Below are 139,357 nucleotides of genomic sequence, written 5' to 3'. Positions count from 1 at the left end.
ATTGGGTGTCGGTTGGATCGCAAGTCCACTTCTGATACTTGTCAGTTTCTTGGTTCTTCCTTGGTTTCCTAGTCTTCCCGCAAACAATCTAGTGTTGCTCAGTCTACCATCGAAGCCGAGTACATTGTTGCTGCTAGCTGCTGTTCCCAGCTGTTGTGGATGATCTCCACTTTGAGAGATTTTAGTTTGATTTTTTTGCATATACCTCTTTTGTATGATAGTACGAGTGCAATCAGTATAGCTAAGAATCCCGTTCTCCACTCAAAAACCAAACACATAGATGTGAGATATCATTTTCTGAGAGATCATGTTAAGAAAGAAGATATTGACCTTACTTACGTTGCTACCCAAAATCAACTCGCTGACATCTCACAAAACCCCTGGATCAAGCCACTTTTACTCATTTGCGGGGGGAGCTGAGTGTGTGCTTTCCTTTTTGAGTTGAGTTTTGGAGCTTCTCTTGTATTATTCTTGTATCATATTTCTGTTTATACCACGGTAGGCTAGTCACCTTTTCATAATAGCATTTTGTGCTTTTCATGTATATCTTATCATGCTATCTTTTGTAATATATTATGGTGGATGATACATATGAACATCATGTCATGCTTTACCTTAGTTCACATTTGGGTATGGCATGTTGTTCATCTGTATCATTTTAGCTTAGTTCCATTGCATCTGTATCATGTTGCATTTGTATCATGTTGCACTAGATGAGCTTCTCCTATATACCCTGTGTACTCTCTTATGCTACTTTGGAGCTAATGCTTTGGTTGGTGATTTTGATGCAATGTGCAGTTATACTCTTGATGATATTGTCTTATAAACATGATGAGATAACTGTTTTTGAATCCAATGCTAATTCTACGCTATGAACTTGACTTGCTTATCACCCATGAGTAGTTGCTTGGTTATTCTTTGTTTTTGCTTGAATGCTAGTACCATGTTTAACTTTAGCTTGGAATTTATATTCTTTTCAATTGGGTCAAAAATCTAGGTATCATTGCAAATGTTTAGCCCATGGTGCATTCTTTGGGGAAGCATGGCTTCTTTGTGCCGCAAAGGCACTTCATGTAACTTGTGTAATGTGAATGATGAAAAATGATGATAAGAAAAAATTCAGTAATTCACCAAGTTTTTGTGCTTAATGTTGATATTATTGCTTGCTTAGTTGGTACAAGATGTCTACCAAAACAAGTAGGCATTTGATTTCAACAAGCTTTCACATGACTTGTGATGCATATGTGGGTGTTTGCAATGATCTCTTGTTGAGAATGTATCTTCCTTGTATGAGCTCTAATGATCTAGTTTATTCTTGCTTGGGTGATTCATGACTAGGTGTTTGCTCTTGTGGTGATACTTTTACAAATTGCTAAAACTTGACACATGTTTCATCTCTTGTTTATATCATATTATCCTCTTGATGGCGATGCAATTGCTCTTTATTGCATTATCTCACTTGTAGCCTTTGTGAGTGCTGTGTGGTATATCTGAGAAGCTTAGTAGATTCTGCACCTCATGGCATGCATTTTGTGCTCTCATGCTATACTTGATGTTTGCATTGTCAACAAGGGGGAGAGATTCACACAAAGTCATTTATTTGTCAACAAGGGGAAAGATTGCATTTGTCCATGTTTTCAGGGGGAGTTTTGTGAGCTTTTTGTGCTCTTGTGCTCATTTGCCGGTCGTGTTGAGCTTTTACCTCTTCTTGAGGAGCCGGTGGTTCGTCTGAGCTTTTGATCTTCACATGATTGGTGTTGAGCCCTTTCTGCCTCTTCTTGAGGGATCATGTGTTTTTGTCTGAGTTGTGTAGAGCTGTTGCCCTTGTCTTAGGGGACTAAGACTTCTCATTTCGAGTGGTCTTGCATTTGCCTTTTCTCTTGGCATTTTTGATTACTTAAATGAGCTTTTCTTTTTCTTTTCTCCTTCTTTTCTTCTTTTTCAACTATGAATTTGTGTTGGGTGTTGTCAATGCACTTATCAGGGGAAAATTGAGAACCAATGGTGGTCACCCTTGGATGATGAATGATTGATAACATTGTGTGGAATGATGTTGCTCTTGACTTGTGATGTGCAGATGTAGGATGTGACATAGCGGCCGATGGAGGTCAAGCGAAAGGTTCATACCGATGGACCAAGGGCGGTGAAGGGTGAACACGAGTAGGCTTGGACCGAGGGACCTAAGGAGTTTGGATGGAGTCATGGGCGATCCACATGGTGCACGGAAGGGTGAGAGAACATGACGGGATGGAGATAGTGTCGGTCGAGTCAAGCGGGACGGAGGAGTCAAAGGCTTGGCGGAGGTTGGACAGGCGTCGACATCGAGGAGGTCGCGTGGCGGCCAAGCGGAGATGGACGGTTTGGGTGGTTTGGGCCTCAAAACCACCGTGCAAGCAAGTTTCCCGGTTTGGGCCTCAAAATCGGAGGGCGAGCTCGGTGCGGCCGGAGCTTCGAGAAGGAGGGCACGTGGCATCATCGCAAGCTTGCGTTGAGGTGAAGAAAAGTCGTGAAGGTGGCGTGTTCTTCTGATGCGTCTACAAAAATGGACCAATATGCTCCTGCGTGGGTGGTTATTTTACTTGTAGCTGTAGGGGTATTTTCATCATCAGCATAGACTATATATATTAGAGTTGGTTGATTTGGGAGTGTGCTTGGAACCCTAATTTCATTTGGTTAGAGGCTAGCCAAGTGCTTAGAGAGAGGAGAGGAGGGAGATGAGAGGGTGAGAGCTTCTTTTCTCTTGATTTCTCCATCCTAGGGGAGGATGAAGGATGAAGGCTAGTTTTCCCAAAAACTCGAGTTCTTGGTAGGGTTTTGGTGCTATCCAAAATTTGTGATGAATATTTGAGCTTTTTTTTTTGAAATGAGCCTTTGGGAATAGACTCGGTATGTTGTTGTGAGTCTATGGTTCAAATTTTGTGATTTTTGGAGGTCGTTTGATCGAGTTTCAGATTTTTCCAACTTCTTCACGCATGATGTTTTTGGAGTTGCGGAAAATTCCGGAGATTTTTACGGATTCTCCGGAGAATTTTTCGGAAACTCCATAAGTGCGGATTCTCCGAAGATTTGAACAGATGTTCCGGAAGTTGCGGATTCTCCGAAGAGTTTTGCGGAGTTTTCGTACTTTTGTGTTGGTTTTTAAATCTCTTTTTCCGACACTTTGCTCGTGTTCATTCTTACTTCCGGTAGTCTCTAAATTAATTCCTAACATCATTCTTAGGTCCATTAGCTCCCGGTAGTCTCTAAATTAATTTCTAACATCATTCTTAGGTCCATTAGCTTTTAAATAGGTAAAAGTATTTGATAGTATTTGATAGGTTTGTAAATTGGTTTGGAACTTTCGTACAGGTTCTTTGAATAAATTTGAATATGCTCGCCCGTCCCGCTCCTTCACGTTGGACTGCACCTACGATGGCACGGAGCCCTGAGCCCCAAGCATCGCCGTGGCGGCGCAGCCATTGGGATGGCCCAAATCTGGGTGCCAGGCCCAGCACGCCAGCAGCGATGCCCCGCGGCGAAGAGCCGGCGCTCGCCCCCGGCGACAGGTCACAGCGACCGCGCACGGCTCCCACGGCACCACAGCACGGGGACCCGCCGTCAAAACGACGGGGAGCAGCTCGAACGGGCGAGCCAAGGCTTGATCTGCAAGGGCCCCCATTGAATCTATGCCTAAGCATCGTGTGGCGAGCACCACCACGCCGGAGTTGGACGAGACACCAGATCTGAAGGTTGGGAGGAGGAGGAAGGAAACGGAGTGGAAAAATGAAAGGGGAAAAGCAGTGGAGCCAGCTTTGGCTCCTCCCCTGGCCGCCACCCAGTAGTAATTGAAGCCATTTTCTCTCTCGTAAGAACATTGAACAGGTCTAAAATCTTCAGAGTCTGCACATCGTTGTAATTACAGTCTTCATACAGTAGTGGACTGAACCAGCAGCTGAAAAAAATGCCTAGGAGTCGGCTTTGCCGTTTTGAATGTTGTGAGAACCGATCATCTTTGTTCTACACACCACAGTTCCTCGCTTACACGTTGGTTCTCGATCCTCCAGGCGAAATGCCAACCATTTTTTTAAGGGCAATGCCAACCATTTTGTTGACATCTAGAACTAACGACAACTTGAAGTACAAAGAGAGAAGCTTTGCAGGTCGCTGAACAAAAGCCAATCTGAAAAGAAGTAAATTCAACGTGATAAAAACATAAGATGAATTTGAATGTAGAATTGGCAAGGAGCTACCGATCAGTGTCGAGGTCGAACCCACCAGATCCCGCGCGGCGCGCTGCCAGACGCGATGCTCCGCCTCCGAAGCCATCTCCTTCCCGCCGCCAGGCTGCCTCGCCTCTCCCCGCCGCGTCCTCCGGCCACCTCCTCCTACACAGGACACAGCACAGCCGCCACCACCACGCCAACAGCACAGCACAGTTCGTCGTCGAGAAATACCTTGCCAACAGCTGCGGCCTGACGCCAGCGCAGGCCCGTAAGGCCTCCTGATACCTGCCGTGCCGGTGAACAAGAAATTATTAATCCCGGCCAGCCTCCCAGCGGCAGCGTACGGCGGCGTAATCCGGATGCACCGTTCTGCCGGACGCGTGCGCAGACATGGAGCGCTTCTCGTGCTCCTCCCGTCCGCCGGCAACGCGCCCCCGCCGTTTCGTCCTCGTCGCCGTCGGCCTCGCCACCACCTTGGCCTCCTCGTCTTCCTTGAGGTGGTGGTGGGGCGGAGGTAGGCTAGGGCCTTCCACCTCTATCCGAGTTCGCCGAGGTGGTCGGCCTCCTCTACGTCGCCTCGCCGGCGTCCAATTCCTCCCTCCGGTGCTCGCCGTGCCGCCGGCCTGGGTGGTCGCTGCAAAAATGTGGATCCGATTTAGGGGTATGTTTTAAATATTTGGATCGTGATTAATAGTCGCGATCTAATTTAGGATGTTTAATGAAAATATTTGGATCGCGATTAATAGTCGCGATAATCAGGGTCTTACGTAAATGTTCTGCCCGCCCCGCCGAGATAGCCATCGCTCTCTCCTCCCGCCGCCGACGGCGACGGCCGATGGCCGCCACCTCGTCGCTCATCGTCGTCATCGACTCGTTGGCCTCGCAAGTTCGAGATGCTCCGCGTCCGAAGCCACCTCCTTCCCGCGGCCACTCCCCGCTGCTTCCTCCCTCCACCATCTCGTCCTCTACAGCACCGCCGCCGCCACCACCAAACCCGCCGGTGCCTTCGTCGCCGAGGAATACCTCGTCACCGCCTGCGGCACCCGGCCGTCCTCGCCCAAACAAAGGCCAAATGCGTCCAGAATTTGTTGGATCTGACGAGCTCGTTCGGATTTGGTTGCAAATGCACAGAGAAATTTGCTGGCTTGTTCAGATTATAGCTATCTGGCTGAGATCACCATCAACTAATTCTTCTTGGTCCCAGTTTGCAGTAGTAACCGAACCCATTCGAACAGGCCTCAAGTCTTCAGAGCCTGCACATCTTGTAATTACGTCTTACAGTAGCGGACTGAACCAGCACCTGAAAAGAGAATGCATAGGAGTCGGCTTTGCCGTTTTGAATGCTGCAAGAACCGATCTTTGTTCTGCTCCCTCCGTTTCAAATTGTAGGTCGTTTTGATTTTTCCAGATTCATAGATATTATTATGCATCCAGAACGAAGTGCTAATCTTTCTCCAGGCGAAGTGCTAATTGCTAACCATTTTGGTGGGATGTAGAGCTAAAGACAACTGCAAGCACAAAGAGAGAAGCTTGCAGGTCGCTGAACAAAAGCCAATCTGACACTGAGGGTAAACGCTACCTGGAAGCGGAGGAAGCCATCGAGAATTCGAGATGATGCTGAATAGCAACAGAACCCCTTCCTGCCCTCATTTCAGCCACCTGATTTTCTCCTTTCTGAAGGAAGGCAAGATCAGTGATGCCCAGGGGATCTTCAACCGAATGAAGGCAGGCTTGGCTCCCGATCTGGCCTGCTGCAGGACCATGATGAGGGTGTACCTGGAGCACGGTGTTGTGGACGATGCGATCGCGCTCTTTGAGACGACACGTGAATCGCTGAAACTTGACAGCTTCATCTTGAGCGTTGCATTTCATCTGTACGAACATGCAGTGCAGGGAGTCTGAAGCTGGGTATGTCCTGGATGCCATCAATGTAAATGGTACCACTTTCCTGAGGAACCTGAAGGTTGGATCAAAGCTTAGATCAACTTGGAGGACTTAAACTGTACATATGCACCTGAAAGCTAGAACATTTTTCTTCCTTTAGAAAGAACACAAGCAAGATTCAGAACACATACATCGGGTTGTTACGGAATCAGAATGAATGCTGTAAGTCATGACTATTTAGAAATTATAACATCATTTTCATGTGTTTCCAGCGACATCAGATGCCCCTTAAAAATTTGAATTTATTTCTGAAGCTACAGTTTTATTACAGTCAGTCAGGTAACATGAACACCACCACCAGACTCCTCGAAGAGAGAGAGAGAAAAAAGATTTGTAGAATGAAAAGAAACGAAGCCCTTGTTCTCTTACCTCCAAACTCCCAACTTTGGCACTATGCAAAAAGAAGATTCCCCATCACATCAAACTTGCGGTACATGTATGGAGTACTAAATGTAGATGAAATTAAAAACTAATTGCACAGTTTTGTTGTACTTTGCGAGACGAATCTTTTGAGCCTAATTAGTCAATGTTTGGATAATAATTCACAAATACAAACGAAATGCTACAGTGTTGCTACAGTAATTTGGCACCTCCCAAATTCGCCAAGTAAACAAGGGCGAAAAAACACCATTCAACCAACAAGATCAGGGCATCTGTATACCTGAGAGCTCAGGGTTCGCGGCGGCAGCAAGGGTTCGAGTTCGTCTAGAAGCGGCGGCGGCTGTTCCCACGGCAATGGAGGAGGTGCATTGTGGTCGTGACGGCTGTCCTCGGAAGAGTGAGAACTGGTGGTAGGGTTTGAGGGAGAGGGGGGCGTTAGGATGGATCAAGCCTTGCGCCTTGCACCGTGCGGAAGATGCGGCGGCCGTCGACGCCGGTGGATCGTCGAGAAGACGCGGCCTGTTCGCTTCGGCTTATTCAGCCGGCTTATCAGCCACCAAACAGTGTTTTTCTCTCACAACAAATCAGCCGTTTCAGTTTTTCAGCCGGCTTATAAGCTGAAGCGAACCGACCCACGGAAGCATAATTTCCCTGCCGGCTACTTTTGTTGGCGAAGGGTTTATTTCTAAAAGGTTCCAGAATTAAAGGGGGTTTTATGTAAAATATCGGATCGCGACTAATAATCTCGATCCAGTCGTGATCCAAATTAATCGCGATCCAGATTAGGGAGGGTTTATGCATAATTTCCCTGCCGGCTACTTTTGTTGGCCGGAGTAGCCGGTCGAACCCACCAGATCCCGCGCCGCGCGCCGCCAGACGCGACGCTCCGCCCTCCCGTTAGGCCGTTAGGGCCGCCTCGCCTCTCCCCGCCGCGTCCTCCGTCCACCGCCTCCTCCTACACAGCACAGCCGCCGCCGCCACCACCACCACCACGCCTGCTGCTCAGTTCGTCGTCGAGGACTACCTCGCCAACAGCTGCGGCCTGACGCCAAAAGCTCTTAAGGCGAAGGGCTTGGAGAAAGATGTTGACTTTTTCATGGCAGTTTGTCCAGCTGAGAAAAAATTCATCAAGAGGCTTCTTGATCCTTACAAGGAGAGTGTTCCAGGGCTTGCAGATGCTTATGCTGCTGCTTGTGAAGGCCATGTTCCTCCTGAAATCCAACCGTGACAACACAAACTGTTCACGTAAGGATAAGATGTTGATATGTTGAGTGTCCATTCTGCCACCGTACTCCTTTGCAGAAATCTACTGTGAGGATAAGATGTTGATATGTTAATTCATGCTCACTCATTACTCTGCGGTGATTACTCTTGTAGCTTGGTAGCATCATCGAAGCATATGGGGGACCTAACTTTAGCTGTCTCATGCTCTTACTTTTCCTTCTTTGCTCTGTTCACGTATTTTGCTGGCTGCTTGTTTTCATGGTGGGTGATTCCCCCAGTTTGTTACAGGCGTGCTGCCGACTTATTTGATTGGTGATTAATATATAGATGTAACTGTTGTCTTGCATGTAGCATGAATTCCTCATAATATATCTTATCGATTTATGGATAAAGGAATGCTTGTTAATTTATCACCCAATGGATGAAATATCCTATGTTGGTATGTGCTATTTTATCTCTGTTGGAACCTATGTTTTCACCATAATTCCAAATTGAAAGTTCCCTTTTATTTGTCTTTTATATAAGTTGATAAACTGAATTGGTCATTCCATTGGGGAATAACAGAATGGGATGTTTAGTCATTTGGCACAACAAGACGCTATATATTGAAAATTTTAATTTACTATGTGCTGCTAGTGTCCCCTTTGCTCGGGCAGTTGTATGGAGTGCTCAACTCCTCACCTATTGTTTGTTTAGCTTCTGATGCTACAGTAGAAAATGATTACTTTGCACAGGCATATATTCCCTGGAGCTTTATATTTTTGTTGATTATCTAATTATTAAGAACCTGCTCAATAACCTGAGTAGGTGCCTGCTATTTTGTTCTTTTAGAAAAGAAACTATAGAATTCTAATATGATGTAGCAACTCCATTATATCAGTTTATGTTTTAATTTAGCTGCAGTAAGTATAACACCTCGGGGATGACACTAAAGATTCCATTGTTTCTGTTGGAGTTGGACACAAGAATTTGAGATATATTTGGAAAAAATTCGCATTCCTTGTTTTACTTTCATCATCATGTGACTGACTCTTGCTTGCTGAAATTCTCTTCTATGATGTAGCATTGTGTTTTCGTTAATCTCGACACTTTTTGTTGAATCAGTTGCTTCAAGGTTGATATGCTTTGTATCACAGCATTTCTCAAATTACACTTTCTGAAGTGGGCACTTGAGCTCATAAAAGACTTCTCCTCGTGCCCAGGTCTGTAGCCAATTTCATTCCGACAAGGCGAAAATGCTGAGCTGCAAGCTAGAATTCTATGAACTGGATCGATTCCCCACCATTGGGTCTTCAAACAAATGACCTAGATATTTCTGTAGAGCACCTGATTATGGTGAAACAACTTGTGCCACTGTATGAAGAGCAGCTGCTACAATGGGATACGGAACACTCACTATTCGCGGTACCATTTTTGTTCCATGAGGAGATTGCGACCAAATTGCAAGAGCATAATCAGGTCAGAAGAGAGGAGACCAGCAACCAAATTGCAAGAGCAGAATCAGATCAGAAGAGATGAAAATTTGTGCTACAGTACAGCAATGCCGAGCACACTTTTGTCTGAAATGGACGGAATCCAGTGTGCTCGTCCCAGTCTGCATATCAAATGCTCTTCCGGTTCCCTAAAGAAAGTCATGACTCCACTGGAGGTGTTCTTCGTATGGTTGATTCATCGCTGGTGATGTTTTCCATCATCGCTTGTGGAGAGCAGGGGAATGGCATGCCACCACAAGGAATGTCAGTTCTTTTATCAAGCGCGGGACTTGGTTGTTCACCTCTTCTACAGCTGTGATTTGTCTAGGGATGTTTGGTGGAGCATTCTCCCATGGGTTGGACATTGTTACGATGGTGCCAGAGAAAAGCCCTGAACTCCTAATCTTCATGCACATTCTCTAGACGCTGTGGAAGGAACGCAATTCTTGGCTGTTCAGAAATGAGCTTGTGCCGACTTCAGAATGAGCTCCGTAAAACTGCTGCTCTTGTATTTGTTTGCTCTCAATTAAACCCGTGCGAGCATATCATAGTTTCATCTTCCTGTATGTTTTCGTTTAGCCGCAGTTAGGAAACCTGTTAGTGGTCTCTCATCTGTCTACTACTGTAATTTACTGTGACTGTCTCTTGCTTTCTCTAATTCGCGTCATGCCATAGCATTTCATTTTCATTGTTGCTTCTTGCATCGCACAGCAGAGCATCCAAGCTTGAAATGCTTTTTGTGTCACTGATTCCGATTTTTCTCACGTTGCAGGGTGCAAAGCGAACGCAAGGTCTTTTCGGACTGCTTGTCTTATCCAGGTCCCTATCCAATTTCATTTGCTCAAGAACCTCAAGTGTGAAGACTCAAGAGCGAGGAACAACTTACAATGCCTTGATCTGCAAAGAGATTATCTCCCAGAATCGTTTTTGAAACATTGTTTCAGAAAAAGTCTGGTACGAAGGCAAGGAGTTAGCATTTCGTTGTGAATTTGTTCCTCTCCTTCCTTGGACCAATTTTGCTGATCACCATTGGTAGTGGGCCGGCTGGCCCGCTAACGAAACCCCAAACACTCGCACCCCCCAACTTGTGCACACGAGCGGGCGGCGCGTCCGGCGGCTAATGGCGACGCTGCGCGGCCTGCGCCTCCGAAGCCACCTCCTCTCCGCCGTCCGTACGCCCTCGCCTCTCCCGGCGGCCTCTTCGCTCCACCGCCTCCTCCTCCTCTCCACCGCGACCGCGTCCCCCGCTCCCTTTGTCGTCGAGGACTTCCTCGTCACCAGCTGCGGCCTTGTGCCCGCCCTAGCCCTCAGAGCCTCCAGACGCATCGCCTATCTCAAGTCCCCCTCGAAGCCCGAGGCTGTCCTCGCCTTCTTCGCCGACAGCGGCCTCGCCAAAGCCGCCGTCGCCGCTGCAGTAGCCAGGGAGCCACGTCTCCTCTGCTCTAAGTTGGAAAAATCCTTGAAACCACGCCTTGCCCTGCTCCGCGACATCGGCCTCTCCCCGCCCCAGATCTCCAGTCTCATTACCATCGCCCCCGATGTCTTTCTGTGTCCGACAAAGATACCCCGCCTCGCGTTCTACCTCTCTTTCCTGGGCTCCTACGACAAGGTGTACACCGCCCTCAGGAGGAGCCCCTTACTCCTCGGCCATGACCTGCAGAGTGTGGTCAAGCCCAACATGGCGTTCCTGGGGCAGTGCGGCCTAACTGAGTCTGATATTGCCAAGTTCTTTTGTTCGTCCCCCTCGAGAATGTTCATATTGGGGCCAGAGCGTCTCAAGGAAATTGTGGTGTGCGTCGATAAGCTTGGCGTGCCACGCTGTTCACCTATGTTCAAGTATGCTCTCATTGCCATCCACCAGATCAGCCCTCGGAGGATCGATGCAAAGCTGGATTTCTTGAAGAAGGCTCTTGGATGCTCTGACACCGAGCTGGGCATTGCAATACGCAAGTTGCCTACCATCTTGTCCGTGTCTGAGGTCAGGCTGAGCCGTGGGGTGGAATTCCTTAAGATGGAGGTCGGTCTGAAGGCTGAGTACATCGTGCATAGGCCAGCACTGTGCACCTATAGCATGAAGAGGCGGCTGATACCCCGGCATTATGTCCTCCAGGTTCTGAAGGAGAAGGGCTTGATGAAGAAAGATCATGACTTTTATGCTGTGGTTTCTGTAAATGAGAAGAAATTTGTAAAGAGATATCTTGATCCCTACAAGGAGAGTGCTCCAGGGCTTGCAGATGCTTATGCTGCTGCTTGTGCAGATGCAGAGCAAGCTCCTTCCTAATTCCAGCCATTACAGCATGAAATGGAGATGTTGAACTTCCTTCTGCCTCCCTTATTGACAAGTTAACATGCCAAATTATGTTTGCTTTAGTTGGGTTTCTGATGAATTGATTACTTAGGCTGTCATCAAGCATGTTCCTTGATAGTATGGTTAAATCATTCTCATTGCAGTTTAGTTTTCTAGTGAATTGTAACTCATGCCATGACTAAGCATGTACCTTGGTAGCATCACAAGCGTTTGGAAGACCCAAAGTTTACACAGCTTACTCATTCTGCATGCTGCTTGTTTGGATAAAGAGTTTTTCTCCTATCTTGTTACAGGCATGCTGCTAACTCTTTGTATAGCTGGTGAATCTTTACACTTGACAGATGTCTTGCATGTAGTTATGATTTTTGAATTCCTTGTAATATATCCTATCAATTTAGAGATACTGGAGTGGACTCCTTGCTAATGTTTTCACTCCTCGGTAGTAATGCCCAATACCATATGTTTTCTGCTTTCAATACTTTGATGGAATATAACTTTTTACCATAATTGGGAATTGTGGTCATCCTGTTTCTTGTAGCTGTTTTAGAACAACCTACACATTCCTATCAAGAATGAAAGATGTTTTGTCATCTGGCACAGTGAAATTATATTAACTGCCCCAGGTGTATGCTTTGAAATTCTTTTTCATGCTGCTGCCTGTCTACCTTTTGATTGAGCAATTGCATGAAGTACTTACTCTTCACTTATTGGTATGTTTAGTTTCAGCTATGCAATAGAATCAGTACTTGGCACTGTTTATATATTGTCTTTGAGAAGCTTCTATGTGGTTGATAGTCTGATCACTATGCTTGTCGTTTGTAATGTGTACTACTATTTTTTCTTCCTCGCCTCTTGCGTAGAGTATGGAGAACTAACCACGACCATAATTGGAAGAGTGAACCTTGTGGGTCATTGAACTAAAGCCAACTGAAGCAAGTCAAGTTCAACGCAATCAAATCAAAATAGCATAACAGAAAAAGGTTGAAGCAGCCAATTGTTGCAAAATGGTAATACCAGGGCTACTTGGCTAGTTGTACCACACTGACACCAATAGCATTACCAATTTACCATTGATCAAGAGTTGTTATCAGTTTATACAGTTCAGCAGTTTCTTCTAGTTGTGCCACACCTACACTGTATTGGAGAAGCTTATGCTTGTGTTGCTGGTCTGATCATTAAGCTCCTGCTCCATAACATTAAGAACTACCTGCTGGTTTGTTCTTTTTAGCAAAAACCTAAAGAATTCTAATATCCTGTAGATGATTCGTAAGCGACTGCTTTCATACTTAATTTGTTGGTACTTAATTGTGTGTGAGAGCATATTTTGTTTTGTGTTTTCTGGCTGCATATTTAGTTAAAAAAATGGATCTCTCTCTTGCTCCCACCTGTATACCGCTGCTTCTGTTAGTTGTAGAACTAACTTGTGGTTGACACAAAACCTCACAAATTGTTTCTGTTGGAGTTGGCCTGAAGATTGGATATATTTGGAAGAATTTCATCTTTCATGATCATGTGACTCACTCTTGCTTGTTGTACACACTTCCAGTTAGAATTTAATTTCCATTTATTTGGACAATTATTTCTTGAATTGCAGTGCATTCAAGCTAGGAATGTGTTACGTATCACTAGAGCACTGTTGTGGTGAAACAACTTTTGCCACAGTTGCAGCAAGGGCTGGAGCTGCTACCATGGCAAAGATCTCAGGTGCCGAATGTTGATCCAACATATATGAGAAAACAAAAAAAAACAGTGTATTATTCTGGCTGACAAAAAGCACTCATATTGTTTTCTGGTGGAGTTGGACTAAAGAATTGTGGATATGTTTGGACTTTTCTTTCATGGTAAAGTGACAGACTCTTGCATTGTGTGATTTACTTTCATGTTGTAGCATTTCATTTGCATTTGTATGGACTGTTGTTTCATGAATTGTAGAGTAATTAACTTTTTTATATCAAGGGAAAAGAGCCTGAAATGTTATTGTATAACCGTGATTTTCATGTTACAAGTTCTGAAGTGAATGCTAGTACTACAGTTCGGTGGGACATCAAGCAACCGGCCTTGCAAATCGTAGAAAACAGGTAAAAGTTTAATGCAAACATATTACACTCATATCTGGCAAAATGGCAGATGCAACTTTGGACACATACACCAAGGGCAATACCTATTCCCAAGAGTTTTTGGTCAAAGGTTACAGTTTAACAGCTTCATGAAGTATCTTACCATCTTACAAACTATGCGGTCATCACCTCTCGTAACTCTCCAGTATTCCATGGTTTATACACTGAGCTTATTCTTGACTCTTGAGGTGGATTGGTTGGCCTGTCTATATTCCAAAAGGCTATACGCTTCCCAGGGAAAAAAAAAATGCCTCAATCCTGCTAAACACCTGAACCGCGGTACACTTCTTTCAGTATCGCATCTTACAGCAAACTGTACTAAAAATCTAAAATTGAGTAACATTCACCCGAAATTGAAGTTAAAGTTCTACGGCTGTCACCTCTCCAGCATTATAGACTGAGAGCCGGTGATCTTGTTGTCGAGATGCATTGGCCTGTCCGACTGTCTCTGTATTCCAAAGCTCAATGCTAGCTGCTGGCGTTTCCAGAGCGGCGAGAGAAAAAAAATGTGTAGTTGCGTTCAACTCGGCCCGGTCCGGCCCAGTAACAGACCCCCAAGGCCCCAACCTGCTGCTCTGGTTCGACAGAGAACAGCGTCGCCGGGTCCGCCGCCGCACGCGAGCTCTGCGCGCAGCGCGCCACGCCGCGAATCGCAAGCTCATGATGCTCCGCCTCCGAAGCCACCTCCTTCCCGCCGTGCGTGCGGCATGGCCTCTCCACGCCGCTTCCTCCCTCCACCACCTCGTCCTCTACAGCACCGCCGCCGCCGCCACCGCCGCCGAAGCCGCCGCTCCCTTCGTCGCCGAGGAATACCTCGTCACCACCTGCGGCCTCACGCCAGAGCAAGCCCTCAGGTCCGCCAAACCCCTCGCTCACCTCAAGTCCTCCTCCAAACCCGATGCGGTCCTCGCCTTCTTCGCGGAAATCGGCATCCATGAAGCCGACCTTGCCGCCGCAATCACCAGGAACCCGCGGCTCCTCTGCCTTAAGGTGGACGAAACCCTAACCCCCCGCATTGGCATGCTCCGCGACATCGGCCTCTCCACGCCGCAGATCTCCCGCCTCATCACCGTAGCACCCCTAATCTTTTCCAATCCCACCAAGATCTCGCGCCTCCCATTCTACCTCTCTCTATTAGGCTCATACGATAAGGTGCACACGGCCCTCAGGAGGAATCTCCTCCTCCTCAGTCGAAGCCTCGAGAGCGTGGTCGAGCCCAATATGGCTTTTCTGAGGCATTGCGGCCTTACTGATTGTGAAATTGCAAAGCTCTTTTTGGCCTCCCCAAGAACGCTCGCACTGGAGCCAGAGGCTGTCAAGGAAATTGTGGTGTGTGCCGACATGCTTGGTGTGCCGCGCAACTCAAGGATGTTCAAGGGCGTCCTTTCGGCCATCTCCAGCATCACCCCTCGGAGGGTGGGTGCAAAGCTTGATTTCTTGAAAAAGGCTCTTGGATGCTCTGAGGCTGAGGTGGGCATCGCGATTGGCAAGCTTCCTTCCATTCTGGCTTCGGCAGAGGACAGGCTGAGCCGTACTGTGGAGTTCCTGAAGATGGAGGTTGGTCTGAATGCTGCGTACATTGTGCATAGGCCGGCACTGTTAGGTTATAGCCTGAAGAAGCGGCTGATGCCCCGTTATTATGTCCTAAAGGTTCTGAAGGAGAAGGGGTTGGTGAAAGAAAATGTTGACTTATATGGTGTGGTTTGTAAAATCGAGAAGAAATTTGTCGAGAGGTTTCTTGATCCTCACAAGGAGAGTGTTCCAGGGCTTGCAGATGCTTATGCTGCTGCTTGTGCAGGTCAAGTTCCTCCTGCCCTGTAAGTCAACCATGGCGGCCTGGAATAGAGGCATCTTTTGACATGTTAAATCATGCTAAATTCAGTTTGGTTTTCTCACTTTCCTGGTGAACTGATTAATCATGTCATTAGTACGCTTGTACCTTGACATTTCACTGAAGCATCTGGGAGGCATATTCTTGGTTATTTGTTGCTCTTATTTTTCCTGATTTACGCTGCTTACCCATAGTCCCTGCTTCATGCTTGGAGAAAGCAGTGTTTCTTCCAGTCTTGTTATTCATGAGCTGCTAAATTATTTGATACCTGTTCTTTAGATTTGAGTATTTGATTGGTGTCATTGACATAGTATGAATTCCTAGTGGTAATGGACTGCTTGTTGATGTTATCTTTGTGTGGTTAAAATATCCAAGTGTTTGCTGGTTTAATTACTTTGTTGTAACATGAGTCTCCACGTTAGTTACAAACTGAAGGTATCTTCTTATTTATTTTCTGTACGTGCTCCCAAACAAATATTTTCATTCCATTCGGAATAGCTGAAGATCTTTTCTTGTTCATCTGGCTCTGGGAATGCTATATGTGATTGCCTCTCTAGAGCATTACAATTTTTCCTGCGGCTACTCGTCAACCTGTGATTTAGTAGTAGTGTGAAGTTCTTAGTTCCCCACTCATGGTCTTTTAGCTTATAGTGTGCAGTAGAAACTTTTTTGTACCTGAATGCAGATCTTTAAGCATCTGCTCCATGAGGCTGAGAAGTTGGCTGCTGTTTTATTCTTTTAATGAAATCTAGAGAACAGTAATTATGATATATCTGCTGCTTTCATACACCTCTCTACTGTTAGCATTAATTGTGACATGGAAAGTTACATATTGTTTCTGTTGGGGTTGGACTCGAGCATTTCACTTTTCTTCTTTTCTTTCATCATCATGTGATGCCTCTTGCTTGTAGTAATTCATTTTCAGCCTGTAGTGCTTGTTTTCATTAGTTTGGGCTGCGATTTCTTGAGTTGCAGAGCATTCGACTTAAAATGCTTTTGTCATGTTACTGCTAGTTGCGAAGTGAATGCAATCATCAATCATTTGCTCTGTCCAGGTCCCTATCCAGTTCATTCGATAGCTCAACTAAGAGCTGCAGTTCTATGGGCATACCAAGTTATGAACTGGGCAAACTCACCACCATTGGATCTGCAAACCTGGCATAGATTGTTTGGTCGTGGAGCAGTATAGTACTGTACAATTCAGAAATTATATGTACAGGTGAAAACTGAAAAAGGCATTCATGTTATATAGCCCACTTATTGCTGCAGACGGTATAGCTGCACCAGATGTACAATTCAGCTCAAACTTCATGCTAACTTATTGGAGTAGCAAATTAACTCAAAGAATTTATCACACGAATCTGTTACTACTAGTAGTAACAACAGAGCTGCTCAGTTGGTTAGTTGATTTCACTTAACTGTAGCAAAACTTCCCAAAAAAATTAAGAGGCGCTTGGTTGTTTGAGGTTAAAGCCTGAACCTGGCTACGCATCACCTTGATTTGCAGGGTGAAGAACAGCATAAGAGCCGGCTTTGCCTTCAGTTGAGAGACGTGATGAACAGTGTAATAAGGTCGTTCGATTTTATTTTATTTTTTTTTGCATAGATTGCCAACCAGTTCGGTGGGATGCGCAGCAGTCCAGCCAAAACCATATTGCAACGGTGGATCTTGACAGTCATCGAACTGATGCGGACTGAAAAAACAATGAAGCAGGCAGCTCTGGCAAAATGGCAGTAGTGCCACAAGGGCTAGTTCACCCCCAACTTCCAATTTTGACGCTATGCAAAAAGAAGATTCCCATCACATCAAACTTGCGGTATATGCATGGAGTACTAAATGTAGACGAAATTAAAAACTAATTGCACAGTTTTGTTGTACTTTACGAGACGAATCTTTTGAGCCTAATTAGTCAATATTTTGACAATAATTTACAAATACAAACGAAACGCTACAGTATGCTACAGTGCTAGCACAGTAATTTTGGCACTCCAAATTTTGGTAACTAAACAAGGTCCTATACTAACGGCAGGGCCAGTTTAACACAGATCAGCAATTTCATTCCAGTAGTATCTAATCTTTACATCAAAGCCATATGAAACGTTTCATTTTCATCAGAACTGTACTTGTACTCTACATCGGAGTTACATACACCGGCCGGAAAATCTTGCGAAATCCACAGGGATTTACAGCTCTCCAGTTGTCTAGCAGGAACGGCCACCATCAACTACTGTGCTTCACTGCTTCCTTCTTGACAATGGCGGCCTCGTAAACCTTGGCCAGGTCCGGGACGTTGACCAGGAACGGCCTGATGAACTTGGCCACGAAGTCCTCCTCCGTGATGGCGGCGATGTTGTTGAAATCCCTGCCGCGCCACAGCCGCCGCGCCTGCAACACCCTCATCACCCGGAACCGCGGCACGAGCCGCCCCTCCAGGTCGTACCTGAGCAGCGCCGGGAAGCTGGCGACGCGCTCCGCGTCCATGCCCACCTCCGTGTTCAGGAACTCCCAGTTCCTCCGCAGCCGCTCCGCGGAGACCGTCATCAGCGTCGGCATCTTCGCCGCCGCCGTCTTCACCTGCGCCTCCGTCCACCCGAGCTCGTCCCTGAAGAACGCCGCCTTCCAGGCGAGCCGCTCCGGCGTCGCGCTGAACGCCGCGATGATCGCGTCCTTGAACGCCCGCGTCCTGCGCAGCACGCCGAACCCGTCGGCGCGGGCCAGGACGGCGTCGACCTCGTCGGGGCTCGCGGTGAGCAGCTTGGAGCAGTAGGAGATGGCGAACCAGCCGACGTCGTCGTCGGTGAGGGTGCCTTCCTCCTGGAGCAGCGCGACGGTGTGCCTGACCGTCCGGAGGTCCGCGGCGAGGAGGCCCGGGTTGCCCTTGAGCGCGGCGACGAGCTTGTCGACGCGGCCGCGGAGGTACGGGAGCCAGAACTGGACCCTGGGGACGAGGTCGGGCGAACGGAACGCGGCCGCGCCGCAGCGCGCGATGAGGAGGCCCATCTGGAACGTGGTGAAGCCGAGCGCGCGGAGCTCGGCCGCGCGCGGGGCGAGCGTCCTCGGCACGCTGCAGGTGAGTACCGCCGGGTCGCGCGCCACGGCGACGGCGACGAGCGGAGGGGAGAGCTCCAGCGCGGAGGCGAGGAAGGCCAGTACGGCGTCGGGGTTGGAGGGCGACTTGATGGCGGAGAGCTCCGGCGCCACGCGGGCGGCCACGTTGGGGTAGAGGTTGCACCTGGTCACGAGGTAGTCCTCCACCGAGAAGGCGCCTGCAGGTGCGGCGGTGGAAGCAGAGGTGGACGCGTTGGTGCAGGGGAGGGGGCGGAAGCGGGATGGAGATGGGGAGGGGGAGGATGGCAGCGCCGGCGAGGAGAGGACTGGATGCCTCGGGAGGAGGAGCATCGCGGCAACACCGGCGTGACGGCCTCGAGATGAACCGGCGGATGGGAATCGGATAGGAACGCTCACTGGCTGAGCGATGCGCCGCGAGACTGCAAGCCCGGCGGTAACAACTACCAACAACCGTCCGTCCAACGCTCGTTGGGCCAAGGAAGAGAGGGGTGGAACTTAGGCCCAATATAATTCTCCAAAACGAGGGCCTCCCTACAGAACGACTGAATACAATTATTACACTGAAAATCTATTGAACCAAGGGAAAAATCAATACGTAGCATGACGTTCAGGGACCAAAATTTAAATCCTTAAGATTGGCGGGGGCCGCGCGAACGCGTACCCCCTCTACCACAAATTATGACGTCCACTCTCCCACTTGGGGAGATGGTAGACCAGCGCACCCACAAAGTGCAATGTGGGCCACTGATCTAGGCCATGGGCCTTCACGATCGCCCATCGACCCCGTCCAGGTAAGTATGGAGAAAGGTTGACCGAGGGCTTTGATATATAGGCGCTTCGTCCGCCCGCGTCTGATTTCGGCGCCGAGGTGGGACTCCTGACTCCTGAGAGAGAGAGAGAGCACATCGTTGCGCTTCCGTTGGTTCAGGCGTTCAGCGGTGTTGCGCGTGCGCTGGGTAAAGCAAATCGATAGCGTGCCGCTGAGATGGGCTCGAGAAGTTGCCCGTAGATGGGCCAAGCCTGCTAAGTGTTTTGCTGTGCCGACTTCCGACTTGGACTCGGATTTTTTGTGTGTTGTCCAGTCGGATTTATCCATGAGATGAGTAGATGACCATCATTTTCTCAACAAAAAAAAAAGACAGATGACCATCATGCGAAAGCTGTCCCGATCGACTTTAATCCCAAAACACAAGCATGAGTTTGATCGTGATAATCTAGATTTCGAGACATGCAATCTTTGTCTTTTCTAATAAAGATGTTTATAAATATACTATAGGCCACTTTGTACGTGAAGCAGAAGGAACAAAATGATATGATCCCATTGACATCCTTTTCTTCGAGCGATACAACTCCCACGATGCAAACAAAAGAAAACATATTCAGAAAATGGATGCACAAAAAAAGAATCTGATCGCCCGGCTTGCTGTCTTAAGTCTTGTTACCGTGCCGCCGAAGCAGCACACGTTAAATTTTAGTCCTGAATCCTGATTGCGACGGCCTAGGACATCCTCATATGCATTCTACTAGGTTTCTAGTAGTAATATCTTCCAGAAGTGGATGAGCCTCCTGACCAATTCTGTCCAAGATTAGTATCAGTCAACACAGCGGGCGCCATGGGGATGCACGCTTGCATCCTGTCGCTATATACTGCTCGTCGCTTTGCCACCGGGAGAACAGAGTTAATTGGAAGCTGGTGGGCGACTGGCAACAAGTATATCATCGGAACTGTCATGCGCCTCATTGGCCACTGGTTCATTGATCGCCGTCGTGCCCCTCTATAAATACCTTCTCTACGGCTGATGGTTTGCGGTTGGGTTGGGGCACTACCCCAACAACACGCTGACAGCATACTCAGACGAATCAGGCTTACAATTTTCGTGGACGGAACCGTACCCGGTCGTGCTCACTACCGTCTCTGAAGTGTCCGACGATGGCTGTCAGCAGGATGCCGGTGCTTTGGTTATTGCTAGGTGCAGTTTTGACGATTGCAGTTACAGTCAGCCCGGCTGAAGGCTCGAGGACTCATCGCCACTACGATTTCTTTGTAAGTGCGTCCGTCAGTGCAAAAATCTTGGGAACATATCTAGTAGAAACCACACCCTTCATGAAAACCTGTGCAAACCACGTAAAAAAGTCATATAAATTCACCAATAAAATCACACGTATAGATAATATGATGATGAACAATCTTGTAAAATATCTTGTCCAAACTCGACTTCGTTTGTGAGATATAAAAATAACAAATACCAAGGCTGAAAGTTGTCCAAATGATTTATTAGAATCTTTTATTTTTATATCTCACAAACGAAGTTGAGTTTGGACAAGATATTTTACAAGGATGTGTATCATCATATATCATCTACATGTGTGATTTTTTTTGTGAATTTAGACGAATTTTTATTTTGGTTTGCACAGGTTTTCATGAAGGGTGTGGTTTCTACTGTATATGTTCCCAAAAATCTTTACCTATTATTAAAGCAAGTAACGCACTTTTCGTACGTCGTGGTCATTTTGCAAAAAACCCCTTGACTTTTCGTGAAATCAACCCGCAGTCCATCGATTGTCCGTGTCTCTGCCATCTACCGTCCGTCTCTCTCTCTCTCTCTCTCTCTCCTCTCGGAGCGCCGCCGCTCGCTGGCGCCGCCGCCCCGCGCCACCTTCGCGCACCAGCAGACCGCCCTCACCGCCGGGAATCGCCGCCTGGCTGCGCTGGGGAAGAAGAAGAGGACAAGCACCCTCGATTGGCCGGCCGGGCCACCAGAAAGCGGGTGCGCAGCCACGCGCGCGAGCCGGGCGCGCGACACCTGCACGCATTGGTGATCACGGCGGCGGGCCGGGGCCTGGGGGGCGTCGCAGCCTGGTGCAGCTGCGACTGGGAGCGGCCGGGGCACGTGAGGGGAGCCGTCCCTGCCCGCGCGGTCGGCCGCTGGCCACGACCAACCCCAGTTGACGGGCATGGATCCACCTCCACGACGCCGACGTCACCGCGCTTCTCTCGCCGCCACCCTTCCTGGTAAGTGGCGGCCGGAGCGTCGCGCGCCCGGAGGCGGCGACCGAGCCGCTCCTCTGCCCCTCCGTCGGGGGACACCCCAGGCTCCGCGTACGCCGCCCGACCCAACCCCCAATCGGCGGCTAAACATAGAGGTCGATGTGCAGGTGCGGACCCATGCGCAGGGCGAGGGCGATGCTGGGCGTGGCGCCGCCATGGAGGGGGATGCGGCCTTCTCGTGGGCACCCGTCATACTCTGGTAAGCTATCTGTCAGACACCTCTCGAATTTTAGCATTTGGAGATTGTCTGGAATGCGGGGTAGGTGTTGAAATTAGAAAGGATGCATTTCTGGTCTGATTCGACCTTGCACACGTTATGTTTGAAGCAACCGATTAAATTGTGATCCTTCACTGCATAGACTGTTTAAACTGTGATGCTTCAACATGGAGAAGTCATAGAATGTATGATGATGCAGAGTAATCTAGGATCTGTTTAATATTTCTGTACAGACTGATGCTTGCCATAGCAATGCTTCTTGGTGTAGAGTTTCGAGAATAAACAAATAAAATGGGGTAATCAGGAAGCCTAATCAGATTGCAGCCTTGCAGTACTGATACATCACTGTTCGGAACCTAGGTTCTTGTTCCCTGCATTGGGCGGTCTCCTTTTCGGCTATGACATTGGTGCAACCTCTGGAGCAACAATCTCTGTACAAGTTAGTCCCCGTTTTGGTTTTTTCTGGAATTTCCTCTAGCTGACATACAGTCTCACTGCCACTGGGTGTATTCTTCTTCAGTCTGCTGATCTCAGTGGCACCACTTGGTTCAACCGGTCATCTGTGCAACTAGGCCTTGTGGTAATCCAAATTTCTGTGATTCCTAAGCTCTCGTATCTCCCTTTTCATATCAATTATCAAGATCCAAATGAGTTTCCTTTTCCTTTTATTCAGGCAAGTGGTTCACTTTATGGAGCTCTTGGTGGCTCTATTCTCACACACCGCATTGCAGATTTTCTAGGTGAACTGAAAAGCTAAACCAATTTAATTGTCCTCACCATACTTGTTTGATAAGGGGGTGAATAACTTCTACCATCTTGATACAGGAAGGAGAATAGAATTGGTCACCGCAGCTGCACTATATATTCTTGGTGCTTTGGTCACTGGATTTGCCCCTAATTTTGTAGGTCTAATCATAGGTCGTATCCTTTATGGGATTGGTATTGGTTTGGTGAGTACCTGCAGGCACAAATCTTCTTCCTCCCTAAGATGATCCCATGTTACTGTTATTGAAAAAAATCTAATTTACGAATGCATATAAAAAAGATTTTCTGGGGATGATAAGTACATTCACTCAAGCTGAGTAACCTGACAAAATTGTTATAAACTTATAATGTCATGATGTCTCATTATAGTTTTCTGATATGCTAATCATTTACTGAAGTGTGAAGTAGCAAAACTAATTGATGTTACTGTAGCTTGATGATCATGTTCTGATATAACTAATTATGGAATAAGTAGATATAAAACATTCCTGCACTTGATTATTCTGATATTCCAATAATGGGGTAGTGAACATATTCACTGGTACGCCGCAAAATCAAGCTGGTTGTATTGCTAAGATATTTAATATAATTTTCTTCTTTAATTTCTGGGGTGGTTACATTGCGTGTAGCACTTTACCCAAGCCTTTTTGACACCAACTTTCAACATCCACAAGCATCAAAATTTCCATGGTTCCATGCTTTGTTAAAATGGGATTAGTAGCAATTGAAGATCATTACAGTTGCAAAGGAGCATATGAATATTTAGCTAGGGGTTTGGGAGAGTTTACAGACCAATACTGTCCTAAAACATTTGGTGTTATGCCACTGAACCATTATGGTGCTATGTGCCAGGCAATGCATGGTGCCCCACTTTATATTGCAGAGACTTCTCCTCCGCAGATATGTGGAACATTGATATCTTTGAAGGAGCTGTTTATTGCGTTAGGAATACTGGTTGTCATTTGAAAACCACAAACTGCAAATGAAGGTTAGTTAACACCATTTGATCTTTCTGAGCTGAACTGTGAACTTTTGAGAGTTAGAGCGAATGTGCCATAACATGCTAATGCCAAATCTTTTTCTTTATTAATTGACTATGTTCAATTCTCAGGTTGCTACAACATTATATTAATGTGCAGTGAGGTGTCGTCTGTTGTACTACGAGAAATGTAGCTGCACTTCAATTAGTTTCGCCAGTCGACTTAAGGTGATGAATCTGTACTTATCTAACACTCACTCACTATGAGGTGATGTTCTAATACTATGCTTGTAGCTAACATTTTTTACCTAATGTTCTCAAGTGGTACTGATCAAGTGTAGCTACATATGTTGCTTGTCTGATAAAAAAAAGTAGCAACCTGTTCATATAGAATGTTTTTGAGAATAGTCAATATTTTAGGTTGTATAGATACAGCTGCAATGAAACCTTCTCAATGATACATTCTTTGACCTAAGCTAGGTCAGGGTTGGGCACTTCAAATAGAACTCTCATTTGATGTGCATGTGTATATATAAAAAGGTTTGATGAATCAGCACTAGCTTCCTGCGTTAACATATTCTGGCCAGTGGTGTGTAAGTCTTTGACACCTCTCAGATACTGTTGTTGTTTTTCCCCTTACATTAGAAAGCATGCTAGGATTTAGTACCTGAGAGGTGAAAGTAAGTTCTTTGACACCTCTCAGATTCTGCGTTGCTTGGATGTGAAAGTAAATTGACTATATTCAAACTTGATGTATGATGGAACTCTTGTTCCCGTTTTAACATTGCGAACTTCGATGGATAGGATCCTAATGCTGGATTGGCAGCTGTTGCAACCTGTTCTCATGTTGATGCTGGAGGAGTTTGATTAAGCTTGAAAATTCATAATAATAGAAGCTATGTTTTACATCATATTGTTTTATTTTTACAAAATTTTGATATGATAAGAACAATGTTTTTATTGGTAATGCAATCAATGACCATACATCTTTGAAAAGTAGAATATGTGCTCTTAAATGGAACCGGCTGCTTTTATCGCCAAAACTTATGATTCATATGTTGGGAGAACTACGTCGAGGGGTGGGAAAGAAGGCAAAATCATATGCTCAAGTTACTGATGAAGAAGAAACTTATGTTTTATGTTACCCGTAGCAACGCACGGGCATTTCTGCTAGTAATACTAATAAAACTAGCACGGATATTCACAATTTACCAGATGTTGCACGGATAAAACTTTGGTCTGCAGATAAAGAAAGCTGACTACACCAGGCTCTGCCACCGGAAGAGCATCCTCACCGTGAACGCGCGCAAGGGCGACGTCGTCACCGTCGACGTTCACAACCAGGGCGACAAGAACATCACCCTCCACTGGCACGGCGTCGACCAGCCGCGGAACCCGTGGTCCGACGGGCCGGAGTTCATCATGCAGTGCCCCATCCAGCCCGGCGCCAGCTTCGCCTACCGGATCATCCTCCGAGGAGGAGGGCACGCTCTAGTGGCACGCGCACAGCGACTTCGACCGCGCCACTGTGCACGGTGCCATCGTCATCCGCCCCTGGCGCGGCAGTGCCTACCCCTTCCAGAAGCCGCACAGGGAGATACCAATCATCCTAGGTAACTACTAGTAACTGACATTGCTAGGAGGCGCGCATGCCTTGCCTGGTCTTGCAACGCGCTATTTTGATCAGTAATGTTCGATTGGTTTGCATAGGTGAGTGGTGGAAGGGCGATGTCCGGCAATTGCTCGCCGACGCGCTTCACACCGGCGGCGAGTTCCAGCCATCTGACGCGAACACCATCAACAGCCAGCCCGGTGACCTGTTCCCGTGCTCGAGGGACGGCACGTTCACGCTGTCCGTCGAGCACGGCAAGACGTACACGCTCCGTCTCATCAACGCGGCGCTGGCCAACGAGTTCTTCTTCGGCGTCGCCGGGCACCGCCTCACCGTGGTCGGGACCGACGCGTCCTACGTGAAGCCGTTCACCGTCGACCACGTCTTCATCGCGCCGGGCCAGACCGTGACCGCGCTGCTCAGAGCCGACCGCGCCCTCCTCCGGAACACCCGGTACTACATGACTGCGCGGCCGTTGTCGACCAACCCGCTCGTTCTCCTCGACAACAGCACCGCCACCGCCGTGCTGGAGTACACCGACACCGCGCCGCCGACAGGTTGGGTGAACCCCGACTTCCCCACCCTTCCGGCCACCAACGACAGCGCCGCGGCTCCGGTCCCTCGCCAGCGCCGCGCACCCGGCGCGCGTGCCTCGGCGCGTGGACGAGCGCATGCTCGTCACCATCGCGGTGAACGAGATCGCGTGCGCGCCGGACGAGCACTGCCAGGGCCCCCGCGGCAACCGCCTCGCGGCGAGCCTGAACAACGTGAGCTTCGAGGCCCCGCGTGACACGAACATCCTCGGCGCGTACTACCACCACCGCTCGCGCAAGGCCGGCGGCGTGCCGGGGGCGGAGTTCCCCAGCACCCCACCGCTGCTGTTCAACTTCACGGCCGACAACCTCCCGCCGGAGCTCAGGCTGACGGCGCGCAGTACGAGGATGAAGGTGCTGGAGTACGGCACGGTGGTGGAGGTGGTGCTCCAGAACACGGCGATCCTCGGCGCCGAGAGCAACCCCATCCACCTGCACGGGTTCAGCTTCTACGTGGTGGGAACCGGGCCTGGCAACTTCGACGGGGACAGGGACCCGGCCGGCTACAACTTGGTCGACCCACCGTACCAGAACACGGTGGTGGTGCCCAGGGGCGGGTGGTCGGCGATCCGTTTCCGTGCCACAAATCCTGGTGCGTCCATGGCTGCCGTTTGCCCGTTTTCTACGTACGCCAAGTTTCAGTTCTCATGGCCACTATTTTGTGTTGCTCATGTTGTCGTAGGTGTGTGGTTCATGCACTCCCATTTCGAGCTGCACATGGTATGGGAAATGGACACCGTGCTGATCGTGAAGGATGGGAATGGAGCGGAGGAAAAGATGATGCCACCGCCACCAGGGATGCCTAGGTGTTGATTTTTTTTAAAGAACGACGCACTATCTTGTGCGTGTTTCATTGATATAGCAGGAAATACAGGACTACAACCCTGGGATGTCATAGGCAAGAAAAGAAAAGAAAAAAATAAAAAAAGACTCACCCGGTTGGATTGGGACATCAACACGGGTCACTACTCAACTCAAATGGTCTCCCCACTCTACCCTCCACGGTGGCACCCACCAACATTCGCGCTCATGAAAACCTCCAGGCGTGGTCCTGTGTCGACAGGGACCGATAGAAGCAGACTGCACCGCACCGAAAAGGGCACCACCATGCGGGACCCTCCGCTGCAGTGCCCCTGCAAAACCATCCTCCACCTGACGAAGTGAAACCACCGAATCCGGACCTCTTGCAAGTTGCCTCGCAGTCGCCACCATGATAACACAACGCGCGGGGGTCTCGCCACATTCGCCGTTGGACTCCACCTCGCTCTCATCGCCTCAAAGAAACACCATACGCGGGGGCCTCGCCTCTCCCGCCACGGTACTCCACGTCATGGATCTGTTTCTTTTGTCGCCGTCAGAGTGGTGAGCAATGCTGCCCCGGTCCACTAGATCTCCATCGATCAACCAAGCCGCCGCCGCAAGTCGACTTGGCCTCGTTGCTTCGCCCGCGCTAAAGCATCCGCCACCAAGTCAGCAAACCAGAGAAGTTGCTTGCGCCGTCTTCCGACAATGTACCTCACCGGGTAGCTCAGTCAAGCTAAGCAACCCGCCGCGATCCGCTGCAAGCCTAGTTGTCCCATGATGCTGTTACCGCAAGCGCCATCCTCTGACGTAGTCCCACGTCGCATTGACTGTTGCCAAGAAACGCCAGTCGTCGCGGTCCGCTGCAAGCAGCCAAAACCGACAACCATACGACAACCCCTGACCGCCGTCCTACCTGCGATCGCCTCCACATGACCTCGACAACATCCGTCCAGCTTGCCACGCGGCGGAAGTGCTGCCACCAGCTATGGCCGCCCATGACCAACGGACCATCAATGTCACAAACCGAGATGGGTCTCTAGAGACGACACCTCCAAAGAGGGCACGATGCTAATGGTGCCGCCGTCGCTCGTCCAAGGTCTGGACAGGGTTTTCACCCAGAGTACCCCGTGCAGCAGGATTGTAGCTCAGGCATGACGCCCTCAACGGGGAGAACGATGCCCTAGGGTGCCGCCGTCATCTCCACCAGCAAATGTCGGCGAGGGTTTTTGCCCTGAGCATCCCAACCCCTCGCTGCACGCTTACGGCTCGGCACTCCCGAACCATCGTCGCAGCAGCCCATTTGGGGCAGCATCGCCGCCGCACCTCCACGCACCACGCCATCGTACCTTCGCCTTCGCTTGCTCGCCGCCGCTGTGACGCGCAGCACACCGGGCCCCCACTCCTCACAGCCTCATCCATGTCGCGCGGGCTCCACCAGAGCTCAGCTGCCTTCCTCTCCTATCACTGCCTCTGCAACTCCTCAACCGAGGGGAGGTGGCCCGACGACGCCCGCAGCACCAGCTCGGTGCTACCAGCACGCCCTGCGCCAGGTGTTCCTGCTGCACCTCCATGGCGTCGCTGGTACACCTTGCACAGGCCACCCCAGTCGCGACACCATGCCGCCGCCGTTGAAGGCACAGAAGCTATTGTGCCCCGGCCTATCACTCGCCCCACTCGGCCGCCATCGCGCTGACGCCGTGCAACCACGCACCAGACCAGCCGCCCTCCATCCTCCGCCGCTGGCCAGTCCTCTCCTTCCCCCGCTCGGCGCCACCTCCCTCCGTGCCTGTGGCCAGCCTCCACGAGCTGCGCCGCTCAACCTCCTTCGCGCTGACACCGTGGAGCCACGCACCGACCTCTGTCTGTATTCCGCTGTCGGCCAATCCTCTCCTTCCCCCACGCGGCGCCTCATCACCTCCACGTTGTCCCCGTCCGTCGTGCCATCGCCGTCGGCTCGGCCACCGTGGCCTAGACCCTCCATCGGTGCCTAGGCCCAACGATCCCCCGCCAGACGGCGAGGCCTCCGCATGCCTCGTCAGGTCGGAAGTTGCTGCTGGAGTCCGACGACGAAGACGCGTCAGACGACTGTCGTCCGGTGTAGCCACCACCACCGCTTCTCTTGCCGTCGTCACGGTCCCTCCTCCTCGCAGCCGCTACCACGTCCTCCTCGTCCTCAGGCCTGGGCCCTCCGTGCGCCCCAGCTCCTTCTCGCCGGCCCCGCACGGCCGCTTCTCCACGCCACCCCGGAATTGGTCGGGGACGGCGGATCCGGGGGCGGGGAGACCGGATCTGCTCACGGTGGAGCCGGATCCGCGCTGCCTAGCACCTAGCGCCATCCCGCCCCGCTGCTGTCCTCAGGAGCTGCCGGTATGCCCTGCCGCCGCCGTCCTTGGGAGCCAGATGGGCTTCCGGCGACCTCCTTCGGCGACGGCTGCCGAGGTAGGGACGAGAGGCGGTGAGGTGGGTTGTCGGCAGCGACTGGGGGTGCCGCCCGTGTTGCCCGTGGGGAGCGACGCGGGGGTAAGTTTGTTTTTCCCCTGGTGATAATGATGACGGACGATGGTTGCTGGTTAATTTTATGGATCGCAAAACCAACTCCATTTATGGCTTACTAGCCAAGCCTGGCCCAATGCTTGTTAGGCGGGCCTTGCAGGCAGATCCAAACTGAACTCGGGCTGGGTCATGCCATGTGCTCAAGTCTATTTGAAATGTATGTCCACTTTTCTCAGTCTCAAAAAGAAAATGTATATCCACTTTTCACATCCAAGTGTGTGTCTGTGTCGATAATTTTTTTTCAGACATACATGGAAATGTCCGCCAAGAGCAACGTTACTGATGACTTCATCGATCTCGAGTTGTCAGCTTAGTCATCCGTATGCGTCCATAGGAGTTTGCATGTGCTACTATGTTTCAAAAACAACAATTAACTACATAGATATACATCTTTTAATTGGTGTAATAGATTGTTTAGATGAATTCACTCAATTAATGTCATGTGTTTTATTCCGTATTTTTGTATACAAAGAGACAATGGTTGTATCACTTAAATGATTTAATTTGCACGCAAGGCAATCTTGGAAAAAGTTAGTTTTGCGTCTTAAGATAAAAGGACAGTAGAAGAACGTGCTTTGGGCCCAAACCAAGAAAGATCGTTTCGCTTTGCGGCCCATGAAGCCGCACTACGCAGCAAGCTCGAGATATCCCGCAAGCAATGCACAAATCCGAAAGCAGGACCAAACTGAAAATACCTCAGATAAGTTCATGGACCAAAGTTTAATTTCTTGAGATTGGCGGGGGCCGCGCGAACGCGTACCCCCTCTACCACAAATTATGACGTCCACTCTCCCACTTGGGGAGATGGTAGACCAGCGCACCCACCAAGTGCAATGTGGGCCACTGATCTAGGCCATGGGCCTTCATGATCGCCCATCGACCCCGTCCAGGTAAGTATGGAGAAAGGTTGACCGAGGGCTTTGTTATATAGGCGCTTCGTCCGCCCGCGTCTGCTTGCGGCGCCGAGGCGGGACTAAACGTGCTCTCCTCAGAGAAACCAAATCGTTGTGCTTCCGTTGGATTCTGCGTGGACGGTTCAGGCGGTGGCGCTTGGTATGCAGCAAGATGGGCCCTGGGGTGCCGTGCTGGGCCGGCAAAGGTGCCAGAATATGGGCCGAATCTTGTGAATTCTCGGGTGCCCGGTCTTTCCTTTTGGAAGACTTTTGGTTGGAGAGTTGAAATGTTCCTTTGAACAGTATGATTAAAATGGAAAACTATGAGGATCCTTCCCAGTCTTATTCAAAATGGTTCGCATCGAGGAAGAGATATATGCTTGTTGTCTGTATAGTTAGCCAGGTCCTAATTCGGAATCAGGTACTAAATAAACTAAGCTACCCCTAATTTAGCTCTGTATAGCACTCAACAGGGAAACAGACGATATCCTTTGTTATGCCTGTATCCGCGCTCGTAACTCCTCCATGCACGCCACGTGCTTCGAGAACTCAAGCTCCTTGAGACCTTGACCCGTTTCAGGTGAATATGCACGCCAGCTCAATCTAAGCTAACTGTGAACTGCGAAGTGTCGCCATCGTGCCGGTTCTCGTCACGCGCCCGCGCGGCCGCGCCACTGTCCATTTTGTAGCCGGCTTGGCCTGGCCATGGAGGCATTTCAGGTGTACGAGGCTTCGTGGAGCCACCATTTGTCGCCGCCGCCGGAGAAGAAGATTAAAACGAGGCAAGAGTGTCTACGCTAGACAAGACAACCGGCCGGGTACGTAGTTTAGGTATACTTTGGGAGCATGCAACGTCGGCTTGCGCGTTTCGTTTCCTACAAAACGCCTGCTGCATCTCTGTCAGATGAGCATCAACTAACGATCGCAGCAATGAGCGCTGCAAGGCTAAGCACACGAGCTTGCTGTTGCTAATATATAGACACGTCAAGGATTTGCTCGAGCAGAGTCTCGCACACACATGCATATATACATAGAAGAGCTTCTTCATTTCCTAAAATTGAGTATCGGATCCGGCGACGCCTGACGATGGGTGCAGATAAGATGGCACTGATGAATTGCTAGTTACTGCTAGGTGTGGTGCTAACCTTTGGAGTTGCAGTTAATCCCGCCCAGGCCTCCAGAGCAAATCACTACGATTTCTTTGTAAGTCGATCGTCGATCGATGTATTTACAAGCTCTTATTTTTTAGGCCATACTTGGAATTAGCTCCCCCCCCCCCCCCAAAACTGCGCATCTATTTCAGTTTCTCGAGGGCCACTAAGGCCGGTTTCGATGCACAGTTTCATAGACAGTTACCAAGATTGAGAATTTGGTAAGTGTACTTGCTGGATGTCATAGGGATGAAACTACTCTCATATTTGATGAAACTACTCCTATAAAATTTTTCATCCAGACTAGCCTAATACATGCATTGACGAAGACAACTAAAGCCTTTGTGTGATGTGATGCGGATAAAGGAGACTAAGGTCAGTCGGCTTTGCCACAAGAAGACCATCCTCACTGTGAACGGAAAGTTCCCCGGTCTGACCATCTACGCACGCAAGGGCGACGTCGTCGTTGTCAACGTCTACAACCACGGCAACAAGAACATCACCATCCACTGAGCCGAGGAACACGTGGTTCGACGGGTCGGAGTACATATAGCTGGCCATCTGGCATGGGCACTATGGGCCAGCACTGGCACGACACTAAGAAGCACGACCCACGAATGTCGGCCTGACTCCAATCATGCCAATGCCTGGCACGGCCCGGTCATAGTGCCGTGCCTGGGCCGCCATGTCGGCCCGCAGTGCCAGCCCAGGCACGACATGGTTAATGGGCCGGCACTGCTTCCCCGCTCCAAGCCGTTGATGCCCCTCCCCTACTCCTATCGACCGTTGGATCTGCCCATTGGAGGGGGAGGGGTATATAACCGGCCGCAGCGCCCTCGCCCCCGTCACCCCGTAACCCTAATTCATTTTCACCGCCGCATCGTCGCTCTCTCTCTCTCGTCTCGCTCTCCTCTCTAGCTCTCTTCTTTGCGACGCAGCGACGTCGACTCTCCTCTCCTCTCTCGCCTCCGACCTCCTATCTTCTTCTCGCTCTCCGGTGGCCTCTTGAGCCACCGCTGGCCGGCACTGGCACACGGCACGGCCATGTATACCCCTCATCTTGATCTCGCTTCGTCGTTGTAGCCTCATCCTACTAGTCATCTCCGTGTCATCGTCGTCGACCTTGCCAGATCCGTGCTTCGTCGACGTCGCCGGTGACTCTAGTGCTCCGGCTGTGAAGGTACGACTAACCCTAACCCTAACCCTAGATCTATACTAACTCTTTATTTTTCTGAAGTTGTTGAGGAATCAAGGCGCCGACGAGTGACGATGGCTGGATCCGACGACTAGATGGTTGAGGTCAGTACCAACCAAGAGAGGCGGTTGTGCGGGTTGGTCGGAGATGATGACGAGGATGACCTGTGCGAGGACACCGAGGAGCTGTTCGGCTACAACGTTCAAGCTCCCAATCCTCCCATCGATGTCTGCGATGATCAAGAAGTGGACGGGGAAGAGAATAGCGGCAAGCGCTCACGTCCCTCTACCTCGGCAGTGTGGCTGGATTTTAAGAAGATCTTCAAAATAGTGAATGGTAAGAAGGTCAGGTATGGAGCTAAGTGCATCCATTGCTCTAAGGAATACTTTGGGCGCTCTAGTGGTGGCACTAGTCACCTCACCCGGCATAGGGATAAATGCCCTAGGAGGCGTGTCACAGATCTCTTTTAATCCTGATGGTAGTATGCGTAATTGGGAGTACTGTCTTATTGTTGCTCGTACTCAACTGGTTTGATTGCTTGCTAGGCTTGATGTTCCTGTCTCTTTGGGAGAATTTGATGCATCTGAAGAGTACATTAGAACTGCTCATAATCCTAAATATGTTTCAGTCTCTAGGCAAACCACCACTAGAGACATGTTGAAATACTTCACTGATTGCAAGGCTAAGCTTGTTGAGACTGTTAGTTCTGCTGGTGTTAATTGTGTGTGTCTAACCTCTGATATTTGGTCTGGTAATACTAAAGAGAACTATCTTAGTGTTGTTGCTCACTACATAAACTCTGATTGGCAACTAGAGAAGAGAGTGCTTGGTCTTAGGCTTATTGATTGTTCCCACAATGGACAAAACATTGCTGATCATGTTGCATCTTGCTGATTATGGTTTGACTGAAAAAAGTGTTTGCTATTACTTTGGACAATGCATCATCTAATGTATCAGCCATGCAAAGACTTAGACCTGTTCTTTCTAAATATCTTGGTATTGAAGTTGTAGATGATGATAGTGATGAATTAGACAATGCATCCCTTAATGCAGTTACTTGTATGTTCTTGCATCAGCGCTGTGCATGTCATATTATCAATCTGATTGTTAAGGAGGCCCTCACTGCTCTTAAGCCTTTGATTGAAAAATTTATAATTGCAATATCTTTCTTAAACTTATCTAACTAGAGAATTGCTGCATATAAAAGTTACTGCATTGCCACTAATGTGAGGCCTAGAAAGATTCAGCTGGACATGAAAGTTAGGTGGAATTCTACATATCTAATGCTTAAGCATTTGTTTTCTCGTAAGGCCCCATTCATTACTTTCATGCATGCTCAATATCCTAGGCTGAAGGTGATTAGTTGCTTTTAATGATGACCATTAGGCTATGGCAGAAAAAGTGCTTAAATTTCTTGAACTGTTTTATGATGCTACAGTTGCATTGTCTGATGTGTACTATCCTACATCTCCACTTATGATTCATTATCTTGTTAAGATTGCCTTGCACCTAAAGAATTATGCTAATGATAGTCACATTAGACCTGTGGTTCAACCTATGATAGATAAATATAATAAATACTAGAGGAACATACCTTTGCTTTATTCTTTTGCATTCATCCTGGACCCTATAGCTAAAATGAAAGGTTTCAGTAGAGTGCTTAGGAGGTTGGATAACCTTACTAGTATAGATTATACTACTTACCAGGTTGGCACTAGAGCTCGACTAACTGATGTCTACAATAAGTCTGAGAAGAAATATGGAGGTGTTGTTAGGTTGAGCAGGACTGTCCCTCCTAACCTATCTGGTAAGAAAATGTCTGCTTGGGATGAAATTTATGATGATGATGATGTTGGTGGTTCTGCTGGTGGTATGCATCCTCTAGCTGCTACTCTAAGCATGGCTAGAAATACCTCTGCAACTGCCCTGCTGCAAGCTGCAAGTTCTTCAGCTTCTAATGCTTTTAAACTTGTTTCTTACTTGGACTGTGACACTGTGAACCATTTAGATGATGATTTTAACATCTTGAACTGCTGGCATCAGCACAAACTCACATATCCAGTGCTGTTAATTATGGCTAAAGATATTTTAACTATTCCTGTGCCCACCGTATCTTCGTAATCCACTTTTAGTATGACTGGCAGGATCATCGATGAGCGCGAAGGAAGCTAAAGCTTGAAATGGTGGAGATGCTGACCTGCATCAAAGATTGGAAGGCTACAGAAGCAAGGCTGCAACACATGGTGGAGGACAAGGAGCTTGAAGAAGCATTTGAAGAACTTTATCTTGATTAGTTATCATTTATGTAATGGGACTATAATATTATGGACTGGACTTTGATGTAAGGACAATGAACTTTATAATTGGAGCTGGGCTATACCCCTTTTCCCTGTCTAGGGTTTCTCAAAGGGTGAGTTTTACCTAGACAGGTTTTAATGAGGCAACCAATGCACTAAAACTCCCTATAAATTGTTATTTTGTTACCTCTTCATGTGTTTGTATTACCTGTGCTGTGGAATGCAAGTTATGTGCTGTTTATTGTCAATCTGATCTCGATTCAATGAATAAAGTGACATATCTTAGTTATGTGCTTCTCTATCTCAATTTTTTTAAAGTATATGTTCTTGTGCTTGTCATTCTGAGTCAATTAAGGGGTCCGACTTATAGTGTCCATGCCGGCATGAGCACTGTAGTGCCGCCATGCTAAGTGGCACAACACGGCATGACTAAAGGTTTGTAGTGCTGTGCCTAGGCCGGTACTTCAGCACGGCACGGCACGGCTAACCTACCGTGCCACGTAGTGCCGTGCCTAGCCGTGCCGTGCCGTGCGACCGTTTGGCCACGTATAGGAGTACATCACGCAGTGCCCCATCCAGCCCGGCGCAAACTTCACCTGCAGGATTCACCTACAGGATCATCTTCTCCGAGGAGGGCACGCTCTGGTGGCACGCGCACAGCGACTTCGACCGCGCCACCGTGCATGGCGCCATCGTTATCCACCCCAAGCGCGGGTCCGCCTACCCCTACACCAAGCCACACAAGGAGATACCCATCATCCTCGGTACAACACTATTAACTGGACTGTCCGTGAGTGGTAGTGAAATCCACTGTTTTAATCTCAATTCGTGGCTTCAAAATAATCTGTAGGCGAGTGGTGGAATGTGGACGTGGAGAAATTGTTCGAGGAGACCCGCACCGGCGGCGACGCCAATATCTCGGACGCGAACACCATCAACGGCCAGCCCGGAGATCAGTTCCCCTGCTCCAAGAACGGCACCTTCAGGATGCTCGTGGAGCACGGCAAGACGTACCTGCTCCGAGTCATCAACGCGGGGCTCACCAACGAGATGTTCTTCGGCGTCACCGGGCACCGCCTCACGGTGGTCGGCACCGATGGCCGCTACCTCAAGCCCTTCACCGTCGAGAGCATCATGAGCTCACCCGGCCAGACGATGGACGTGCTCCTCGAGGCCAACCGCCCCACGGACGGCTCAGGCAACAGCCGCTATTACATGGCCGCGAGGACGTTCTCAAGCAACCCGCAGCTCGAGTCCAACAACAGCAACGCCACGGCCATCCTGGAGTACACGGACGCGCCGCCCTCCGCAGGGCCGCCGGACTTCCCCAACCTGCCGACCGTCGACGACATCGCCGCCGCGACGGCGTACACGGCGCAGCTCCGTTCCCTGGTCACCAAGGACCACCCCATCGACGTGCCAGCGCATGTCGACGAGCACATGCTCGTGACGATCGCCGTGAACTTGCTCCCCTGCGGCGCCAACGAGACGTGCAAGGGCCCCATCAATGGCAGCCGCCTCGCGGCGAGCCTGAACAACGTCAGCTTCGTGGCCCCGTCCGTCGACGTCCTCGACGCCTACTACTACTCCATCCGCGGCGTTTACGAGCCGGACTTTCCCAACAAGCCGCCCTTCGTCTTCGACTTCACCGATTCCACAACCCCGCCGCTGGAGCTCTCATTCACGAAGCGGGGCACCCGAGGTGAAGGTAGTGGAGTACGGCGGCGTCGTGGAGGTGGTGTTCCAGGACACGGGCATCCTCGGCGCCGAGAGCCACCCCATTCACCCACACGGGTTCAGCTTCTACGTGGTGGGCAGAGGGTTCGGTAACTTTGACAAGAACAAGCACCCGGCCACATACAACCTGGTAGACCCGCCGTACCAAAACACCGTCTCCGTACCCAAGGCCGGATGGGCCACAATCCGCTTCCGTGCGGCAAATCCAGGTGAGAATCTGCAATTTTTTTGTCCCATTTTTCAAGCGGCTAGTACGATGTTTATGGGATTATTTTTTTGTTAACTTTGCATTTTTTTTCTTGCTTAATAGGTGTGTGGTTTATGCATTGCCACTTTGAGCGTCACACGGTATGAGGCATACACACGGTGTTCATTGTGAAAAATGGTAGGACCCCAGATGCTCGAATGATGCCACGTCCTTCTACTATGCCGAAGTGCTAAGGAAACAAGGGCCTGAGGCATGATCGTGGTTTGCAAGATAATCAAGCAAAATAACTCATCATAGTTGATTTATTGATTTGATTATTTGTGGTACTGATTTTAACTGGAGTTGTTATTCAAATGAAGGCTCAGTTGAGATCCATGTAACTAATATATATAGTTTGTATGTTGTCTTTCAATCTGTTGGACGATAAAAGAGTATATTCATTACTGTATTGATTATTTGATTGATTACCATGCGGTTTCATCAGTGTAATTAAACAATGTATCCTACAGAACTATGTTCTGATGAAAAATGTAATATGAGTATATGTTTAATATAATATATTCTTTTTGTTATGATTGAAATTCATACGCATGGCTATTTTATCATATTGCCAGATCTTATAGAAAGCAAGAAAGGCTATGATAAAATCATAAGCTATGCGCTTGCAAGCCTCATCTATCTCAACCCTCGGCATTTTTCACATGTATATTGCCACGCAAAAGTAATACAAAATCAATGTTTAGTTGGTGTGTTTCCTGATTCTCTATTTTGCAATGGGAGTGATGTTTTGTCCTTGCCATGATGATCGCTTCGGTCCTGTTTGCTACAACGATGAGGAGAAATTCTTCTCAAATAGCTGCACAAATATAAAAAAAACGCTTCCAAAATATGGAAAAAGCACTTTTTCAGTAAAAAAGAAGTGGTGGAGAGAAGTTGTGCAAAAAACTGTAGCCAGAAAAAGCTGCAAAAAATGTACCATTTGGTTGTTAGTTTGCCCATCTTCCCCTTCTTCGATTTGTGCTACATAAAGGCCCAGCTTCTGTAGCCGACAAATTGGAATGCCGAATGCAGAAGTGCAGATTGCAGAAGATGAAGCTCCTATTGTCTTTGCCGGTTGTGGGATGTGTCTATCGGCTCCAATTTTGATGGCACGGATAACGCGGAAGGAACACAGCATGAATGTTTCTATAAAGGGCCAGGCTATTTCTCCTATGCATGTTTAGCACGTTTTATTCGAATAGTACGTAACCACTGGCATTCTATGTTCAAACTCAGCTCCAACCGCGCCAAAATTTTCTTCGATTCTATCCATAAAGAAGTAACTGACCCACGGCTTTGACTCGCCAAATGATTCATGGTTGAAGCGTTGGAGGTCATGGTGGCGCGTCTAGATGAGAGAAGATCAGAAGAGACCCATCCTGGCTGTGACCGCGGTCGAAAACGGAACATTGTAGCAGGATTAATTTAGAGACGAACTATCTTGTTGCGGACTCAGGGTCCCTTTGGTTTAACTCTTCGAAGTGCTTTGACTAAAAAAAAAAGCTAAAAGCTAACGAAATGGAGTTGCTTTCTCCCAAGTTCTACGAGGAAAGCTGCTTTTGCGTAGTTTAATTTTCACAACACCGAAGGACTTGGTGTAGCCGGTCGTGGGATCGTTCTTTTCATAAAAATTACCCACTGCCACTTGTTACATTATTACTGGTCCATTCTTTTCCTTCGGATCCCTCCTCCCCATACCCACCCACGACAACAAACATGCGTGCACTCAGCTCGGTTCCAAACCCCGACAACGCAGGTCGGCGAGAGGGGTGAAGCGGTTGCAGGGAAGGGGCGGCGGCCGACGGGTGTGGGGACAGGCCGCCACGGCCGGCAAGTGCGAGCGCAAAGAAGGGCCGCACGGTCAACGAGCAGGGGACGGGGCCGCTGCGGCCGGCGAGTGCGGGCACATGGGTGGGGCTGTGGCGGCCAGCACAGGTAGGAGATTGATGTCTGGATATGCCAGAGAAGTGAAGAGATACCAGTGTAGTACTTAAAAAATAAAAAGAATAAAATACTGAATATGCTCAAATGTTGTGCTTTGGTATTATAAAATTATATAAGTATACTAGTCTCAAAATGTAATTCAAAAATGTGTTTGTCAATGTAGACCATTTGTTAATGGTGGAGGCAAAATTTTTAAAAAATAAAATTTTTCTTTCTAAAATGGTCATTACATGCAAATTAGTGAACAACATAGTGTCTTACGATCAATTTGCATATCAACAGCCTTCAGGGCATTACAGACATTTCTTACCAAACCTACATTTTCACAGTTGTTTCAATTTTTTCACAACTCACAGCTTACAAGTCACATCAGCTTTTCCACATCACACAGCCCACATCAACTTTTCCACAGATCACAGTCCAACCAAACACACCCTTAGTGTGAGTGCATGACAATTTGACCTGACTCCTGAGCATTTCTATGGAGGACAGAATGCATTTTTTCTCATAAGGGAACAGCATGTATGAAATGTTCTTTCTGAGGGACGAGACAAGAATCTTTGAAAGCTTCTGCCCACAGGTTACTCAGTTTTACTGAAATATTCAGACTTGCATTTTGTCAACGCAGAGATGGAATTGACCTTTCGTCGCATTGCTGCCATCAGGTGATTGATTGACCTTTTCCTCCTTTCTTTTACTTTGCCTACGTATACCAATCAAACGAAACGAGAAGGTCCTCGGCAAGCTAGCTAGAAACTGTGCATGAACAGTTGTAGTTCTATACAAAGGTCCCGCTCGTTCAAAAATGACTCCGGCTCTAATTCCTATAGTGAAGCAGCTTTTTTTATGGGGCTTTGTCTCTTTCCTCGTTGCCGTGTCGTTCCGTTCCCAGTGCCGCTCCTCTCCCCCGCCAAGCCGCGTTGCGCAGCTCCAGCCCCACAACGTCGGCGCTGCTCTCCCGTCGCTCCTCTCCCCCACCAAGCCGTGCTGTGCAGCTCCGGCCCTATAGCACCGCGCTGCTCTCCCGCCACTCCAGGCCTGCCGCAGCGCCGCCTTAGCTTCCTCGACGCGCTACAGGTTAGTCACTCTGGACTGCACGAAATGGCATCTCCGGTGTAATTTCCATGAAGTTAAGGAGCACATCCTAACGGGGCAAGTGCAAAAGAGAGGAGGAGCTGGAGAAGCTGACTTTTTTTTTGGCTCCGTGGATACAGTGCAAAAATAGCTCTGACTCCCTGGTGCTTCGGTAGAGAAGCCCTTTCCATTTGCCCCGTTTGGCAGGGCTTCAGGAGAAGCCAGTGGAGGAGCCATTTCTGAAGCGATGCCAAAGAGGGTCTTAAATTCCGACCAAAACGTAGCAATGCAGACATTCCATACCTTCATTTGCGTACAACGACACTTCTGGCTACTCAGTTTTTTTTTTGCCATTTAGGTCCCGTTTGGCAGGGTTTCACCACCTGCTCCTCCATCGGCTTCTAGTGAAGCCCTACTAAAGGGGCACAAGCAAAACGGCTCCAGTGTAGGAGCTCCATGAAATCTGTTCTCTGGAGCATTTTGGTGGGGGAGAAGCCAAAAAATTTGGCTCCCCGCGGCTTCATCCTCAACCGCGGGTGCATGTGACCCTTTTGCCCACTATGGCCCATGACCGAGGACAGCAGGGAGCAGGCGCGGGGCAGACAGTGGAGCTCCATGGCTGAGACAGGGTGCGTGCCGGAGGGAGGCAGCGCTGGGGCGCGTGTCGAAGGGAGGCGAGGCAGAGTCGCTTGCCAGAGGGAGGTGGCGCTGGGCTAGCGAGCTGGTGCACTGGGAGCGAAAGAGCCGGGGCCGGCAGTGCGAGATGGAGCAGAGGCGCTGGGGGGCTGACGGTGCGAGTGGATAAGGAAGGAAATGGAGTGAGGAAGAGATGAAGGAAAGAGAAGAAAAAAAAGGAGGGGAGAAAAAAAATAAATATGAAGCAAAGAAGAAAAGGTGGAAGAAAAAAAAGAAGGGCATTGTGGACATTTCACTTTTTTATCCATTTGAAACAATGAAGAGAAGCCGTTTAGCCAAATATTTTTCTAACCAAACAAGCTGAAGCTAAACAAAGCTGCTCCACGAGAGAAGCCACAGTTGGAGTTGTTTCAGCCACAGCCCTACCAAACGAACCCTTACTAATTTTTGTTGCCATACAACCATTAAACAACGGAATGCTATTAACACAAAAGTAAGTTTTGAGACAATAAACCTGTGTAGACAAACTCTTTATGCATGTCGCTTTTGTATATCTAATAGGGATATTAGCTTTCTGGAAAAACTTATGCGTGCCACTTTAGTATATCTAATCAAGGGCCTAAATACAAGATGTAGCCAAAGTTAGGATGAAGAGAAGAAGTATCTAAAACTGCAACATCGTGTTCTACTTTTTCTCTATGCGTGCATATGAATGCGTTTCTATGCGTCCAGTTGGCTCGTTCTGGGCTATTGCCTATTGGCTCATCCATACGTGCTTGCTTTAATTTCGTAAGCCATGCCATGCACCAAAAAGAAAAGTCCGTGCGCACGAATTTCGTTGGTTTAAGTCAAAACGAAATCATTTTTTAAAAAAAGTCAAAACGGAATCTGGAAATTGGTCTGCTTCGTATGAGAAACGGCGTTCGGTAGGTCGTCCCTGGCATTGGTCTGCGCGCGCGTGCATGCTCTGATAGTCTGATGTCTGATCGATGCCATTGCCATCCCATCCATCCATCCTAGCTCATGGATCAAAATGCAATGAAACTAGCATCAGTTCCGATCCAGAGTTTGTTTACTTGGCATCTGGCGATGTCGTCAAAAGTTTAAAACCATGTAGGGTTGAAATTTCGGACCTAGCCTGTTGACACGCATGGCATGTGCTACATGCTGTGGCTGCATGTCAGTGCTTGGAGAAAAAAGGAGCTAGCTGCAGATAACTAATTGATGGAGTCATCGTAAGACCACCAGAAAGCTTATTTGAATCTGCACTGGAAGAACTTGTTGCAGTAAGTTAATCTCTCTAGCTCGGAACGTAACTCCTCCATGCATGCATATGAATGCGTTGAAAGCTTGAAATCGAGTTCCTTGCCCTTGACCCATTCCATGGTGACGAGGTGATGAACGAACACGAACACGGACACTACGAGCTGATGCTTGCTAGCTTTGCTTTATCCAAGCCAACGGAAATAACGTCGCCGTATCGTGCCAGTTCCAGGGGAAAGATTCATCACGTGCGCGCTCCCTACTGCGAAGAGAGCAGGCCACCAGTCAACCCACGCTAAAACGGAGGGCGAGATGGGTTTCAGGCAGGCTGCTTCTGGTACGATATCGAGAAAAATAACCCTAAACTAAAACTAAAACGTGGACATTTGAAGATATCGACCGACTAGTTGTTCTTTTTTGTTAGGTTAGCTGAGACGACGAAACATGCATGCATCGGACTCTATAAATACCCGCGCATCCGCTTCAGATGAGAGCATCGGCCATCGCAGCAACGCAGATCGAGCACATCACAGCGTAGCTAGCTTTGCTCGCTTCTATTCTAAGCACGTTCCAATTTGCTAAGAGAGCACACACATACACATCAGAGAGGAGAGCACACACATTCTGTAGCTAAGATGCCTTCAGGGCATTGTTGGTTACTGCTAGGCTTGGTGTTAGCCTTCGTAGTTGCAGCTAGCCCGGCTCAGGCATCCAGGGCTAATCACTACGATTTCTTTGTAAGTCGATCCATCTGTATCGATTCAGAGCCGCATTTACTATAAGATAGTACATCATTCTCTGCACTCACAAATCCACAGTAGTGCAAGTTTTGGTTTTTAAATATCTAGTATAGGTTAATTAACGTGATTGCATTCCTTCATTTGCATATGTGACGAGGTATCTCGTATGAATCGTTAGAAACCCTAGGTATCTTTACGTACTAATCATGGAAGCAACAAATTTCTCTTAACTGGTGATTGTCGATCACCACTTGGGAAAAAAGCAACAATAATACCACACGTCTTAGCTACTGTTACCCTCTCTTTTATTGCACCAGCTAGCTTTTCTCTCTAGCTAGTTCAAGCTTCTTGACACCAACTGCTATCAGCTACATGCTTGCCTTAGCTTGACGAAGACAATTTAACGGCGTTTGGTATTTTGCAGATAAAGGAAACCAAGATCACTCGGCTGTGTCACGAGACGACCATCCTGGCCGTGAACGACCAGTTCCCGGGGCCGACCATCTACGCGCGCAAGGGCGACGTCGTCGTCGTCAACGTCTACAACCAGGGCAACAAGAACATCACCCTCCACTGGCACGGCGTGGACCAGCCTCGCAACCCGTGGTTCGACGGGCCGGAGTACATCACCCAGTGCCCCATCCAGCCCGGTGCCAATTTCACCTACAGGATCATCTTCTCCGAGGAGGAGGGCACGCTATGGTGGCACGCGCACAGCGACTACGACCGCGCCACCGTGCACGGCGCCATCGTCATCCACCCCAAGCGCGGCTCAGCCTACCCCTACCTCAAGCCGCACAAGGAGATACCCATCATCCTCGGTACAACACGATTAACTTGATTCTCCGTACTGCTATAGATTGCAAAGAGTGGTAGTGAAATCCACTGTTTTAATCTGAACTCATGGCTTCAAAATAATCTGCAGGCGAGTGGTGGAATGCAGACGCGGAGAAATTGTTCGAGGAGACCAAACGCGGCGGTGACGTCAATATTTCGGACGCGAACACCATCAACGGCCAGCCCGGCGACCAGTTCCCCTGCTCCAAGAACGGCACCTTCAGGATGCTCGTGGAGCACGGCAAGACGTACCTGCTCCGGGTCATTAACGCGGGGCTCACCAACGACACGTTCTTCGGCGTCGCCGGGCACCGCCTCACGGTGGTCGGCACCGACGGACGCTACCTCAAGCCGTTCACCGTCGAGAGCATCATGATCTCGCCGGGCCAGACCATGAACGCGCTCCTGGAGGCCGACCGCCCCACGGACGGCTCGGGCAATAGCCGCTACTACATGGCCGCGAGGACGTTCACGGGCAACGGCCTGCAGCTCAAGTCCGGCAACGCCACGGCCATCCTGGAGTACACGGACGCACCGCCCTCCGCAGGGCCGCCGGACTTCCCCAACCTGCCGACCGACGACAACGCCGCCGCGACAGCGTACACTGCGCAGCTCCGGTCCTTGGTCACCAAGGACCACCCGGTCGACGTGCCGACGCACATCGACGAGCACATGCTCGTGACGATCGCCATGAACTTCCTCCCCTGCGGCACCAACGATACGTGCACGAGCCCCATCGGCAGCCGCCTCGCGGCGAGCCTAAACAACGTCAGCTTCGTGGCCCCGTCCGTCGACGTCCTCGACGCCTACTACTACTCCATCCAGGGCGTTTACGAGCCGGACTTTCCCAACAATCCGCCCTTCATCTTAAATATCACCGATTCCCTGCCGCTGAACCTCTCGTTCACGAAGCGGGGCACCAAGGTGAAGGTAGTGGAGTATGGCGCCGTCGTGGAGGTGGTGTTCCAGGACACGGGTATCCTTGCCGCCGAGAGCCACCCCATGCACCTGCACGGGTTCAGCTTCTACGTGGTGGGCAGAGGGTTCGGTAACTTTGACAAGAACAAGCACCCGGCCACATACAACCTGGTAGACCCGCCGTACCAAAACACCGTCTCCGTACCCAAGGCCGGATGGGCCGCAATCCGCTTCCGTGCCGCAAATCCAGGTGAGAATTTGCAACTTTTTGTCATAATTTTCAAGCGGTTATTACGATGTTTATGGGATCCTTTGTTTTTTTTTGTTAACTTTGCATTTTTTTCTTGGTTAATAGGTGTGTGGTTTATGCATTGCCACTTTGAGCGTCACATGGTATGGGGCATGAACATGGTGTTCATTGTGAAAAATGGTAAGACTCCGGATGCTCAAATGATGCCACGTCCTTCTACTATGCCGAAGTGCTAAGGAACCAAGGGCTTGAGGGATGATCGTGGTTTGCAAGATAATCAAGCTTCCTATAAATTGTTATTTTGTTATCTCCTGTGTTGTGGAATGCAAGTTATGTGCTGTTTATTGTCAATTTGATCTCAATTTAATGAATAAAGTGACATATCTAAGCTATGTGCTTCTCTATCTCAATTTTTTTTGAAGTATATGTTCTTGTGCTTGTCATTCTGAGTCAATTGAGGGGTCCGCACTTATAGTGCCCATGCCGGCACGAGCACTATAGTACCGCCATGCTAAGTGGCACGGCACGACATGACTAAGGGTTTATAGGGTTGTGCATAGGCCAGTACTTCAGCACAGCGGCACTAACAGGCACGGCACAACACGGCTAACCTACTGTGCTGCATAGTGCCGTGCCGTGCGACCGTTTGGCCACGTATAGGAGTACATCACGCAGTGCCCCATCCAGCCCGGCGCAAACTTCACCTACAGGACCATCTTCTCCGAGGAGGGCACGCTCTGGTGGCACGCGCACAGCGACTTCGACCGCGCCACCGTGCACGGCGCCATCGTTATCCACCCCAAGCGCGGGTCCGCCTACCCCTACACCAAGCCACACAAGGAGATACCCATCATCCTCGGTACAACACAATTAACTGGACTGTCCGTGAGTGGTAGTGAAATCCACAATTCGTGGCTTCAAAATAATCTGTAGGCGAGTGGTGGAATGTGGACGTGGGGAAATTGTTCGAGGAGACCCGCACCGGCGGCGACGCCAATATCTCGGACGCAAACACCATCAACGGCCAGCCCGGAGATCAGTTCCCCTGCTCCAAGAACGGCACCTTCAGGATGCTCGTGGAGCACGGCAAGACGTACCTGCTCCGAGTCATCAACGCGGGGTCACCAACGAGATGTTCTTCGGCGTCGCCGGGCACCGCCTCACGGTGGTCGGCACCGATGGCCGCTACCTCAAGCCCTTCAGCGTCGAGAGCATCATGAGCTCACCCGGCCAGACGATGGACGTGCTCCTCGAGGCCAACCGCCCCACGGACGGCTCAGGCAACAGCCGCTATTACATGGCCGCGAGGACGTTCTCAAGCAACCCGCAGCTCGAGTCCAACAACAGCAACGCCACGGCCATCCTGGAGTACACGGACGCGCCGCCCTCCGCTGGGCCGCCGGACTTCCCCAACCTGCCGACCGTCGACGACATCGCCGCCGCGACGGCGTACACGGCGCAGCTCCGTTCCCTGGTCACCAAGGACCACCCCATCGACGTGCCAGCGCATGTCGACGAGCACATGCTCGTGACGATCGCCGTGAACTTGCTCCCCTGCGGCGCCAACGAGACGTGCAAGGGCCCCATCAATGGCAGCCGCCTCGCGGCGAGCCTGAACAACGTCAGCTTCGTGGCCCCGTCCGTCGACGTCCTCGACGCCTACTACTACTCCATCCGCGGCGTTTACGAGCCGGACTTTCCCAACAAGCCGCCCTTCGTCTTCGACTTCACCGATTCCACAACCCCGCCGCTGGAGCTCTCATTCACGAAGCGGGGCACCAAGGTGAAGGTAGTGGAGTACGGCGCCGTCGTGGAGTTGGTGTTCCAGGACACGGGCATCCTCGGCGCCGAGAGCCACCCCATTCACCTACACGGGTTCAGCTTCTACGTGGTGGGCAGAGGGTTCGGTAACTTTGACAAGAACAAGCACCCGGCCACATACAACCTGGTAGACCCGCCGTACCAAAACTCCGTTTCCGTACCCAAGGCCGGATGGGCCACAATCCGCTTCCGTGCGGCAAATCCAGGTGAGAATCTGCAATTTTTTTGTCACATTTTTCAAGCGGCTAGTACGATGTTTATGGGATCTTTTTCTTTTTGTTAACTTTGCATTTTTTTTCTTGTTTAATAGGTGTGTGGTTTATGCATTGCCATTTTGAGCGTCACACGGTATGGAGCATGCACACGGTGTTCATTGTGAAAAATGGTAGGACCCCAGACGCTCGAATGATGCCACGTCGTTCTACTATGCTGAAGTGCTAAGGAAACAAGGGCCTGAGGCATGATCGTGGTTTGCAAGATAATCAAGCAAAATAACTCATCATAGTTGGCTTAGCAAAATAACTCATTATTTGCTAAGGAAACAATGTATCCTACGGAACTATGTTCTGTATGTCATGAAAATTTAATATGAGTGTATATTTAATATAATATAATCTTTTTTGTCATGATCAAAATTGGAAGGAAAGCAAGAAAAGCTGGGATAAAATCAAAAGCTATGCGCTTGCATGCCTCATCTATCTCAACCCTCAGCATTGTTCACATGTATATTGCCACGCAAAAGTAATACCAAATCAATGCTTAGTTGGCGTGTTCCTGATTCTCTATTTTGCAATGATAAAGGCCCATCTTCCCCTTATTCGATTTGTGCTACATAAAGGCCCAGCTTATTTAGCCGACAAATTGGAATGCAGAAGTGCAGAAGATTGTCTTTGCCGGCTATGGATGCGTTTATCGGCTCCAATTTTGATGGCACGGATAACGCGGAAGGAACACATCATGATTTTTTCTGTAAAGGGCCAGGCTATTTCTCCTATGCATGTTTAGCACGTTTTATTCGAATAGTACGTGTGGCTCTCGAGGTGCTCATGTTAGTTTTTAATTAATCCAATTTTTGGTTTTTACTGATGCTTCTTCCAAACCACTGGCATTCTATATTCAAACTCGATCAGCTCCAACTGCGACGAAATTTGCTTCGATTCTATCCATAAAGAAGTAACTGACCCACGGCTTTGACTCGCCAAATGATTCATGATTGAAGCCTTGGAGGTCATGGCGGCGCGTAGAGAGAAGATCAGAAGGTCAGACCCATCCCGGCTGCGACCGAGGTCGAAAACGGAACATTATTGTAGCAGGATTAATTCAGAGACGAACTATCTATTCTGTTTCCTGCAGACTTAGCGTGAGTGCACAACAATTTGACCTGACTCCTGAGCATCTCTGTCTCCAGGACAGCATCCATTTTTTTTTAATAAGGGAACAGCGTGTATTGAAATGTTCTTTCTGAAGGACGAGACAAGAAACTTTGAAAGCTTCTGCCCACAGGTTACTCAGTTTTACTGAAATATTCAGACTAGCAATTTGTCAACGCAGAGATGGAATTGACCTTTCGTCGCTATTGCTGCCCATCAGGTGATTGACCTTTTCTTCCTTTCTTTTCCTTTGCCTACGAAGCAAACAAGAAGGTCCTCGGCAAGCTAGAAAGTAGCGCATGCACGGTTGTAGTTCTCTGTAACTCTGACCAAAACGTAGCAACGCAGACATTCCAGACTTTCATTTGCGTACAGGACTCAGTTTTTTTGCCATTTAGTACTTTTTTGTTGCCATACAACCATAAAACAACGGAATGGTATTAACCACAAAAGTAAGTTTTGAGACAAATGGCCTGTGTAGACAAACTTATGCATGTCGCTTTTGCATATCTAATAGGGATATTAGCTTTCCAGACAAACTTATGCATGTCACTTTTAGTATATCTAATCAAGGACATAAATACTAAAGCCTAATGAGATGTAGCCAAAGTTAAAAAGATGACGACAAGTATCTAAAACCGCAACATCGTGTTCAACTTTTTTCTCCGGGTCTTGCTGGGCTCTTCCTATGCGTCCAGTTGGCTCGTTCTGGGCTATTGCCTATTGGCTCATCCATACGTGCTTGCTTTCGTAAGCTAAGCCATGCCATGCACCAAAAAGAAAAGTCTCTGCGCACGAATTTCGTTGTTTCAAGTCAAAACGAAATAATTTTTTTTAAAAAAAGTCAAAACGGAACCTGGAAATTGCTCTGCTTTTTTGCTTGCGTCACGCGGAGTTCAAACAGTTACTTAAGATTTTCGGATGACAGGGACGAACTACCGACCACTGGCCGTCCGATCAGAACAGGGCTCGCAAGAGAGGACATTCTTGCTGTTGGTGTCACGGTGTCGCAGACGTACTCGCCGTGCATACAAGCATAGCCGGCTAGGCTACCTACTCGCCGAGAATATCCAGCTAGCTGGTTGAGCTGCTGAACATACAGGCATCTCTGCGCGCGCGCCTCAGGTAGCGCGGCATGCATGCTCATGGTGTTTGACGAGATTTTGTGCAAATCTTTCAAATATATTATCACATGTGAGCTATATATCTTAATATGGGTCATATGTGCTATCTCCAAGCAAGAAAAGAAAAGAAGCAAGAAAGAAAAACAAGAAGGAAGCTAGCAAGCACTACGGGAAACAGACAGTTCGCCGAGTGCCCCAGGCACTCGGCGAAGGTCCAAAAACCCTCGGCGAAATGTGAATGCTTGCAATTAGGTAAGCCAATATAAAATATGTATACATTGTCGCGTATATTATTCATAAGAAGAAGCACGTAGCTGGAGGAGGCAGCCATTACGCATCGCGTCCTGTACACGATCAAAGTCCAGATGAGATACGCGTGCAATGTGCTGCGTATACGTACATGAATCGCTAGCCGGCAACGAGTCTGACCCATCGGTCATCCTGTTGCTGTGCTGCCGCACGGGATAAGCTTAAAAGATCTTTGTTGGTTGCGAACGGAGCTCCAGTGCTCCCCTTCTCGTACACGCATCTGTGCAACTAGGAGATGGGCTCGTACCTGGCTAGTCCCACAGCTCAGGGAGCACAGACTCAACCAGGCGTGTGTGCCCACCCAATACTTGAACCGACGTGGTAATCGCGATGAACGACCGCGCAGCGCAATCCGCGCGTTTCAGGCCTGGTTTAGTTGGCAAAGTTTGAAGGTATCAAATTACTGTTACAGCACTGTAGTACATTGTAGCGCTTCGTTTGTATTTGTGAATTATTGTCCAAACATTGACTAATTAGGCTCAAAAGATTCGTCTCGCAAAGTACAACAAAACTGTGCAATTAGTTTTTAATTTCGTCTACATTTAGTACTCCATGCATGTATTGCAAGTTTGATGTGATGGGGAATCTTCTTTTTGCATAGTGCCAAAGTTGGGAGTTGGGGATGAACTAAACAAGGGCTCAGTTCAACTAAAAGGTGGCGCGTCCATGGACCCAAGACTCCATACGCCGCCCTAATTCCTGCCTATATAAAGCCCCGACGTCGGGGGCTTTTCTTTTCTTTTCCAGAAGGGGCTAACGGACGAGGAAAGGGGATCGTCGACGAGTTGATGGACGGGGGAGCGAGTCACCAAGACTGCCCCATTGCCCATCAGGCTCTCATCGCCATCAGGATATCAGGTCGACGCCCATCGATAACAAGAGACGGCGTTGAAGCCCGGAAGACCTTGACGACCCCATCTCGTCACCGGCGGCTCGCTGTTCGCTGACATCGCCCGAACCAGGCGATCGTGCTGGGGCCTAACCGAAGCCAATGAACCCACCGACCCAACGGAGGACGGCCAGAGGAAGAAGCCGAGGAGAGGATAGCTCCTTCGATCCATCCGGCGCCCTCAAGCCCTGCATCTGCACCGACCCGGTGGTGCCCTCCACGACCTCCATCGAGCAAGCTTCATCCACTACCGGAAACACGATATTTGTCGAGTGCTAAAAGATTTGCCATTTGCAATCCATCGGGCACTCGGCAAACAACCTTTTTAATGATTATTCTTTGTGTAATGAACTGATCTGATTATTCTTCTCATGAGACCGATGAAAGTGATTTTGATGATGATGAATGGACTGTGAAAACTCTTGCATTGTTGAGGGGTGCTCAAAATATTCAATTTATGACTGCTATGCTTGCTTCCAAATATTTCTTGACATATCATGACAAAAATGAGAATAGAACTCCATCACAGAGTGGCTTTGGTTGGACTATGGAAAAACTTCAGACTCCAGGACAGAGCCTTAAGATGTTCAGGATGGACCCACACCTATTCTACCAGCTGCATGATTTGCTAGCGAGTTCATATGGTCTTGAGTCATCTGTGCACATAAATTCTATGGAATCACTTGCTATGTTCCTCCTTGTGTGTGGCCAAGGTATGTCGAACGGTGCTATCGATGGTATATTCAACCATTCTTCAGAAACCATCAGTAGAAAATTTGAGGAGGTTTTGAATTGTGTGGTGGGTATGTGTAAGGACTACATAAGACCTATTGATCCTAACTTCAATACTACACACTCAAGGATCAGTAATGATCGGAGGATGATGCCACATTTCAAAGATTGCATTGGTGCACTAGATGGTACTCACATTTTGGCAACACCACCTCCTCATTACCTCATAAGATATATTGGCCGAAGTGGCAAAGCGACACTAAATGTTCTTGTTGTTGTGATTTTGACTTGCGATTTACATATGCATCTATTGGACAGCCTAGATCTATGCATGACACCAATGTGTTGTTCCATGCACTAAGACATGATTATGACAAATTCCCTCACCCTCCTGCAGGTAGGTTCATATTCTGTTATAGTTGTCATAAGTGTGCACATGGACATATTTAGAATGTAGCTCATATAATTTTACATATGTGCTTAGGAAAATATTACAATGTTTGTTGATGCTGGGTACCCGAATAGACCTGGCTACTTAGCTCCATACAAGGGCGCAAGGTACCATGTGCCAGAATGGAGGAGGGGTCCTGCTCCAAGTGGTGAGCATGAGCTCTTTAATCATTTGCATTCAAGTCTTCGTAATGTGGTAGAGCGTGCTTTTGGAGTGTTGAAAATGAAATGGAGAATACTTCTCAAGATGCCAACTTTTCCATTGGAGAAGCAAATGATGATCATTTCCGCAACCATGTGCCTCCATAACTTCATTCGTGAGAACAATGCACAAGATAAACATTTTCGCAAATGTGATCGGAATCTTGATTATGTGCCTACCATACCATCAAGATATGCACGACATCTTCCTTCCCAAAATGCAAGCGATACATCAACCTCTGAATCGAATGATCGAGCAATGGATAGATTCTGTGATGACCTTGCAAGGGTGATATTTCTGTCTAGATCATCATGAGCATTATGTTGGCTTCTATGGTTGATGCGAGGATTATGCCTCATCTTTTGTAAAAACCACTACTATTAATGTTGAGGACTATGCCTCATCTTTTGTAAAATCCAGTAGCTAGTAATTGCAAATGAGCAAAGACGTGACCATCACAAAGACACAAACCATCTAAAAGATGAGATCTAGAAAATATTTCTATTTATTTTTTAATTTATATGAACTAAAATTATAAATGGAAGGGAAACATACAATTCAGCTAAACAATCAAGTCATATATCAAGGGGCATATTCGACATTTGACACCTCCAATCCATTCATGAAAAACAGGGTGGAGCTGTTTTGCCAAACCTTTTCCAAAACGGCTTCAGCTCCACCAGAGAAGCCACTCCACCAGAGGAGCTAGAGCCGGAGCCGTTTTCAGAGGAGCCGGAGCCCTGCCAAACTGGCCCTTATGCTTCACCTAATTATTATGGGCAGCCCACATCTGAAGGGCAATTTGGTCTCGTAGGGTGCTTCCATCATTTGATTGCAGATCATTTGGGTAGTTGTTATCCCCCTTTGACAACTCAGCATAATCAATGGGTTGATATTATTTGGTTGGTGATCCAGCCACCCTTCGTTCCCATTTTGCCCTCTAATGGGATTGTGAAATACTGCAGTTGCCGCTGAAATTTTAATTTGATTCTCAATTGGATGAAATGTTCCAACTTTCAGGATTGGAAATCGTTTTTTAGCACGCCAAAGCCCTTTCAATATGATTGCGTAGCTGCGAATGCCGATGGTTGAACAATTCTTTGTAATTTGCATACTGATTTCCATGTCTCCTCAACTCACTAAGGTGATACCTAACTCCTCGGTATGGAGAAATGAATGAGGATGTATTTGCGTATCCACCATCTACAAGGTAGAACTTCCCCACAGGCACATGAAAAACCTTCGCATGTGTAGACTGTAGGACCCCTGCATCAGATGCAGATCCTTCCCAACCACATGAGATGAAAGTGAAATTTAAATCAAAGTCACATGCACACATCATGTTCTATGACAAGGTTCTTTTCCTATTTCTGCAAGGAGTGACTTTTTCTTGTGCAATGGTGATAGGGACATGAGTGCCATCAATGGCCCCAATGTAGTTCTGGAAGAAAGGCATAAATCGAGGGTCTGATGCAATCTTCACATATGTATGGTTCATATTTGAGCTTCAAGAATCTACGAGTCAGTGCTGGAATTATATCGAAGAACTCTGTTATTTTCCTATGAATTGTCTCACCACTATATTGGTATTTCTTTTTTAGCCTATCGGTGCTTGCATTATGAGAGAGCATGAACATAAACATTCCCAGCTGCTCCTCAACTCTAACACCACGGGTGTCACGTAACAAGTTCTCAACTCTAGGATAATTTGCTATAACTCTAAATATCTCATGCTCCATCCTGAACTCCACTTTGCACCAATTCTCGCGGCCTTCCAAGATTTGTCTAACCTTTTCAGCACCAGGCAAAGTTGAGGTGTGCTCCGATTTTTTCTCCTCATATAAACACTGCTGAAGCACGAGGACCATAACTAGGAATAGCTCGTCATCCTCTTCTTCCTACTCTAGCATGAATCTCCTAACTTCATCATCCCAAGATTCCATTATCTATATGTATGTATATGGTAAGGCAAGTAAACTATGTCACTCAAATGTATGTGGTATAGGAAAAAAAGAAAAAGAAAAAAGAAAAAAAGAAAAAGAATACTTCAACTTCAATTTTGGCACATGCCATTCAGAACTTCAGATCATCTAGCTAGCTAGAAGTACATGATCAACGCATGCATGCACAAATTAATTAATTAGTTACTACTGACCAATACATGATATAAGAAAATAAATTAGTTACTACTAACCAATAAATTAAAGAAGGTTCAGTTGATCGAAGAAATTCAAGCATGTTAGTTAATTAATTAGTTATTACTAACCAATACATGATATAAACAAATTGACCCATACAGTATATTCTTCTATGACCAATCAAGCAATTCAATCAATGTAATGATGTTTCTAGCAAAGGGAAAAAATGACAAAAAAAAATAGTGGTTATCTAGTGTGAACCAGAAATAGCGATTCAGCAAGTATTTTCCTGTGGGAGACATTTCAGCATACCTTGCCCCCTCAAAACTAGATAACAGATTTTATCAGCTTCAAGTTTTAACAGATCAATGTCTTGTTCAACCCCATGGTAACCTTACTATTATGCAGGAATATTATGTTCATGGATCCATGCAAAAAAGCACAAGCATAACAGATGACTACAAGATAGTTCCAGCACTGTTCCAAAAGATTTGGTCACAAGAACCAACTACTATTTTTAGTGTAACAAGTAACTCTCAACGTAAACCAGTTCCAGAAAGCCGGTATCACTATTATAAAGATATTTTTGAACTGCATAGTAAGACACATCTACTTCTCGATACTTTGCAGCTCAGGTGCTTATGCACAACTAGCCTCTACTTTAACATGTGTACTTCTCTTCAGGATGTTCCCACAAAAACAAATCGAAACATTGCAGCATGATTTATACTTAAAAATATACTAACAATACAAATTAGTGGTGACACGTATAAGCCACAAATATAATCAGTAATTACACTTTCACTTAAGATAAGGTTACTGTCTCAGTGCCATAGAAGCAGAGGTCGGATGGCAACATACCCTGATGAGGCGGTACTTAGGCTCGAACTTCTTGGCGGCCTCGAGGTTCTCGTAGATGAGGCCGAAGCCACTGGACTTGCCTTCTCCAAAGTGGGTGTGGAACTTGAAGACGAAGATGGTGTTAGGGTCCTTCACCTCGTACACCTTGGCCAGCCTCTCCTTTAGCTCAGCCTACACAGAGAGCACACAGAAAAACTGAGATCTAGGGCAAAATCACACGAGATTCAGAAAAACTAAGAGCCTACACAGCAGCGCTCGGGACGTCATCGCAGATTGGTGCCCAGGAGTAACGAGATGAAGGCAGAGAGGCGGCACCTGAACAGGGAGATGGAGTTGCGGTGGCAGGCGGAGGGGCCGACACTTGGACGTCGGAGGGGTGGCGGCACCTAGATAGAGGCAGGGGGCAACGGGGAGGCGATGCGGTCTGGATGGGGAGGCGACGGGGAGGATGGGGAGGAGCAGCGACGGTGAGGATGGGGAGGAGCAGCGACGGTGAGGCACAACGATGGGGAGGTGCAGGAGCGACGCTGGCGTCGCCTGCGAGCGGGATGGGGGAGATGTATCCGATGTCTTGAGGCGGGGAGGTCTCACCTAATGAAAAAGGCAGGGATGGGTCAACCTTCCCCGCCGGATGGGCTCCCAACCGGCATGAAATTTTAGCCCCGAGCCGAATTACGGTGCGGGGGTTCAGCCCAGGAAAAAGTATGGGATCACCGGGATTGGCCCTCCCAAACTAGCCCTCGGAGTTGCTCAGAGAAATGTGAGATCTGGCACCTTACCTGTTCGGCTGTTCTCCCCGTTGGTCACCTTCAACCACCAGGACCGAAACCACACCACACCAGACCAGGTCACCAGCCTTCCTCACGATCTCTCTCCGTCTCCCATCCCCACCGCGCCCTTCTCCCACCGGATTCGGAGGCGACTCGCGAGGCAGCGCGGGGCCGGCGGCGCGCAGGCTGCTGGCGTCGGCGTCCGCGTCGGCCGGCGGCCATGGAGGATCTGGGCATCGAGGCGAAGGAGGCCGCGGTGCGCGAGGTGGCCAAGCTGCTCCCGCTCCCGGAGCTGCTCTCCTCCATCGCCTCCATCAAATCCGACTACCTCGCGCGGCAGCAGGTGACGTGATCCACCCCAGAGACCTCGCAATTTCACTCGCGGTAGTGCCGCCAATTGCATCGGAATCTCAGGCAGTCGGCGAATGGGTCGGGTAAACCCTGATTGGCATTCTCAATATGGTTCCACGCCACCTCTCCATGTAGTTTTTGTCCTCCGCTCTGAGCCCTGATACGCTGCTTCTGTTTTGGCTGCAATTGAGCTCGTGGCGTGGATCATAGCTGAATCTTATTCCCAGAGTCTGGTTATTAGATTCGGGAAGTTACGACCAAGGACTAGTTATGTGTGTGCGAGTCAGCTTATTATAGTGTGACGTCCGAGAAGTGAGTGATTAGGTTCAATTTCGTTGGGATTCAGTATTAGACAATTTGTCCATGAGAAATGGTGATGTAGGATGAAATTATGTGCTGGTCTCTATCAGCTATTTAGCTGATATTCATGTAGTTTGTTGAAGTAATGCACAATTTCACCAAAACATTTATCTGCAGTCAAGCTGGACCTGCTAAGTTTAAAAGCATCGACAGTAGGTTCAATCCTTGCGAGCTATCTGCAGCTTCGATATAAATGTGTGTTTCTTTTCAGATTGGCAGATAAAGGTGCTAGCTATCTGAGACTGCTAATAACGTTTGAAACCCATGCTTTCAGTGGTTCAATTTGTACTCACATTTTGTTCAGAAAAAAATTAGATGAACAAATTTGTACTCACATTTTGTTCAGGAAAATTATATCTCACAGCTTCATAAAGAAATAAGATGGGTGGAGAGATAAACCAGAACAAAATGCTGATGTCCACTGTTTAGACCTTTCCTGCTTCTCTTTTTGTTTACTTCTTTGTCAGTTAACCAACTTGTGTAATTTCCATTTAGGAGAATGTTTGAATTGTCCAGAGATGATCATCGCAATGATTATCCTCTCTTTATTTAGTCACGTCATTCCTACGACTGCTTTATTTCTTTATATTTCATTATCTTGATTGTAAGCTCGCCATATGTTTTTTCTGTTTGAGTGCTTTAATCTGCGAATTCATTTTATAAAGATATCTGCAGAAATGTATTAAATTAGATTGGTTATCCTATAGAACAGCTTGGGTGCGGAGCAAGATTTATCAATTCTTAGGTTTGGCAGGGCTGCAGGGGGATTGCTTGACAAGCTTTAATTATATGTATGAAATTAGATCAAAAGAAAGCATGCTAGAATATGACTTGATCTGTAGAAAATTGTATGATATGATCTTCTTTAGATTTCATTATTTCAATCACTTCATGTGCCTCTTTATTGTCTGACTGTCTTTTAAAAAAATTTCAGACAAATGATGCACAGCTCAGTACAATGGTGGCAGAACAGGTATTCCTTAATATTTTCTATGGGTTGCCAACTTATTAACTGAACTATTATTATCATCTTGAGTTATATTAGTTACTATTGCTGCTTCTGTCATCTACATGCCCCCCCCCCTCCCTTCATGTATGTCTGCTGGATGATGAGTTATTTTTGGGTATGCTTTTTTTTTTTGAACATATATTTTGGGTATGCTTGAAAACCGACAGGTTGAGCAAGCCCATGCTGGTATCAGTGCTCTAGCCTTATCTCAGGAAACAATAAACAAACTACGTGAGAACTTCATAGATATAGACAAGTAAGCTACTTATCTTGATTTCTGCATTTTCACACGCTCTTACCTGCCTGATACGCTAGGCTGGCATACTTAAAAAAAATATCTATGTTTTTCTTCATTTCTCAGTCCTATTGCCATTAATCAATTGCAGGTTGTGTCAGGAGTGTCAAACTTTAATTGAGAACCATGACAAGATCAAGCTCCTTAGCAATGCAAGAAACAATCTGAACACAACTTTAAAGGTTTGCTGACTGAATTTAATGATACCACTATATCCACACTCTTTTGCATTATGTTATTTACATTTTCTTAATTCTGTAAAGATCAAGCTAACCACGTTAGAGGACCATGGAAACTTAATTATATATTTGTTTGCCTGCTGGTAGGATATGGGAGGTATGATGTCCATTTCTGTTGAGGCGGCTGCAGCACGCGACTCATTAAGCAATGACAAAGAGTTAATTCACACTTATGAGGTTGTTTTTTTCCTTCTTTGACTTATCAATTAACACTATAATTGGATGCCATAATTGTAATACCCTATTTATCTGACTTTCCCGCGTCATCTTTCTTGTGTTGAAATTAGAGATTAACAGCTCTTGATGGAAAGAGGCGTTTTGCTCTAGCTGCTGCTGCATCTCATAAGGAAGAAGTTGGCAGGCTAAGGTTCTGCTTAAACTTCAAAAGCTGAACTAGTTTCTAGCTAATATTAATTGTCATGTGACACACCGTCCTTATTTTTATTTTCCTTTCACCTCCATTGTTATTTGTTAGAATAAGCTAAGCATTTTTAACAGATGCTGGTTCATGACTTCATTCTAAGGTCACATAAATCAATAATTAACTAACTACCTGTAGCATTTACTTTTGTTACAAAGAAGTTTTACTGCAACTGTACTCAACCAGCCATGCTCTACTTTTTTAAGTCTAGTTCATCTGCAGAACATTTAGTTTTTCTTTTTATAAATCATGTTTTGTGTCCAATGCACAGGTAATAGAACTATTGCTGATAGCACACGTGAGGATGATGTGTTTAGATTTACAAGTTTACCTAACTGATACTGAATTTTTCATCTTCAGAACTAGCCTATTTTAGAATATCAATAAATGTTACATCTTTTTTGTGGCCTGTATTGCAATTAAGTATAATTCACTTCTGTGGATGACCGGATTCTTCTTCACTCCACAGAGAATACTTTGAGGATGTTGATCGAACATGGGAAACATTTGAGAAGACATTATGGGGCCATATCACCAACTTTTTCAAACTTGCAAAAGAGAGGTACCCTACTTTTTTTTTTTGCTGTGTGCATTCTCTATACTGTGCAACATGAAAAATGACTTTATAGCTTTATTCCTACTTTTAAAGTCGAGGCACTGTGTTGGATCCCTAGATTTTGGTCACTTCAGATTTTTTTTCCTCGTATGTGCCTTGTGCAAAGTACTAAATATTAGGTCTTGCAAGAAGCAGGTTTCTTTACTGTTAAAGACCAGATGAAATAATTGCTTTTAAAAATTGAAATAAAATGTTTTCCCTTTGAGCAAGAGAAATTCAAATTCTTGAACCAAACAACCCCTAGAGACAAGTATAGGCTATCTTATATTTAAAGCACCCTGTTTCCATTGCTGTTACCTTTTCCTCTTCAGCCCGTGGCTTTTTCTGGAAGGTATCTGCAAATATGATGCGCAGTATATTGTTCTACACATTTCCCCACCTTATATTTCACTATCTAATTAAAATGAATTCACTAACCATGTTACAGCTTGCTATGATCTAAATGGCACATGTATCTGTTGATTTTGTACTTTCTATTTATTTATCCAAAAAAATGTTGATCAATACGGCAAGAGTCAACTCAAATATAAATGCTTTCGTTACATTTGATGTATGGTATGCATACTTTCTCATGTGCTATGTATGCTAATATTTATGCTTCCACCTTTTCTTTTTGCAGCCCTCAGACATTGGTTAGAGCTTTGAGGTACATCTCATTCTTCAAAATTTTTCTTTGAGTATTTTCAAGTGCTAATCTTGGAGATGAATAGTTGAAAGGCTAGTGGTTACATTTTACAACCTGCTTTATGGTTATGTGCCCTGTAGATATACCTGTGTGTTCTCATGGAATGACATTTTCCACCCTCCCTTTCTCACTTCCACTTTATTAATATCTTTGCCAATGAATATATTTTCAATAATACAATTTGAAGAGTTATACATTCAGTTGTATCGCCAATATTTCCTATTTGTTTTCTAGTAGATATATGTCATAGCAGTATAGCACCCACATATTTACATACCTACATCAATTTTGTTTTTGGACTACATCAGGGTTGTTGAAATGCAAGAGATCATAGATCAACAAGTTGCAGAAGAAGCAGCTGAGGCCGAGGGTGCAGGCGCTATGGCGACAATAACAAACCAACGTAGAACTGCAAAGTACACTTCTCCTTTTCCACTTCAGATAAATTTCTGTTCATCCAGTATGTTATATTTCATGCCTTAGAGGAGCAGTCATAAATCCTTTTGGTATTATCCTTTGTTTGAATGCTATTGTTGATATACATAGCATAGAATTATGTGCATTTTGTGTTTAGCATCTGCACATCTGCGCACCTTACAGTAGTGTCTGAGTTAAGTAAATGAATCTACAACCCTTCAAAAAGAAAAGTAAATGAATTTACAAGCAACAAAGATGACAGAGAACCTTTCAAACATTTTTGCATATTGATATTATTCTGATGATCATGGCATGACATAGTATGTCTTTCATGTATACGTATTTGGAACTGCAATTACATGTTACGCAAATCTACCATCAACTAAATTGGCTTATGAGCAAACAGGGCTATTATTTCAGTTATCATGGTACATTTTACCCAACATTATCTTCATTCCCCCCTTTAGTGTGGCCTTCTGTAGCACTGTATAGATGTTTAACTTGCATTCTATGTTTGCTAAAAGACTTGATGACTTGCTTCTACTATTGATTATATTGCCTTTCTAGTGTTCCACACAACTTGACCCTTCACAGCGCTATTTTAGTCTATTATCTTAAGGTATCGATTTCAACCGACAACTGTAACATATGTGAGAAAGCATGAATAGTAATATAATTTACCAGGTTAGCAGAAAAGGTGCAGCAGAAAAGGTTAGCAGAATAGTAATATAATCAACTCTTCTTTACTTGCTGATTATTTTGAGTTGCCCTTCCTCAATGTTAGCAGAAAAGGTGCAGCAGCTACCCCAAGAAAGGGCACTCAAGAAAAATCGAAGGTTCAGGGAAAGGGCTACAAGGACAAATGCTATGAGTGTATTCGGATGGCTGTTGAAGCCCGCTTCAACAAGCTGCTTACTGAGGTACTGCCTCAATCAATCCAGGATGTTAAAGATCTACTTTATGATTTTCACAGTTCATATCTAATGTTTTGATCACACAGCTTGTTTTTTCGGAGGATTTGATGGAAGCTTTGGAGGAAGCCAAAGCAGTAAGTATTCCATTTCTTAGCTTAGGTTATTGACTGACAATTTGCACATCCGTGAGTTCTGAACTTTTTAAGAGCTATGCGATTCATGATGCTGAAGCTTTCATGGTCAAAACATGTTTGCTTCATATATCAGTGTTGTTAACCTGGTATTATCTAATGAGCTCCAGAAGAATGGTATGCCGGTTAAGAAACAAAAAAGTTCACATTTCATGCCTGACCATACGGTATTCTCAGCTATTTAAAAATGATTTGACATGCATGCGTGAAACTGTTGTTGATCTTCTCTAAAAATATTCCTTATCACAAAACAGTAGCATTTTGAACATAGACATGGTCCCAAAACAACTATGTCCATTTATTTCTACCAAAATATATGTTGAAAACAAAATTAATTATGATATTCTGTACCTCTCAAGTCGAGGAGAATGTGTACATACTATTTCCGAACACATATGGAGATATTGTATTGCGAGTAACTTAGAACTGGTTGACTGTGCAATCTCCAAAATGTCATTTTTTTTTCTTGTGATTGCCGGGGGGGAGCCCTGCAATTTGGAATCAAGCAATGTTTCTTTAGAAAATATACTTACGTTGATTTACCTAATAGATCTTTTTGACTTATTAGCTCGCTACTTTGCTTCTATTTCGATACAGATTGGAGACGAGCTTGGCGATATATATGACTATGTTGCACCATGCTTTCCTCCTAGGTATGTTGAAAATTAGTGTAAACTGCACTTTTAAGTAGTTGCTAGATTTAGTATATCTGTTCCATAACACAGGAAGTAGGTAATCAATTTACTATAACTAGACAAGTGTGCACACCTGGACATAATACAATAGGCAGCTCTTGCTGGAACTAAAAAAAAAACTACAAGACAAAATGGCATGTTAAGAGCTCATATAGTGTGCCATAATTTATCTCAGGAATCAGTTTTTAGGACTGCTTCCAAATATGCGTTCCTTGTAATTTCTCAATAAGTCAGTTCATACAGAAGTTATGTTATTGCCTAAAACTAGCATGACAGGGATAAAGGGAAGATATTTTTGCTTGTATAGAATACTGATGATTGTGAGGAGAGGTATCCTTAGAAACAGTGATCTACAAAAAAAATCAAATTATTTCCTTATTATTGCTAACGTCTTAAATTTTCATGTTTCTTACTTCTGCACAGATATGAAATTTTCCAGCTCATGGTAAACTTATATACGGAAAGGTTCATTCAGATGCTAAGACTTCTCAGCGATAGAGCAAATGATATTCAAAATATAAATATCCTGAAGGTACCTTATTTTAAATATCATAGTTTATGCTCCCCATGATGAATTGTGGAAACTACACACTTCCATACTGTGTTCCTTTGATTCCTGAATCATGAGTAAACATGTTTGACTTTTGTTCTTAGCAAGAGCATTAATAGACTAATCATTGTAGGTAACTGGTTGGGTTGTGCAATATCAAGAAAATCTGATTGGTCTTGGTGTGGATGAATCACTTGCCCAAGTTTGTTCTGAAAGTGGCGCATTGGATCCCCTCATGAATATGTATGTTGAGCGTATGCAGGCAACAACTAAGGTACTCCTTTCTAGACCTGTTGAACTGTAAATGAACTCAACCATGGTAATCATGTATCATTTCTTGTTTTCTCCTATAGAAATGGTACAGCAACATTTTGGAGGCAGACAAAACACAACCACCAAAGACTAAGGAGGATGGAAAACTATATACACCTGCAGCAGTGGATCTGTTCAGAATATTGACTGAGCAAGTTCAGATAGTTAGAGACAACAGTACAGACGTCATGCTATACCGTATTGCTCTTGCAGTTATTCAGGTATTTACATAGTTGCCTTTGAGATTATGTGTGTCTACCTGGTTTTGTTGTCACGCTGTTGGAATCAATTAATGTGTTATTTTTAATCTTCTATTTTGGTCCTTTGCAGGTCATGCTTGATTTTCAAGCAGCTGAGAGGCAAAGACTTGAGGAGCCAGCTTCTGATGTTGGTCTGGAGTCACTATGTGCATTGGTAGTTTTCTGCATTTAGGACACAATGAGATGTGAAAACTCTGTTTTTTTGTTTCTTATTATTTTATCCTTATTGCGTATGTGCGTCTGTGTGTGTGCAGATTAACAATAACCTGCATTGCTATGAACTTTCAACAGAGCTAAGTAGCAGTACATTGGAGGCACTTCCACCAAACTATGCTGAACAGGTACGGATATGTGACAAAGCTTTTGCTCTTTCCTAGATGACATTATTTGAACCATGTTTTAACTTGTCTGGAGATGGCTTCGTGTTTTTTGAGTTTCACAGCTCACTCGTTCTTGAAGTTTCGTCTTTTTTAACTTGAAATACTATGCATTGTATCAGAGGCAAGGTTCTATTTTCCAGTAGGAGTCAGTTTTTTACTTGTTTCTGAAGAAAAGAATAGTCTCCTGGCAAGAGTCCAGAGAGGGAAAGCTGTCTGGACATACAAATTAAAAGGAAAATAAAAAGGCACAGAGAGTGACTAGACCATATGCATTAGCCATTGGTTCTGTTTTCCTGTAGGGACCAATTTTCTTACTTTTGTCTGGACATACATTTTTTTAAAAAAAGGCACAGAGAGCAACTAGACCATATGCGTTAGCCATATGGTTATGTTTTCCTGTAGGGACCAGTTTTTCTTACTTTTGTCTGGCATGAAAATGAAGATTCCTGGCATATATCAGGAGGCATTCTTGTATATATGTATTAGTCATATCGATGTAATTTTCAACATTGGCATGTCCAACATGGAGAGCTTAAAAAATAAAGGCTTAAGCGTCAGATGTATATTTCTTGGGTCGGAGCATGCTTCACAGATACTCCACCCAGTCACTGATGTGATGTTTTGGGGTTGTCCTAACTCTTAAGTGAACTATTCCAAAGTGTGGTTGAAAATTACTTTTTATGTGCTGAGTTTGGACATTTGCAAATGATACAGTAGATTTTTCATGAAATAAAAGTATATTTTTGCTATGTTCTATAAATTTTGTAACAGAAAGTACTAGTAAGTTGAATATTTGTTGACCGTGTTGGTGTCCAGAACATCACTTATTTGTGACCGGAGAGAGTACTATGTGTATGCAAATGTTTGTGTTAGCGAAATTCCACTGGAAGCCAATCTCGCTTCTGAATGGGATGCTTGAAACTTGAATCAGGAGAACAAATTGAGTGAGGAATCTGGTCCCTGTTGATTCCTTGTCTGGGTGCTTGGCTGTACTTTCTGAATCTTTTTACAACTGTAAATATTGACCCTATTTGGAGCTTGATGCTAGTCGTTTTTGTTGGACAATGTTTCTATCTATCTCTTCACTTACATTAATGTTTTTAAACAATAAGCAAAATACTCTGTGTTGTAGGTTAATTTTGAAGACACTTGCAAAGGATTTCTTGAGGTTGCCAAGGTTTGTGCTGCATGCATATGATATAGCTATGCATATATTTAAATCATCCATCAAACTGATATTTGAAGTTTTGTTATTTGTTCTTTCAACAGGAAGCCGTTCTTCAAACTGTTAGTGTTATTTTTGAAGACCCAGGTGTGCAGGATCTACTTGTGAAGCTTTACCAGAAAGGTAATTATTTCATAGCAGCATTTTCCTTCCTTCCCTCTCCCTCTCCCATGAACTTTGGTAGGATGACCTCATTCCTCATGATTACACTAGATTGTGCTGATGTGGGATAAGTTATTGATGGATCTAACCATTCAATTCCTCAAACCAAACAAGAAAGTTAAGTTTGGAGCTAGGGTAAAATGATTCATCACCATCCCATTGCTCAAACGAAACACTCATTTATATCAGTTCTTGGTAAGTTTTGAATAAATAGCACCTGCAGCTCCTTATATTCCATAAGAGGCTTATTTGCCAGATAAACATGGGGTGATTCACAGTGCTGCATGCTTACACTATTACAATGATTCTCAATCATCTTACTATCTTTCGCTGGTATTGATGGATTTGCTGTAGATGTTGCCTAGTATTATTTTCAACAGCTACTTGCCATATTTGGTGCTAATAGTTGGTTAGGCTTGTTGGCAGTTAACATCCAGGGTCTGTTTATCAGTCTAAAAAAATTCAAGGCCTGGTTAGATAGGAAGCATTGGGATCCATATCCCTAGGGTTTAGCGATCCTATTCTTCCAATTACACCCTCAAATTCCCTGAGAATTTGCTACCAGTTTGGCTGTATAGCTATGTGCTGGATCCCAAGTATAGGTATATCAAGGATGTGTGATTCAGTAGCGAGTCCAACATGATTCTGTTAATACCCTCCCAGTAAGCAAGCTAAATTTATGTACTGTTTGACATGAAGGTGCGAACAATCATATGAACTCTTTTTTGCCTATTTTTGTGACAAACTGCTTGTAGTGTCTTTTCTTGTCCACGAAATTTCTCGTTGCAATTTGTTTTCTCACATATATTCTTTCTGTTTAGACTGGCTGGAGGGAATGGTCACAGAATATCTCGTTGCAACGTTTGCTGATTATTTTGGGGATGTCAAAATGTAAGTTTTTATTTTCCTAACAAAAATTGAAATAGTTGGAATGGAACTATGTAGGAATGTATATTCCATGGAAAATCCTGTTGCTTGTGCATATTTTGTTTACGTGCACTTTCATGCTTTCTTGAAGTGATTTGTGGCATAGTTTTGAGAAAATTGAATCACACCATAATATACGACATCAAGCCATGCTTGTAGTTTACTGTGAGATCCCAACATATCAAGAACAAAAATGTGTTTGTCAAATATGGAAACTCATCTGCAAGTTAATAAGTTTTAAATGATGGTATGGATTTGCAAACTTTATCTACAACATCTAATGTTTACTATTTTTTTTATCACATCAGTAGCATTGCTCATAAGCTATGGAGTATTGGTTTATTGCACACTTCAAACTTCTGCTCCTGCCAATTTAGTTTATCAAAGTTAAACATTAACATTAACAGGCTGATAATAGTTGTGTAACCTTATGTGCTTTAATTTAATAATCTTGTATTTTCTTAGGTATATTGAGGAAAGATCATTTCGAAGATTTGTGGAGGCTTGCATAGAGGAAACAATTGTTGTGTATGTTGATCATCTTCTCTCTCAGGTTTGCAGAACCACCCTTAGTACTATCTGAAAGTGTGACATTTAGGTTAGATCATGTCTCGTTGTACCCTAAATGTCTATTAATATCCGGAGGGACCTCAAGGAACATATAAGATGTATTGGCACCCTAAAAGGAAAATTTTTTACAGTAGTTTCCTACAAACATGCTGTACTGAACTGTCACTATTGTACATTGGGTTCAGCTGGTCTTTCCTTTTTACCAGATTACTTCCCTGCCCAAAAAGAGAATTCATATGTATTATCTCTGAGAACTGTGAAAACCTTTCAAGAACTATTCTCACTCACTGCTGCCTGACATGCCCTTTCAATAGCTAATATGTGTTTCCTTTTGTGCCTACAGAAAAACTACATAAAAGAAGAAACAATTGATAGGATGAGGTTAGATGAAGAGGTGCTTATGGATTTCTTCAGGGAGCACATCAATGTGACAGTAAGTATAGTATTCATTCAAAGTTAAAACTATTCACAGCCTCATGTGATAGTTTTATTGCATGCATTTTATGGAAATCTAATTGGATATTGACTTTTTGTCATTGAACACTGATCGTCCTAAAACGGCATCTTTGAGGTTTGATGCTTCTGCATTTACTTGAACCAGTTTTCACTGAATTTTTTTTAACTGCTGCAGAAAGTTGAAAGCAGAGTGCGGATTCTGGCTGATATGAGGGAGCTAGCTTCAGCTGAGAGTTTGGATAGCTTTACTCTCATTTACACAAATATACTGGAACATCAGCCTGATTGCCCAGTAATTTTTCCAGATGCTTGACTATTCATCAAACAGTGTGTTCATTTCTTGTTATGCTCTGCAACTTGACATCTTTGTTTTGTAGCCTGAGGTCGTTGAGAAGCTTGTGGCGATGCGGGAAGGCATTCCAAGAAAGGAAGCCAAGGAGGTATGGACGCAAGATTTCTCACATCATATGCATCTGCGCTACTGCTTTATTTTCATGAACCTGTGGACGGTGGTCCAACAAAAGTGCCAACGCTTGCTTATTGACAGGGGAACATTTGATGATTTTGGTTGTTAGTGCCACCACCTGACTGAATTTTCTGGTAATCATTCATATTCTTACTCCCTAATATAATCGATTCTTAGGTTGTACAAGAATGCAAGGAGATATACGAGAACTCCCTCGTGGATGGCAACCCTCAGAAGTCCGGATTTGTGTTTGGCAAATTGAAGTGCCTGACAGCAAAGAAAGGAATATGGAGGAAGCTTGGGCAGTGAGGACGAGAGTGGTTTCCCCACCATCAGGGCAAAGATTGTATATTTTTACTTCTTTTTGTGATCATTCTTTTGTTCTTTCATCGATGCTACTATTGGGTTCACGTTTATACCATATCAGTGTGTAAGCAGCATGTGAGAAGCAAAATTGTATATTCCGCTTTGCTTAGCTACAGAGAATTTTGGTGTAAAAACACATGTAACCTTTCTAAAGCCCTAATTTTATTTATCCAATAAAATGGTTTGTTAAGTCTTCCCTCGTCATGTGTACCGATGCTAGGTTGCTCCAGTTTTTCTGCGAAATGGTAATGTGGCGGCAATGAAATGGGGCCATGCTGCATGCGAGCGGGCAACTACTCCCACGCCGTGCTCGTGGGTCCGTCGAGCTATACGAACATGTGGTCGAGGTCCTCCCTCCGGTCGTACGAGGCGCCGAGCCCTTCCCGCCGACGGCGACTTCGCCGCCACGTTGACACGGCAGTGAAGCATCCGCGTAGCAAGCAGTGAACGCTGACTGGGCGCAAACGCATGAATTTGTTTTTCTTCTGGCGCTGCTCGTGGGGGCGGACCCATAGACCATAGTTGTTGGAGCAGCAGAAGTTTGTTGAGACGTCCTATGCAGATGTTCAGCAGACAGGGGCGAAAACCTCATTCGGGCAAACAAAAGCAAACCCAGGAAAGAAGACAGTGATGTTTCAGCCAACGGGGCACTTCGGATTAGCTTCCTTATTCCATTCCTTTACAACTTACAACAAAATGAGAGGCTTCAGGTCTCTTTTTCGACCCTCTTGACACTGCAATGAACAAATAACTCAACGATGCTCTAGGTTGTGGTACACTACGGGGTACAAGTACAACAAAAAGGATCGGCGTTCTACAAGGTCTGTATCCTTTGGACCTGCGACTCGGCTTGCGAGTCACCAGCTGCATCGTCAGCGGTGTGCTCGATGACGAAGCTCTCGATCTTATGAAGTGACTGCAAGGTGACCAGGAGTGATATGTTAGGAGAGTTGTAACAATGATATGTGGGAGGAGCAAATGAAATTCACATTGTGCCAAGTGGTGGCCTGATAGGCATTAAGAATTTATGCATACCTCAATAGCGATATCAGTTGGTGACAGCTTAGAGACATCATCATGACCCTGTTTAGATGCAATCTCTGCAAATGCCACACAGACGTGTTAATCCATGGGGCATTGAACAAAAACAATGATCAGGTGTCAAAACCTTACCTTCTAGAGAAACCCTTACATCCGCATTTGCATAAGCATCACCCCTTTGCTCCGCAAGCATGCTGAGCTTAGAGAAGGCCTAACAAAAAAAGGAACTCAGTGAGACATTCATATTAGAACTAACATAAAAAAAAAGTGTGAGCAAGCCTACAGATACCACAAATAAAGGTCAAGAATCCAGGGTAGGTTACTAACATAAAAAGTGTGAGCAAGCCTACAGATACCACAAATAAAGGTCAAGAATCCAGGGTAGGGCTTCAAGGCTTAAAGTGGATCTATGTAGCACCTTTTGTCCATGACAAATTGAAGAAGTTGAAGGAACAAGTAGCTACCATTGTGTATGGATCACCAGATGGTTGATCCAGAAGAGGACGAGAGGCAGTTCCCACTTTAGCAATACGCCTAGCAAGAGCATCCAAGGGAACATCTAACCAAACAGATAGGCCCTTCTTCATATATTTCCTGGTAATGAAATAACAGATCACAACATGATCAATTAGAAGCAAAGAATGCACCCTATTTAAAGCGGAAGAACTGTAGATACCAGTTAACTGGTCGGATAACAGCACCACCTCCAGTGGCAACAACTAATCTCCGCATTGAGGACAAATCCCTCAAGACACTACTCTGCAAGGCATGAAACAAAATCGAAAGGGAAATCAATATTCAAAAGCACCCAATACAGATAGACAAAACTATACACCAGAGAGCGTTAACAGTAGCAGATAAATTCAGCAACTGTTACCTCATTATCCCTGAAGAAGGCTTCACTATGAACCTTGAATATTTGTGCAACTGAAGGCATTCCCACAGCTTGTTCCACCAATTTATCACTGTAAACATAATTCAGAGCAATAAGTCTTACCTCTGCATCAGCATGAACATCTAAAGAAAACCTTCCTAAATTGCTAGTACTTCGCTTTCTTAAAGAAACACAAACCTGTCAAAGAATGAGTACCCCAAGACTTCAGACATAATCTTCCCCACAGTACTTTTTCCAGAACCCATCATTCCTGCAGATACACACTCGCTCGTCAATCACAAATTCAACTATGGAGGTTTCATTTAAAACTTGACACCCTTAGCGACAGTAATACAGGAGGATGAGAACTTACCTACTAAGTAAATACACCTCCCGTTCAAGTAGAATAAAACTTCTTCTGATTTTCTCTGAAATCACAACACGACAAAATTAGGCTGATGGAAAAACAAATGGACTCTCCAGAATAACTATTGGTGTGATTATATCAGGAATCCAAGATATTGGTGAATACCTTCAACAGGAGTGCTTCGTCAACGGAGTTATGCAAGTTTTCATGTCCTGCATAAGCGTAAGATCATGTAGAAAATGTCAATCTGATATTCTGACTGAATTTGGCGTATCGCATGCCATGAACTTCTGATAAATCTAAATTTCTCCGTAATGGATCAACCATAGGGATATAAGCATGAAGCTCCATCTTCCTATTTTCCTTTTCTCTCTCCAATAATCCAAATCCCACCGATTTATCAATTTGAAACACCCGCGGACGAGGCAAACCACTCATAGAGTATAGATCTTTTCCCGCGAACCCCTCAAACCAACCCATGAAATAAGTCGAACCAAACTTGTTCAGCCAAATCAAACGCCAATTCCATGCAACCCGAACAACTATTGCCAATCAAAATATGCCCGATTCGCATTGGTTCGATTAGAACGGACCGAATTTCACATCAAATGGAACAAAACAGGTGCACTTAAATCGACCGAAAAGAAAAAAAAATGACGAATCACGCCGATCAGACCACACATAAAGGGAAAAAAAACAGAGAGGCGAAGACCGTGTACCCCCGGACGACTTCTTCGCGCGGAGCGGGGCGACGGGCTTGGACCCGCGAGCCCGCACGGCGACCGCTGCTCCCGCCGGGTCAGCGACCCTCAAGCTGCCGATCGGCGACTGCAGCCCGCCCCGGCGCCGGCCGGTGCCGAAGCCCGCCGCCCGCGTCTGCAGCGCCAGACCCACGCCCCCCGCCTCCATTGCTCGCTCGCCGGGCGGTGCTCTGCTGCTACGCCGGGAGAGAGGGGGGACGCGGCGACCAGTCAGCTACGGCCTACGGCTCGATCTCTGCTGCGATTCAGAGCTCCAATGAAGAGAGGAGGGGGGCAGGAGGTGGTAGCTGGTGGCGGCGAAGGGAGCGGTGGAAATGTGGGGACGTCCAAATAGCGCCGGGTGCGCGTCGCGACGTGGGGCGCCGGAACACGATGCCGAGTAGTTGCGTAAATTCGGGTCCAATTACCATTTTGCCCTTGGCATTTGACCTGACATGTCTACTACCCTTTGGTTACCTACCAGGCTACCATGTGATCCGTGGTGGTAGGTGCGCGGCCAGCACGCGGGGCCACACGTTTGTTTAGTGAAAAAAATGGTTGATTTTTAAGAATCTTTTGAACGTATGAAAGGAGGAGGATGTTGACAGTTAAGATTTGGTGAAATGTTTGTATCTCTTTGATTTGGATGATGGCCTTCCAAAAACCCAGTTTTCTACGCTGGAATGAATTTATGTTGGAGTTTGTTCAGATTTCCGAGAAATATGTTTGCTGCAGGTGTGCTCGCTTCAGCTTTTTAATAGCGGCTGCAGCTCAATAGCCCAGCTGCTCGGCAGCAAGCGCACAGCTGCAGGTGCCGCCAGGGGCGGATCTAGGCCCCAGGCTGTCCACGCTGTAGCTCGGGACGAGCTCATAAAACTGCATGTATTTCCACGTTTTATGCAGTATAAATCAGCTCAAATAGCCTCAAATCAAATCATTATCTCATTGTAAAATCAATTTGCCCTAGTCCAGTCCAAGTCCGGCTGCAGTTCTAGCTCTGCCCCTGGTTGCCGCCCAGCCGATAGGAGAGCAAATGATCAAGCTCTGGTTGGTGACAAGCCGATAGGAGAGCACACGATCAAGCTCTGGTTGGTGACAAGACAATTGCATTCTGAGGTGCTAGTAGTTGTTAATTTTTTTATCGAAGTTAGCAGGGAAGTTCCTACCTATTTTTAATATTTTTTATATCAGATCCGTTTAATTCGCTCCCACAGGGAGTCGAATTCGGGTTTGCTAGATGTTGTACTCTAACCACCTGCTCCAGTAATTTATTTGTCCTATGAGATTGCTTGTCTTTCTTAGGGATAATGATCTGCACTAAAATGTGAAATGGGCCTGTAGCGGCAGCCGGCACTACCGAGCATCCCCGTATTTTCTTAAAATTTTGAAGACCAGGATTCCTCGGTTTATCCGTTTGAGCAATGGGTATTTTAGTCAGGAAAGTATGAGGGGTTAGTTGGGAATCTAGCTAATGGATTTAGTACGGGGATGAGTCACCTACCGTGGGGTGCCACGTCAGCCTGACGCGGTTGGTGGGAAGGGGGCATCTCGGCGGAATCGTACGGTGGCCTTATCCGGAATCAATCGAACATCCGAGAAAAGATCACACATTACGCATGGGCCGTCCCTGGTGCCTGCTTCGAAAAATAGGTTGGAATACTTCATCGCCCTTCCATCTTTTTCTTCTGGAACTTACTTTTTACCAACAGAGTTCGAGGATAGTATTTCAAGGAAAAAGCATCCGGAATACAGTGATCAACAGAGCAGCATCGTACATATATGTTCTTTGATCAACAAATGCATGCCGACCTATCGGGCTTATCAAGGATCACAGAATCATCAAATATTGTAGTTAATTAAAGAATATCAATGGCACAGCGATAACAGCATATTCCATGACACTGTTGCAATTTGTGGGAGGATAAAAGTCCAAACAAAGTGGGGGTGTAGGGGCACGCCGCTCCTGTTTCTTCAGACAGTGGGATCTGGCAACTGTTGAGTGCCCCTTTTTTTCCTATTACTTAAGCGACCGGTCCGAGCTTGAGACTAAGCCACCAACCACACGACTAAATGGCAGCTGGTGGATTGGTCAGATCCAGAACCAACTCTTCAGAGTAGCAATACCGTCACGCCACCAACTGTTGGAAAATCCTCGTGGGCAAGCTCCTACTGAGCAGGCCCACATGTAAGAGAAACGTGTGGACCAATTTTTGGGTGGTTTTAGCACAAGAAAAGTAAGAAGCCTATGGAAAGAGAGAGAGCGCCACGAAATTTCAGAGTGCAACCATAATATTTTCCACCATATTGCTAATGACATTGATGCATTCAAGGTGTGGCAAAAGTTGAAGTTTATGTATGAGCGGAAGATAGCAGTGAACAAGGTCTCAGTGATAAAGCGGCTTGCAAAGCTAGAGTACCGAAATGGCAGCAGTATTATTGAACACTTGAATGTCTTCTAAGGCCACATAAATCAGCTGACAGCTATGAAAATAAATCTTGATGATGAAGTGCAAACATTGCTATTGTTGAGCTCATTGCCAGACAGCTGGAACACGCTTGTTGTGTCACTTAGCAATTCAGCTCTAGATGGTAAGCTGACTCTTGAGATGGTGAAGAACAGCCTGATGAATGAGGAAGCCAGAAGAAAAGAAAAGGGCAACAATTTGCTGTCATATGCATATGTTGCTGAAAATAAAGAAGAAAGCTGTGATCAAACTCAAGTGAAAATTTAGCATGGCAGAAGCAAATCTAGGGGATCACAGGCACGTCCAAAGTCACCTATTATTTGCTATCATTGCAGTAAGGAAGGCCACAAAAGAAATCAGTGCAGATTCTACAAAAGAGAGCTTGTAGCAAAACAAGGCAAAAAATTGAGCAAAAAGGTGAGACAAATTTAGCACTAACTGCAGCCGGTGAGGACTATCTCATTATTGAAGATGATAGTTATTTCAGTGCTATTCGTGATGATGATTTGAGTTGGGTAGTGGACTCGGGTACCTTTTTTCATCTCATATCTCACAGGAAGTATTTCACATCCTATACTAGTGGTGAATTTGGTTATGTGAGGATGGGAAACAGAGATTCGTCAACCATTGTTGGCAAGGGCACTGTATGTATTGAGACAAGTACAGGCTGCAAGTTGATACTTGAAGATGTGAGGCATGTTCCTGAATGGTTGAATTTGATGTCTGTGGGAAAGCTCGAAGATGTTGGACTTGGTAGTCACTTTGGTGAAGGAAAATGGAAGCTCACCAAGGGTTCCTTGATTGTGGCTCGTGAAGATAAACAAGGATGTTTTTATGTGACCAAGATCAAGCTATGCAAGCAACAAGTGAATGTTGCTGAGACAAATTCCAGCATTGAATTGTGGCACGAGAGGCTTGGACATATGAGTGAGAAGGGGTTGCACTCCCTTGCTCACAAGAACTTACTCCCTAAGGTGAAAGGTATGACCTTGAGATCCTGTGTAGATTGTTTAGCTAGTAAACAACATAGGGTTATTTTTCGTACATCCACTACTCCACATCGTGCAAATGATATTCTTGATTTATCCACACTGATATTTGTTCCATGACAGAGAACTCAGTTAGTGGGGTTTTATATTTTATCACATTTATTGATGACCATTCTAGAAAGATCTTTGCATATGTCTTGAAGAACAAATATCATGTATTGGATGCTTTCAAAGAATTCCATGCCAAGATTAAAAGGGAAATTGGCAGAAAGCTGAAATGCATCGGATCAGACAATGGTGGTGAGTATAGAGGACTATTTGAAAGATACTGCAGAATGCATGGTATCCAGCAAGAGAAGACAGTGCCGAAGACACCTCAGCAGAATGGTCTTGCAGAGAGAACGAACAGGACTCTCAGAGTGAGGATCACTGACAAATTTTGGACTAAGGCATTGATGACTGCAGTACATATGTACTCAACTTGTTTCCGTGTGGAAAGAGACAGTGATAATTTAACCAGGCATTGAGACACAGCCGTAAAAAGTTAAAAAAAATCTGGCCACAGACTTTGGCTTTCACCAATTAAGAGCACAGCGCATGTGGCCTCGGCGAATCTCCTTATCTTTGATCTTTCCACCAATTAAGAGCGGACATGTATTGAGGGGTATGAACATTTCCGACTTCTACGCGTGTGTTCACATAGGTGAGTCCACTCTTAGTTGGAACTTTTTAACGAAAAAACAAAACAACTCGATTCCCAACCGTAGCCATCGAACTTTGGAAGCTAATGTTTCCCAATATAAGGCATCATAGTTGCAGTACATTTACAGGTAGCGTTAATTGTCACGTGAAGCCTAGGAGGGACATCTAGAAATGGACAGACTGTTGCTTCTGAACAAGTGAATAGGACAGCAGACCTTCACATTTTTTGTCAGTAAAGAAAGTGGAGCTAAGCGAACACTATAACAATCCCCTCAGCTGCAAAATGAAAGAGACACTGTACAAACAGTACAAGACTGTTGCAGAGCTGCAGTACGTAGATCAACCCTAGTATATCAAAGTGGTACTGTACCAATCATGGTGTGCCCACTTGCTCACTGCCCGCCCAGCCAGCATGATTGCCCAGGACGCGAAAACATTGCCACTGGAGCATGACTGTGCATCTGCAATTCTGCACGGACAGAAATAGATTCCCCAGATGCCCAATGCGACCCATCAATGCTGGCGTGAGCCAAATGCCGTGGCCACGAATTTGGGGGATTCGGACGCATGTGGTGCTGCGGCTTGAGAACGACGCGATTTGCAGAATCCACGTTCGTTTGTTCCAACTACTCCGCTTTGCGTGGATGTAATCTGATATCTGAATTGAGGGATCGTGTTCTCAGTCTCTGTCATGGACGACTCAGATGATAGTTCAGTTGTACGCCAGTTGAATATTGCACACAGTTCGCAGGTATGAAGAACTAAACCTACACTCCTCCAATACGAGGGCAAAACAACAATACAAAACTCTTCTGGCAGCAGTTCAAATTCTGTTTCAACAGGAAAGGATTGAAAGTTATCTTTCAACATCCTGGGGGTTCGAACCATCGACTGGCTACGTTGTAGAATCGATACACTGAAGCTCTACTATCGACTGGCTCCGTACTGACGGAGGATTAGACTTTGATTAGATAAGCAGAAAACTCTGGAGCCACTTACATCTTGTTAAGCTTAATGTTCATTCGAAGAAGATTGCAGCTCAGTCGCATCATTTTCTAATGTATAAGATAAGACGGTTCATTCTTTCTGATTGCACACTGACAATACCTTCCGGTATTTAGGTAGATAGATAGCAGGGAAAATTGGCATTTGATTAGATATTTTGTTGTTTGTACATGGCTCTAGGTGAAAACAAAATAGACTGATTTCCTATTTTAGAACAGGCATCTATGAATGGTACAGATGATACAGGGTTGGAAAATCTCTACTGCAATGTCAGTTGCCAAACCCAAAGGGTGATTTTGTCCTGCTGCCACCTTCCCCGTACTGTTCATTCCATTTCCTCAATTCATTCATACTTGTTGCATCATAAGAAACAGACGGGCTAACCTGAGTTGGGAAAATAACCATTGTTAAAATAAAATAAAAACAAAGAGTTACAATAAAATAATCCGGGTTATAGATACCTTAGCTTTTGCTTGTATAAAATCATCCAATTTAAGCGGTCTCAAATAACTGCTCTCGTTACTCACACCTCCCTAGAAAAGATGGGAATCATGTCAGGAACCAAGAGACTGAAAGTAAATTTTACACTTGTAACAGTTTAGAAGAGCACGAGCACCTTCTTTTCTTCTTCTAAAAGTTCGTGAACAGGCCGATATGCTGCAGCCACACACAGGTTCTGCAGATATGAAGAGTGAATGGTTGCATATAGACTCAAAAAGATAAAACAGAACGACCGATTTCATTCTTCTGCATTGCAGGAAACAGAAATGTAACGATTTCTCAAGTTTGGTACCTTTAGGTCGCTCCCTGAATAACCTTCTGTGGCATTTGCAAGCTCATCGAACTTAAAATCAGATTCTAACTTTTCTTTAGCAAGTAAAATCTTCAGAATCTTCATTCGGTTCTGTGCATCTGGAAGGTCAACATATATCCTGTAGATGATGGAACTGATGAACATCTTGCCAGACAAGCACTTAAATCTATGTCAGAAGCATTACAGGGATTTAGATGTTACCGTCTAGGTAAACGCCGTATCACAGCATCGTCTAGATCAAATGGACGATTTGTAGCACCAAGAATAAGGATCCGTTGGCTCTCTTTGGACCTGAGACCATCCCAAGCTGCCATAAATTCGTTCCGCATCCTTCTTGTTGCTTCGTGCTCAAATGCACCTCCTCTTGCACCAAGTAAGCTGTCAACCTATAACAACCAAACTGTGTCATACCAAGAGGTTGTGCAAAACCATTGTATGTTGAATCTTGTCAAAACTTCAGCCAAAGAAATGGCAATAAATGGTTCAAGAGTACATAAGCATTTGTGTCTTCTTTCTTTTAGTAAACATACCTCGTCCACAAATATGATGACGGGGGCTAATCGACTCGCAAAGGAAAAAAGGGCCTTCGTGAGCTTCTCAGCATCTCCAAACCACTGTTTAAAGAAAATATAGTTTTAAGGGAGTACTTGCTTGGAAAATGAGCTAGCATATATGCATGGGATAGTGCTGGTCAATGGTCATCTTGTTTTTAGGATCATGCAAGTTCTTTGGTTGCCTGTACAAGGGTATAAGAATTTCATTGTTGCTAATATATTCTGATGTGTGATTTACTGCAGATGGTCCTGGCTGTTATGTGATAATTGTATGAATTGACAAAACTGGTTTCTTTCGAAAGGTACAAAAATGGTGCTTTCTGTGTTCAATTAGATGTCATAAACATAAGCAATTCAATTTGAGAAAACCCAAAATTCTGTTCAAAAATATTAATAGTGTCAGCTATTGGCAGTATTTATTGGTTACTGCAGTATAGCAATGACCATGTAGACCATCACTAGCTATCACCAGCCATCACTAATGGCACAAATCACCACCAATTTTTAGCTCAACCACTGAGTCACCAGTCAACAATGGGTGACTAGGCAAGCCTGCACCAATCGAGTGCAGCATGAAACAAAAATCTTGCATTTGGCAAATTTGGGAGACATTATCATAAGTTGGGTCCACTTATCCTGCATGTATATTTTATTCACGCCATAAGTTCAATCAAACACGTGGATGTGCTCACACCCTGCATTGTCCAAGACAGGAGTGTCTCCATGCCTCAACCAGACAAAACCTATTTTAAATATTTAATAACTGAACTTTTTCCCCTAAAAACTAACAAAAATTGTTGTGATCCATCTTTGCACAAAATAAAGTTTATGTATGTCATGAAACCATTTGGTAGCTTTATATGAAGCAAAGAACCTAACTACCAAAGTCAATGGCCAACCCAAAAATGTATGCCTACATAGAAGAAACTATCAAGATTGAAAGTTTATGAATGTTTGTTGATCCACAAAAAAAAATAAAGATCGAATGTTTGTTCTACTCATAAATCATTTTCAGGTGTTCACAGTGTGAACACCTTCACAGTTTACTCAGCAACATGGATTATACAATCTTTTAGAATGTTTTTGCAAGAAATGATAGTTCAGGTAACAAATATTATGAATCTTACTTTGCAGCTATAATTCACTTTACATATGATTACATAAACTAAAAATAATTGAAAAAGTCCATAAAAAGACAAAAGTCAAATGAAATTACCTTTGATGTGAGTGTAGAACCAGTTATGCTGATAAAATTTGCTCCAGCTTCTGTTGCAAGGGCTTTTGCCAAGAGCGTTTTTCCTGTCCCAGGGGGGCCAAAAAGCAAAACACCTTTACAGGGCTGAGAAGGCCCACATGGGTCCTTGTCAGAAATTCAGTAAAGCACTAAAGAGCAATTCAAACATGCAGAACTGATAAGATAAATATGACAAGTAGACTAATTGATAGAACTCAACATTTAGAAAATGGAGCTCAAGCAACAAACTGTCTAAGAACCATGAAAGTGGTGATTCTAGTTGCAGAATCTCCACAGGTTGTTTATCTGCAACAAGTGTGTACTTCAATTGCACAATCTCCACATTTTGGAATATATGAAACAGTTTATTTAAGAACCACAGATTAACTTAATTGAAGATTCTGTGTTTGGTTCATCTGCTTGACTTGAACGCTAAAATTTGTTTCTGCATGCATATGAAATTTGCTATGCTTTAATCATCAATTGAGCATTGAGAAGAAATTATCATAAAACTAGTCTTAAATACAATTAGGTGAATAAATATGCAGTTATGTATGATAAATCGATAGCAATCTAAACCGAGCACTAGCTTGGATGGTTAATGCCTCCAGTTGAGAGGACAGACATCCGAGCTCAAACCCGGGGTTCACAATCTGTGGGTACAGGGTACCTCCCTAAGAAACTGGTTTCAGTAAGTTTCTTGGCCAGCCAGGGTTTGGTACTCCACCTTACAATTAAAAATGCCCAGCTGGGAGTCTCTCCCCATGGTCAAGAAAAAAAAAGATAACAATCTACTGCCAAAAGGACTCAGCAATTACTTCTTGGCAGATGAATAGCCCAATGTCCAATAGTAAATCACAGTAAACTAGCTAAAGGCTATGAGGACGTAATGAATGCATCCACATAAACTATGCTTACACTCGTTAGCAATATTGGTATATTTGGTATTACTTCACTAGAGTGCAAGAGGATGCAGTAAAAGTGCAGCGTCAATGGGAATGAGATTATTCCAAAAAGAGGCAGGCAATTTTTGTTATTGCATCTTGTCTACTGTAGCAACAGCATACACTGAAAGAAATCAATTGACATCTACAGCATGTGGTCATTAACAACACATCATAACCCTTAAGTTATGAAACATGTTTCTGGAAGCTTGAAAAAGAATTCTGAAGCAACAGCTTCTTTGAAGTATTCCTTTCAAATAAAATCAAGGGGGAAAATACTGAAATAACTAATTACTTCCCACCTAACCTGAGTTCATGCTAATATGAAGTGACTTATGTTTCTGTCTAGTATAAAACAATGATTTAAATGCAATACTCAGGGTTCCATGATATTTCTAGCAGAAAAGGAGAAGCAAAAAAAATATATCTAGCAGTAAAGCAAGTCATACCCTTAATAAATTTCCATGCGAGAAAAGCTCAGGTCTCCTCATCGGAAGAGTAACAAGCTCATCCAACGTCCTCTTGACATCCTCAAGTGCGCCAATATCATCAAATTTCACTCCAATTTCATTCGGAGGTACAACAGCGGAAACGAAATTGCGTTCATACTCATCTTTAGCCAAAACCTGAAGTAAAAAAAGTTACGAGTTTGGATGGGCATATAGGACAAGTAGCTATGATATATTATAGAAAGGTGGAGAGAAGTTAACTTTATGGGATAGATAAATGAATGAATACCTTCAGATTTTGAGAGGATTTCTTAGTTGTAATACCCTGCTCCTTTAGTCTCTTTATTGCTATATCCAGACTTCAAATAAACGTTAAAACATTAGCAGTAAGAGATTAACCTAAGTAAAATGACCAACTAAAACAATATCCAATGTTTCCCTAAAAGAAATATTCAATGTGAAGCAGATGTACCTCTCACGGGGAATTATTAACCTGTCACCCTTGATAGAAGGAAGGGTTGTCGATGATAGATAGTGACTTCTAGCCCATCCAACGACCTTCTCCGCTTCTGCAATGAACAACATACTCATTGAGTACTCATCCCACATATGGTACATAGGACTGGCAATGGGAACAGTTAACTATATTTCAAGTAGCCCTTAATCCCACTTCGCTCTTTCAACATGTGCACTTTTGCAATGTAAAATTAGGATAACGAATATTTTTAATACTTTTCCATCTACACCCTACCAACTATAGTGTTTGCTGGATATCTCAGCCCCCCTCATTCCCCATGCATGTGTGTCAAGAACTTTCACTGATTCATCATGCAACTGAATTTTACATTATATTCAAATGTAGAAACATCATGCTGCCATTATGAAAGCTTCACTGTGAAAACATTAATCTGGCACCAGGATTCTAGTACATAAAGGTAACCAGTCCCAAACCTGCCACCTAGGTGAAAACAGGAAGCAAGTACAGTTGGTCGCAGTTGTTGAGGGTTAGTGGCACTTCAAGTTGGTAATGATAGTAGTTCTCGTGAACAGGAACAGAAGCACTTAACCCGAAAAAGGAAATAAGAATATTGTCAAAATAGTTGGTAATAAAATTATTTTTCCTTCCAAATTTTTCTTGCAATGAACCAGCAGAAGACAAGCCAGTAATAAAATTATAAACTGGTATCATATGTATGAAAGTCCAGCTCAGGCATGGCCTGAAAATTTTGAGTAGACATACTTTGTTTTGTTAAAACAACACCATCAGACTTCACATGCAAAAGCTCCACGCAAGAAAGATCATGCTCTTCAAGCACCTGCATGAATCAATAATGGCTTGCATGAAGTCAGAACCACATAAGAGAAGTGGCAACCTGCATGAATGCAGGAGATGGATGGGAGGTGCAAGATATGCATCCATACCTTGTGTAATTTAACGAGGTTATGCCTTGAAATGATAATTTTTCTATCCTCTTCGATCTGATTATTAAAAACTCGTAGTTGTTCATCTTCCTGTATGCAAAATAAATAAGAAAAGAAGTTAAGAGGCTGTATGCTCTGAGCCTCAAGCTACAGGACACTTGTAATTGAAATGCGGACTGGCACTGCAATTCAAGTGCTTATATTTTGGGATGGAGAGAGTAGTTTGATTTGGTAGTGCTGCTTTGTAAATCGGATTGGCAAAAGATGCTACCTCTGGAAGAGGAACAGTAAGACTATTGGTGAAGAGCTTTGATATGTCACTGGATCTGGAATATTTTTGTCCCTTGAGGCCCCCTACCAGCCGCTTCAATGGTGATGGCTGCATAGAAACATTTCAAATGAGTCATACTGATTGTGTAATATGAGAATTGAGAAGATAAACTTAAACTTTCATAGAAAATATTGAAAAGAAAGCAGTTCTTTCAAACAGTACAAAAGAAATGGCAAAACAAGGCTAAATATACAGCTTTCACAATTTGTGAAAAGTGCAAACTACATTTTGTAAGTAGTTTTCATTTGGGTACAACAAGTTCAATCAATGTAAAATCAAGCTGGTTTAGGGACTGTTTGGTTCTATGCCAAAAGAGTTCCGATTGCTTGCCTTACCAAATTTTGGTAATGTCGACCAATTTCAGTAAGCATTTTGTTTGCTAACAAACTTTGGTAAGACTCTTTTCACAATCGAAAATCTAGTTCATTTCCTTGCAATAGTTTGGCAATCCCATGGGTTGCCAAATTGGTGACCAAAAGTTGTTATTGCCAAACTTCAGTAAGTTTGGGGTGGCAGTTTTGTCATCAAACCAAATAGCCCTTACATCCAGGCATGAACCATGTCTGAGTAATGACCCACATTCTCTGTTTCTCTAGCCTCTCTATGGAATGCAAAACATATATCACCAGTCATCATTTGCAAATAAGGTGCTAATAACTGATAAAATGGACATAAATGAGCTTGCTAGACAATCACGCTTCACAATGTAAACCAACTACTGGTGTCTTATGGACAACTTGCCATGCAAAACGAAAACAACAATTTAACCACAAAAAGCTCATGCATTAGTTACCAAAAGAATGGAAACAATCGACCAAAACCCTTGATATAAGAACAATAAAATCTATTCAAACATGACTTGCATTAAAAAAGTTAAGAAAGACATCTGATGCAAGTACTGAAGAGATGATATATAGATTTGCATCATAAATGAAAGGAAAAAAATAAATCAAGGTTACAACAAAAAGGTACCGGACAATAAACATTTTGAATAATGTAAAATAATTACCAGTGACGATAGGCGAGAGAGATTGTGGAACATCAGTGCCGGCTGTACATGTTCATAACATGCATAAGAACTAACAAACTGCTTATTTAAGTTGAAACTAAGCAGAAGCAAGAGTTATTAAATCTTACATGTTCCTTATCCTTGGATGCTGCTGCCAGTATGTTCTGCCCACATATCAATACAACTGGTCCAGTAAGTCGGTCAAACATTTCCTCAACTCTTTGCACAAACTCTCTGCGATCTGATTTTGAGACTGCTCTTGACAACCACTGGGAACTGTCTGGAAAGTAGACAATTATTGGCTGTAGAGATGGCAGAACCTAGCCAGAAAAAAGTTCAATTAGCAAGTCCATCTAGAGAGGTAAATATGTTCAATGAAACCAACAACACAACAGCAATATTGGAGGATTGAAACAAGTAGTGAGGAGTGGTTGTCATATACATATGCAAAGCATCATCTTTTCAAAACTCATGTAAAACATGCATGTCAAGATATATTTTGTTTAATCACCTCACAAAGTGCTTCAAGTGCGATATGCCAATCGTCTGACTCAGTATCATGATCATGAGCAATATCCTGAGCTAAGGCACAAGGAAATCAGATGGAATCAAGGTGATGGAAATATCAGATCAAAATAAAAACTGTCAGTGATACAGAATAGAGGCATACAATCAACCCAGTAAATCGTTGGTTTAGCATTTTCCTCCTTGCTAGTTATATCTTCATCTCCATCATGTGATTTCTCTGGAGGAGGATCAAATATTACAGCAACCTGATCCCCATTGATCTCATATACCTCTCCACGCTGCCCATTTGATAAAGTCCTGTGATTATTAGAGTTAGAAATGTTCATCTTCATCTACAAGAATAATTATTTTGACGTCATGACAAGCGCAAAGGTGGATATGCTTGTAAAAGTTTAAACATGCACAGTAGAATGTCAACAGCAAAGAATTTTGCTCACAAAAAAGGATCATAACAATAGATAGAGATGGAATTGTCTAAGGAACCACAATCAGGTATTTGCCAATACATTTCACGAGGACAGATTTTCAAAATCCCAAAATACTCAAATTCAGAATGCAAAGTTGCCTGAACAGCTGGCCTATGAGAGAAACTCCATTCCTAAACTAACATACTTTCCAAATTGGAAGGTAAGTTCATGAGATATTCAGCATGTTCCAAATAAAACTGTTGGCCAATATTCAATCATATAATAAATTCTTTCATTTTACTAACAATGAATGTTTCAGCTTACAAACATCACCAAGTCTACATTGTAATATCAACAGTTCTACTGGTAAAGGGAAGATCATGATTAGGTTTCAACATTGACATGGATAAATAATATACAAAAGGGAGGCAAGAACTGGAATTAGGTGCGGTGCAAAATCCATTTTATCATGTTCCATGTGAGAATGATATATCCACCCACCTGCCGCTAATAAAAGTATAGGCATTTCTTGAGCCATCTTGAGTAGGTACTTTCCCCAAAATGATCCTGTGTATAGTATATACAGTACATATCAGTGTTAATGTGAAGAAACTGAACTTTAGCATGAAGTACAGTAAATTTATTGTGATATCTTCATTCATGAAACCAGAACAGAGGTTTATTTCCTAGTTTCATAAATATGGTGGAGAAAAATCTATCACTATGCAGCTATACCAGCACATGCATGCATGCTCACTTGCTCATACCAAGGCTGAACTATCCACACACCCATAAGACCAAACCCAAATCAACCACCGTTGTTCAATATTTGAGTAACAGAACAAAGATAAATGAGTCAAGACCCAAGTCATGGTGCCAAGCTAAGGACCAGGCAAGTTAACTCGGATCAACATATATACTGATATGAAACACAACGGTTATTTGTTGTTTACAGTTTACACCCACCCACCTTAATCTACACAGGCTAATCTTATCCATCTATTCAACCGCATCCGAGGGTTCCTGTTTACTTCGTGTTGCACCTTCCTCCAACAATAAATAACATTAACGCTGCTAATGTTGCCCATATTCACCTTCAGCACAACCAATAGATAACTCCAATACCACTAATGTAGCGCCTAAGCCCTAATCATCATCATCTAAACATGCATTGCTCGTCACGGTTACTAGTACACACTTAAAATGAACACAGAAGTTTAACATGACACGGGAAAATAAAAAGGAAGAGAATCAACATCCAACAATAACCTCTGATCTGCTTCAGAAACTGCAGGATCCCCAACATACTTGACCCGATCTCCTGCAAAACAGTATTACAAAAATAGAAAAATGAGATTTAAACTCCAACATCCAAAGAGCCGAAGTTCTATGTATGATTCCAAAGAATTTTTAGATGAAGCAGGTTTAGATTCATAGCTGTGCAGCTATGTGCCAACCGGAGACAATTAAGAGGGGCCAAGCCTCAAATATGCTCAGGCAGTCATTGGTTAAGTTCAACCGGTAGCAGTTTATTTTTCAATGCGAAATGCGATGTGGTCAAGACAAATTTTGGTCCATTAAGTAAAGTCCAAAGGAAAAAAAAGATCATGGGAAACTACCTCTTTGGAAAGGCCTTTTCTCGTCCTCTGGTGACTCAGGAGTTTCAGAAGATTCTGACGCTGTACTTTCTTCAGAACCAACAATTCTCTAGAATAAGAAGGGGGAGAAAGAGAGTTATAAGCCCGAAATTTATGTAAGGAATATCATTGACGAGGGCAGATAATAGAAAGTGATGGTTTCCTTGCCTTTTCTCTATTAAGGGAAGAGCAAAAACAAAAACCTAAGCCTGCTTAAAAAGAAATTCATGATACAACACTCACAAGAGAAGTTCTCTCAAACATCCTGTAGTACAACAGTTTTATTTTATCAATTGTATTTTTAGTTTCATTTAAAACTCACTTTCCATGAGATCGTTAACATTATGATTCCCCCTTCTTTCTACAAAGACACTAAAATGGCACGATATCCTTTTTTATGTACAATAAACAGGAAAGGTTTTCAGAACATAGAAAAAATATATGTTTTTGTTTAAGGATAAACATCAAAAGTAATTGTTTATAAAATTGGACAGAGTATAAAAATAGATCACCTTGGCGAATTCCTCGATAGTACAAGGGACCAACTTTTTTAGGTCATCCACAGACTTCTTCAGGTCTTCCACAGATTTGAGAGCATCCTCATCGTCACTTTCACCAGACTTTTCATTGTTACTTGTCCAATCTTCGTCGCCCTCATCTTCCATTTCAGATTCTGAGCCTTCATCCTCAGACTCAGCATTCTCATCATCCGCCTCGCTTTCTGAGTAATCTTCCCCATAATCCTGCTAGTCACTTGAGATGTTAGGTTTGCAAGTTGCAACATGCCTTATACTTTGTAAACATGTAGTATCTTACATATGGAGCAAGAACGGTGCTGTCCAGAACCAGTAGCGGTACCCGCAACTCATGTGCAAGAGCTCTAACAAATCTCTCCCTGTAAAGCTCAGTTCCTGCATTAAACAAATCTCACAACCCAAGCATTTACAGCAACACTAAGTATCTTCCTCCTTGCTGCTTAATACCTGGCGAGCTCTGGAGCAATATCCTCCCTCCTGAGGATTCCAGCCGCGAGCCATACTCTGACGTGACACCTTTGTGCCGTAGGTGGGATGCCACACACTCACTCAGCAGCTGCCTCGCGTTCTCACTTGCAATACAAAAGGAACAGGCAGACATTCTCTAGTTAGTCGTCATCTCACTAATGCTAGCTTCATTCAAACAAAACGTCGAACAGATGGTGCGCGCGTCTCACTTGACGTAGTACGGGAAATTCTGCCACGAGAGTGTCCCTTTCTCCCACGGCACGACGCGGCGCAGGAACTCGCTGCGGAACCTCTCCCGCCTGGTGAGGAACGGCGACTCCCGCCGCTTGCAGCCCGTGAGGAACCTCTCGCCGCTTAGCCACTCCTGCTGGTCCCTCTCCCCGAGCCGCGCGTGCTCCTGCTCGATGCACCTGCCGCTGCTCCCCGGCGCCGACGAGGCCGCCGAGGCGCCATGCGCCTCCGCGCTGCCGACGCCGCCCTTGGAGCCGTAAAACCGGCACAGCCGCCGGGACGGGCCGTGCGGCCGCGGCGCCCCGACCGCGCTGAACCTCCTGACAAAGCAACCTCCGGTGACGCCGCTGGCGGAGATGCCGAGGGAGCTGGAATTGCTCCACAGCGGTGGGTGCATGAGGAGGCAGCGCAGCCGCATCGCGTGGTACATCTCGGGGGACCAGAATGTTGAGGAATCGGCGGCCTAGATCGCTAGCTTGAGCATGTGGAGAGGAACTAGAAGAGGAGTGGTGGCATGGGAGGATCGAACGAAAACCGGAGCAGGGTTGCGGGTGGCGCGGCGGAGACGGTGGCGCACGACTGCGGGCGACGGGGAGGAGAGAGGCGGAGACGCCACGGCACCACCGCTCCGCTCCAGGCTTCGGCTAATCCGCTTCTCACGGCTTGCCGCTGCTCCTGTTCTGGGTTGGGCCCGAGTTGGACGCCATGATAATATCAAAAGGCCAAGCCCGAGAACCGTCCTACAAGCATACTATGGGCCTGGATCAAAATGTGTTATGGGTCAGCCCATCCTCTCCTGGAAATTGTTGTTCCCTGACCCACGACCAATCTCGATCCGAGGCCGGCCCACGTTAGAGACATTAACCGTCATCATCGTCATCCACACACACACACACCGCTGGATGATCAGGCCCAGAAAGGCACGAAGAAAAAAACATATATAGGGGGTGTTTGGGAGGGGTGCTAAATTTTAGCACCCCCATTTTAGTCACTAGTGCTCCCAAACGGGTGGGCTAAAACTCAAGTGCTAAAATTTAGCACCCTTATAATTCTTTAGAGCAACTCCAAGAATATCCTAAAAAATTCTTCCCCAAAACTATGTATTGGGGGTTCTCCTAAAAAAATTTCCCCCAAAAACATATCAGTCCACAGCAGATCGCTAATAAATAGCCCCCAATGTTTCAAACACAGGCCACGTCATCGTATTGGGCCCATTGGAAGGGGCGTGTGGGAATCAGGATTGGGGGAGGAACGCCAACGCTAAAATATACGTGGTGGCAGGCTGTTTTTTAGCGTCGCTAAAAAATTGAGGAAGGTTTAGGTGGATTGTTGGAGTTCATTTTTTCTCTCTTTTTTCCTAAAAAAGGTATTGGGGTAAGATTAGCAGCCTCTTGGAATTGCTCTTAGTCACTTGAGGGTGGCTAAAACTGATTAAATGGACTAAAAAGTGGTCCCCGGACCACTTCCCCCCTGCCCCTTCCCCTCACTCTCTCCCCCCCTCCTTCGCCCGAACCCGCCGCCGTCGTGCCCGCCTCCGTTCGACCCCGCCTCCACCTTCACGGTCTCCGGTGGCCCCACCGCCTCTGGCTCCTACCGTCGTGCCCGCCGCCGTAGGGGAGGTCCTGGATCCGACCACTTCATCCCGGCGCCATCCTCCTCCGGCCGGCCCCCGCCTCATCCGGCCGGACCCGATGGCTCCAGCCAGCCCTGCCGCCTCCGCTCGCCCGCCGCCTCTGGCCGGCCCCACTGCAGCAGCAGCTCCAGCTGCCCCCACGACGTCTTCCCCAACGGCCGCGCCGACGAGGAACGCGGCGCCGCCGAGGCCCATGGACGCCTAAGGCCAGGAAAGTGCTTGTGGTGGAGAGGGAGACCGGGAGGACAAAGGCAGTGAAGATGGACGCGGCCGTGCGGCGAGAGCTGGCGATTCGGAGGCTGCGGGAGAAGGCCGAGGCAGAGGCAAACGAGGCCGGGGCGAGGACGGGTCGGAGCAGTAGGGACTTCGCCGTATTCGAGACCGCCAGGGGCGACATGCTCTTCACGCAATCGTGGACTCCGGCGAGGAGCAGTGGGGTAGGAGGAGGAGGGCGAGGAGCAGTGAGAAGAAGAGTAGAGGAAAGAGGTAGATGAGGGGTAAAAGGTCTTTTAGCAATCAAAGTGCTAAAGTTTAGTCCATCATCCAAACATCTCAAAGAACTACTCCATTTGAGGGGGCTAAATTTTAGTCCATGACTAAATTTTAACATCCCTCTTCCAAACATGACCATATACTGATTGCGAGCCGGAAGATCTAGCAAGCATTGGAATCGATACCAAGAGTGCAGGCATAACTCACGAGCCATCGAGTTTGGCCGATAAAGGCAGAAAGAACGGAAGGAGTGAGCTGTCTTGGTGAGTGGTCGCGCACAGGGTCGAGTGGTACTCTCACAAAACTTTAGGCGTCGTCTTTTTGCAGCAGCATTTCCCTTTCTAGATTCAGCAGGCAACAACAGCTCACCAAAAAGCGATGTACTCGTCTTCGCAGTTACTCTAGCAGTATAGCTTCGGATGCAAACCCATGCTATCGCAAAAGAGTGAAAGACTCTGTTTCAAAAGCGCAGCTTCGTAGAGGTGCAGACTGCTACATATGTCAGCCCTCGTAAACAATGATAGATCCTACATAATTACGATTTTTTTCTTCTGGGGGTCACCGAATTTATCATTTAATCCGCCGTACCGTGGTCCTCGAGAAGCGAGAACAATCTCGATCTCCAATCTCAATCACAAACAGAGCCAATTTCGGTGGATCACGCATACCTTTCATGCATGACCAAACCAATCCGGCAATCACAGATCCGACCTGTTCCGAACCAGGGAGTCAGGGACTAAAAAAATAGCCCTCCGCGCCATCGGAACCAGACCGTCGTCAGCACAAAAAATAAGCAAGCCTGAAGCCCCCAAAGAAGTGGCGATGCACTAAACGGCAGCCGGAGTCCGACGACAAACCACCGACTGGGGCGGGTGAGTTGACATGCCACCCACGCCACGCGCACGCGCCTCTCCCTGGAAGCGGCCGACGGGCACGGGCACTCCCCCGCGGCCACTCGCCCTCACCTGCTCGGCACGGTCAGCAGCCGCCGGTCGGCCGGTCGGCGCCACCAACCAACCAACCAACCAGCGAAATGCTAACCAGTTTTCGTGCCCGAGAGGGTCCGAAACTTCGGATCGGCGTTGCGCTGGTCCAGTCCAACTCCATCACCGCGACAGTGAAGAATGAGATCGCGGCGTGGCAGCGCGGTTCAAAGCTTGAATTTTTCTGCGAGCGCGAGCGCCGTTCGCCTGGTGGACGAACGAGGAGGATTTGCCATGCGTTGGACCGTGTAAAACACTGGCCGGTTCCCCCAGTTCAGACTTCAGGCTCCGAGCTTTCAGTTTCAGACGTCGCTGATATGTGCGCGCCGGCGGATTGACACATGTGTACGTTACCGGGCGACAGTGACGCCGACGCCTTTGCTGTGTTCTGTGTTTCAGCTGTGCGATCGCGGAGTTTTCGTAGCGACAGAGAAAGGGCGAGCTGCTGCGTCGCAGCAACGGCCGACGGGGACAGGTGCCTGTGGCTGCTGCTACTGCGCGGCTCGCGTCGTTCGGTGCAAAGATTGCCCGCGCCCCGCGGCGTCAAATTCAAGTTCAGAATTCAGGAACGACGCTCAACTTGGTAAGTGGCACAGCCGGCGACGTGAGTGGTCCATGAGACCATGAACCGTATTTGCAGCAAGTTTAAATACCACGCCACCAGACGATCAGATACGTACTACAACACGTCAACACCCCAAAATGTCCCCACCAGTTCTAAGCGGGTTCCCGCGCTCATCATCACCGATTCACATCAACTCTGGGTTTTGGACAACTAAAATCACTGCGACAGCACTGTAGCATACTGTAGCGTTTCGTTTGTATTTGTGAATTATTGTCCAAATATTGACTAATTAGCCTCAAAAGATTCGTCTCACAAAGTACAACCTAACTGTGCAATTAGTTTTTGATTTCATCTACATTCAGTACTCCATGCATGTACCGTAAGTTTGATGTGATGAGAAATCTTCTTTTTGTATAGTGACAAAGTTGAGATTTTGGAGTAACTAAACAAGGCCTCCGCAATATGACTAGACTGCATACCAACTCATGAAAAATGGACGGAAATCGTATCACCCGTGGCGCTCCGGCGCTGGCGCGCTGTATCGCCGCTGAGGTGACACCGTACGAACCCCATCTCGCCGCTGCTCCCGATTTGATAGATGGCAGGTACGGCATTCAGCAGCGTACGGCCCGTCGTGCTCCATGCCCAAACCACATGTGCGCTCAACGCCGCCCGAAACCCAAACTCCTGTAGTCCTGTGCGCGGGCGATCGCGGCGCGAGTCCAGATACGACGCCTCGAGCTGGAGTGCCCCCGATCCGATGCTGTAGTTCTTGCTCTCCCGCCGAGGCGGATAACCCCGGTGAGCCCCAGCCTTTCGCCGCCGCCACGAGCCGCTTCCCGGCGGGCACACTGACATGAGAGGGTTCCATTCCAAGCGGGGCAATGATTCCACCCACCTGGCGCGGGCGGGCACTCGACGCACGGCACGCGCCCACGGCCGTGTTTAGTTGGGGAATTTGGGAGGTGCCAAATTACTGTTACAGCACTGTAGCACACTGTAGCGTTTCGTTTGTATTTGTGAATTATTGTCCAAATATTGACTAATTAGGCTCAAAAGATTCGTCTCGCAAAGTACAACAAAACTGTGCAATTAGTTTTTAATTTCATCTACATTTAGTATTCCATGCATGTACCGCAAGTTTGATGTGATGGGGAATCTTCTTTTTGCATAGTGTCAAAGTTGGGAGTTGGGAGTAACTAAACATGGCCCACGACTCCTCCCCACACCGAAACGCGCGAGTTATTACGCTTTGCGCGCGGACACGGCACGCGGGCGGCCCCGCCCGTGACCCGAAACGCTCCGGCCTCGCTTCATTACTCCCGCGGCTTAAAGCAAAGCGTTTCCTCCGTCCTCCCTCTCCCTCCCTTCCCCCCTCGCATCGCATCATCCAGCCTCGCCTCAGATCTCGCCCAACTTCTAGCTTCCACTCCGCCTACCTCCCCGCCCGATCGCCGTCGAGCTCCCCCACGTTTGACTGGCCCCCATCGACGCTCGGATTGGTGGACAGGGCGGGGCGGTGGCGACACGCCCAGCTATACCTGCTCGTCCCTCTGAACTGGCCGCAGCTGTTCTTGGTCCAGCTGATCGGTTCTTGTCGAGGGATGGTCCAGCGCTCCCAGAAGGCTCCGCGCCGACATTGAGCTGTGCCTTCGCGCTGCCGATCTGTGGTGGTGGGTTTCCGGATTGTACAGTGGTGGTGGGTGTCCGATGGGCTGCACGGGGTCCAGGCACGCGCTGCGCGGCGGCGTCCGCGGTGGCGGCGGCCGGTCGCCGTACGCGCGGAGCTGCTCCGGGCCGGTCACCGGGAGCGTGCACCACACCGTAGCGCTCAAGTCGTCCACGCTCGGGTCGCTCAGCCTCGACCGGGACGAGGAGATGATGAAGTGGCGCGACGACGGCGGCGTCGGCGCGGCCAAGACGCCGCCGGTGAAGCAGCAGCTGATGGTCAGGCGGCAGAAGCAGGTGCCGGGATCACCGGCAAAGACGCCGGTACGGGAGCCCGAGGTGATCAACGTGTGGGAGCTCATGGACGGCCTCGATGACAAGGAGGAGGAGGACGGCGACGCCGCCGACGGCGAGGACCGCCGGGAGAAGTCGGCGCCGGGATCGCCGGAGTTCGATCCGGACGTCATCGCGGCGTTCCGGAAGGCGCTCGATGAGATATCCCCGCCGCCAGCCGACCCGGGCAACGAGGACTGCGTCAGTAACAAGAAGCCTGACGGCCTGGTCGGCGGCGAGGACGGCGTCAAGAAGCGCGAGATACAGAGGTTCCCGGGCATCGTGCGCGCGCGGGTCAGCGCGTTCCAGCAGAGGATCGACGCGAAGCTCGCCAAGCTGGCGCCGCCGAAGCCCCCGGCTCCCCCACCCCCGCCGGACAGTGCCAGGAAGGTGGTGCTGTACCTGACCAGCCTCCGGGGCATCCGCAAGACGTACGAGGACTGCTGGTCCACCCGGTCCATCCTCCACGGCTACGGCGTGCGCGTCGACGAGCGGGACCTGTCGATGCACGCCGGGTTCAAGGACGAGCTCCACGACGCGCTGGGCGCCCCCGCCGGCAGGCTCCCGCAGGTGTTCGCGGACGGCAGGCACCTGGGCAGCGCCGAGGAGATCCGCCGGATGCACGAGGCCGGCGAGCTGTCGAAGGCGCTGGAGGCCTGCGAGATGGCGCCCCCGCCGGGCGCCGGCGGCAAGGGCATTATTGCCCTGGACGCGTGCTCCGGCTGCGGCGGCGTGCGGTTCGTGCCCTGCGAGGAGTGCTCCGGCAGCTGCAAGGTGTTCCTCGAGGAGGTGGGCACCTTCAGGCGGTGCCCCGAGTGCAACGAGAACGGGCTCGTGCGGTGTCCTCTCTGCCCCCTGTGAAAAGAAAAATCTCAGAGCTGCTATTGGATGATTTGTAGTGTGGTTTTTGCAGGATTGCTGAGGAGTGCTTGTCGTTTTAGTTCAGGGTTTGTACAGAAGTTACACGCATTATGTAACTTTAGGACTGATGAAGAGCAACAGATGACTGTATTTATGTTTTGTTTCTCACTGGATTCGGATGTGTAAAAGACATGACAGCAATCTTCTGAATAACAGATATGCATTGCATTGCTTACCTTTCATCCTCTGCTTCCTGAACTACATTGTGTGATAAGAGTTTCGCCAATTGAACAATGCGAACCTTTGGCAACAAGACGAGATCTTTAGAAGCTGGTGATGCCAATGGAAGTAGCTGCCTTTTTTGGTTGCTGCCGCCTTCCGTGAAATGAGACTCTGAAAAAAGCCCTGATCGGGCCTTTCTCTGTGATGTGCCATCTGAACTAGGGGGGGTTGGTGAGCCGGACGAAGATGCGACGAAGCAGGTGCCCGGTGTTTGTCGCGCGCAGATACGCCAGTGGCACGTGCGCGCCGTCTCCGGCAGCGTGTACGAACTGCTACGCGGTCGACCAAGACCAGACGGAGCAGTCGATCTCCGTCCGGACTTCTCGTCGGTGACACACAGCAGCACATGTCAACTGTCAGCTGGGTTCGTTTTGTCAGAGCTTCATCTTCCAAAGCAAAGAGCATGAGCATGAAGAAGAAACGCGATGTACGGAGTCATCTCATCTCATCCACATCAAGTCATCAACGCTTTTTTTAATAACTCGTCGACGCTTTTAAGGACTGATGCGAAATGTTCGAGCGTACTGAAGCCGTGGAGCAATCTACAGGGTTGGTGCTCCAAACGTTCTGTTCGGTGCTTCGGTGTGTCGGGAAGTTATGGAAGGAGTGGATCTGCCACCGGCCTCCCCTCCCGTAGGCCCTTCCTTTCTGTTCGTCTTGTTCTTTTGCCCCACATGACCGACCATAGGCTTGCCGGCGGTACTGTAGCACATTACATCATGTTCCACTCTTCAAAAAAATATCAGCATAAGATTTCAAAAAAGAAACCGTCAATCTAAGTTTTCAGAAACAAAAGTATTGGCGAAAAAGAAGAAAAACCACGAATAAATCATTGGTGCTACAGCTAGTATATCGTTCCATACTTCCATAATCGGAATCCCAACCAAGAACACTGCTTTTTCTTTTTCGTAACTCTTTATTCATCAACAGAGTTATAAGAGTTACAAACGTTTTGAGGCGGATTTAACAGTCACACTTACCTACCAAACTCAACATAAATCGCACTCCTTGTGATGGTGTGAGCATCCACATTGGAGTGCCTGTTTTCATGAACAAAATCAGCAGTATCAAATTGCGCTGCTCCTTGATGATATGGCCCTGAGCGGCCATTTTTTCCTCCTTGATTCCTCTGATCACATTAACATTGTCCGAGACTAGCCTAAAGTGTTGAACCATGAGGTCACTCTCCAACGCCAAGCCTTCCCTACACACAATAGTCTCGACGATCTCTGCATCTGAGAGTCCACGAATCACCAGCGCAGACGCTCCCGAAAGTTTCCTACAACCTGCACCGTCTTGATCATCTCCAGGTCATCTATAAAATTGTTCACAAGACAGTGAGTAGATAAAGGACTCTGAAAAGAGCTCTCATGGATCGCCTTCTTGCGAGCATACCAGATGGCCCAAAGAGTGACTGCCATCCTCGTCAGATCCTCATGCTTTAGCAAGCTGATAATAGCCGCTAACCATCCCCTAGGCTCAGTTTCCCGAGTTTCACTAATCAGCTGTGTAATTTCCTCGTGTTCTAGAGCCTGCACGCATTTCGCAATATTGTACTCTATCAATGAGTGCTTCCAAGAATCAAGCATACCACAGATCGAATAGGTGCTTCGAGTAGCCATGTTCCTATGGTGCAGTACATCACCTGACGGCAAGGAGTGATGAACAAGCCTCCACAAGAACACATGTATCTTTGATGGTACCTTAACCTGTCGTAGCGACTTCCATTCATTTTTCTCAAACCTTAAATCTTAAATCTGATCTCCCAGCAATATTCTCTAGATATGTTGTAGCTCATTCTTTGTTTACAACCAACATCCTATAAGGTGAACAAACTTTTCATGGTGCCCTGCCCAGAAATCCCCTTGTCTCCGAGTGCAGACGGATATATTCAGAATCGCCTCAACATCAAACGGACAAAAAACAGCATGAAACTTTTGAACGTTCCATGAGATCGTCGTGTGATCTATCAGCTCGTCTACATCTGTCGGCATGCCCAGATATTTTTCACTCAGAGATTCATTATGGACATCAAGTACTCCCTTGATCACTCACAAAGAGATTGTCTGCAGCCCTTCGCAAAATGAATTGAGGACTTGTCCATATTAATCCTCTGTCCAGAAGCTTGACAGTAAATGTTGAGTACCTCCTTGATCTCCTCTACACTTTCCCTATTAGCTTTGAAAAATAGCAGGCTGTCATCTGCAAAGAGTAAGTGAGACACCACCGGAGCCGACAGCACCACTTTAATCCCATTGAGTACGGACGATTGATTCCTAGCTTTTTTAGCAGGCACGAAAGGCCCTCTGCTGCCAACATAAACAGATAGGGAGAGATAAGATCTCCTTGTCGGATACTCCTTGACGGTTTAAAATTGTTAAGTCTATCACCATTAAAGAGAACTGAAAAGGAGATAGTAGGTACCAGGCGTATCACAGTCTCAACCCAATATTGGTGGAAGCCCAATCGGAGCATGATCGCTCGCAGATAGTCCCACTCAACTCGGTCATAAGCTTTCCTCATGTCCAACTTTAGAGCACAACATCTCGATTCATGAGGCCTTTTCTGCTTCATAAAATGCAAACATTCATATGCCGAGATTATGTTGTCCATAATAAGACGCCTAGGCACAAATGCAGACTGCTCTTCTGAATAACCTCGAGCAACATTTGCTTCAGCCTGTTTGCAACAGCTTTCAAGGCGATCTTATACAGAACGTTACAAAGGCTTATAGGCATAAACTGGCCCCCAACTTCTCTAGATCCGCCACCGAACAATAAAAGTATCATTTATTGATGTAGCGTCCTCCTCCCCTCTCAAAATCCTCAACACTATTAAAGTAACTTTAGTTCCACATAAGTCCCAATGCCGCTGGAAGAAGTGTGACGGAAAACCATCAGGCCTCGGGAACTTTGTCGGAAACATATGAAACAAAGCTTCTTTGACTTCCTTCTCTAAAAAGGCTGCAAGTAAGCTATAGTTCATTACTGCAGTAACCTTCGTTGGGACTATACTCAACACTGCCTCCATGTTATTGGTCCCTTCAGAAGTATACAACTCCTTGTAGAAGGTAGTTGCTAGATCGCTCATCTCCTGGACATTTTCTGTCACCTGTCCATCCGGTTTTTCAACCTTGCGATCCTGTTTCTCCTCCTCTTTCTGCTAGCTCGAATATGAAAAAACCTAGAATTTCTGTCACCTGCAGAAAGCCACATAATTCTGGAAAGTTGCCTCCACATTATTTCTTCTCTATGGTTCAATTCCAAAATTTTCTCCGAGTTGGACCCATCCTCTACGAGTCAAACTGTAGCCGCTCTAGCTCTTGTTTCAGCCTGCGCAACTCCCCGCGCACATACCCAAATGCGTTCCTGTCCTACCTCACAAGGTGGCTAGAAACTTTCTTCAGTTTGCTCTGTAATTCCCGTAGGGTCGTTGCTTCATTCTCCTTCTGCCATGGCTTAAGCGGAGAGTTAGCATGTGTTTGGTTTTGAGACCAAGTGGAACGGGTTGGTTCCATTCCACTTTTGTGGGTTGGGTCCAATCCATCTCGTGTTTGGTTGAGAGGGATGGGTTCGGTCCAATCTTTTGTTTGGTTGGAGGTGTTGTGGGGGATAAGATGGGTGCCATTTTAACACCGTTAGCAACGGATCCCACCTGTCAGATGCGGGATCCATAGGTCATCCTCACTCACCTTATCTTCTTCCTCTGGCCACCCTTCCTCTCCCTCGCGCCACCGCTCCTCCCTCCCACACACTCTCCCCGCACCGGTCGCCGGTCCCCGCGCCGCTGCCACTCCCTCCCCCCGCGCCGGCCGCCGCTTCCCTCGCCGCGTCCTCCTTCACTCCTCCCCGTGATGCGGGCGGAGGGTGGCGGCGGGGGCGGCAGGCGGGCGGCGGGAGGAGGCGGGGTCGGCGGGAGGGCGAAGAGCGTCGGGCAGGCTACGGCAACGGTCGAGGCAGACGCGGGGGCAGGGAGGCACGCGCACTGGAGAGCACGGCGTCCGTGCGGGTCGAGTGCATACGCTCATTTGGGCAGACGCATTCGACCCACATCTGGGAGGAATATTCCCTCATGGGTCGGATCCAACCCAGATGCATTTCCAACCAAATGAGGGTCGATGGGGGTCGAACCCGTTCCGACCCGGTTCGACCCCCAAACCAAACACACCCTTAGAAAATTCAGCATGGGATTCCCACATAACTTCATACCTGAATCATTTCTTTCCTCGAGACCGTGGCTCCTCCGACCTCCAGCTCAGCAAGATCGGCACATGATCCGAGGCAGCCATCGACATATGCTTGCATTTCGCCAAAGGGAAACACACCAATGTTGCCAGAGCGCGATCCGAGCGCACTCGGCAATAGAAGCACCCAGCTACCTTCTTTTCATACGTCCAACTATGACCTTCATAACCTAAGTCATTTACGTCACATACATCCACCATATCACGGAATCGACAATTTGAGCATGGCTTCTCTCCTGTATGTCCATATATTCCGTTCGATGTAACACTTCATTGAAATCATTAATACACAATCATAGGAGGTGTGATGACTTATGTTTCAACATATCCTTCGTCTTTGCCTCTCGTTTGCCTCTCGTTTGTTCGTGAGTTGCACTGCTGCAGCGGGCTGGCTATGCTTGCGAGTTGCAATTGCCTTCTAAACTGGGCCACAAGGAGGAGTGAGGAGAGCTAGAGCTAGCAATCAAATAGGGCCAGGGCCAGAGTATAGCAGGCCCTAAATCCGGCTGACAGGCCGGTACAAGAGTAGTAACTGGGACGGAAGGCCTATATAGTTGGCCGCCGGGCCGAACCTTGTGTCCCAGCCTCCCTACGCACAACCGAATCGCAAGTCTAGGCGTCTAGCATAGCTAGCTGCCTGCACTGCTGTGTGTTGCCAGTTACTACTCTCCCTCCCTCCAAAAGGACATCCTGTGATGAGTCGAGTTCATTGGAGACAACCAGGCCTAAAGGGCTAAAACCCGGGACTAATCAGCTCCAACACGTTAGGCAGCCCATCAAGTTGGTTCTCCTCCACGCGGCTATGATTTTCTTTTCGGATCATTTCTGAAACAAATCCTTGCTGGTAATGATCAGATCAAGGAAGAAAGCACAGTGCCTTCACGCCCACGAGATAATTTCAGACAGAACCTGCCGCGCCCAGTCCCCTCCTCCCTCATAAATAGAGCCTACTACTCCCAAGTCCTCCCTGTAGCCTGTCAACTCGATCCAATTGGATTCCTTAACGTACACCATCTTCCCCGGCCCGGACCTTCTGATGATTATTCTCTGCACACGTTGCTGCTGTGTAGCCCAGCCTACTGCCCTGCAGGTTGTAGCCATGAATAAATATATGAAAGATGCCATAGCTCACCAGCTACGGTTACATGTCTTCCATCAGATTAGGGGCTAGATCATCAGCACGAGGACAACGCAATTATTTGGGACAATGCGAACGTAATACCAACCAATCTATGCCCCCGGCCCCCGGCCCGGACCCCTTTTTCGTCGTCCTGGGGCAACTTTTCTTTTTGTCATGCAACGCACCGGAGCTCCTGGGTCTCCTGCTGTACGTGACGGGGACGGATTCTTGGCGTGGGTGCAATCATGCGACCGTGTGTCGCGACGGCAAAACGTCTGCCGCCGTAATCATGCGCCCCATGCACGACCGGGACAGACAAACTTTCACTACCGGATTGGCTTTTCAGATGCCGTTCTCGAGTGGTAGGCTGGTAGCTAGCAGTACTACAGTGACCAAATAAAACGACGAGCAGAACAAGCGAACATTTTAAACATCTAGCTCACGTCCTGTAGCATGGAGTAAAATTAGATGGGGGGCCATGACAAGAAGAAGACAGACACGCGGGTGTGTACTGCAAGGGGCGGTTGGGTTGGGTCATCTAGTAGCGCCATTGGTTGGCTCGTCAGTTCGTTGCGATCCGCTGTGCACTTCAAAACCTCCCTCTCCCTTGATCTGCGGTTTCCATTGTGCGACCGGCAAAAACTAAAACCTCCGCGCGCGGCCACCCAAGCGGGAGGCTCCGCGTGTAAAGCACCGGGTTTTGTCTGGTTATGGTTGTCACCTCGGTGCTCGGGGGTTCGTGGAACGCTAACTGCCCCGGTCACTTTCTTATCCTTTTCTTTCCTTCCGATCCCTTTTCCAGGCAGAGCGAGAGAGAGATGGAGATCAGCTCGAGTGAGATGGGACGTTAACCTCCACCGATCGTGGCAGATTGGCAGCTGCGTCGCGTCGCGATAGTGGCCGCCGTGCACTACTGCATGGCCCTGTGATCTGATCTCTTGCTCGGTAGTTATGCGAGGCGATAAACAATTAAGCTTAAGCCTTAGCTCCAGAGCAGACAAAAGAGAGAGTTAGAAGCGGCTTAGTCGGAGTCCATATCCAATCCGACGCGAGCGCAGTGATGGAATGGAATGGAAAAAGGCGAGGCGGCTTGGCCGGTGTTGGAGCCGTGTGCTGTCAACAAAAGGATTTGGACTCCGCAACAGCGCAAGTAGCAAAGGGATCCGGCGCCTTTCTCTGCTTGCTTAAAGACCAAACCAACCGCAAGTGCGGGAGCTTTCCACTCATTTGTCTTGCACGACGCCTCCGTATCTCCCTATCACTCTATCTCACCGCGCGCTTTCTCCCTGCTGTTTGCAGCATCGCGATACAGTAGCAGAGCGTGAACAGCAGGCACGCACATCTTGTGATAAAAGCGACCGAGTACGAGCTCTTCAGCTGCATGGTGCAGATGAAATTTTTACCAACAACGTGCAGTTCAGTCGGAGTCATGATCAGCTTGCTTTACTACCCAACGTCCCAACGTGAAAAGATTGTTGTATGGGGGGAAGAGAGTGGAATTCCTAGGCGAGTGATTGGCCGGATCGGTGAATGGGGAGCGCTGGCGCTGGCCTGGGTCGGCTGTCCCTGTCCGTCGAGTTGGGGGAGGTTGGCGTGGAGCGCGGGCCCGCCCACGCTGGTTAACCATCCCCTTCTAGTAGATCGGGAAAAGAGAGACGGCAAAGCGGAGAAAGGGAAAAGGCGCCCGTCCAAAGAGCCAGCCGGAGCCGGAGGCGTGGCCGCATTGGCCAGCAAGTAGCCGCGCGACGCGGACCGGACTCCACCCGCCGCCGCCCGCCCGCCCGCTGGTCCATCGCTGATTTCCCAGTGCGCTCGCCATTTCCGTGAGGGAAACGCGCGGCCGTCCCGGCTGATTTCCCACGGCGCCGGCCGAGCCGAGCCTGGTTGGTTTGGCAAAAGGTCAGGTCTCGACGCGCGTACGAGGGAAAGGGACGCCCTGCCCCTGCGCGCTCGTTGCTTGCGGCCCGCGTGCGCGTCTCGCTCGATGCCGTTGAACGGGGCAACGGGCCCCGTTGCCGTATCGGGAAAGAAGTCCCGCAGCTTTTTCCATCTGCCCCGGCAGCCTTTCACCGTGGTGGTGGCGCTAGTGGTGGCGCGCGCGCGCGCGTGCACGGCCAAGCGGATTGGCTCGCCGCGCGAGAATTCCACCCCGCGCGGGCACCGAGCACCACACCAGGCAGGAGGAGTGCGTTGCGTGCTCGCCTCTTGGTCCTGCTGGGTGGTGGTTAGTTAGTGCGTGTCGTATCTGGGGGAGTACGGCCGATACCGACGGGTCGCGGGGGGTGCAGTGCAGGTGCAGCCGTGTAGTAGGCCTACCGATGCAAGGGAGGCGTTTTCATTCGCGCTTGACAAATGGACCCGCCGACTAGGCGGTGACGGGGGACGCCCTCGATCTCATCGTTGTCGTGGTGGCCACACCCGTCGGGGCGTTGAACCGGTCGCGGTTCAACCCCAGCTGCCCGTCCGGTATGCGTGACGCCCTCACCAGCGCTGAATTCAAACTTGGAAGCGCAGATTGGCATGTTTCGATCGCGCCGGGCGAGACGACGGGCGTCGCGGTCGTATGGCTGGAGCCGGCGCATGGCGGGATACGTTGCCGACGAAAAGAAACGTGTGGAAATCGACGGAGGAAAAGGACGGCCGGGGGGGGGACAACCGGAACAAGGCCGCGAAAGCTGCCACGTCGCGGGGGCCGTGGCCTACTTGCGTGCGCGCGCGCGCGCGGCTGGTTTTCCTGTTCCGGCTCTTATCATTGCGACGCGAGAGCGACGTCGGGACGGCACGAACACGGGAGGAAATTGGCGGCTGGAGGAAGAAAGAATCCAAGCTCTTTTTTGCGCCGCCCACATGTAACGAGCAATCAATCCGACGTGCTGTGACAATACATGCCTTCTGCTGTTTTCAACTGCATATGTTTACAGAAACGGAAAGGTAGGTAGGGGAGTGTGTGCCGGTGGTTTGAGCCTACGAGAATGTCGAGTTGAAACAGTTGCAGTGCTCCTCCAGCGCGTGCATGTAGGTGCTCCTGGGAACCGTGGAATATGGAAACGCAGAGGAATAAATACTTCAAGGATACATTATTTTGGCATGGATTCTTTCATTGTTAGCAGATTATTTTTTTTAAAAAAAGGCAAACAATTCTATAGTTCGACGAATGTGCATCTAACCTGATGTGGCAGAGACACAAATTCTATTTCTAATGCTTTCTTCGAGTGATACTTCTATTTGTGCTTCTTGTGCTCTTTTTTGCTTAGCCTTTTAAGCCGCAAAATCTAGGTGCTAATTAAGGTATGAGCTGCTCTTGCGGTTGAGACTCGAGAGAAACAATGCTACTAATCTCTTTATAACGAAATCAGCTCCATAAGCTATTGCGTCTCATTCGGCCACGTCACTAGCAATTCTCATTCGTCGGATGTTAATCGAACCGTCCAAACACGGGCTCAGCAGCTAATGTTTCGGGTGAGATTGAAGAGAATAACAATGCTATTATTGCATTAAAAATGATGTTATTGGCCTGCAATGATCCAAAAGGGACAACTCGTGCTGCAGATGATGGACCGTGGGAATGGCGCACACCAAAGTAGAACTATATCTAGGTTAGCATCAAATATAAAAGTAAACTGAGTGGATGTAAACAATAGTATACAACATCAATTTTTTTTTAACTGAGCGTAGCTCAGCTGGTAAGGTTTTGTTGTGGTGGAACCTGCTCATCAGGATTCGAGTCCTTAACTCGGCAGTGCTTGCATTTCCCTGGATTTATTCCAAGATTTAACCGGTGCAGTGGTAGGCGACGTACCTGTCGACAACGAGACGCCAGGGGTAACTTTGTCAATCTCGAGGATTCGCCGGCTCAGTCTTTCGGAGGTGCTCACAGGGGTAGGGTTGCGTACGTGTGTTCGTAGGGGCAAGTGTGCGTACACGTATGTGAGTGTCTGCGTATGTGCTGTGTGATTCGCAAAAAACATCATTTTTTTTGGGTTTAGTGCAACAGCATCCACCACTGTATTATAATTATCTATCCGGTTCCGTATAAATTATCACTTTTGACTTATAATAACATCATTTTAAATATCCGCACAAGTAAAATGAAAAATAAACTAGGTAGTAGATTTGTTGTAGAAATACATCAAGCGTGTTGTATATTAATGACCGATCACATGTACCCCGCAAAAAAATGACTAATAACATGTGCGTTTCTTAAGATGAAAGTATAAATATTGAAGTCACCACCGATAGTTATTTGACCATAGGCTTTTTCAATTACTGTAGTATAAATATCAGCTCATTGACTAACGCGCAGTCCTCTGTCCTTTTATCTGGGTGGAATGAAAGCATTCTTCCCTTTGACCCCAAACTAATTTTAGTTGGACCAAGCTTCAACCATCTGCCGTGCGTGTCTATATATATATAAATCAAATAAGTCAAGAACTTTTTTTTTTTAAAAAAAGTCAAGAACTGACAATTGGCAAACCCAAGTTAAAGAACTGATTGACCTATATTTATTTGCTCGTCCTAATCATGATATGCTGGTCGTCAAAAAAAGCTGCGTATCAAATCTGACCCTCTTACGCAAGCCCTTATTTTTTCCTCGTGTACTTCCTTTGTTTCCACCGTTCGATTTCTCCGGATGAACAGTTCTTTATTTTTTTCAATCACTCTAAAATCTCTCTCGTTAAAATGGTTATAAAGTACCAGGCGGTACTTCTAGGTACTATTTTATTAAATGTTTGCTAGCCGTTGATCTGAGAAAGATAATTAAAAAATTAAATTAAATTGGGTATGCGCCCACGGTTTTTTTACTTGTCCAACATATAGTACTTTTCTTTAGATACTTCTAGGTACTTCCTATTTTTCCACCGTACGATTCATCTGGATGGACGACTCTCTATTTTCAACCATTCTAAAAAATCCTCGTATTATAATTATCTATCTGGTTCCATATCACTTTTTACTTATAATAACATTCTTTTAAATATCTGCACAAGTGAAATAAAAAATAAACTACATAGTAGATTTCTTGTAGAAATACATCAAGCATGTTGTATATTATAATGACCAATCATATTTACCCCGCAAAAAAATGACTAATAACATGTGCTTTTCGTAAGATGAAAGTACAAATATTGAAGTCACCACCGATAGTTATTTGACACTAGGATTTTTCAATTGCTGTAGTATAAATATCCGCTCATTGACTAACGCTTAGTCCTCTATCCTTTATCTGCGTGGAATGAAAGCATTCTTCCCTTTGACCCAAACTAATTTCAGTTGGACCAAGCTTCAACCATCTGCCGTCACATATATATTTATATAAATCAAATAAGTCAATAACTGACAATTGGCAAACCCAAGTTAAAGAACTGATTGACCTATATCTATTTGCCTGTCCTAATCATGATATGCTGATCATGAAAAAATAAAGCTGCGTACCAAATCTAACCCTTTTACATACTCCCCCATTCCAAATTACTATTCGTTTTGACTTTTCTAGTTACATAACTTTTGCTATGTATCTAGACATAATATATATCTAGGTGCATATCAAAGGTTATGTATTTAGAAAAGCCAAAACGAATAGTAATTTGGGGTGGAGGGAGTAGAACCTTATTTTTTCCTAGTTCATGTGATATATCAACTTGTTTTAACCATAACGAGCATAGGCAAGCTGTCACCAACAAAGCATTAATTACTAATAAGCCTCCTTGGTATATATTTTTCCAGTTCATAACATGAAAAACATAAATAAATCCATACAAAACATTTGGCCTCCAATACGTACATGCTGACAAATCACCAGCTCATACAGTACGATTTGTCATTGAAAAATAATGACAGATGTCAAACAAAAGAAATGATGAAGATCACGGCTTGCAAAAAACTAAATTTGATTTGGGAGGTTGGTAAGTCCTACTCGACCTTTCTTTAGTCTGTCAACATCACAAATTGGACGACGTATGGACGTTTACTTCTTCGTTTGGCTTTTCAAATTATAACATGGCTTCCAATCCATCACAGCCTTGGGCTCATTTAATTGGGGGTTTCAAGTAAGTTCTGGGTCATGGTACAAGTAACATGGCTACCGACGGTGAAAAGAAAACCGACAGCCTCCCCATCCCCGCTATTACAAGTAATCCGTTAATAAAACTTTTAGAAACATGGTACCCATATCAGTGTGATCTTAGCTTAATTTTCTCCGTAAACTAGGTCAAGCCTAGGAATTCCGATAAAGATGCATTAGATCTTAACTTAAGGCTCTGTTTGTTTGAGATTATTATCCACCTAGATTATATAAGCTAGATTATGAGTCATGAATACTATGGTAAAAGGCTACCTTGAGAACATACTGAGACCACAAATAATCTGAAATAAGATGATCCTTTACCCTACTACTCTTGGAATATAATCCAACTTATATAATTTAGTCCTCTCTCTCTTTTTTTTCTTGTGTTGATTCCCGTCCATATTCATATGACCCCTTCGTTTGAATAGCAAAACAAATTGGCTTCCCCATTGCCTAGCGGTTGCTTCCTGGTTCTAGCCTGTTGACGCATTTGCCTAGCCAATCATATGTCCCGTTGCACTCAAAACCATAGGGTCCGCCTAACCTTTAGGCTAGGATAGGTTATCCCGACACATCGCACAAGGGAAAACAGAAACAGGCTACGCGGATCACCAGAGAGGAGAACAGAAAGAAATGCTCGCCCGCCAATCATGATGTGGCCTCGTTAAGCAACCAGCTAGAAAGAGTATATCCCAACAGCGATGAAACTAAAAGCATTGCTGATCATCAGCGAAAATAACACCGAGATCTTTGCCGAAACGCACGACGCGCCACCCCTTCTTTCCCCACTGCCTAACCATGCCTCGTTCTTCCAGGGAAAAAAAACGTAGCTTTTCTCTCACGGAGAGCAGAAAAGGAACCGGTCGCAACCCGATGGTTTGTGCGCGAGAGACGTGCTTAGACCTGCGAGCGAGCCGTGCACCGGCGGCGGCGGCGGCCGCCCGTGCGGACACGGCGCCTCCGATAGATGATGCTCCACGCGACAACGCCGGCTGTTAGAATTTACAAGGGTCCCCGGGCATGGTCGCCGCGTAGCTTGGCTACGCGTGCCGGCCCGTGGAGAACCAGCAGGACGACGTCCACGGATTAGTTAGCTGGGCTCTCGGGCTTGACGGCTAAACGCGGCTTAATGATTTCCAGCGGTGAAACAACTGCGATCCTGATGGCCGACGGATGTTTGTTGCAGGCAGCAGCTGCCGAGGGTCCTCTGGTTTTTGAAAGAGGATTGGAGCTTTTGGGAATTGGGGTCAAAAGAAAATACTTATTAGTTGTAGAGGTGGAGGAGGACAAGGGAGGTGAAGCACTACAAGCCGTGCCGAATGAAGTACAGCTCGGAGCGTGCAGAAAACGAACTCTGGAATGCGACCTTCTTCTTCACCACCAAAAAGAAGAAGAAAAAAACGAATCCAAGCAACGGCGTTGCGGGTGTTCCAAGGAGAAAAAAAGGAGAGGGAAGAAAAGAGGGATAGAAGATGCAAATTAAAGAAGGATGCCGACCGTAAGTACATCGTGTTTGATCCAACTACAGTACCAACGACCGTTCGAGCACGCACTACTTGATCTAGCGCTATGTCCGTCCCTTCGCTAATTGCTAAGCCGATTCTTTCTTCACAGCACACATGTCACTCCATTCTAGATCGTACCGGGTTTTACAGGAAACAACGATATGGCTTACAGAGGACTCTTACTCTCTTATCAAACGATTACGAAACTCTAACTCTTGCGTACGGATTCCAAATTAACGATGACCTAGTATTCACCGAACAACTAGAGATGTGATCACGGCAAAGCGTGCTTACCAAGATTACTTACAACGAATCAGCATGTGTATTATTTGCATTGGCCCATGTACGCGTCAAAATTGATACCACCAAGGTTAACAGTCACCGATCCCATATCGATACAAGAAGCCGCATCCTGTATGATGATTGATGAGGCAAACCTACAGCGCGGCGCAAGCCGGTTTACAGAATTACAGCACGAGAAACAAGGCGAGGTCAAATCCGAAGTGGACACTCGCGAACCGGAGGGCAACGTCAAAGCCGAAATTGAATAAATCAATGCCCGCCCCTGTGATTACCCGCGTCCACGTGATGGCGACCCGGCCGCCGGACGCACACAGCGGCAGCATTTTTATTAATTACAAACAATTAAATTTCAGCTGCGAGTTTCTCTCAGTTCCTTTTATTAATCAGTTGTTAAAGGAGTTGGATGATGCTTTTTCTCTATCAGCAGCAGATTGATTAGATGGATGGATAGATGCGTTAATTGGGGGGAGGTGCGATGCGATGCCAGCGGCGGAGAAAAGTTTCCATGTAAAATGTGCGTGGCTGACCGTCCAAGCGAAACGAAGCGGAGGAAACAACGTGAGCCGCCGCGTCAAAACGCAACGGCAAGCGCCCGCCCCCCCGCCCGCCGTTCATGTGGGCTTGGCTTTGCCGTTCCCCGTTCCCCCATAAACTCCACCTCCCCCGCATTACTGCGCCCCCATCTCCGCCTCCGCCTCCTCCTGCTGCGCCTGCTGCTCCGGCTGGGGCTCCCTGCTCTGCGCTCTCCCTCCCCCTCCTCGTCGCGTCCCACATAACTGCGCCTGCGCCGCCGCCGCCGCCTTCTCGCCTCAGCCCCCGGCCTCTCCTCGGCGCGCACCACCCCGATCCCGCCGGAGTGCCCGCGGCGCCCGCCGGCGAGCAGCTCCGGGCGGTTGGTCGCGGTGACCTCGCCGGCTGCGTGTCCGGTGGGCCTTCGTCGTCGGGGTGTTCTCGCCCGGCGTCGCTGCCCGCTAGTGGCGCCGTGTCGGCGGCCCATGCCGGCGGCGGTGAGGGAACGAGGCGAGGGCGGCGCGCCTTGTCGCCGCGCGGACTGACATGACTTGAGCCTTGAGGTGCGTGCGGTTGCTGGCTAACCTGCAGGGGAAAAAATGGGTGATAAGGGAATGGGGGCAAATTCAGGAGATGGTACTAAACTTTATCAACCAAATCAAGATGCTGAGTGCTCTGTTCCTAATTTTGCGAAACCGGCATGTAGCAAATCTGGCTCGATAACCGTTCACTCGTCGTCCTCTGCATCGCCGGTGTCCGCGCGGCCGAATCCGCGTCCAGCATCCGTCCACCGAAGCACGCCAGCTACCTTGAGAGGTCTACCCTCTCGTTGTGATTGGTGCTGCTGCCAGCGCCTCCTTTCCCTCCCTTAATTGGTATTGGACGGCGTGGTGTGGAGATCCATCCGGACTTGGATAGGTTTCTTTCTTGTTAAGGACCCCTAGCTTGCTTGGAGGAATTTTTCCTGGAGTGGGGTTTTGTTCCGAGAGATCTTTTATCTGACGTGAGCAATCAAATCCAAATCTCTTCTTTATTCTTCATCAGTATTAGATTTGCTTGCTTCACAGTGGAGCATCCATCCATAGTTCTGGTTCAGTTCTGTTTGTCTCTCCTCTGGCCTCTCCAGCGCGCCTAAAATCGATCTCAGTTGACGCCATGGAACTTTGGTCCAAGGCGCGGGTGCAGTTTATTTTCCCAAGGAAATTTCACAGTTTTTACTGACTCCTCATGTCCCAAAGTCCGCCACAGAAGTTTCTTTGTCTGCAATGAAGGTTACCGTCCAGGAAGATACTTTTGTATTATGCTTTGGTCGTAGCAAAATGGAATATCGCCACTTAATTACCAATAAGCCAAATTAGGCTGATAAAGTAACGAGCGGAAGAGGGTCAAGAATTGGGCCGTGAAGATATTGGCACCCTTTTGTTTTCATTATATAAACTACTGGATGTACGTTCTGAGATGGGATGAGTTAAGGATTGTAGAATAGTTACTAGCACAAGAAGGTAGACCATAATATCAGGCCTAGTATTTCCCATATGAGATGGGATGGATTAAGGACCAACTTGGAATACCATCTTTTTAGTTTAGCTACATGAGACTTGCCCACATAATACATTATTTGTCACCCAAACATATAATTTTCTTTGTTTCTATTAGGTTATTTTTTGAACTTTTCAGAGAACTGTTGAAACTGAATTTAGTACTGTAGTTTTCTGTTAATACGAGTATACTACTCTTGGAGGCTTTGGTAGGAAAGTAGTTCAGAGTATGTCCTAGCCACCCCCTTTGGACAGTGATTGGCTGCGAGGGTTTTGCTTTTGGTTCAAAGAGATCTTTGCCGAGTTGATAGTGGTGTTACCATTTACTGATTTAATGACATTTGATTGAGCTTTCCCCTCAAATGTAATCATCAAAATTGATTAAGCTAACTGATGCTTGTAATCTCTTGCAAATTTAAGTGACTTGTTTAGCTCAAATAGTTGTATTGCTTCACTGCAATTCCTTGTGACATGTTTGCCTTTTTGATCTCTTGCAGATTTAGGATGTGTACAGAGGGGCTGTATTCTTGTGTATAGGTTCTCTTTCTATTGATCAACTGCTGCAGTTTCTGATGGAATGTTGGAGGGTCAATCTTGCCTGATATCGAGGTCTCTGCCAAGCTCCTGTGAGCAGGAATCCAGACTAGCTTACATGACTTACCACCTCCTCGAGATCACGAGGAGTAAGCGCCCACCTGGGACCCTGTCTATTGAGCACGACGTTGCTGCAGTGGCAGCGTTGACTAAACGGACCAAGTCCGCTGAGAACCAGAAGGGTGAGCCACTGGATAGTCAAGGCAGTACCGATCAGGGTGATTCAGATTCAAGCACCCTGATAAGTTCCATTGGCCGGGATAACTCTATCAACTGCCTTGCTCGTTGCTCTCGTTCCGATTATGGTTCTATTGCATCACTCAACCGGAGCTTCCGGTCACTTGTCCGCAATGGTGATCTGTACAAGGAACGTCGACAGCTAGGGATTTCAGAACACTGGGTCTACTTCTCCTGCAATGTGCAGGAGTGGGAGGCGTATGACCCCTACCGTTCACGGTGGATGACGCTTCCAAGGATGCCCCATAACGAATGTTTCATGTGCTCTGACAAGGAGTCACTTGCTGTGGGCACTGAACTTCTGGTGTTTGGAAAGGAGATTCTTTCACATATTATTCTGAGCTATAGCATTCTGACCAATTCATGGTCGCGGGGTGTTGAGATGAATGCCCCAAGATGTTTGTTTGGATCAGCTAGTTTCGGAGAGAAAGCAATTATAGCAGGTGGCATGGATGCTGATGGACGGGTGCTTCGCTCTGCTGAGCTGTATAACTCCGAAACCAAGAGATGGATTACACTTCCAAGCATGAATAAAGCTAGGCGAATGTGTTCTGGTGTCTTTATGGATGGCAAGTTTTACGTAATTGGTGGAATGGCCAGTAACACCGAAGTGCTTACCTGTGGAGAAGAGTATGATTTAGATAGAGGTACCTGGAGGGTGATAGATAACATGTCCGAGGGGCTCAATGGTGCAAGTGGTGCTCCTCCACTTGTCGCCGTAGTCGAAAATGAGTTATACGCAGCACAGTACGCAGGGAAGCTAGTAAGAAAGTACAATAAAAGGGATAACTCATGGACAACATTGGGTGAGTTACCAGAGCGACCTGAAGCTGTGAATGGCTGGGGTATTGCATTCCGGGGCTGTGGAGAGCGGCTTTTGGTTATCGGTGGACCAAGAGTGTTGGGTGGTGGGATGATTGAACTCCATTCTTGGATCCCAAGGGAAGGGCCATTGCAATGGAACATGATCGGAAGCAAACCTTCTGGTAACTTTGTTTATAACTGTGCTGTCATGGGGTGCTGATCTGTGCTCTCTCAAACATACCGTCGACAAGAAAGATTGTGATATTGGTTTTATGATATGGCATAAAGCACTGATTCTACCTGATGGGTAATCTCTGCATTCTTTTTGACATTTCAGATTTTACTCAAGGTTCAATAGAGTAGTCAGTTCCATGTACTCGTTAATAGTCACCCATTGGTTTCTGTTTTCAGCACATTTGATTTGCAGTCGAGGTTTTGTACCTTGCTCCATATACTCTGTTGAAATGAGTTCTCTGAGATGGATGCATATAGGTGACAAACTGTACTTGAGATAACCGTGCATCTATATGATTGTATCATGTTCTGAATTGTGCCGCCGTTATGGTTCTGTCGTGCAAATGTCTCTTTTGCAAGAACAACATGAATAATTAAAATGTTCATCTGTACACTTCCCAACATGAATGGGAGCACCGACCTGTTCATATGTGTAGTGTGCCTTTAAATCCTTTGAAACGGTTGGTGCTAAAGTCCTTCCACTTTCTTTCGAGTAATAGGCTACCTTTGTTGCTTAGCCTATGAGATATTATTATCTAGTGTTAGGCAGGTGGCCATTTTATTATATCAAGATGGCGACAACTGCGGAGCTAATCAGTAGATCACTGTCTGGTTCGTGCTCTGCGTCGTGGACATTGGGAGGCCATGTTTTTTTGTCGAGTCGTGCCTATAATTAGTTGATCGGTTTGTTTGTTTGTACCCATCAGTTTGCGGCATATCTATGAAAATCTGCTGAATGTGCTCTGTTTTTAAAATTTTTATGCATCCATTATTAATAATAGGATATTTGGCTAGAAAATCATCCTACAAGATTGGGAAAAGATAATCCAAACCTAAAATACGCACTCTATCAACGCAACTGAATCTGCAATAGAATAGATCTGCCTTGGTCGGTTCTAATTATTGCGCTGTCTCTAGGCAATCATTTCTGCTCATCGAGCATTTTTCTGTTTGGCAATAGCACTCCGGTCCGGATCATCATCCTCGCGTCCAATTCAATGTCTTGGAATCAATCCTGGCGCTGCTGTGGTTGTTGCATCATGACCTGACTGACCTCTGTATGATCACTGGGCAACAACTTCCTGGCGTCCCGCACTCCTGCCTTGATGACGAGAGTCCAAAACCATCATCCCCAGGCTGCAGGCCTGTCGCTGGCCAGTTTCCGTTTCTATCCACCCAGATTCACGAAAATGGAAGCCAGGGGCGCAGTGAGATCGGTGACGCAAGTCACGGATGATTGGACCCAGCTCGCAGCAGCGTTCTCTTTTTTTTAACTTTTACAGTCCATGCAGAGCCGTGCGGTACGGTGCTTGGCGCAGTGCCCGTGGGCAGCCAGGCAGGTGGCCTGCTGCTGCCTCGTCGTCCTTGCCTGCGCTGCCCACTTGAGGCTTGGTCCCGTTGCGAGCACGAGTGGAGTGGCGCGCACCACAAAGCGTACGGTGGCAGCGACGTAATCGTATCCTGCGGACGTCGGGAAGATACTCCCGTCATCTCCATGCCTGTACTGCAGCGATGCGACGGGAAAGATACGGTTATCCGCGGGGCGTACGTTTCGCAGGGCTGCAGCCAGCAGGGCGCAGGCGTGTGCAAACACCTGGAACTGCATGGCCCTGGGACAATCGAGGCCTCGAGGCTCGAGCAGTTGAGCTCCTGCTCTCAACTAGTCAAGTCTTAAAGGGCTGTTTGGCAATAAGGTGTTAAAATTTAACACCTGTCACATCAGATGTTTGGATGCTAATTAGAAGTATTAAACATAGGTTAATTACAAAACTAAATGCACAGATGGAGTGTAATTCGCGAGACGAATCTATTAAACCTAATTAGTTCATGATTTGATAATGTGGTGCTACAGTAACCATTTGCTAATGATGGATTAATTAGGTTTAATAGATTCGTCTCGCAAATTAGCACAGGGTTCTGCAATTAGTTTTATAATTAGCTCATGTTTAGTTCTCCTAATTAGCATCCGAACATCCGATGTGACACTGTTAAAGTTTAACACCTCGTATCCAAACACCCCCAAGTGTTTCGTGCTGTACTCAGGCAGAACACGACTAGACGTACTAGTGACGTACGTGCCCTGTGCATGCGGCATGTGAAGGGTAGCAGAGTTTCTGCGCGAACGCAATGTGACCGGCCGGGGCGAGCGGCATGGAGGTCGTATACTCGTGTGCCTGTAGCCCTCTATGGCTGTATCGCACCGCACGGCTACCCGCGCCATTTTCACCTGCGCCTGGCGTGCCGGCGCTTTGCCGTTGGTGCCACTCTCTCTCTCTGTCTCCGGCGCCTGGTCCTCCGGCTGTATCCTGCCCCCGCCGCGCCCGTGCGCCCTAACGCCGCCCCCCCGCGCCAAGGTTAGGAAACGACGGGACACGGGAGAGGTCGTACGCCCATGCGGCCTCCTCCTCGGCGGATTTGGCCGTCTCCTTCCTGCCCAGCGGGGTGCTGCTGCTGCTGCCGCGCCGAGGGACGCGACGCGACACGCGAGCGAGCCGACTGCAAGGCCAGCTTGACGCGGTCCCGGCCTCTTGCCGGCCGGTCCCCGGCGTCGAACGGGTCGGAGTGGACTCGGCTCTTCTCGGGCGCGCCGCGGCCTCGTGTCTTCGTCTCGGGTGATCTGATCTGCACCTGGACCACGCCCCCGTCCTTCTCCGCGGATGCATGCGGGCGGGCGCATGTGTGCGTGACTGATGCGCTCGCGGTTCGCGTACGTTCACCTACACGTAGGAGCCTTTTCGGGGTGCGTGGGGCGGGGCGGGGCGGGGCGGGGGCAGCGGCAGCCTGGCAGTGGCAGAGCGCGTGGGCACGCGCAGGGGTCGCAGGCTCCCATCCTGATTGCCCCCCTGCCGCAACCGCGTAGCCAGCGAGGTGGTTCTCGGCCTCGTTCGGTTGTTCCTTTTCCCATGCATGCTGCATTGCTGCCTGCTCTTGCTGCTGCTGTCCTGGGTGGATACTCGGCTTGTCTTTTGCTGCGTCACTCGGAAACCGGGATATTCGTACTGCAAATTCGACGGATTCAACGGGAGTGTAATTCTGTTTCTGTACATTTTTTTCTTCCAGTTCTGTTTCTACTTTTTGATGTCTGCTACTAGTATTTGGCAACGAAGTTCTTAGCAGCTCTCACGTCTGCAATCGCTTCGTTCCGTATTTTCGCGATTGCCTTGGTAACAAATCGAAGAGTCGATTTTTACTGTACTACTGCTCATGTTCATCTGTCACGTACCATGCCACACGATTTAGCGCGTGAGCATGCGCATGCCATGTCACTTGTCACACGAAAAGCTGATACACCACATGGAACAGTTAGAGGCACTGACAATGTCGGTTCCAAAAAAAAGTTTATTGATGAATTCGCCTGTGTCACTTAGGTCACCGTACTCTTAAAATGCATATCTAGCTCCCTAAATTTGAGCTCGGGTGTCATTTAGGTTCTTATAATCTCAAAATGCAGATCTTACTCTCTAATCTTAGCTTCGGGTGTCATATAGGTCCCTAAACTTTTCAAATGCAGTGTAATCCTATTAATAGAACATGATAAGATCAAATTCTATACAAGCTATTACTTTCATTGACACATTTCCTGACTTGTTTTATTGCCCCTTCAGCTTCTCCCAATATTCATCCTATCATTTATCTTATAAATCACCGATTTTAGTTTAGTAAGTTCAACTACGAGTTATTCAAATTTGATCATTTCAAAGAATAATAGAGCACGCCTATTATGCGCACCTAGCAAGTTAAGATATTGCCTTCGAAGTAAAATATCATCAATCTTTATGGATTCAGCACATCAATAGTCTCCACACACGTTGAGCTGAAATTCACTTTATTTGATTATAATTAAATTATATCTGTGTAAAAATAAATTTTTATCAATTCAATTGAGATCACAATGCTTCTAGAGAAATATGGACCTAGATGACATCCGAAGTCAAATTTAGGAAGCTAGATATGCATTCTGAGAGTATATGACCTAATGACACCCGAACCCAAGTTTAGAGAGCTAGATATGCATTTTGAAAGTATGGGGAGCTTAATGACACAGGCGGACAAGTTGAAGAACCGACCATGCACTTTACTCTTCATCTATCATAGTATGAACTAAACTCGTGACTTGTTAACTCGTTGCCTTTTCTTTGGAAAAAAAGAGAGTCGAGCTAGCGTTTCAGCTCGCTAAGAAAACGAGCTGGCTGACGAACTAAACGAGCTCAGGCACAAACCTAAAACCCCACAAACCGCAGCAGGCCAGTAGCCCAACAACGCCTTAAGGCCTGGCCCAAACAAGGCCGAAAACTCAGCTATATGAAATTATGAACTCAGCTAAGCCTAGCGCGAGAGAGAAAGGAGGCCAATACAAGTAACAGGAAAATCTTGACTAGCACCTTTGTACACGTTCTGTAGGTTCAGTGCACTAACGTATCAAACAAACCTTCCTGTAACAAAAGAAACCGGTCTCGAGACACCGTATAAGAACTCATTTTACCGAGGCAAACCATCTCACATTCTCACGTGTTACAAGGTTCGACCAGGTATATTAAGCCTCATGGCTTGCAATACATGGGGGGAAATGACAAACAAAATTGCTGCCTACACAGTCTGGGACTGGGAGGGATTAGCTCTTTGACATTTCGGGCTTCAGCAATTTGCGGACCTCGGCCGCAGTCAGCTTCTCCTTACCAGCCAGATCAGCAAGCTCCGCGATGGACCGTTTCGGTTTGCCAGTGTTCTTGACAAACGGCATGCTAGAACTACTACCTTGACCAAACCTCTTGCCGTCTGGTTTACCAGAAGTGGGCCATTGATGTTTTTGTTTCTTCAGGCTTGGCTTATCTGAGAGGAAACCTGGTGATTTCCTCTTGCCAGAATCCTTCAAGAATGCCATGCTGGTGCCTTCCCTTGCAAGTTTCTTGCTGCTAAATTCTTTCTCAGAAGTTGACTTGGCAGATTTTGGCCTCTTACTGTTTCCTGTCTGAGAGAAATCTGGTTTGTTGTAGCTGGCATCCTCAGTAATTTTGTCAGACTTCCCCTGCTTACGTTTCTTTGAGGGACTTTGAGAAAGGAACTTTTCTTCGAAAGTTTGCGCAACAGATTTACTATTAGAACCAAATTCCACCTCAAATTGTCTGAGAGTTGTTTCTTTTGAAGTTTGACTAGCCCTCCACTGCTCAGGTCGCCTAGCATATCTGTGATGAAAAGGACACAACATTGGTTAGCATGATCAACGGACCAGATAATTTTTTATATATATTGCACTGATAGCATAGAATATTTGACAAAATACATTAGAGGACATTGGTTATTTGATTACCTATCAACATCAAGCTTCTTTAGCAAGTGGAACCCGTGTCTTGTTTTAGATAGTTCAGATTGCGCAGCCAGCAGCTCTGCCACTATAGCCTCCTTGTGAGAAAAGTTACTGGCAGTAAAGCACTTCTCTACTAAGAATGAGCCAGAAGGGTTCATAGCAATCTCTCCATAATGACCTTGCAACCTGCCACATAATACATACTGGTCAACAAGAAGACTAGTCTAGAAAACATCACAATAAGCAAAGTCTGGCTTTTCATTCAACACACTGCCAGTGCCAAAAACAGCTGTTCATAAGCAGTAAAACGGACTTAAATAAATGAAATAATTCACTGTAGTCAGATGCCAAGGTACTTTAGCTTAATAAATAGCAAACATGGACTCCACGCAAATGTTAAGTAACAGTACCAATTATCTAACACAGCACAAATAATTGCACACCATTAAGAAGATTGCAGGTCTGCACACCAACCTTTTTATATGTAGGCATGTAGCCAATCTAAAGTCCATTTCTGCCAGCCCTATATGTAGCCAATTTAAAGTTCCACGTTAACCTAATTGATGAAGGCTTTGGTGGTCACACCCTAATGCAGCCTACGCATCTTCCCCACTGTACTATACTGTTGCAGACCTCCATTCATGGCAGTTCGTACAGAAAATGCACAGACAAAAAAAGCTACTGGCCATGTGTATAAAAGATTTTTATTAGTCAAATTTTTTCAAATGTGAGTTCGGATGCGTTCAAGCAGCACAGCTTTAAAGTTTTTATCAGGTTATGATAGCATTCAATGAAAACAATATTTGCCTAAAACTGATATTTAGCGACTCTAATGATGAGATTTTGAGTTTTGCGAGGCATAAGCTATAAGTAATTTCTATAGAGCACATTTGAGTTTTACGAAATAACTTTCTTATTCTTTTCTTATCCTAGTCTTCTTGAACAAAGCATTCAACCAACCTTTTGTAGTTTTATTACTGTCCCTACATGATGATTGCTGCTCAAAAGAGAAAAGGAAATATTATAGCACTATTCATGCACCTTAAACATTTACTTAACTAATGAAATATGCATATATGTTTCCCGTCCCGACCAGGGTTCGAAGCATGGCACCTTCTTAGAACAAAGCCCGGAGGGAGTCTCCTCCCGTGGTCAAGTTTTTTTAAAAAAAAATGCATATATGTTATGTTATGCAATGCATAAACAAATCATATGAAGTTGATCAATGATCACGATATCTGAACACACTTTAGAAAAATCAAAAAATGGTCTCTGAATAAATTAGGGGATGTTGAGGCTTACTTTCCAAATACTTTAAATTTTCGCTTTGCAGTGGCACTTGAACCTAGAAAAGCCTCAAGAACACGGCTACCTCCCGAGTCCTTAGAAATTTGGAGGATCTGATCATCCTCCATAGCCAGCAAGCTTGCAACATAAGGTCGAATATATTGCTGCGCAAAGGAATGCAGGAGTAAGGTTTTAGCCATCTAGGTCTTGCAATAATTTTAGGGAAAATATGATAGCAATTTGGTTAAGATGTCAGAGGGATAAGAGCCAAAAGATAATAGACTACTAGATCTGTATTGCTATATAATTGTTCAAGAAATAAAGTACCGACTACACAAGGTCAGAGAGATGGTCAAAGTGATTGAAAGATGACAATATTACAGCAACATATATGCCAAAGCTAGGGGTAAAAAAACTGAACTAGCAAATGAGCCCAAAAAAACAATTTGAAAATAGGAAAAACAATGAGCAGTCAGCAGCAGTCACTATAAACTATAGATTTATTGCTGCCATGTGGCAGTGAAGTGGTGAGGAATGGGGTTTAAAAAAGAACGCAACAACTTTTCAACATACATGTGGGTATTGAAAAATTGATTGCAGCATCAAGCAACCCAAAACACTCATCTTTGCACCAAGAGGCCATTTCCAATAAGATCTCTCTCGTAGGTAGTTCTCAAGAAACAGCATATGCGCAACAATGCTATCAGGAGACTCAGAATCTGAACTTAATGCCGCAGAAAGAGCTTGAGAACTCTGCAGTTCATAACAGAGAAATCAGACATATTTAGTGAGAACCTGTCTCAAATAATGATGCAGAAACCAAAAGTTCATAAATGAAGACCTCAAGGCGATAAGTTTCAAGCCGCTGGCATGCCGCTAAGATGGAAGCTACAACTCCTGTTTTACCTAGCTCGAGCAATTCCTTAATTTTTGAACCAAGTTCCTCCCATATTTGGCTCATCTGAGAGAAAAAAAGGTATTATAAAAATGAGATAAAGAAAATATCAGATTGGAAAATAATATCCAATAGGAACAAGAAATGTAAACAAGTCAAAAGAAATTATTTAAACCACAAATCTAATCAATACATAAATTCAGCACACACAATGACATGCACATAAATAAGTTATCTATCCCCTCCAAGATGAGTAGTACAGAAGTTACAATCAAGAAATTCTAGAACAGATTATTGCAAAAAAGGATATGCTCAGACACGAACTTGTACACAATGAGCGAATGCGATAATGCATGTTAGAACCAGATGCATGCTTGAACGGTGCATGTTGCATGTTCAGTATCAACAGTCAAGATCTAATATTAACCAGTCATGCTATCCAAGCAAGCAGATACGTTACAATGTCTTCCAATATTTCAACATGACGTAATAATTTACAAATTGTAGACAAACTCGATGCCGCGGTGCAATGTGAATAGAGAATAGATCATTTATGTCAGTACAGAAGATTAGTTTGCTGAAAGAACATTTGGTTATATTACTAGCTGCACAAGTCTGTATACCTGATCAGAGGTTTTTGCTGATGATATCAAAGCTTGCACCACATAATTGCCACAGTGGTGAGATGAGATTGGAAATAATGCACTCTTAAGAGTACCTAAAAGCATACCATTGCGCAATTCGTCTGGGGCAACCTCCACAATCACCTGCGAGGCATTATCAACTAATGAGTATTATTCTGCATACCAAATCGCATCATGATCAGGTTTTGCCACCACTCCCTAATTATTTAAGTTACTCCGCACAAATAAAGATAAAACAGAAGGCAAGAAAGACAAGAATGATGCAGACAATAACTCAATAAGTCTTCAGTATAGGCGGATGCAAGAACTATATGAAAAATCTCAAAAGAATACCTCTAAGAGATGGCTATAAGCACTTTCTTCAAGTAATGTAACAATCTCCTCCTTTTTTTCACTGTAATCTCTCATCTCTACAGTACCATCTTCATCATAACCAAAAAGAATTGATATTATGTGACGCAACTCATTATCATCACCGCATGATAATTTCAGTGCAGTCTGCAGAAGTGCAGAATGATATGTTAAGATAGAGACCCAGTAAGCGAAATCCAGAACAATATTCAGTGGAAATGTAAACACTAACCTGTAAAACAAGGCTACTATTCTTGTCAATTCGTAAAGTTGCAATGTCAGCTTTTGCATTATGTAGCATTTCTCTGATAAAAGACTTAAAAATGTCTGAGAAACCATTTTCAAAATTGTTTGGACCATGTCCACCAGATTGATTTGTACCACAACTCAACCGCTCAGCTAGAACAGCAGATCTCTTAGTAGTGTGGAAGTCTTGCAGTGACTCTAATGGAACTCCCTTACAAAGACAAAGCAGGGTGCGAAGAACATGTGATCCATAGCAGCTGGACATCACATTAGCAGCATCTGCAGCAATAACCTGAATCGACGACTTAAATATGAGTTCCATTGCAAGAAAATATATTGCCAATAAAAAAATAGTACCTTGCATATCTTATTCAGTATCTCTTCTATCATGGTCCTGGAGGCCTGATCTTCAAGATGTGTTGCAAGTGACTTGAGAGCCGCTTCCGCCACATGTGACCCATTTTTATCCATAGCAATTACCGGAAAAGACCCAATGCAATTGCGGAGGAATGTGCATACCTGCTCCAACTCACAGCCTTCTACAAGAACCTGCAAGGTGTGGCTTATAACAGCATCAGTAGCGAGTTCAAGCTCTTTCCCTCTTGTTTCTTCCAAGGCATTAGCGCATATAGTCGAGCGCTCATCCAAATCAATCTCCTTGTTATCAAAGAGATTTGAGATCTCCATAAAGTATTTTGCAGTTTCAGGATCAACTCTTTTCCTACAAATTGTTGAGCATCAGAAAAGATGCCTCTTAGCACTTAAGTACCTTCATACATAAACATTACGCCACCATCTTTAAAATTAAAAGGAATAGGTAAGTTCAGAAAGCAAGAACAGACAAAGGAGTCATACCTAAGAACATTTTGTACTGGCTTTGTTGTGTTGGAGGACGGCAGTTTATCCTGATTCCTGGGATTCATCACTGCAGAGCTTCCTGAACGGTGGTCCTTCCCTCGCCCTTTCCCTTTCTTCCCATCATCGCTCCTCTGCTTCTTATCCTTCCCATGCTGAGGTTTCCCTACAGAAGGCCCTTTACTCGAACCATGTCCCCCTTTCCGGGGCTTCTCGCTCTTATCCTTTCTTCCCCTCTTCTTGTGTGAGCTATCATCTGAATCTCCACCTATCAAGCCGTTTTGTCTGCTGCCCTTGGGTCTAATTGCCCTCGACCCAACAGAAACCATTGTTCATGAACACTTTACAGCAACTGATTATTCTGAAACGAGACACATGCGAAGCAGAATCAGCACTCTGAAAGTAGCAACAGCCCTAGCGAAAGGGGCCGCATACAGCACTCAGGTATAGAACATGGGTATACACATCTACACTCGATAACTTTTGCCAAAAAAAAAAGTTTAGCAGGTAAATACATGCTCAGATGCGAATACAAATAGCGTACATCAGGGTTTTGGGTGTTTTATTTCGCACAGCAGGAAGGAAAGGGAATAGGCGGGCATACCTGTCTGATGTTCGTCGGCGGTGAAGCGCCCCCGACGAAGACCTGCCCAAGGGTGGCCGCTCGCCCTGTCGTCGCCGACTCGCCGCCGCCAGGAAAGAAAGGGCGAGAGTGGTGTGGAGCGGAGAAAGGAAAATGAAAGCAGCGGAGGAAAGGAGGAGGAACGCGCACTCTGGGCCGTAAGGCAGCGGAGCTCAGCCCATGGACTAAAAGGCCCGTATATTATCTGGATCCACCACAGATGTAAAATATTTAGGCCCACCACACACCCCACACACACAGTCGGTCCATACGAAAAATAATCCATTAGGCCCAAGCTCCATATTTTTCTCTTTGTTTTTTTTTATTTCACGAGCAAAAGGCCCAACCTGTCGAAACTCGCATCAACCGTTACCCGCTAAAATTAACGGCAGCGATTAGAGCAGTAAAAGACCATCTTGCCGATCGTCTTCTTCCCCAGGTCAGCTGTTCCCCCATCTACACTCCTCCTGAATCCTGATCCAAACCCTAAGCCGTGGTGTGATCCGTTCCGCCATGGAAGCGACAGCTCCACCTCCTCCGCTCCCGCTCCTCCCAGACTTCAACCCAGGGGTCCGGTGCTTCCTCGACGCCCGATTCCGCTCGGCGGTCGACCTCGCCACGGCCGCCGACGTCGAGGCCGAGATCCGCGGGCGCTGCGCGGAGCTCGAAGCCTTAGTCTCCGACCTGTCCGTACGCATATACGAAGCTGCTGCTGCGTATTCGTCTTGCCGCGAGGCTGCTGGTTCGGCCCTTCGTGGCGTTCGCGGCGGGCTTGGTGCCCTCAAAGCCTCCATCTCCACAGGTATCTCCAACACACACTCACGAGGTTCTCAAATTGAGGGCGTACCAAGTAGATTGCTTCTGTAATTCCGTGGTATCCTGCGATTTTAGGGGCTGGAGAAGAGGTGGAGGTGGGAACGGAGCAGATGCAGTTTGAGCAACTCCCTGCTCTAGCCTCCGAGGTGGCGAGAGTGGAGATGGTCAGAGAGTATGCCGGTGAGTATAGTAGTTCTGCAAAGTAGATTCCTACTATGCTCAAGATTTTGGATCACTATCTCCACGCTGCTAGTTTTCCTCATTGAGGTAATATGCCATTAGGCATTAGAGTATGTGCTATGAACATATGATGGACAAGTCTAGTATGTGTTCCGTCCAATATCTGCTTGCTTAACAATGAGCTGTGGATTAAACCTTGTTAGGTGTATAAGAGGAAACTGAACTTATCCATGATGATGAAATTGACAGATGTTTAATTATGAAATTTATGTTGATATGATGTTCAAGTGTGGATCTGGATTACTTTTAGCAGTGCACTCTTATGACTATTGTGGGAGCAGGTTGGTGTTGGACTGTTGGTGATAGAAGTTGCTGTTTGGTTTGTTGGGTATAGATCTTGCCTGATACAGCTTGGAAGGATGAGGATATGTGTCCTGGGGCTAACTCAATCAATTGGCACTGGATCTGGTCGCTCCCAAATGGGGGCTTAACTTGAACATGTGGATATATTTTGCCTTTCTTCTTGTAAGAAACTGGAAATGATGGGGGACATTACATTGTGGTGTCCACTTAGCAACAGGTTTCTAGATTCACAACTCATGACTAGCTAGTAGTCCTTCTCTAGGTATTCTGGGTACAACTGCAATAATCAATGAGTTTTCACCAATAATAGTATTGAAACAAGAATATTCATTCTTTTCTCCTAACATCTCACATCTTCAACACTACCCTTGTTGTGTATCTGGTCATTTCTTATCTTATTTTCTCTATGGGTGGGGCATTGGATGTTCTGGTGTGGTAATGCCCACGCCAGTTGGACTGGATAAATTGAATTTTACATTGGAAACTTTACACAGTAGGTTTTTGTTAAGAAAAATCTACCGTGCAAACTTTGTGAACTGATTTCACATTTTGACATACTGGCAGTTCATAGTCATGCCCAGAGTTCATCGGTATTATCTGTTTGCTAAAAGAATGTCGCGTTTTGCGCTTTTGGCAACTGGTATTGCAATAACAAAAGCAAATTGGATTCTATCTCCATCATAGTGGCTAGGTAAAAATGTTGGCTTGGCAAGCCAATGACAACCCTTGTCCTTTATTAGTGCTTTGGACCAGCTATATTGAAACAGCATGTGCGGAGTTTGTTGACAATTGGTAGATTTTTAGTTGTTTGGGTGTGTTTCAGCATCTTATTTATTGCATGTTAATCCTAAACAAACAATCTGAAATTGTTGCAGTCTCTGTCTCTCATGTTCATTCTTTCTTGCTAGCTCCAACTAAACCTTAAAGATAATTGGTATAAGCTATTGTATTAATTTAATTATACAATTACAATGGCATGAAATTGTGGAGAAGAAGAATCTTGGACTTGTATGAAGATAATTAATTTAATAATTTGAACTAATCGAACCAAACTCCTACATATTCCATGTATTCCACTAGGTATTGGATGTTTATCAATCATGACAATCTGCTATCTATATTTCCATGCCCTTCTCTTGACTTACTTCTTATTTTTCACTAAGTTACTATAGTACTTTATTTTTAACTTTGCAACTGGTGTGTTGTTAACGGTAGGTTATCCTATACAGAAATGGCTCTAAAGCTTGACAGTTTGGTGGGTGATGTAGAAGATGCCGTCTCTTCTTCTGTTACAGGAAAACTTAAATCTGTTAGAGACAATTCAGAGGTATGGATCTTGTCATATTGTCATTCTTGGGACTGTCATCTTGACAACTGCTAATTTTTGCATTGCCTATATTTTTCCCAGAAAACACATCATGTCACGATTGGATATCTTAAAAACATAGAAGACCTTTTAGCTTTGGTAACCGCGACTAGACCACAATGGACTCATCTTCTATCTGCTGTGGATCACAGAGTGGACCGATCTTTAGCTATATTAAGACCACAAGCCATTGTTGATCATCGAGCTCTTCTGTCATCCCTTGGCTGGCCTCCTTCACTCTCTGGCTCAAAATTTTCAAGTATTGATTCAGGGAAACAAGCAGAGATTGTGAACCCATTGTTTTCAATGGCTGGTGACCTTAAGAGCAAGTATTCTGAGAGCTTTCTTTCACTATGCAACTTGCAGGAACTGCAGAAACGCAGAAAAGCTCGACAACTGAAAGGGCATAATGTGGGCAATCAACTACGTCAACCATTATGGGTAATTGAAGAGCTTGTAAATCCAATATCTACAGCAGCACAACACCATTTCTCAAAATGGAATGACAAGCCAGAATTTGTTTTTGCTCTTGCTTATAAGATAATTAGAGATTTTGTTGATTCGATGGATGAGATTCTGCAGCCCCTTGTGGATATGGCCAAACTTATTGGGTATAGTTGCAGAGAGGAGTGGATTTCAGGAATTGTCATTGCATTGTCTACATATTTGGCAAAAGAGATATTTCCTAAGCAGATCGAGCTTCTTCAAGAAAGTAACTCAAGTGATACAGGCTGCACGCCGTATCAAGCTAGAGTCTCATGGCTCAGCCTTGTTGACCTGATGATATCTTTTGACAAGCGAACTCAAGATTTAATCTCAGGTACAGGACTGCTACTTACGGTAAAGGATGATGACAATTGGCAGAGGATCTCAGTCCTCTCTGTCTTCTGTGATCGACCAGATTGGCTTGAAGTGTGGGCAGAGATTGAGAGACAGGAGGCTCTTGATAAACTGAAATCAGCAATGGAGTCGGAGAAAAATTGGAGTGCAAGGATTGAGGGAACAATGCTTGAGTACGGATCAGATGATTACAAGTCTCCAGCAATCACCACTGCTGTTCAGCAGAGTTTGTCTTTGCTGATTGATCGTGCCCGTCCTATCCCAAGCATTACACTTAAGGCAGGATTCATTAGGATGTCTGCTTCACCCATTATATCAGAATTCCATGGTTACATGCTCCGGAGGTGTCAAGAAGCAGAGGGGCTAACTGCTCTGGCAGATGATAATGCTCTGCTCAAGGTATCACATTCCATCAATGCTGCTCGATACTTCGAATCCACATTGACAGAATGGGGTGAGGATGTTTTCTTCCTTGAGATGGAAAATTTATCTGTAAATGGTGAGGGTGGGTGTATCTTTCAGCAAGAGATAAATCATCTGAAAGAGTTCAGAGTGGAATGGGTTGATAAGATTACCACTGTCCTTTTGCGTGCATTTGATTCACGTTCTCGTGATTATCTGAAAAACAAGAGGCAGTGGCTGGAGAAATCAGAGGGGCCTGCTGTATCCAGAGCCTTCATAGAATCTTTAGACTACATGCAAGGGCAGCTATCTAAACTGGAAGGTGGCCTAAATGCCCTTGACTTTGTGACCGTATGGAGAAGTGTTGCATGTGGGGTAGACCAGCTGCTTTTCGCCGGCATTTTCACAGGCGGTACAAAGATTAGCAATGGTGGAGTAGAAAGGCTTCAGGGCGACCTGAGCGTTTTATTTGCTGTATTTTCAGCGTGGTGTCTAAGGCCCGAAAGCTTCTTCCCAAGACTGTCCGAGGGACTGAGGTTACTGAAGGTTGACGAGCAGCAGCTAAGAGATGGCGTGTTTACAGATAAGAATTGGCTGAGGGAATATGGTATTAGGCATCTGACAGCTGCTGACTCTGAGAGGATAATAAAAAATCGGGTGTATGAGGCATGATAGTAGTTCGTAACTAACATGAGTCTGTAACGGTGAAAAAGGAATTACCAAATTTAAAAGAGTTTACACTGTATTACTTCATACAGATTTGTACCTTCTCATCAACTGATCTATTCGTAGATTGGTGTAATAAGGTACCCTATTAAAAAAATATATACGGAGACAGATGATTTTTTTTGGCATGAGATTGTGCCTATTTAATTGATATAGAAGGAGATGCACAAGCTGGCTACCCAGCAATATAATAAAAAAGCGACTACTCACGACATATTAGCTCTGCTAGGCTTTTCGCTCCAGCTACTATCCACACTCCCCCCTCTTCCTTTATCTTCGCTACAAACACTTGATTTGAGGATTGAGTCCCATATTTCCCAGCTGACGAGGAGTACTTAGGCTTCTGATTGCCTTTCGTGATACATGCGGCGTTGTGGTGATAGCAGTCCACCACTCGACAGTGTTTGTGCTTTGCCGCCAATCCATTGGGCGTAGGCCTGGCTCGGACGTCCAATATGCCATGGAGCTCCAAATTCTCTTCGTGTATCTACTACACTCTGCCATCAGGTGAAAGGCAGACTCCGTGGACTGTTTGCATAGTGGGCAGGGCCCATTGTTTGGCCATCCTCTCCCAGCAAGTCTGTCAGAGGTCCAAATTCGGTTCTGTGGAGCAGCCACATGAAAAATTTGCACGTTGGGGGTGCTCAGATCTTCCAAATTATGTTTAGGGGTGTCTAACGCATGCAGTCCAAGTGTTGCGCTCTGTAGGCTGATGCCGCTGTGTATTCTTCATGGGGTGTGAGCTTCCAGTATATTTGATCCTCCTGGTTTCGGCGCAGTTCCACATCTTGTATCAAACATCACAAGGTTGTGAGTTCTTGTAGGTGCGTTAAGTTTATGCCTCGTCCAATTTCAAGGTCGCGTATCCAGTTGTTGTTTGCCAACGCATAAGCCACTTTCCTTCTCTTATTTCTTGATCTTATGAAAAGGTTGGGCGCGATGTCCTTTGCCCGCCTGCCTTGTAGCCACCCGGATTGCCAGAAGCTTGTCCTCGAGCCATCTCCAAGTGCAATTGTGGTGCATGCGGCAAAGAGTAGGCTATCCTCATAATCGCATGGAGTTTTGGTTCCCACCCATGCCTTCTCTGGGGTTTTCCATTCCTGCCATAGCCATCTCACTCGCAGCGCTCTTGCGAATCTTCCAAGGTTTAGGATTCTGAAGCCTTCGTGCTGCTTCGGTAAGCAGGATCGGATCCAATTGACCTTGCACTTCCCTCCTATGAGGTTGCTGTCACCCACAACTTTTTCCCAATTTTGTCGATTTCTTCTAGGGTCTCGTTTGTTGGTTTGAGGACTGTGAGTAAGTATATAGGCTGCGACGTCAGGACGGATTTGGTTAGGCTTACCCACCCTGCTTGAGTGAGTTTTCTGCCGTTCCAAACGGAAAGCTTGCCGGCAGCCTTGTCAATCAACGGCTGGTAGTCAAGCTTGCGAAGCCTTTTGGTTGACAGTGGCAATCCTAGGTAGCGCATGGGAATCCGGTCCTAGCGACCGGCAGGTCGGCAAGGATATCACCAAGGTTCAAATTCCCGCAGCTGATCGGAGCCACGCTTGTCTTTTGCGGATTTGTGCGCAGACCTATTACATCTCCGAAAAATTGCAGGAGCCGTGTCATGTTTGTCGCGTCCATTCTTGTTGATTTGACGAATATGGCCGCGTCATCGGCGTACATTGATACTCGGAAGCGTGCCGCCCGCCCCCCTAGTTTGCTGAGAAGTCCTGCATCCGTTGCCTTGTTGAGCTGTCCGTGGAGAGGGTCAATAGCTAGTATGAAGAGCATCGACGAAAGGGGGTCTCCCTGCCATGCTGTATTGGCTCCAGTGGGATACCATTCAGTAGCACCTTGGAGGAGGATGTGGTAAGTGTAGCAGCGATCCAATTACACCAGCGTTGCGGAAATCCTCGATATTGCATTAGGCTCATAAGGTAGTCCCGGTGGACTGAGTTAAAAGCCTTTGAGATGTCTAGTTTTATGAGTAGCGCTGGTGTCTTGTTTCTGTGGAATTGTCTCGTAATATTCCTGACGTATAAGAAGTTGTCCTGGATGCTGCGTCCCTTGATGAAGGTGCTTTGGCTTGGCGAGATTAGCTGGTGCAGGAAAGGTGACAGTCGCAGTGCTAGGATTTTGCTGGTTATTTTTGCGAAGGCGTGTATGAAGCTGTTTGGCCTATAGTCCTTGATGCTATCCACGCTGTCCTTTTTCGGGAGAAGGTCGATGTTGGCCATGTTTAGGAGGTTTAGGTCATTACAGTGTAGATCGAAGGAGTTGACCGCTGCCACTATGTCTCCCTTGATGGTATCCCAACATGATTTAAAAAACTGGCTTGTGAATCCATCTGGACCTAGCGCCTTGTCCAACGGCAGTTTGGCAATGGCCAGCTTGATCTCAGCCTCCGTTATTGGCTGGCTCAGCGATGACAGGTCGGCCGTTGGGAAGGGTAAGTCCCCCATCGCGAGTCCCGTTGTATCGGGGGGCTCATCGTGGCTGAAAATGCTTACTGATTACTTCTTGCTTGTCAAGGTGTGTGACGGTCCATCCCTGTGCCTTTCGTAGGTGTTCGATGAAATTTTTTCTGCGCCCATCGTTTGCCCGTAGGTGGAAAAAATTTGTGTTGGCATCCCCCTCTTTGATGTTTGTGATGCGTGAGGCCTGTTTCTTTCTTGCTCTTTCAACAACCGCCAAACCTAGTAGCCTCTTTTTTTAGCTTCACCCGTAGTAAGAATTCTGCGCTTGACAACTCACGCTTTTCTTGTGCCGTGTCGAGGCACAGGATAACATTAGGAATTTCATCCTAGCGTTTGAGATGATGGAAGTGCTACATGTGCGTAGAGCTATGGTTGTGACACGGAGCTTGTGGCTCAATCGATGATATGGTTCTATGTATTGCGTAGGTTTGTTCCATGCCTCTTTGACTATGTCCTAGAATCGTGACAGACGGGTCCAAAAATTCTCAAATTTGAAAGAAGACGGCCTGCACGGTCCCGTTTGCCTCGCAAGGAGCAGGGGGTAGTGGTCAGAATGTGAGAAGAAGAGCGCACGTAGCACGTGATTGTCGAAGGTCAAATCCCAATTTTCGTTACAGAAGAATCGATCCAGGCAGCTCATAGTTGGTCTACGTCTTTCGTTGCTCCAGGTAAATTTCCTACTTTGTAGGTGAATCTCTTTCAGACCACAGAAGTTGATGGCAGCCCGGAAGCGTCTCATGAGCTGCCGTTCAGATTGTTATTGTTTTTGTCTTGGCCCTGTAGATTAAGTTGAAGTCGCCTGCTACAAGTCGGTTAGTATCTTCCTCTGGTTTTAAGGAACGCATGTCCTGTAAAAAGGCCGCCTTTTCATTGTATCTGGAGGGTCCGTATACTGTAGTGAGCTGGAAGGTTGAGTTTCATTGTCGCACAATTGCCGTCGCCGTGAGCGAGTATCTGCCTATACTCACGTTTTGTATGTCCACGTAGTCGTAATTCCAGATGATTAAAATTCCCCCTGGTTCCGTTTGCTGGCTTGTAAGCGAATTAGTTTAATTAGTAGCCGCCGAGGACTCGACCTAGGGCCGTGTCGATGGTGTGAAGTTTGGTCTGTTGTAGGCGCGCGATGTGGCAAGGGGTGTCACGCAAGGTCTCGTGCACGGTTAAGCACCGTGCTGCAGCGTTGAGGCCCGTACATTCCAGCATATAAGGTTGAAATCGTCTCTAATCATGGCAGAACAGGAGAGGGTGTCGTACATACATCTATGGGTCTACCAGAAGGTTTGGACAGTCTTAAATATAGGACTGGACACCAAGACATATCTGATATAAAGACTATAGTGCAGGACGGCGTGATCTACGTGGCAAGATACGAACTAGTCGAGGATCAGGAAAAGTACTCGTAGCAACAAAAGTAGAATTCCTCTAGTCGAATACGACTAGTATTTTTGTAAACAACCGACCTGTAATCCTACCCCCAGCAATATAAGGTGAGGCAGGGACCCCCTCCAAAGCAATTCAATCCAACCAACACATAGGATGTAGGGTATTACGCTATTCATCGGCCCGAACCTATCTAAACCGTGTGTCTGCGTTTACCTTCGAGTTCGTGATCTTGACAAGCCCCACTAACCAAAATACTACCTCGCCCCCCCCCCCCCCCCGATAGGTTGCTGGGTCTAAACACTGACAGCTGACACGCCAGGTAGGGGCACTCGCCGAGAATCCGCTGGCGAACTCGATAGCCCAAGTCGTCATCAAGCCAACCGTTGCGTTTAAAGCAGGCACGACGTTCATTTTTGGCTCCTGGGTTTGCATCACAGACGGCGCTGGAAATTTCCACAGCCACATTGCGTCAGTCCCGGTGAAGAATCAGCAAACCATGAATCTCCAGCAAGCTCTGGAGGATCTCATCGAGAATTTCGATGAATTTTCAATTTCTGACTTAGTCATAAGCCATCGTACAACTCAACTTTTTCCACCAGATGGATTGACCCGCATGAGCTGGCATATATGCCATCGTGTGAATCAGACTACCACCCGAGCCAATTCCTGTTCGGACTCTGAAACGCGGCCACTGTCTATCAGGCAGTCCTGTCCAGATCACAGTCCGATACGGATATGATCGAGGACTTCGACTACTACTTGGACCCGGATAAGGAGACCCTTTTATCAGGTCCACAGCAGGCCCTAGTGATCACATCAACCCCCAAGGTAGATTCATCTACTGGCCCAACATGAAGTCACCTGCTTTCGCCAAGGATGACGATTCACGCCTCAACGCTTACCTTAACACCCTCCTGTACCAGGAGGGAACTCCTCTATCGCCCATCTATGAAGAATACGGCACCACGGAGTCATCACTTCAAATTCGGGAAGCTATTCCCCAGAACGAGAACTTTTTGCTCTCATTACTGGACAAGAGAACGAAGAAGAAGGGCAACAAGATAGAAACCCACGATATGAGCGTCATCCTGATGACGTCTAGCAGGATGAGCTTACTGCCAACGTTGTCGGAGAAGAGATTGAAGCTCAAAGAACTTGATGACGAGCCAAAAATGCCGCAAGAGCCGAGCGCCGCCGCCGCCTTGCAGCAGACTTACCTATCCAAAACTTGGATATTGCCTTTAAAGTAGTTCAAACGCACCATTGTCGTACCCCTCTAGCTATCGTCGCGTATATTGATCTTATCACCCACGCAATGCCTTAGAATAAGTACACGAGACAGGCTCAACTGGTGGAACTCGCTTACAAACAACTCGATCAGCAGAATCCAATACAGTCAGTTCAACGTTCACCATCCCAGCATAGTCAACATGGCAGAAGCCATAGAGGTCCTCCGTCCAGACCAATCCATTAAGCCTAATTAGTCCATGATTTGACAATATGGTGTTACAGTAAACATTCGCTAATGATGGATTAATTAGGCTTAATGGATTCGTCTCGTGATTTAGCCTAGAGGTTCTGCAATTAGTTTTGTAATTAGCTCATGTTTAGTCCTCCTAATTAACATCCGAATATTCGATGTGACATGGACTAAACTTTAGCTCGAGGATCCAAACACCCCCTGAAGTGCTGAGCACACCGAAGGCTGGTGAACCAGACAGTGTGGTTTTGACGGCCTGCCTCTTTCGAGGAACCATGCATTTCCCTTTACTTGGTACGCTCAAGTCCAGTCTCACCGAAGCCACAGAAGTATGGAGCAGCACTCCACACAACACAGAGCACATCCGTCATTCACGATCACGAGAAATCACCCGGATCAATCGAAATACTTCGCTCCAGTTTCAGCTCGCTCGCAAGCTCCTCGCCCCGTCCCGTCCGTCCCCAGTTCCTCCCACCCAGAATGCAGCAACGTGCGCTCGTGCCTCTCACACGTCGATGGACGGAGACCGTGCCAGGCCCCGACCCAACCGGAGCGTTAATGCCGGCGGAGGGCGCAACAACTTTTCGCTGCAGGCCTCGGGCCCGAGAGAGATTCCGCGAAGCCGCGCCTTAATCACGCGTGCCCGCGTGCCTCCCGGCCCCGAACCACCACCGCCGGGCTAATGCTGCCTGTCACCCACCTAACCCTGGGCCTCTGAGGTTAACGATCGGGAAAAGATGGCTGGACAGGGACGGGCGGAGGCGTTCCGACCGCCGATACGAGCGATCCGGCGGCCCGGGCTGCTGCGGGCGCGGCGGCACCAGTAGGTGGCCTGCCCGCGCGCATGCAGGGGCAGGCATTGGCAGGCAGGCAGACCACCTTGCCGTGCGGGCAGCCGTGCAGCCCGGCCACCACCACCGCCCCGGTCCCCGCCGCGGCCCCCGACGGCACTCGCTTCGTCCCGGGCGGTCCCTGCGTGGCCGGACGCGACGGACGCCGCTCCGTCCTACGCACGTACGAGTAGCGAGCTCGCCCCGCCAGGCCGGCCTGGTGCACCGGCGGGTGCGGCACGCGCGCCTACGGTAGCTAGGATAGGAGGGCGGAGGCTAGGAGATGGAGGCCTAGAGGGAGATCGCCACATGCTGATGTGATGAGCGCGCAGCCGCTCCTGATTGGCTCTGAGGAGTTGACGCCGCCGCCGCCGCCGCCACGCCTGCTGCTACTGGCCAGCTGCGGCTGATGGACGAGCACGATCTCCGCGGCGGTGCATGTGAGGTGGACCTCAACGCGATCTGGATCAGTCAGTCGTGTAAAAGTAAGCAACGATGCCCGTACGATAACAACTTCAAGTTCATCCACAAATGCATATGCATACATGGGTGGTGGAACATTGCAAGTCATACAGGAAATGCAGGCAGCAAATGATGAGATGCTCATACACACACACACACACGAGAATCCTCGCTAAATCTCCACGGATCTAAATTAATCTTTGATGACACATAATCACTGGCCATCCAACTGGGCGACCGCGTGCATGGGCTAATAAGCTGCTGGTCCTCCAGGAGCTAGAAGCCTAGAACTGGACCAAATTTACATGAGAGCCGCGGGTACGTTCTACTGCATGAAAGCTGATGCAAGCAGTTCCCTACACACATATATATCCTGGGACCATGCCAAATTGGATACGTAGGGGTCGGACCATATGAGCATGAGGTCCATGACACATCTGGGAGAGAGAGTGGTCCGTCCGGTCGACGGCCGGTCCAGTTGCAATGCTGGGTACGGTGTGGTGATAACTGCTGACTGGCGGTGTGCATGCGTACGCCGGCCCGGCCCTCTCCGGCGCTGCAGATTGCACAGCAGACAGCTAGATAGCTAGCCGCCTGCTGTACGTACTGCAGGAGTGGTAAGTTTCGTTACGGTTGTCAGACCAGACGACATAATGATAACTTCTTTCTTTGCTTATCCATGTTGTTGTTGGACCGCCGGTGCCGAATAGGAAGGCACATGGTGCTGTGGTACGTCTGTGTTCTGACAAGCGACAACGTAACTTCACGTGGTGGAACGTAAATAGGTTGCCTTTTCAACCGCGGGGCGTGTTTTGTTGGCTTTTGTCAGCTGAGAGTCGTCACTTTCATGCAGGAAAAACGATCGAAATTGTTCATACGGAGTTCTCCAAACAGAGGTCGTCTTCTTTTTGGTAGCTACCGAGCTCACAACGGGACACCATAGACGCGGGTAAACATAGGAGACGCAGTTTTTTCGTTTCTTCAAATTTTCGTTTCTGATGTGAAGTCATAGGAGACATGGATTCACGTCTCCTATGAGAGGGGTTATTGGAGATGCGTTTTGCGAATCCACGTCTCCTATGAGAGGGTCATTGGAGACGCGTCTTGCTAACCCGCGGCTCCTATGATGAATTAAAAAAAGAAAAATAGGAAATGAAATATATATTATATACATCACAAATATACATGCTTACAAATACTTACAAATACAACCCAGGTCTCTAACAGATACATGGCCATAAGTTTCACATATATATTCTAACATTCATAGTGAACATGCCCTTTGTTTTTCCTATGAGCATCAAGAACAACAGAATCAAGATTGCTATCTCTAAAATCTGCTGGCATGGTGAAGACCCGTAGAACAAGACCAAGACAAAATAGTTTCAGTGCCATCTTCTATTACATTGCCTGCAACCAATCCATAGAAATGAGATACGCCGGATCTAAACCTAATTAAAGTACCCATGTTTCTTTGCATAATCACTATTGTGGTATATAAATCTAGCTGGGGAGAGAGAGATGGGTTTACATACCTCAAGGATTGCTCTATGGCAAACTTGATGATCTTGCTGGTGCACTAGTCTAAGCAATACATCTAGGTGACTCCCACTGTCCTTGGAGTCCCAATCTAATTTTCTAGTGGGGGAAAAAAGAACAAGACTCAGAAGCAGACAATGTATGATTTGAGCGTTTGAAGCACAAGGACACAATAGAAGATCATTTCACTATAGTTCAAAGAAGGAAGAAATAAGATCATTTCACTACAGTTTCAAAGAAGTGTCGGCGTTTTATACCCGGCAACCTACCAAGGGGTATCCCGAGGTAGTAGATTGGTTGGTGGGGGATCGCCGAACTTGGAACTTGAAGGTAAAAGAGAGGACACAAGACACAGATTTATACAGGTTCGGGCCGCTAGATTAGCGTAATACCCTACATCCTGTTTGGGTGTTGTATATTGCACCCTGCACTTGGGTGTTGTTTGGTGTTGATGATTTGGTCCTCTTGGTTCATGTTGATCCTGAGGTGGTTCTCTATCTGCCGATCTAGGTACCCCTGCCCTTCTTTATATACTCTAGGGGTGGGATTACTAGTTGGTTACAAGTTAGAAGTCCTAGTAGGATTACATGATATGAGTCCTAGTAGGATTACAGGGGAATTCTAGTAGGATTCCGCCTTCTTACTTTCTTGCGGGTACTGAGGATCTATCCCCGACAAGCCCCCGAACGCTTCATAGTCGAGTGCAGCAATTTCGAGTACTTCTAGGATTCTCGCTGAGTAGTTCTGGTGCTCTTTGAGTACTTTGTCTAGCTGAATCTTCCAAGTTCCTCAAAGTTGCCACGAGGCTATGGTGTACTCAAGTCCTGGTAGTCTTGATTTTGTAAGCTTCATCTTCGGATTGTGATATGGAGGGCGGTGAAAGTCGCACTCCATATGGAGTAGTCCCCGAGCCTTAGGTTGAATCGAAGAATCAGGCTGAGGGTCAATAAAATCTTGAATCTTCTTCTTTCGTCTTGAAAAAATTAACTAGCCTTAGAATGATTAAATAATCAATCTGAGGGTCTTTAATCTTCACGCAAGTCATCTCCGAGTAGTTTTGCGACGTCCACCCCCCGAGCTTTTAAGCCAGGTGAGCTATAGGAGCCATGTTGAGTAGTTATTGGCGTCCAGCCCCGGAGCATGGGATCTAGCAAAGCCACTAGAGGTATTCCGAGTAGTAATTGGCGCTTAGCCCCTGAGTTTGGAAGTTAGCTAATCCATTGGAGGTACGCTGAGCATCCTGGAGAGTCACCGCCGAAGCTTGACCTGAAAAAAAATGCATGCATTATGTAGCATATTGCAGAATATTGAAACTACATAAATTTATTCAGTGATGAACGTAATGTAAATGTTGTGTGTCATGCTCTTGTTTTGGACTTATTTTTCCCGAGTAGTTAGCCTGTTACATTTAGGCTCCCAGTCCCTGTTTATCTATTGCCACTGCGTGTGAGACTTTTGTTTCGTGTACGCGTATTGGCACTGCTGCTATGAGTATGAGATCTTTGTCTCGTGTACGCATCCTAGCATTTAGGTATGACAGAACATCCAAAGCTTTTACGTGAGGCATGTTCTGCTTGAGTAGATTAACAACCGCTAAGAGGAGACATTGAAAATAAGTAGTTGACATTGCCATAAAAAACTACGCGATTGCGCATAAAGTAGTCGTTTAGACTTTTTTGCCTTTTGGCAAGGAGAGCGCGTGTTTGCCGCGCATAGGATTTGTACCTCACTAGGGTGTAGCTATTGTGAGCCTCCAACACTCAGTGCACCAAACTTCGTGGCAGAGCCTCCTAATTCGGTGTACCAAGCTTGTGGCGGAGCTTCCAGAACTAAGTGCACCAAACCCATGGCGATAGCCTCCGTAATTCGGTGTACCAAGCCCATGATTGTCGGTCAACATGCCCCAAGAGTAGTCGGTGAAATGTAACTCTGAAGGGTAATTACCGTCGAGATGCGTACACAAATAAATAGTTGGCACATTCACCAACCATGCTGAAAATAAGCCAAAGAAAAATAATTATTAAAAAAGTGACTTAGCTTGATTCATGGACGATTGTCGATGAAGTCGCGACGGTTGCTGATGAAACCGACAAGTAGTTGAAGTAGTCGTTAGCGAGCCGGTGTAGACATCTTGCTCTTACAGAAATAGTCGATCGCATCGCCGGAGATTTGTTGGTGTTGCCACGCAAGCTAAAGTCCTTCTGATAGCTTTTTTGGTGTACGTATAGCTGAATACACCGTTGATTTCTAGCGTCAGAGGGAACAACAGCAGCTGTTGTTTCTTTATTTTGATGCTTGGCGTTCTTTTCCGTCTCCGATCAATAAAGCTGGTCTCCGCTTCGGACTCGACTAAGGAAATCGATTCCCTATAGCATTCCTTCTGGACGCCATCCAATTCTATTCCATCTCGATCTTGATGCTTGGAGACGATCAGCGGCAGGTGAATTACTCCACTCCGCACTCCGTTTCGAATTCCAATTTGGCGAGAACAGATGCTAGCTTGGAATTAGCCTGTCCAGCGACTTCACCTCGGACTCCGACGCAGTTGCACACCGAGTCATCGATTGGACGGGAGAACAACGTTCTTGTCTTGTAGAGTTGATTGATCTTGATGAGGTCCTTCAAGCTCGCCCGGTGATCTCGACGATCACCCCTATCTGTCGCGCCAATGTTAGTGTTTTATACTCGGCAACTTACCGATTGGTATCCCGAGGTAGTAGATTGGTTAGTGAGAGATCGCCGGACCTGGAACTTGAAGGTAAAAGCGAGGACACAAGACACAGACTTATACAGGTTCTGGCCACCAGAGTAGCGTAATACCCTAAGTCATGTTTGGGGTGTTGTATATTGCGCCCTGCGCTTGGGTGTTGTTTGGTGTTGAGGATTTGGTCCTCTGTTGTGCTTCTCTATCTACTGATCTAGACACCCCTGCCCTCCTTTATATACTCCAGGAGGCAGGATTACTAGTCGGTTATAAGGTAGGAGTCCTAGTAGGATTATATTGTATGAGTCCTAGTAGGATTACAGGGGAATTCTAGTAGAAGTCCGCCTTCTTCCTTCCTTGCGGGTACTAGGGATCTATCCCTAACAAGCCCCCGAGCGGTTCATAGTCGAATGTAGCAGTCTTTAAGTACTTTTTAGATCCTCACCGAGTAGTTTTTGTGCTCCTCGAGTACTTTATCTGGCTGAATCTTCAAAATTTCTCAAAGATGCCATGAGGCTATGGTGTGCTCAAGTCCTTGATCGTATTGATTTTGTAATCTTCATCTTTGAAATGTGATATGGAGGGCGGCGGAAGTCGCACTCCATATGGAGTAGCCCCCGAGCCTTAGGTTGAATCGAAGAATAAAATTGAGGATTAATAAAATCTTGAATCTTCTTCTTTCATCTTGAAAAAATCAATTGTTGGGTGTAACTGATCAGCCCCCGAGCCTTGGAATGATTAAATAATCAATCCGAGGGTCTAGCAAGTTTTAGTCTTCACGCCAGTCATCATCTAAGTAGTTTTGCGGTGTCCAGCCCCCGAGCTTATACGCCAGGTGAGCCTTAAGAGCCACGTCGAGTAGTTATTTGGCGCTTAGCTTCCGAGCTTCGAAGCTAGCTGAGCCATTGGAGATACGTTGAGCGTCCTGAAGAGTCGTTACCAAAGCTTAACCTGAAAAAAAAAAGATGCATGCATTATGTAGCATATTGTAGAATATTGAAACTACTGATATTTATTCAGTGATGAATGTAATGTAAATGTTGTGTGTCATGCTCTTGTTTCAGCCATATTTTCCCGAGTAGTTAGCCTATTACGTTTAGACTCCCAGTCCCTGTTTAACTATTGCCACTGCGTGTGAGATCTTTGTGATCTTGTGTACGCGTACTGGCACTGCTGCTACGCATCTGAGATCTTTGGCTCGTGTACGCGTCCTAGCGTTTAGGCAGGACAGAAGCTCTGAGGTTTTCACAAATTAAGGTATGTTCTGCTCGAGGATATTAGTGACTAGTAAGAGAATATAATGAAAATAAGTAATCGGTATTGCGACAAAAAAGACTGCGCGATTGCGTGTAAAGTAGTCTTTGAGGGGATCTATCCCCGACAATGAGGAAGAAATATTTTAGTACATCTTTTAATTATCTGGGCTACGCAACAAGTCCAACGGGTGGCAGAAGCAAGAAGAACCAGCTATTAAAAAACAGTAGAACCAAAAACAGAAATCTACTTATTTATACAAAGTTAAGTCTTGAGCAATCATTAAAATAACATGGTTCACTCAGTTCATTACATTGAAAACATAAAGAAGCTAGCGAACACTTCAGATTTGCTAGAATGCATCGATTCGATCAGAAAACAGAATATGCAGCACTTATTTCAACCATCAACTGAAATTAATACCATATGCCTTTCGTCGTGCTTTTGTTTAGGCTATAGTAGTTGTAGAAATAGGCAAAAAAAAAATAAAACAACATGCGTACCTGAAGTCCAAGATGCTTGTTGCTAGCTAGAATCTCTAGGGATGTTATTGCTCACCTTTACATGGTCTCCAATCACCTTTTACGTGGTCTTCAAACTGAATGCATGAAGAAAACAAGTCAGCAGGTGAAACAGATATCATCTAGACAGTAAGAAAAATTAAGAGTGTCAGAGCACACACTGTAGAACTACAATATAGTGTCAAAGCAAAATAAACAGTTTTGATGAAGATTCTGACTGAATGACACATTCTGAAAATTCAGATTGCAGACTTAAGTTAAATACCCAGATTGTTGACCTCCCCATGCAGCCTTTCACCCAGTCACCCTTCTTGGTGATAACTCATCGGTTTGCATTGTAAATCAGCACTTCAAATTCACCAAAGTTAAGATAAAAATAATTTCCACTAGAATCAAATGTAAGGACTAAGGAATACACAAAGGGTACCAACATGCTGCATGAGTTATTACAGCAAATAGAAGGAACACAAACAACGACTTGTAAGATGCATGACTTGATGGATCAGATTGACATATATGACCCCAATTTTAGTTGGGTCTACTATTATAACTACTATAGTAACGGAATGGTTCCCATGATTCAGGGTGCTGATGCTCAATTTTCACTCAAGTGGTTGCATTATTCAGGTAAAAAAACATACAACTTTAGGGCCGCAAGTTCTTTGGATAAAGCTAGGCTCTTCTCCTGCAACCTGACACACTCTGTTGTCTTCCTCCACAACTCCTGCAATTAAGCGAGCCCTGAATTCAGACAGCTAATATGTAAGACATGAATTCACATCTAGCAATGTTTCAAATTAACATGTAGTAACTTACTCTTGTGTTTTGTTGTATGTTTTGTTGTGTGTTTTAGTTGAATTCAACTCTTGTGGTTGTTGTCACTGCCACCACTCACTCTCCACGAGTGGAATAGTCTATAGGAGCAGAGATTAAGAGGGGTAAAATTAGCAGGCGAACAGGTTGTGTGCATGTGAGTCAGTGGGAAGGATAGACAACAGCTAACCATGTCACGCAAAATTGACTCATGAAATTGCAACAATCCAAATTGAAACCTACAGATTACACATGGATCTGACATCCTCGTCTATCGCCTGTCGACATGTCGAGGCGAGAGAGATGAGAGGGGAGAGAGAGAGATGTGTGCGTGTGTGCTTGCGGTGGGTGGGAGGAGGGATGCCTGCGGCAGGGGGACTGGAGGGCGGACACGAAGCCTCGTCTAAAGCGTGTTGCATAATTATTTCGGGTCCGGGAGGATGACAGAGCGACACGCGTCTCCTTTAATGCCCGACAAAGGAGACGCATATTAAAAACCCACGTCTTTGATGACTAACACACTTATTGGAGACGCGGGTTAATAATACGCATCTCCTATATAGGTATATAGGAGACGAGGGTGAGCTAAGGGGGCTTTCGGCAGACTCATAGGACACACGGGTTATTAACACGCGTCTCCTATGACTTATTGGAGATGCGTTTTGTTCCCGTGTCTCCTATGATGGTACCTTCTTTAACAATTTCTTACGTGGTGCATTACACAGCAAGATAACCGCTCGCCGACGCGACCGACCCCAAGCCATGCACAAGGCCTGACAGGCGCTGAAACTTCTTCCACCTTGTCAAGCCGTGTTCGTGTACAATGTCGTGTATCTCTAGCTTACAAGCCGGTCGATCGATCGGCGGCACGCAATCAAGTCACTGCAGGATGAAAAATGCGCGGTCGGCTAATCATGTGACAAGACGGAAATTAAGAATTCGGGAGGTTCATGCATCAAGCTCGCCGGGAGTAAGACCCAGACCTCGAGAGCCGAGACCGCCGGCAGTTGGGGCAGCCGTGCGTTCATCTGGTCGGATTCACACACTTGTTTTACCCCCGACCGTGCCACGATCCGATACTTCTTCGATATCTTACAGTGCTCCGTGGTCCACGCTGCTCAGTCAAGTCGTTTACCTGGACCATCGATCTCTCTCATACGTACTTAGTATGTAAACTAGTCATGTCTATCGTGTCGACTAAACTACTAGAAACTAAAGTTATTTTAGCCTCGATCACAGCTCACAGGTGACCTCGATCATCGCAGGATTCCATTTCCATGAGAAACAAGAACAGCAAATGAAACCACACGGTGTGCGCCCGGCGGGCAATGCAAGGATCATCAGATCAACGAACATTTGGTGCTACAAGAGTACTAGTAGCTACTAGCCGCCGCCTTCGGATGGGATATTTTTCACTCACGCCGCTGGTGTGTGGTGCCGCGCGCGCGGTGCATGA

At 46.4% G+C, this 139,357-nt stretch overlaps 12 protein-coding genes, 1 long non-coding RNA gene and 3 pseudogenes across 17 annotated transcripts; 11 read left to right on the top strand and 5 right to left on the bottom strand.

The window, feature by feature from the left end:
- Positions 1-3,871: 3,871 nt before the first annotated feature.
- LOC111255861 lies at positions 3,872-6,351 on the bottom strand. Its single transcript, XR_002676003.1, has 3 exons — positions 4,970-6,351; positions 4,255-4,836; positions 3,872-4,159 (listed from the first exon to the last, which is right to left on the bottom strand). It is a non-coding gene; the product is annotated as an uncharacterized LOC111255861 (long non-coding RNA).
- Positions 6,352-7,383: 1,032 nt separating this feature from the next.
- On the top strand, positions 7,384-12,782 carry LOC101773152. Its single transcript, XM_004953871.4, has 3 exons — positions 7,384-7,772; positions 8,954-9,714; positions 9,996-12,782. Exon 3 carries the CDS (start codon positions 10,344-10,346, stop codon positions 11,502-11,504), a length of 1,161 nt encoding a protein of 386 aa, XP_004953928.1. The 5' UTR covers positions 7,384-7,772; positions 8,954-9,714; positions 9,996-10,343; the 3' UTR covers positions 11,505-12,782.
- A 1,422-nt stretch (positions 12,783-14,204) lies between these two features.
- On the top strand, positions 14,205-15,630 carry LOC101767254 (transcription termination factor MTERF6, chloroplastic/mitochondrial). Its single transcript, XM_004955156.4, has one exon. It carries the CDS (start codon positions 14,309-14,311, stop codon positions 15,467-15,469), a length of 1,161 nt encoding a protein of 386 aa, XP_004955213.1. The 5' UTR covers positions 14,205-14,308; the 3' UTR covers positions 15,470-15,630.
- A 1,885-nt stretch (positions 15,631-17,515) lies between these two features.
- Positions 17,516-19,317, bottom strand: LOC101772743. Its single transcript, XM_004953870.2, has one exon. The coding sequence runs from the start codon at positions 18,877-18,879 to the stop codon at positions 17,701-17,703; it is 1,179 nt and encodes a 392-aa protein (XP_004953927.1). The 5' UTR covers positions 18,880-19,317; the 3' UTR covers positions 17,516-17,700.
- A 1,834-nt stretch (positions 19,318-21,151) lies between these two features.
- On the top strand, positions 21,152-24,698 carry LOC101771926 (D-xylose-proton symporter-like 3, chloroplastic). 2 transcript variants are annotated; one of them, XM_022823305.1, is made up of 8 exons: positions 21,152-21,562; positions 21,706-21,797; positions 22,148-22,254; positions 22,336-22,395; positions 22,489-22,555; positions 22,641-22,765; positions 23,433-23,568; positions 23,720-24,698. In XM_022823305.1, the coding sequence occupies exons 2-7, from the start codon at positions 21,716-21,718 to the stop codon at positions 23,544-23,546; spliced, it is 555 nt and encodes a 184-aa protein (XP_022679040.1). In that variant the 5' UTR covers positions 21,152-21,562; positions 21,706-21,715; the 3' UTR covers positions 23,547-23,568; positions 23,720-24,698. The 2 variants fall into 2 exon arrangements, with proteins under 2 accessions (XP_022679040.1, XP_012704036.1); XM_012848582.2 differs by having other exon boundaries at positions 21,153-21,562; positions 23,692-24,698.
- On the top strand, positions 23,713-29,335 carry LOC105913528 (annotated as a pseudogene).
- A 1,384-nt stretch (positions 29,336-30,719) lies between these two features.
- LOC101766840 lies at positions 30,720-36,835 on the top strand (annotated as a pseudogene).
- Positions 36,836-40,226: 3,391 nt separating this feature from the next.
- Positions 40,227-44,595, top strand: LOC101766419 (laccase-21). Its single transcript, XM_022828847.1, has 5 exons — positions 40,227-40,288; positions 42,142-42,295; positions 42,723-43,119; positions 43,224-44,303; positions 44,409-44,595. The coding sequence occupies exons 1-5, from the start codon at positions 40,227-40,229 to the stop codon at positions 44,537-44,539; spliced, it is 1,824 nt and encodes a 607-aa protein (XP_022684582.1). The 3' UTR covers positions 44,540-44,595.
- Positions 44,559-46,565, top strand: LOC105914317 (annotated as a pseudogene).
- An 8,401-nt stretch (positions 46,566-54,966) lies between these two features.
- Positions 54,967-67,032, top strand: LOC101770742 (exocyst complex component SEC6). Of its 2 annotated transcripts, none has more exons than XM_004953865.4 (25): positions 54,967-55,312; positions 56,615-56,653; positions 56,857-56,945; positions 57,076-57,166; positions 57,311-57,400; positions 57,511-57,590; positions 58,114-58,206; positions 58,880-58,906; positions 59,254-59,361; positions 60,147-60,282; positions 60,363-60,410; positions 61,065-61,120; positions 61,586-61,694; positions 61,846-61,986; positions 62,066-62,245; positions 62,355-62,438; positions 62,539-62,625; positions 63,797-63,841; positions 63,934-64,012; positions 64,873-64,942; positions 65,444-65,531; positions 65,892-65,981; positions 66,180-66,296; positions 66,382-66,444; positions 66,648-67,032. In XM_004953865.4, exons 1-25 carry the CDS (start codon positions 55,190-55,192, stop codon positions 66,777-66,779), a joined length of 2,265 nt encoding a protein of 754 aa, XP_004953922.1. In that variant the 5' UTR covers positions 54,967-55,189; the 3' UTR covers positions 66,780-67,032. The 2 variants fall into 2 exon arrangements, with proteins under 2 accessions (XP_004953922.1, XP_004953924.1); XM_004953867.3 differs by having other exon boundaries at positions 54,968-55,312; positions 60,150-60,282.
- Positions 67,033-67,467: 435 nt separating this feature from the next.
- On the bottom strand, positions 67,468-70,226 carry LOC101770338 (shikimate kinase 1, chloroplastic). Its single transcript, XM_004953863.2, has 10 exons — positions 69,838-70,226; positions 69,284-69,330; positions 69,125-69,179; positions 68,950-69,022; positions 68,755-68,842; positions 68,554-68,636; positions 68,342-68,471; positions 68,010-68,088; positions 67,872-67,936; positions 67,468-67,752 (listed from the first exon to the last, which is right to left on the bottom strand). The coding sequence occupies exons 1-10, from the start codon at positions 70,025-70,027 to the stop codon at positions 67,651-67,653; spliced, it is 912 nt and encodes a 303-aa protein (XP_004953920.1). The 5' UTR covers positions 70,028-70,226; the 3' UTR covers positions 67,468-67,650.
- Positions 70,227-75,130: 4,904 nt separating this feature from the next.
- LOC101769390 lies at positions 75,131-86,259 on the bottom strand. 2 transcript variants are annotated; one of them, XM_004953861.4, is made up of 24 exons: positions 85,562-86,259; positions 85,332-85,456; positions 85,165-85,259; positions 84,861-85,091; positions 84,331-84,418; positions 83,981-84,032; positions 83,213-83,278; positions 82,447-82,601; positions 82,288-82,358; positions 81,905-82,096; positions 81,777-81,818; positions 80,708-80,815; positions 80,437-80,526; positions 80,255-80,330; positions 79,487-79,583; positions 79,304-79,373; positions 79,015-79,191; positions 77,604-77,726; positions 76,364-76,447; positions 76,035-76,219; positions 75,813-75,951; positions 75,636-75,695; positions 75,481-75,552; positions 75,131-75,403 (listed from the first exon to the last, which is right to left on the bottom strand). In XM_004953861.4, the coding sequence occupies exons 1-24, from the start codon at positions 86,011-86,013 to the stop codon at positions 75,290-75,292; spliced, it is 2,964 nt and encodes a 987-aa protein (XP_004953918.1). In that variant the 5' UTR covers positions 86,014-86,259; the 3' UTR covers positions 75,131-75,289. The 2 variants fall into 2 exon arrangements, with proteins under 2 accessions (XP_004953918.1, XP_022681897.1); XM_022826162.1 differs by lacking the exon at positions 81,777-81,818.
- A 4,184-nt stretch (positions 86,260-90,443) lies between these two features.
- LOC101768989 (uncharacterized protein At3g28850) lies at positions 90,444-92,360 on the top strand. The gene has a single exon (XM_004953859.3). The coding sequence runs from the start codon at positions 90,967-90,969 to the stop codon at positions 92,116-92,118; it is 1,152 nt and encodes a 383-aa protein (XP_004953916.1). The 5' UTR covers positions 90,444-90,966; the 3' UTR covers positions 92,119-92,360.
- A 13,866-nt stretch (positions 92,361-106,226) lies between these two features.
- On the top strand, positions 106,227-109,884 carry LOC101768582 (F-box/kelch-repeat protein At1g74510). Its single transcript, XM_004953858.4, has 2 exons — positions 106,227-106,708; positions 108,181-109,884. The coding sequence occupies exon 2, from the start codon at positions 108,261-108,263 to the stop codon at positions 109,536-109,538; it is 1,278 nt and encodes a 425-aa protein (XP_004953915.1). The 5' UTR covers positions 106,227-106,708; positions 108,181-108,260; the 3' UTR covers positions 109,539-109,884.
- Positions 109,885-113,969: 4,085 nt separating this feature from the next.
- Positions 113,970-119,865, bottom strand: LOC101767902 (pumilio homolog 23). Its single transcript, XM_004953856.3, has 11 exons — positions 119,740-119,865; positions 119,136-119,496; positions 118,638-119,001; positions 118,267-118,572; positions 118,017-118,181; positions 117,663-117,806; positions 116,986-117,105; positions 116,718-116,897; positions 116,160-116,308; positions 114,861-115,043; positions 113,970-114,735 (listed from the first exon to the last, which is right to left on the bottom strand). The coding sequence occupies exons 2-11, from the start codon at positions 119,462-119,464 to the stop codon at positions 114,165-114,167; spliced, it is 2,511 nt and encodes an 836-aa protein (XP_004953913.1). The 5' UTR covers positions 119,465-119,496; positions 119,740-119,865; the 3' UTR covers positions 113,970-114,164.
- A 300-nt stretch (positions 119,866-120,165) lies between these two features.
- Positions 120,166-124,581, top strand: LOC101767500 (RINT1-like protein MAG2). 2 transcript variants are annotated; one of them, XM_004953855.3, is made up of 4 exons: positions 120,166-120,559; positions 120,649-120,753; positions 122,346-122,443; positions 122,525-124,581. In XM_004953855.3, the coding sequence occupies exons 1-4, from the start codon at positions 120,271-120,273 to the stop codon at positions 124,394-124,396; spliced, it is 2,364 nt and encodes a 787-aa protein (XP_004953912.1). In that variant the 5' UTR covers positions 120,166-120,270; the 3' UTR covers positions 124,397-124,581. The 2 variants fall into 2 exon arrangements, with proteins under 2 accessions (XP_004953912.1, XP_012698725.1); XM_012843271.2 differs by having other exon boundaries at positions 120,545-120,559; positions 122,332-122,443.
- The last annotated feature ends 14,776 nt before the right edge of the window (positions 124,582-139,357 follow it).

Source organism: Setaria italica, chromosome I, assembly GCF_000263155.2.
Source record: "Setaria italica strain Yugu1 chromosome I, Setaria_italica_v2.0, whole genome shotgun sequence".
Lineage (NCBI taxonomy): Eukaryota > Viridiplantae > Streptophyta > Magnoliopsida > Poales > Poaceae > Setaria > Setaria italica.
This window is presented reverse-complemented; position numbering and strand designations above follow the sequence as displayed.

What these genes read in the sequence shown, in the direction of transcription:
- LOC101770742 (XM_004953865.4), top strand. Translation starts at nt 55,190, where the DNA reads ATGGAGGATCTGGGCATCGAGGCGAAGGAGGCCGCGGTGCGCGAGGTG. An exon ending in CTTTGGAGGAAGCCAAAGCA is followed by an intron (nt 60,411 to 61,064) that starts GTAAGTATTCCA and finishes ATTTCGATACAG; the next exon opens with ATTGGAGACGAGCTTGGCGA. An exon ending in CACCAAACTATGCTGAACAG is followed by an intron (nt 62,626 to 63,796) that starts GTACGGATATGT and finishes TCTGTGTTGTAG; the next exon opens with GTTAATTTTGAAGACACTTG.
- LOC101767500 (XM_004953855.3), top strand. Translation starts at nt 120,271, where the DNA reads ATGGAAGCGACAGCTCCACCTCCTCCGCTCCCGCTCCTCCCAGACTTC. An exon ending in GATGGTCAGAGAGTATGCCG is followed by an intron (nt 120,754 to 122,345) that starts GTGAGTATAGTA and finishes TATCCTATACAG; the next exon opens with AAATGGCTCTAAAGCTTGAC. An exon ending in CTGTTAGAGACAATTCAGAG is followed by an intron (nt 122,444 to 122,524) that starts GTATGGATCTTG and finishes TATTTTTCCCAG; the next exon opens with AAAACACATCATGTCACGAT.
- LOC101767902 (XM_004953856.3), bottom strand. Translation starts at nt 119,464, where the DNA reads ATGGTTTCTGTTGGGTCGAGGGCAATTAGACCCAAGGGCAGCAGACAA. An exon ending in ATAGTAGCCTTGTTTTACAG is followed by an intron (nt 118,182 to 118,266) that starts GTTAGTGTTTAC and finishes GCACTTCTGCAG; the next exon opens with ACTGCACTGAAATTATCATG. An exon ending in AAGAAGCTTGATGTTGATAG is followed by an intron (nt 114,736 to 114,860) that starts GTAATCAAATAA and finishes TTTTCATCACAG; the next exon opens with ATATGCTAGGCGACCTGAGC.
- LOC101767254 (XM_004955156.4), top strand. Translation starts at nt 14,309, where the DNA reads ATGATGCTCCGCCTCCGAAGCCACCTCCTTCCCGCCGTGCGTGCGGCA.
- LOC101773152 (XM_004953871.4), top strand. Translation starts at nt 10,344, where the DNA reads ATGGCGACGCTGCGCGGCCTGCGCCTCCGAAGCCACCTCCTCTCCGCC.
- LOC101766419 (XM_022828847.1), top strand. Translation starts at nt 40,227, where the DNA reads ATGACCGAGGACAGCAGGGAGCAGGCGCGGGGCAGACAGTGGAGCTCC. An exon ending in AGCTCCATGGCTGAGACAGG is followed by an intron (nt 40,289 to 42,141) that starts GTGCGTGCCGGA and finishes CAATTTGCTAAG; the next exon opens with AGAGCACACACATACACATC. An exon ending in CTTCCGTGCCGCAAATCCAG is followed by an intron (nt 44,304 to 44,408) that starts GTGAGAATTTGC and finishes CTTGGTTAATAG; the next exon opens with GTGTGTGGTTTATGCATTGC.
- LOC101769390 (XM_004953861.4), bottom strand. Translation starts at nt 86,013, where the DNA reads ATGTACCACGCGATGCGGCTGCGCTGCCTCCTCATGCACCCACCGCTG. An exon ending in GAAAAGGCCTTTCCAAAGAG is followed by an intron (nt 84,033 to 84,330) that starts GTAGTTTCCCAT and finishes ACTGTTTTGCAG; the next exon opens with GAGATCGGGTCAAGTATGTT. An exon ending in CATCCAAGGATAAGGAACAT is followed by an intron (nt 81,819 to 81,904) that starts GTAAGATTTAAT and finishes GAACATGTACAG; the next exon opens with CCGGCACTGATGTTCCACAA.
- LOC101772743 (XM_004953870.2), bottom strand. Translation starts at nt 18,879, where the DNA reads ATGCTCCTCCTCCCGAGGCATCCAGTCCTCTCCTCGCCGGCGCTGCCA.
- LOC101768989 (XM_004953859.3), top strand. Translation starts at nt 90,967, where the DNA reads ATGGGCTGCACGGGGTCCAGGCACGCGCTGCGCGGCGGCGTCCGCGGT.
- LOC101770338 (XM_004953863.2), bottom strand. Translation starts at nt 70,027, where the DNA reads ATGGAGGCGGGGGGCGTGGGTCTGGCGCTGCAGACGCGGGCGGCGGGC. An exon ending in GGGTACTCATTCTTTGACAG is followed by an intron (nt 68,843 to 68,949) that starts GTTTGTGTTTCT and finishes TTATGTTTACAG; the next exon opens with TGATAAATTGGTGGAACAAG. An exon ending in CTGGTGATCCATACACAATG is followed by an intron (nt 68,089 to 68,341) that starts GTAGCTACTTGT and finishes TTTTTTTGTTAG; the next exon opens with GCCTTCTCTAAGCTCAGCAT.
- LOC101768582 (XM_004953858.4), top strand. Translation starts at nt 108,261, where the DNA reads ATGTTGGAGGGTCAATCTTGCCTGATATCGAGGTCTCTGCCAAGCTCC.
- LOC101771926 (XM_022823305.1), top strand. Translation starts at nt 21,716, where the DNA reads ATGCGCAGGGCGAGGGCGATGCTGGGCGTGGCGCCGCCATGGAGGGGG. An exon ending in CCGCATTGCAGATTTTCTAG is followed by an intron (nt 22,556 to 22,640) that starts GTGAACTGAAAA and finishes ATCTTGATACAG; the next exon opens with GAAGGAGAATAGAATTGGTC. An exon ending in ATGGGATTGGTATTGGTTTG is followed by an intron (nt 22,766 to 23,432) that starts GTGAGTACCTGC and finishes GCTATGTGCCAG; the next exon opens with GCAATGCATGGTGCCCCACT.